The 121,896-nt window shown below is 42.8% G+C and overlaps 2 long non-coding RNA genes and 1 pseudogene across 2 annotated transcripts; all 3 read right to left on the reverse strand.

The window, feature by feature from the left end:
• Positions 1 to 32,387: 32,387 nt before the first annotated feature.
• LOC143664612 (cyclic AMP-dependent transcription factor ATF-1-like) lies at positions 32,388 to 33,098 on the reverse strand (annotated as a pseudogene).
• A 36,833-nt stretch (positions 33,099 to 69,931) lies between these two features.
• LOC143664613 (uncharacterized) lies at positions 69,932 to 86,213 on the reverse strand. Its single transcript, XR_013166545.1, has 4 exons — positions 86,145 to 86,213; positions 79,544 to 79,714; positions 71,926 to 72,013; positions 69,932 to 70,162 (listed from the first exon to the last, which is right to left on the reverse strand). It is a non-coding gene; the product is annotated as an uncharacterized LOC143664613 (long non-coding RNA).
• A 12,276-nt stretch (positions 86,214 to 98,489) lies between these two features.
• LOC143664614 (uncharacterized) lies at positions 98,490 to 120,359 on the reverse strand. The gene is made up of 3 exons (XR_013166546.1): positions 120,195 to 120,359; positions 99,223 to 99,638; positions 98,490 to 98,602 (listed from the first exon to the last, which is right to left on the reverse strand). It is a non-coding gene; the product is annotated as an uncharacterized LOC143664614 (long non-coding RNA).
• Positions 120,360 to 121,896: the final 1,537 nt, after the last annotated feature.

Genomic DNA, 121,896 nt, shown 5'->3' on the forward strand with positions numbered 1-121,896 from the left:
AATGAAAGATTAAAATGATGCTCTGACCAAAGATACAGCCTTGCTGGCTAGAGATCAATGAGGATAAGTGTCCTTGTTTTCAAGATGCACTTTAAGCAGGGGACTGCGTGCTGACCTCCTTGTTGGGTGCAAGCTTCACTCTTCCAAGCAGAACTGGTTCATAACCCTTTGCCTGCATTGATCAGGGATGCATCTGAGCCTTTTCATCTTCAGTTGTCCAAAGGCTAATGACTTTGGAGAAAAGAAGATGGCTGAGCTCATTCTTCTCAGAGCTTCACATTATTCCAGGCAAGTTCTGCTTTCGGGTATGTCTGTGCTTTTGAAGAAAGGAAAGGGAATTTGGGCAGAATTTGCTGTGTTCAAATGAGGCACTGGTTAAAGTGAAAATAAACGTGGGCCCAAAGTCTGGAAGAGGATAACTTCCTTTAGGAATTTTTTCCCTTTCTTTTAGTATTATTAACATTATACATGTAAAAGGTGTTCATTACAGGAAAAAAAATTAAGGAGAAAGAAGAAAAAAAATAAAGCACGTATATTCCAGCCACCCAGAAATAATTATTCTAACATTTTGGTATATTCCTTCCAGATATTTTTGTTTATATCTGTCTGTCTGTCTATCTATCTGTCCATCTATCTACCTACATACATATCATCAATTATCTATCTTTTGAGAAAAAAATGGGAATCCTTCTCTATAAGCCATTTTGTATCTTTGTGGATTTTTCACTTAAAGTGAATATTTTCTCATGGAAACAGATCTGAATAAAACTTATTTGCAATGGCTGCAAAACATTCCATTTTGTGAATATACAGTAATATGTTTAATTGGTCTCCTATTGCTCTATTGTTTTTTCATTTTTTATTGTGAAATATAACATATATACAAAAAAGCAGTAAATTTCCAAGTACATTTTAACAAGTAGTTATAGAACAAATTTTAAAATTTTGTATGGGGTACATTTCTACGATTTTCTTTTTCTTCTAGCTGCTTCAAGACACTGAAGACAAACAGAAATGTCAATATAATGATCCAGCAGTCATACTCATCTTTAAATCCTATCTTCTCTATTATTCTCTGGCTTCACTTTAAATAACATATATATGCAACAAAAATTAACTTATTGTTTGCAACAATTATTAATTATCTCAATAATTAGTTGTAGAACAGATTTCAGAGTTTGGTATGGGTTACAATTCTATAACTTTTGGTTTCTATTTCTAGCTGCTCTTAGGAGTTGGGGGCTAAAAGAAATATCAGTATAATGATTCAGCACTAATACTCATTTGTTAAACCCTAACTTCTCTGTATAACTCCCCTATCACTTTTTTTTTCTATTTTTGAAAAATAAGTTGTTGGGATTTTGATTGGTATTGTGTTGAATCTGTAAATCAATTTAGGTAGAATGGACATCTTAACTATATTTAGTCTTCCAATCCATGAACACGGTATGCCCTTCCATCTATTTAGGTCTTCTGTAATTTCTTTTAACAGTTTTTTGTAGTTTTCTTTGTATAGGTCTTTTGTCTCTTTAGTTAAATTTATTCCTAAGTATTTTATTCTTTTAGTTGCAATTGTAAATGGAATTCGTTTCTTGATTTCCCCCTCAGCTTGTTCATTGCTAGTGTATAGAAACGCTACAGATTTTTGAATGTTGATCTTGTAACCTGCTACTTTGCTGTACTCATTTATTAGCTCTAGTAGTTTTGTTGTGGATTTTTCCGGGTTTTTGACGTATAGTATCATATCATCTGCAAACAGTGATAGTTTTACTTCTTCCTCTCCAATTTTGATGCCTTGTATTTCTTTTTCTTGTCTAATTGCTCTGGCTAGAACCTCCAACATGATGTTGAATAACAGTGGTGATAGTGGACATCCTTGTCTTGTTCCTGATCTTAGGGGGAAAGTTTTCAATTTTTCCCCATTGAGGATGATATTAGCTGTGGGTTTTTCATATATTCCCTCTATCATTTTAAGGAAGTTCCCTTGTATTCCTATCCTTTGAAGTGTTTTCAACAGGAAAGGATGTTGGATCTTGTCAAATGCCTTCTCTGCATCAATTGAGATGATCATGTGATTTTTCTGCTTTGATTTGTTGATATGGTGTATTACATTAATTGATTTTCTTATGTTGAACCATCCTTGCATACCTGGGATGAATCCTACTTGGTCATGATGTATAATTCTTTTAATGTGTTGCTGGATTCTATTTGCTAGAATTTTGTTAAGGATTTTTGCATCTATATTCATTAGAGAGATTGGTCTGTAATTTTCTTTTTTTGTAATATCTTCGCCTGGTTTTGGTATGAGGATGATGTTGGCTTCATAGAATGAATTAGGTAGCTTTCCCTCCACTTCGATTATTTTGAAGAGTTTGAGGAGAGTTGGTACTAATTCTTTCTGGAATGTTTGGTAGAATTCACATGTGAAGCCGTCTGGTCCTGGACTTTTCTTTTTGGGAAGCTTTTGAATGACTGATTCAATTTCTTTACTTGTGATTGGTTTGTTGAGGTCATCTATGTCTTCTTGAGTCAAAGTTGGTTGTTCATGCCTTTCTAGGAACTTGTCCATTTCATCTACATTGTTGTATTTATTAGTGTAAAGTTGTTCATAGTATCCTGTTATTACCTCCTTTATTTCTGTAAGGTCAGTGGTTATGTCTCCTCTTCCATTTCTGATCTTATTTATTTGCGTCCTCTCTCTTCTTCCTTTTGTCAATCTTGCTACGGGCCCATCAATCTTGTCGATTTTCTCATAGAACCAACTTCTGGTCTTATTGATTTTCTCTATTGTTTTCATGTTCTCAATTTCATTTATTTCTGCTCTAATCTTTGTATTTCTTTCGTTTTCTTGCTTTGGGGTTAGTTTACTGTTCTTTCTCCAGTTCTTCCAAGTGGACAGTTAATTCCCGAATTTCTGCCTTTTCTTCTTTTCTGATATAGGCATTTAGGGCAATAAATTTCACTCTTAGCACTGCCTTTGCTGCATCCCATAGGTTTTGATATGTTGTGTTTTCATTTTCATTCGCCTCGAGATATTTACTAATTTATCTTGTAATTTCTTCCTTGACCCACTGGTTGTTTAAGAGTGTGTTGTTGAGCCTCCACGTATTTGTGAATTTTCTGGCACTCTGCCTATTATTGATTTCCAACTTCATTCCTTTATGATCCGAGAAAGTGTTGTGTATGATTTCAATCTTTTTAAATTTGTTGAGATTTGCTTTGTGACCCAGCATATGGTCTATCTTTGAGAATGATCCATGAACACTTGAGAAAAAGGTGTATCCTGTTGTGGGGTGTAATGTCCTATAAATATCTGTTAAGTCTAGCTCATTTATAGTAATATTCAGATTCTCTATTTCTTTATTGATCCTCTGTCTAGATGTTCTGTCCATTGATGAGAGTGGCGAATTGAAGTCTCCTACTATTATGGTAGATGTGTCTATTTCCCTTTTCAGTAATTGCAGTGTATTCCTCACGTATTTTGGGGCATTCTGATTCGGTGCGTAATAATTTACGATTGTTATGTCTTCTTGTTTAATTGGTCCTTTTATTAGTAGATAGTATCCTTCTTTGTCTCTTTTAACTGTTTTACATTTGAAGTCTAATTTGTTGGATATTAGTATAGCTACTCCTGCTCTTTTCTGGTTGTTATTTGCATGAAATATCTTTTCCCAACCAATCTTTTCCTCTGTATAACTCCCCCATCACTTTTGATCTTTTCCCTATGCTTTAGGGGTATTTGGGCTAAGCTTATTCTAACATTTTCATGTAGGAAGGGGCTGTCGATAATATGGGATAGAGGGGATAGAACTAGTTGATATCCTGAAAAGGCTGGCTCCTCTGCATTGCAAGACTTATCTGGTCCAAGGACCCATCTGGAGGTTGTAGGTTTTGGAAAGTTACCCTAGTGCATGGAAACTGTCTAGAATCTCCTATAATGCCCTAGATTTTCTTTTTTTTTTTTCCTGCATGGGGAGGCACCAGGAATCGAACCCGGGTCTCTGGCATGGCAGGTGTGAACTGTGCCTGCTAAGCCACTGTGGCCCATCTGCCCTAGATGTTCTTCTGGATTGACAGGAATGGTTTAGGTTGGGGCTTGGCAAGTTATAATAAGCAGCAAAGTCTAACTGAAGCATGCATTAAGAGTGACCTCCAGTATAGCCTCTCGACTCTATTTGAACTCTTTCAGCCACTGATACCTTGTTTGTTACACTTTTGTTCCCTCTTTTGGTCAGGATGGCATTGTTGATCCCACGGTGCCAGGACCAGGCTCATCCCTGTGAGTCATCTCCCATGCCACCAGGGAGATTTTCATCCCTCGAGGTCATGTCCCATGTAGTGGAGAGGGCAATGGTTTCACTTGCAGAATTGAGTTTAGAGAGAATGAGGCCACATCTGAGCAACAAAAGAGATCCTCCAGAGGTGGCTCTTAGGCTAAGCTTCTCTGCTACATACATAAACTTAATAAGAGCAAATCTCAAGAGCTAGGGCTTGGCCTATTGATTTCGGTATCGCTAATGTTTGGCACAGTGTCTGGGGTTTCCCCAGTGGTAAAGTTTAATAGTTTCATAATTTTTCTCCCATCCCTCAAGGGACTTTGCCAATACTTTTTGATGATCTGATTAATATACTCTGGAATGTATCCAAGCATTACATTAAGCTAAACAAGATTAAAGGCCTCATTTTTATTCTGGGCTCCCTGTGTTTGGATTGTTTAAATGATCTATCCAGACAGGTTGAGTTTGATTATGTGCTACAGAAAATTTAGGTTCTGAACATAGTAAAACTTTCTTCTTTCGGTTTCAAAGAGTAGGTGAAATTCTAAATACAGGCAATGTCTTCCTTACCCCTGTATTCAGAATTAACTTAATCCTGACCTGATCAGCTTCATTCTTATCTCTAAATACCAGCATATATATAAAACAGCCCCTCAAAATCCAGAAATAACAATTACCACTCCAGACTAAATGTGACTGCTATAAGAGCTTACAATCTAGACCCCAAGTTTCTTATAAGTATTTTCTAAATGAGATCATACAATATTTGCTGTTTGGTTTCTGGCTTATTTTGCCTCACCTAATGTCCCCAGCTTCATTCACATCATTGCATTCCTCACAACTTCGTTCCTTTTTGCAGCAGCACTGTGTTCGATCACATGTGTACACCACCGTTCACCGCCTCTTCCAGCCACCCGCAACTACTGGGCCTCATTCATAATGTTCAAAGTCCGCAGTTCATCAACAATCTCAATTTTAGGTAATTTCATAGTTCTCAAGAGAAAGACAGCAAATAAACACACCCTCACCAAATAGCAAATCCAAACCTCCCCCTAATGCTTGTCCCTCCTCCCCTCATTATGTACCACTGATACTGTTGCAAGACTATTGATATTTTCCTGTTAAACATAGCCACAGCATGCAATAGCATTTTCCCCCTGAAATTATACACTTTTAATAGAAGATTCATACCTCTGCAGTAGTTCATACAAGATTTATTTATATTTGCAGTGTTAATTGATGGGACCCATGAGTCTATACAACCCCTTTCAATAATGTTCACCTTATATTGTTTAATATTGCAATGGTACTACACTGGTTCTTCACCCAGCATTCATATCCATATTATTATAACAGTTGTCCAATTTTCATTAAGGAGAATGCATTTCTTCCATATGGCCCTGGACTGCGGGAAAACACTGACCATATCTTCAGTTCCCAGGGTAGGGGCCAACTAGCATATTTCATTCCCCGAGACAAAGTCATTCATGGCCGTCCTGTCCCCTCAGTTGGTCCAATCAATTGTCTTACTACTGCTCCTGTTTGGAAGAAAGTTTCTTTTGTCTCTCATGGATGAAAAAAGCAGGCAGTCTTAGGAGAGGTTGGCAGCAAGCTTGCAACCAAAAACAGAACCAGCCTGAAAATGTCCTGCACTTCGTGATGCCAATGTCTAAAAACCACTGTTTCATATATTTTGTCCTGTTTTTCAGTTGTTTTAGAAAGGTGGGTGGATTCATTTCCTGGGGCTGCTATAACAAATTACCACAAGGGTGACTTAAAACAACAGAAATGTATTATATTGCAGTTCTGGAGGCTAGATGTCTGAAATCAAGGTGTCAGCAGGGCCAAGTTCTCTTTGAAAGCTGTATGGAAGAACATTTCTTTGCCTCTTCTGATTTCTGCCTCTGACTTCACATGGTCACCTTCCTTCTGTGTCTGTCTGTGGTCTCTTCTCTTCTTCTTTTAAGAACACTGATCATTGAAGCTAGGTCCTCCCACCTTCAATATGGCTTCATCTTAACTTAATTACATCTGCAACAACCCTATTTCCAAATAGGGTCACACGCACAGGTACTGGTGTTAGGACTTGAACATATCTTCTATTATTATTATTTGGCATGAGCAGGCACCAGGAATAGCATCCAGGTCTCCAGCATGGCAGGCGAGAATTCTGCCACTGAGCCACCATCGCACCGCCCTTGAGCATATCTTTTTGGGGGACATTATTCAATCCATAACAAAGAGTAAATCCACTCCATATTACTCATGGTGACTGGAGGTGGAATTTCAAGCATCTAAATATCAAATTAAACACAAACTTTAATTGCTGCTGCATGGGTAACAAAACCTCTGATGTGGCTGAGATTAGGGGAGGGGCAGGGCACTTGTTCTAGTTTGCTAATTGCGGGAATGCAATATACCGGAAACGGAATGGCTTTTAAGAAGGAGAATTTAATAAGTTGCTAGTTCATACTTCTAAGGCTGAGAAAAAATGTCCCAATTATGACAAGTCTATAGAATTGTCCAATTTAAGGCATCCAGGGAAAGATACCTTGGTTCAAGAAAGCCGATGACATTCAATGTTTCTCTCTCAGCTGGAAGGGCACATGGTGAATATGGTGGCATCTGCTGGCTTTCTTGTGGCTCTACAAAAAAGGGACTCTCTCTGAAATGTTTCCTCTTTTAAAGGATTCCAGTAAACAACTTCACCTTCAATGGGTGGAGACACACATCCATGGAAATCAATTAATCAGAAGTTACCACCCACAATTGGGTGGTCACATCTCCATGGGAACAATCAAAATGCTCCCACCCAGCAATACTGAATGAGGATTAAAGGACATGTCTTTTCTGGGGTCCACCACAGATTCAACCTGGCACAGCACTGCAGCCAGCAGTCCCAAGACCACATGGACTGGGCATGGTTTACTTCCTCAAATGGGGAAGGGGTGGGGGCCAATGAAGCTATACCTATTTTACCATCTCACTGGTTTGTTGAAATGATGAATTAAGAATCTGTATGAACCGTGACTGGCTTGGCAGGAGTAGGTGATAAACTAACATTTGCAACTACTATTATAGAAGATTAGAAGATTCTGATTCAAATGTACACAAATGGGTTGAAAATAGCTTTGAGAGCATAAAAGGGGCCAGGTTTAGGGGACAATGCTGCCTATCCTGGTTGTTTGGGAGGTGTTATTCATTGGCTTGGGAAAATCATACCTATTGGAACCTGGAGGAATCCACTTTGAAGGGGAATCTCTACCATCAAAGAGAATGCTCATTGTGCTTCTTCTCAGCGATATACAATCATCATATAAAAGGAAGTTGAAAATGCTGTAGATTTTTTTGACCCAATAACAGAAGACTAAATGGGGAAGACAAGGAAGTTATTTTGGCACATCCAAGGGTCTGTCATGAAGAAAAGGATTCCAGTTAAATGTATTGCCTTGCCTTGTCCAAGGTTACTCAGCTATTTAGTGGCAGAGCTGGGACTAGAACTTCAGTTCATCTGATTTCTAATCTGGTGCCTTATCAGGGAGACTTTCTAGCAAATACAATTACTCAACAATGGAACTGGAAGCTTCAAGAAGAGTGAGTTCTCTGTCCCTGGAAGCATTCAAGCAGAAGATAAAGGATGGTGAGTGCTGCAGAGAGACTTTTGCCAGTTGGCAGGAGGCTGGAGGAGATGCCCTGAGGTCATTTCCAACCCCAACATCTAAACCTTTTTCTCCAAGGTTGAGTTCTTTATAGGATTCCTGATCCTGTACGCAGTACAATTTAGGATGTGTTCTTAATTCTTTCAAAAACACTTACAGAAATATATAAAGCAAGAGCATATGATGTGGGCAATGAAATGAATCCATGCATATTTTTGTTTAACTTGGCTGCCCTGACTTTCAAAATACATTGTCTCCATAATTCAATGGGGACTTTAACTTACTGATTTCAGGAAAAATCTTGGCAGATGTCAACAGTGATTCCATCACATTTGAAAAACAGAACAAGGAAAAGGCCAAGAGAAAAAGTTACTCTGTTCTCCAGTAACTCTCCAGAGATGGAGAGATGGAAAGAATTAATTTGTGGGATTTTAAATTTTGCTCAGTTTCATCTGAGATTCATAAAGATAAATATTATTTTCACTGAATTTATACATAAAATATGTATTTCCAGAGTCATTCCTTTCATTAGGAAGGGTGGGGAGAAGACAACGTGGTTGCAAACTTATTGGTCTTGGAATCACCACCTTCTGGCTCAGTGACCTGGAGTAGGTCACTGGATCTCTCTGAGGTTCTGTTTCCTCATTACTCATGGTTGAGAGAATCTCAACTTTCCAAGATATCCTGATTTTAAATGAGCTGAGATAATGGATGCTCAGGAAATAACGGTTCCTTTTCTGAACTGTCCTATTAAGAACTGCTGAATAATTTGTTCCATCTCCACATTATCTGCAGACATTGAAAACTGTTTAGGTGCAAGTGCAATGCCTTGTTCATCTTTTTAATTGCAGCGCCCAGCACCATGCCTCACCCAGAGTGGGATGGAATGTCCTGTGGAATAAGAATCCAGAAGAGAGAAGCTCAATCTTTCATCCTTATATGAATGAAAATGAAGCAAAATACAGGGTGCATTAAATAAAGAATATCAAAGACATGCCATACATCTAAATTTAGTTATAATAAACATTTCTCAATTCATTTCTCACTACTTTTCTTTGCAGCTTAGGAATCTTCTCAGTAACCCTGACTCCTGAGGTCTCAAAGAAAGACTTTTAAAGAGGCTGTGTCTTATTAATAATAATTCCGTCTCCAACTTACAGGGTGTCTGCTATACATCAGTGTTTGCTATTTAACTATCCTATAAAACTTCGATGAAAGCATTTGTAGGTTGAGTAGTAGGTGCCCCGTTTTGCTGATGAGGAAAGCAAGGCGTAGAGGAGTTAGATAACTTTTCCAGGGCGTAGAGCTGGGATGGCTGAGCTGGTCCTGTGGTGCACGTGGTATGCAAACCCGAGACTTTTAGCTCTGGGCTTGCTTCTTCCAGTGCTATGTTTTATTGATTTTCGGATTCAGTTCTAAGTCGTCATCTGAACGGTCTCTAGAGCATGGCTTCTCAGCCTCAGCGCTCTCGGATTCAGTTCTATGTCATGATCTGAACGGTCTCTAGAGCATGGCTTCTCAGCCTCAGCGCTCTTGAGATCTTAGACCAGACCACACTTTGTTTAGGGAGAAAGGGAAGTCTGTCCTGGGCATTGTAGGGTGTTGCGAGGCATCAGTGACCTCTCTCCCCTCTAGGTGTCAGTAACAACCCCTACCCCTTGCGACAACCAAAAATGCTTCCAGCCATTGCCAAACGTCCTTTAAGGGCAAAAATGACACTGGTTGAGAACTACTGCTCTCGATTCATGAAGCCTCAATTTATGGGAAAGATTTGCAGATGAAAATACCCATAAGCAAGAATTTGGGGAAAAAAGCAAAATTGGGATTGGGAAGAGAATACTGCATGAGAAAAGATGTCCTGGACCTCTGAGAGTTCTGAGAAAGAAGGCTTCATCCAAATAACGTGGAAGTTTCCCTGCATGCTGGTTAAACCTACATACCCCAGGGCTTGTTCCCTGATTTCCTTGGCCATGCCCAGCCTTCATCTCCTGGACTCCCATCCTGCTAATGGCCTGCTCTGCTCACTGGCTGTGACCACGGAGAAGCCAGTAGGAAAGCAGAGAGAGCCTCTTGGGATGATGTTAAGATGGAGACTCATCTCGACAGGGCCAAAAAGAGCTCCGCCATTATTCTGCCTTCCCTTATCACTCCCTGTACTTCTCAACACCTGACATGGTATTATAAAGTCGATTGGTTTTTCTGTTTATTGACTGTGTTCTCTGCAAGAATGTCAATCATCTAAGGGAGGAGGATTATTTGGTTTTCCACTGAATTTATAGGGCAGTAACTGGCACAGAGAAAGTACTCAATAAATGAAATGAATGAATGAATGTTGGTAGTCACACTACGTTGACTGAACTCAGATCCCAATTCACAGCACCAACCCCACAAGAGGCTAAGATAGGAGCCAGGAGCCAGTTCACGGTATTTATTTATAGTGTAGAATTCAAAGTAGAACAAACTCCAACCACTCAGCACATTTTCTTGCTAGGAAAGAACTCAGGGAAAGCCCAAAGCTTGATGAAGCCAGAACGGAACAGGACAAAGGGTTGAATAATCTGAGGGTTGGTATTCTTTTTTTTTTTTATTCAGCATAACCATATACAAACACAAACACTCTTACTATGTGATCATTCCATTCTTGTTATATAATCGATAACTCACAATATCATCACATAGTTGTATATTCATCATAATGATCATTTCTTGGAACATTTGCATCAGTTCAGAAAAAGAAATAAAAAGAAAGCAAAAAAATTCATACACACCCATACCCCTTACCCCTCCCTTTCATCGATCACTAACATTTCAATCTACAAAATTTATTTTAACATTTGTTCCCCCTATTATTTTATTTATTTTTAATCATATGTTTTACTTGTCTGTCAATAAGTTAGATAAGAGGAGCATAAGACACAAGGTTTTACAGACACTGCGTAAGCAATGTAAAATATTGTTTTACAGACAGAGCATCAGACGCAAGGTTACACAGTAACACTGTGAAAGCTGTATCATTATACAATCATCTTCAAGAAGCGTGGCTACTGGAACACAGCTCTACATTTTCAGGCAGTTCCCTCCAGCCTCTCCATTACATCTTGAATAACAAGGCGATATCTACTTAATGCATAAGAATAACCTCCAGGATAACCTCTTGACTCTTGTTTGGAATCTCTCAGCCATTGACATTTTATTTTGTCTCATTTCACTCTTCCCCCTTTTGGTCCAGAAGGTTTCCTCAATCCCTTGATGCTGAGTCCCAGCTCAGTCTAGGATTTCTGTTCCACATTGCCAGGAAGGTCCACACCCCTGGGAGTCATGTCCCATGTAGACAGGGGGAGGACAGTGAGTTTGCTTGTTGTGTTGGCTGGAGAGAGAGGCCACATCTGAGCAACAAAAGAGGTTCTCTGAGGGTGACTCTTAGGCCTAATTTTAAGTAGACTTAGCCTATCCTTTGCAGGGTTAAGTTTCATATGAACAATGCCCCAGATTGAGGGCTCTGCCTATTGCTTTCGTTGTTCCCACTGCTTGTGAGAATATCAAGAACTCTTCATTTGGGGAAGGTGAGTTTTCCTCCTTTCTCATGAAGGTCAGTATTCTCATACATATACACCTTCCCAGGACCCTGCACAGGGGTCAGATCTTGATGTTACTTGCCAAATTTCCTTCTCCTGGATTGGGACTTGGCTGCCAGAAATTCTCAGCTTCACGGACACTTTATCTGAACTTGTCCTGAATGCTCACATGGTCACCTGGATTTTCTTCAGACAAATCAGATTATACAATGTGGGGGGTTGGGTGTCTAGTCACATCACCACACCTGCCCATTTCCCAGAGGCTCTGCCCTTTCACTCCAAAGTGATTCTCACTTGACTTGCATTGCCCCACAGGAGCCCAACCCCATTTGCAGCCCCCATCTCATGGGTCAGTCAGACAACTCATTCATGTACTAGTTATGATCACAAAGGTACAGTTAGGATGATGCAGTAGCTATTTCACTGGGTGTGGTGGGCTGAATGGTGGCCCCCAAAAAGTACATCCATGTCCTAATCCATGAAACCTTTGAATGTGACCATATTCGGAAAAAGTGTCTTTTCATGAAATGAAATGAAGGACCTTGAGCTGAGGACGTCATCCTGGATGACCTAGCTGGCCCTAAATTCACTGAAACTGTCCTTAGGACAAATATATGGAGGAGAAGACAGAGAAGGAAGAGACCTTGGGGTTATAGAAAGGAGAAATTGGAGTAAAGTGGCCACAAGTAAAGGAATGCAGGCAGCCACTGGAAGCTAGAAGAGACAGAGTCTCCTCTAGAGACTTTGGAGGGAATGCAGGCCTGCTGACGCCTTGATTTTGGACTTCTGGTCTCTAGCACAGTGAGAGTACACAGTTCTGTGGTTTTCAGCTGTCCTGTTTGTGGTCATCTGTTATAACAGCCACAGGAAGCTAATGAGCAAGGTTATAAGGACTATGAGGTCAGGAGTAGAGAGCATTGCTCGGATTGTGGTGCATCCTGGCCTGAGCCACTGTCAGGGCTCTCCTGGATGACCACAGGAGCCCTCCACCCCCACCCCACCCCAGTTCAATCTCAACACAGCATCAGAGGGATCCCAGTGCGTGGTAGGTTGGGTCACGTCTCTTCTCTGCTCAAAGCCCCACAACGGGTCTTCTCTCAACCCAGAGCAAGGGGCTCAGTCCTGACAATGCCCTACAGCCTTGTCATGACTTCTGCTTCCTGTTCTCCCTCCGACACTTCTGCTTCAGTCACACTGGCCTCTGTGCTATTCCTGGAATCCACCAGGTACACACCCAATTTGCAAGGCCTTTGCACTGGCCTCATGTGGCTGCAGCCCTCTCCTCCTTCAAGTCTTTGCTAAAATACAACTTTCTTAATGAGGCCCATCCTCACCACCTTAAGTTGCAATCCCTCTTTGATCACTGCCAAGCCCTTTAACCATGAACTCTATTTTTTCCCCATATTACTTCCTAACATATTCTGCATTCTTTTTTTTTTTCTTAATTATGATTAATTTTCTGTTTCCTTCCACTACAATGTGAGCTCCAGAAAGACAGGGTTTTGGGCCCATTTTGTTCCCTGATGAACTCCAAGTACCCAGAAGAGTACCTGGCACAGAGTAGGCTCAATAACTGCTTATTGAATTAATAAATTATTTAACTCCTTCTCAATAGATGGATCATTTTTAGTCACATGTTTGTTCTTTCCTTGTTTATCAAACTCCTTGTCTGTGCTGAGAATGATGTCAGGTCCTGAGGGTAGAAATGTGGAGTAGATATTATTGAGGTCATCAGAAAACTTGGGGCTCTGTGCCTGGGAAAGTCAAGTAAATACAAAGGGATAGTCCAGGAAACTACAAGGCTGGGCCTTAATGATCAAAAGTGGCCCCTGGTCCAACTGGGGTGAAGGGCTTGAGGAAGCATCATCCAAACTGAGGCTTCCTTGGGGTGGTATTAACTGCATCATGTCTTGCAAAAAGAATTGGAAGTCGCCACACAGTAGGACTCCTCATAAGCAATTGTCTTAAACACACACACACACAATAGAGAAATGAAGATTGGGAGAAGTATTGCCACTTTTTTTCTTTTTACAAGCAGAGACAAAACAAAATCCCACTGTTTAGGATTATGGTTGTAATTACTGTAATCACTATTTTGCTCTTCTACCATTACATAGTGCAGCCACTATTGTGAATGGGCTCATATTGAGGGAAAGAGACGAGGGGGGAACATTTCACTCTCTCATTATTAAGTTTCTCTCTCAAATGGAGATGCCACTGGGAGGTTACAGTGGAAAACACAGCTATGAATAATTCACTCTGCCTAATTTCACACTATTTCATTTTCTTTATGAGTTACTAATGAACACACGCAGGTTATTTAAGGAACAGAAAACAGCTCTTTAAAGTCAGGTAAAAGGGAACCATACACTTGTTTGTTTAAAAAACGATAATAATAAAACTACAAAAAAGAAGCAAAGACGCCTAAAGGAGTTGTCTCCGTTGGTTCTGGTGGTCTCTGCCAGCTTCTCCCAGCTGCAGCTTTCATCGAGAAGGAGCATTTTTCCCAGCTGGACACAATAGCCTTTCCCACAAGCCAAAATGTCCATGTTTTTGTGAAAATCCTGGCACTTGACAAGAGGATAGATTAATCCTGGCTGAAAACCCGAAATATTCTTTTATTGGTGGAAGGGGTTTGGGACATAATGATTTGAGTTTATCTGCATAAAGCATAATTGCAATACTTTGGGCTTTTTGAAGGGCAGGGATACCAGGGAAACATTTCCACACCACCCATCCCCTAAGCAGAACGTGCATTTGAAGAGTCTTTTGGGGGCAGAAGCTCTAAGAGCTGTAGCTGGCAGGAAAGGAAAACCAGAGTCATTACTTGCCATGTGCTTCTTATTTATTCTAATGTATCCTTATACCTCATGAGGGTGGTGAGATTTCCAGGAGATAATAAATATCAAGTGCTTCGTTTTTAACCTGGCGCATAGGAAGTGTTAATTACAATATTCTTATTAGGTTAGTAAAAGTGCTATTAGGATTACATGACCTGGAGGCTTGTTAGGAAGAAAATCTCAAAGGCCAATGGGCTGATCGTTAGCTGCTGGCCCTGCCCCCGGAGTGCCGCCCTTTCCTGCTGTCTGCCCTGCAGGCTGCTCTGTGGACCAATGACCTGGTTCACTGGTTTTTAACTTTCTGGGGGTTCAGCCAATGGGAGGCTCTGGCAGGAGGTCAGAGAGCAGGAGAAAGGAGAAGTGGGGCATCTGTCTCCCCTCTCCACTCGCATCCAGCCTCACTGCTGTTCTTGCTGTTCCTTCTGCTAAAGGGTCCCGTCAGATGTCCCTTTGCCCCTTTGGGTCCAGGAGGGTGCAAGTCAAAGGAATGGGAAGAAACCCCCGGGGTTCTGCTGACCCTGCCCGCACCTCTGTAAATAGCCCCTTCAGTAGACTCCTCGCAGATAAATCCTTTGACTTTGCCATCTGTAGCCTGCCAGGATCCTGACTACTCAGTAATTAAACCGAGGTCCCATATCGCCCTAAATATCAAGCAAAGAAACAGCTGAATGTGAGAATTGGGTATGCATCGATCAAGAGATAGAAATACAGGACTAATCAATCCCAGAAACACTTGATATATTCTGCCCAGTGTGACGCTTCCATCTTGCCTGAGGCTACTTTTATTGGTCTAGTCTCAGCTGGCATCGTCCTACTGTGACTTGAAAACATCTCTTAGTCTTGACAAGAGTGGATGTTTGAGTTAAGAAAGCTATTAAATGCAAGTAACGGAGTGCCTGGGGCTTGAGCACACATACAGTTGGTTTTCTCAAACAAGAAACCAAAGGAGGGAGGTGCAGTGGCTCAGAAATGCCAGAAAGGTCCGAATACTTCTGTCTTCCGTTTCCCATCTGAAGCTTGTTGTTCGTCACTTCACAATAGCAAAGAAACTGCGTATCCAGGCATCATGTCCAAGTTTCAGAAGGAAGAGAGTGGGAAAAGGACAGTACTCACTGCATATGTCCCCTTTATGTAGAAAGCAACTTTCCCTTAAACCACAGCCAGCAGATTTCTATTCATGTCTCACCGGCCTGAATTTCATCACATGAAAACCCCTAACAGCAAAGGAAGTGGGGAAAATGAGCAATTAGCTTCTGTAGATGAAAGGAGCAAGGGAGAAGGAGGTGGGCAATGACTGTTGGGTCCCAGGGAGCTAGTTTACCCCAGACTATTTACATTCTCCCTCCCGCAATTCCAATACTCTGCATAAAAGTCAGTAATGTAATAATAATAGTAATAGCCATTGTATGGACAGCAGGCAAAACTGCAATTTCTATTTTGCCCACCAATTGCCTCTCCGATGCCTGGGATGGTTCCTTACGTGTGGTCGGTTGTCCGCAGCCGTCTCGTTCGGCTTCTGATCCCCGGCCGGCGAAGGGAACAGGAGGGGAGAAAGAGACAGGCGCAGGCAAACCGACTCGAGTGATAAACACGGGTTCGAGGCACGCAACGGTTGTGAGCACAGACCTTTACTGGAGTTAAGCTTGCATTCTCTGTTACAGGTTCCACGCGGGACAAGATACCCCGCGGGGGAACAACCTCTATGCGGCCGTCAGGTACGGCTCCCTGTGGGTCGTCTCCACCCACCCTGTCCGGGTAACCTCTTATATACTGTGCCCAAACCCAATAGGTTAGTGCCACGTATACAGAGGTGATTGGAAGATAGGGTTGGTGGGCGCGTGCGTCATACGCGGAAACAGGATGCGGGCGCCATCTTGGCTCACTCGATGGGCGGGGGGAACTCTAGAGCAGGCTGCAGCGCGACCACTAGGCCTGACCCGGGAGGCGGCTCTCCACAGTCGGTATTTTTAAATATATGGAATGAAGTGCACCATTCAGGTAAGTGATTCCAGAAGTTTCATATGAACAAAGAGGCATGCCAGGCATATATGATTTCATTTTATTCAGACCACAAGATTGCAAGAAAGTGTCATTTTAGAGACAAGGAAACAGATTCCGAGGGCTTAAGGAATCTGACCAAGTTCACAAGTAATAAGCAGTAGAGCCGGAATTGAATTCCCAGTCTGCCTGCCTCCAAGTCCAGTTTCTGGACAGAGCCACTTTTCTTTGGATGCAAATACTTGAGCAACATTACTGTGAAATTAACATTTTGAAGTGCCAATTATCTACTCTTCCCTGGTATGCCTTCAGCTTGGTTCAAGTCTGAAAACGCTCATCCATCTACTGCTCTACTAATCATTCTACACACCCTCAATGGAATACGTAGGGAAGCAGTGCGCTATCCAGGGTTGATGCTTGTAAAACAGAGTGACGCAGCTGTTGGAAGGGACTTGTGGAGACAGGCATAGGCCCAGATGGAGGGAAAGGAGTCAGAGTCCCCAGTGGGATAGCAAAGTCAGAATTGCTGAGCTGCTCCCCTGGGAGGCTGATGAGAGGGTGAAAATGGAGCAAATGAGGTGTCTGGGTAGATGGGGCCCATGAATGGAGCTGCATTTGGCTCTGCTAGAAATGTACTCATTTGCTGCAAATTAGATCCCAGTCCCCTGGGGGTAAAGCTGTGGGTCTTTATAAGGTGAAGTATGGTCTTTGCTGTTACCCTCTGTTTTCTTACAGCTGCTGCCTCCCTGATGTGGCCTCCTTGCTAGGACCTGCATGGACCGTGTGCTTGTTTTACCTATACAGATGCCTTTCCCATCTCCTCAGCCCACTGACCCTTGATGTTTTAAGGAACACAAGTCCTTAAGACACTGTGACACTGCAGACTGGGCCTTCTCAGATACTTTTGTTGCCACTCAAATGGGAGCAAGGCCAGGCCTGAGGGTTCACCAGATTTTCAGGAGCACAAGAAGGTATTCAGAACTCTTGTGGCCTAACATAGGAGTCAAGTCAGTAAAGAAGGAACGAGGGAATGTCAATAAGTGTTGTCGTTGTATTAACAAGTTCTCACTGGTTGAGGGTCTACTGGGTCTCAAGCGATGGGCTAGGGATTTGTATGCACTGGGGTTCCCAGAGTCAAGTGCAGTAAGGCCAAGCTGCTTGCGTGAAGGGAGGGAGAAAGCCAGAAGACTTGGGGGAAGAGTCCACACCCATCCAAAGCCGGGCGGAGCTCCCGTGGTGTGTCATGCGTGGAAACGGACCCGTCTGACAGCTTTGTGGTTTTTTCAAGAAGGATCAGAAACCTGCATTTTTCTTTGACACCTCATTTAAAATTTTCTTTCAGAAAAGACATACGATTTGACATGGTTAAGGTTCTTTAGATTTGATAGGTTTATGTATATATTTTTTTATCAGATTATTGGCATGCAAAAGTAGAATTTGGTTTTCTTTGTTTAAATGACAGTTTACTTGGATTTATTGGTCTGCTCTTAATAAGAAGCAATGAAAGGTTTTCCTTAATTCTCCCAGTAACTGGCTTAGAAGGCAAACAGGAGATTGTTCTGGTAAGATACAGAATGTTTGCCTTCGAAGTTGGTTACTGGGAGAATCAACTCTTAACGAACACCATGAGAGCTCCTTATCATCCTTTATTCTTTTAGAGACAAGTTGTCTTGTTTTTTAAATAATTATGCCTATTTTACAATCATGATAACGTCCTCTGTTTGCTTTTCAAATCCTTTGTCACTTTGGTTAACTGGGGAACAAAATATTTTATCACAGTGACCCAGGATCCTATTTAACAATTAAAACCTTATTAACTATGTGGGAGACCCAGGTTCAATTCCTGGTCCATGCACTTTCCAAAAAACAAACGAACAAAAAATTCAACTAATGGTGCTGCAATAACGGGATACTCACATGGAAAAATAATGAAATGTGACCCCACCATACAGAATACAAAACAATGACAACAACAAATCTTATTAACTTTTGGCATATTGCCTTCCCAAAGTTGATCCCTAAATGATGTCTTCTTGAACTCACACTGTCTTTGGGATTTCCCAGGGAATAGTTGGAGAATCACAAAGGGGTTTGTCCTTTTACCGTGTGTGCCAGTTTGAAACTCTTGGGTACCCCAGGAAAGTCATGTTCTTTAATCCACATTTAATATTGTTGGGTGGGATCTTTTGATTTGGTGGTTTCCATGGAGATGCACCTCCACCTGTTTCAAGGTGGGTCGCTTACTGGAGTCCTTTAAGAGGGAACCATTTTGGAAAAAGCTTCAGAGCCAGCACAGGCAGAGGCGTTTGGAGATGCAGAAAGAAAACACCTCTGGGGAAGGTGCTTAAAACAAGAGACAAAGACCCCAGAAGATGCCAGCCACGTCCCTTCCCAGCTGACAGAGCTGCTCCAGACCCACTGGACTTCCTCAAGTCAAGGTACCTTTTCCTGGATGCCTCAGTTTGGACATTTTTATGGCCTTAGAACTGTAAACTTGCAACTTAACAAATTCCTTTTTTAAAAGCTGTTCCACTTCTGGTATATTGCATTCTGGCAGCTTTAGCAAACCAAAACACCTTATAAATGGAGAAATACTACAACTGGTTAGGTTTAGCTGATATGTTATCAGTTACATGAGAAGTGTTATCAAATTAAAAAGGATTTTCTAACCTTCTGTGGGTTAAATCTACAGCAAATCATGTTAATGTATACATTTCAGGAATTATATAAAGTTCTTAAAGATTTGTCAATATCTCACTGTCCATGAGATGTTCAAGTACTTATTTGCCTGATATTGGACAAGAATATTAATGTTCATGAGTTTAGTTATTCATAAAATAATGTTTAATGGACTCTCAGCAGATCATTTGTAAAATAGAAAAGCCATGGTGTGTTAGTTTGCAAGGTGCCAGAATGTGAAATACCAGAACTAGAATTGCTTTTATAGAAGGGAATCTAATAAGCTACAAGTTTACAGTTCTAAACCTATGAAATTGTCCAAATGAAGGCACCAGCTAGAGGTTCCCTTCTTTCACTCAAGAAGGGCCGGTGGGTCAGAAACACCTCCGTCAGCTGGTAGTCATGGGCTGGCATCTGCTGGCCCCTTGCTCCTGGGCTCTGTTGCTTTCAGCCTCTGCTCCTGTGGGGGTTCCTCCCTTTGCTTCTCCAGGGCTGGCTTTCGTCTCTTGGCTTCCTTGGCTCTCTCCAGGTTCTGGCTTGTTTAACATCTTATGATGATGTCTGCTGAGCTCCAAGCATCTCCAAACATCTGCATCTCTGTTCTCTGAAGCAGCTGTTCAGGTGTCTACATTTGCTGTCTCGGTCGGCTCTGAGGCTTCTGTCATTTCTCTGGGCTCTGTCTGCTCTGAGCTCTCTCCGAAATGTATCCTCTTTTAAAGGACTCCAGTAAACGAATCAAGACCCACCTGGAATAGGTCACATCTCCATTTAATTAAAAGATTACACTCACAATTGGGTGTGTCACATCTCTGTGGAGATAATCTAATTAAAAGTTTCCACCCTGCAATACTGAATCAGGATTAAAAGAAACGGCTGCCCCCACAAGATTGAGTCAGGATTAAAACATGGCTTTTCTGGGATACATAATACTTTCAAAGCGGCACATATGGCCATTTTAAGTCTTTTGTGATTTACCATTTTTATTCTGAAGCTTCCGTGAAAACACTTGCAATGAGGGACAGGCCAGTGTGGATATCTCACTTTTAAAATATTGGCAATTAAATTTTTTTTAATCTTATTTTGATACTATAGATGCAGCACCAAATTTCCCATTTGAGCCACTTTCCTATGTACAATTCAGTTATGTTACATTCACGCTGCTGTGCTACCATCACTGCCACCCATTTCCAAAACTCTTTCACCACCCCAAACAGAAGCTCTGTACCCGTGAAGCAATAATATTGGAAATTAAAATTTTTAATTGTTTAAACATGCAGGTCTAAGTAAAATATAACCATGGATCACATCTGCTCTTAGCAACGAGTCTTGTTGTCTCTCTGGAATACTTTATCAGCAGTATGGATTCCCACCTCAACTCTATCCCCTACAGCTCCATCTTGCACTGACCTGTTTACTTCTCTGTTTTTCCTCCTAGGCAGGAAGCAACCTGAGGACTGAGACCTGGTCTCTGTCTGTCCTGCTTGGATGCTCCTTGCCTGCTCAGGACCAGGTACAAACAAGTGAATGCCACTGTGTGGGGCATTCAGCGGAGTTTGGATGCAGAAGTACTGGTCAGCCAGGCTCTGGTTGGCTGCAACAGGTTTTTGTGTGGGATTAGCAGAGCCAGTGCTTACTTTGTCTGGGACCCAGTCTGCTGGGAGAGAGTCATACACTGTTCCTTGTCCTGGAATCACCCTTCCCATCTATCTTTATCTGGGCAACTCCTGGTCACTCTTCTTTTTTCCTTTTTTTGCATGGGCAGGCACCAGGAATCAAACCTGGGTCTCTGGCATGGCAAGCGAGAACTCTGCCTGCTGAGCCACCATTGCCCACCCCTGGTCACTCTTCAGGACTCAGTTTAGGCATAGCCCCCTTTAAGAATTTTTTTTTAATTTTTTATGATAAAACAAAAACAACATACAAGCATGAACATTCTTAACATATGAACGTTCCATACTTGGTGTGCAATCAACGGCTTGCAATATCATCACATAGTCGTATATTCATCACCATGATCATTTCTTAGAACATGTGCATCACTCCAGAAAAAGAAATAAAAAGAAAAAAAAAGAAACTCATATATGCCAAACCCCTTATCCCTCCCTTTCATTGACCATTTGTATTTCCATCTACCCAACTTATTTTAACATTTGTTCTCCCTATTATTTATTTATTTTCAATCCATATTTTTTACTCATCTGTCTATACCATAGATAACAGGAGCATCAGACGCAAGGTTTTCACAATCACAGAGTCACATTGGGAAAGCTGTATCATTATACAATCGTCTTCAAGAAACATGGTTACTAGAACACAACTCTACAGTTTCAGGTACTTCCCTCTAGCCACTCTGATACACCATAAACTAAAAAGGGGATATCTATATAATGCATAGGAATAACCTCCAGGATAACCTCTCAACTCTGTTTGGAATTTCTCAGCCACTGACACTTTATTTTGTATCATTTCTCTCTTCCCCCTTTCGGTCGAGAAGGTTTTCTCAATCCCTTGATGCTGAGTCTCAGCTCATTCTAGGATTTCTGTCCCACGTTGTCAGGAAGGTCCACACCCCTGGGAGTCATGTCCCATGTAGACAGGGGGAGGGTGGTGAGTTTGCTTGTTATGTTGGCTGGAGAGAGAGGCCACATCTGAACAACAAAAGAGGTTCTCCTGGGGGTGACTCCTAGGCCTAATCCTTTAAGAAATTTTATATCCCCCATTGGACAGAATTCATTGAGCTTCTACCTTAGGAAATACCACCCTGCATAATCAATATCAATGTCCAATTATCTGTCCCTCCATAAGACTGTGAGTTCCTTGAAGGTAGAGACTCACCACTGAATAAATAAGCTAAGAAGTGTCCTCACATCTCAGTCATTGACTTCTGCACAGGTGCTCTCAGGAACTGGAAACGTGCACTTTTAAAACACAAGCACTTGGGACTTTGCTGTCCGCAAAGGCCACGCCAGAATCAAGGAAGGAAACTCTGGGGTGCTTTGTTTCCAGGCCAAACAGATTTGTAAGTGGAGGGCATGGGGAACAGACTGCCAACTCCAACAAGGAAAACTTGTTCTGCTATTGTTTACTGTGTCTGTGTGTCCTGCCCTCCGCCTGACTGTTGTAGAAGCTCAACCAACACTTCTTCACTGAGCAAATAAAGGCAAAAGATAAATGAGTGCTAAGGCCTAGAGGATACTATTGTGGCCCGTGTGGCTTGTTTTCATGAAACTCCCTTTAGAGTTGTTTAGTTGCTGATATTGCATGACCCCAGAAGGCTCCACAAAATTCCTCTCCTCTTTCTCTCTCTTTCCCTCCTTCCCTCTCCACTTCCCTCCCTTCCTCCTTCTCTCTCCCCCACCCCCATCTGTCGGACTGTTTCATTCTCTCTCTCACACACATTTCCCCTACTTGTTAACACCTCTCATGGTTGCTCGTGTCCTCTGGCCTGTAGTTTTATTTTACACTTCATCTTCTTGGCAAGGACCTAAAGGTAACTTGCATCTTCACATTAAAACAAACACACAGACCTCATGGCTTTGTGGTGGCTGTTTGTTATCTGAAGGAAGCCTATTTAATCTTTTGGTGACTCAGTCATCAGGTACTGCCCTGACAGCCCCAAGAATAAATTTGAGGCTTTTCCTCCCAGGGAAAGGAGAAGGGAACTCCTGCTAGTTCTGAGTCTCCTACCTTCTGTCCAGGCACTTTCCTTACCAAGTTATCCTCATGACCCTGTGGAACGGGTGTTGGAGCAATGAGGGTGCATTTATTCTCTCAATGTCCACCCCAAACTACTGCCCATTTACCTTCCCACAGAGGACGGAAAGCTCAAAATTGCGATTCCCAGAGACCTTTGCAGCTCCGGATGCGATTGTCTTCTGTCAGGCCATTTCAGGATTTGAAATCAGACACAGGCACCGTGAGCAGGGGCTGCACGTTGCCACTTCTGCTGTTTTGTCTGGCGAGTGCAGCCGTGCAAGCATTTGGCGTCTCCGTGCAGACATCGGCGTGGTTCCGGGGTCTATTCCCAAGCTACATGGAGATAAGGGCAGAGCCCAGGTGCAGAGTGTCACCTTGCTGGTGTGCCTCAGATGGTTCTGGAGCTGGGGTGTGGCGGCGTCCCCACCTGGAAGGCAGCTACTGATTTTGTTGCTTCCTAAGCAAGGCACAGGTAGCAGTTTCGGCAGCGACTTAACTATACAGTATATTCTGGAAGCTTGCACTCGCATCTATTTTGTCACCTCTCTTGCAGACACTCTCAGTCATTTAAATGTGTCGGAATGGATACCGTTTTCTGCAGCTGACTCCTGTTAGATGCACCCATTTCACAGAGGAGGAAATGGAGGCTCTGGTAATAGGAGCAGAGATTGTACACGAGCTGTTTCTCATGGATAGTGGACTTTCACTCACTCCAGGAACAATGGCTGGCACCTCAGAGAGTCTCTCCTCAAGAATAAACATTCTGTGAACTTCTACCGGCAGGAGGGAAGTAGGAGTTATAAGACTCACATTTTCATAGGCTCTGGTTTGGGGCTGCTGGAAGCCATCTCATCCTTGTCTTTCTGGCTTCTAACTAGCTTTGCTCAGAGAAACTGAACAAGATTTATTTGTGATGAGAAGCTTACCCACAGGCTTCCCTCCATAGCTGTGAGCCAAACAGCCATACCACTGCCAACCCCAAGGGGCTCTCGTGGGAGAAACACCCTGAGCAAAGTCCAGTGAATTGCACACCACCAGCAGGAAGTCTTCCCAGCTTGCTTCAACACCATGGGAACGTTTCATTATGACAACTACCTAAAATATCACCTCTTCCCTGTCTCATGCACAGTCACAGCAGGGAGCTGCATTTCATAAAAGTCTGGCAGAAATTATGTAGGTATCTAGTTCAGCTAACAACTCACTGTGGGCCAATTACAATTATTCTAATGGTCCATCATCTTAGAGTTAACACTTTTGACCCAAGAAGTCAAATCTGTAGGAACACTCATGTCTCAGATTTTCATTTATAGTTTTTTATTTATGTAGCTGCTGTTAAGTAGACTTTCATCTTCACAGTTCTCAGAAAATGGTCTAACCACAACTCCCTCTAGTTCCATTGCCCACTAAAACTACCTCTTTTTTTCTCTAATGCCATCTCCCACCCATACCTGACAGAAAGTTCCCCAGATGGGTCAGGTCAAGCAGATTTAGGGCAGAGCTCGAGCATGTCAACTCGTCGCCTCTGTGGCCCTGCAGCCCTTCAAGAATGGCCATCATATTTGGTTGTCTTGATTCCTCAGTGCCAACTGGGGTTCTTGGCTTAGAACACTTACTGAATTAAATCAAATTGCTCCTAAAATGAAAGTCTCATTTTCCTTCCTCCACCCTCACCCTCAATTGCAGAACACATAAAAACAATGGATAGCACGTCTTCCGTACATTCTCCTTAAACCTCCTGTGCTCATTTCACTGAGCTCACTCAGAGATGGCATATGGGATGACAACAGAGTAGATGAAAATGAATGAGAAAACTTGGGAAAAACCAACTGGGCTTAATTTGACCGCTTCTTTTATAATTCATTATGCTTCATAGCCTGCAAATTTAACTATATTTAAGCTTCTCCAGCAACGTAAAATAACTGCCCTATTTCTGAAATATTTCATATTTCTGCCAGTAATATCATTCCTGTTCCAGATGTCCTTTCTTCTTGATCTTCTGGAAAAAACCTGAGACCTCCAACAAGTTTAAGATGCTCTGCTTCCAAAGCTTTTGCCACTCCAGTCTCTAATTTTCTCCACAGACAAACCCACACAGAACCCAGATGACTGAAAATTGCCTGTAAAATGTTTTTGTGTGGATACCTGCATTGAGAAACATGACTAGCTTCCCTGGCACAATTTTGAATGACATTTGGAGGTGTTGGAAAGTTTGCAAGCCCTGGAGATACAGCTTCCCCTTCTTAGTGCCTATGGAATTTTGAGCAGGTCAAGGCATAAAATGTCCAGCTCCATGAAATGGGTGGTTACTCCAAGAAATATTTAAGTTTCTCTCCAGCAGCCTAGGATTCATAGTAACTCTGCAGTCAACACACGTACTTGTGTTCAACAAGGCTTATGGTGTTTATAAATTCCAGGCCCAAACTCAGATGTGCCAGATATGAAGCTCTTCTGTTGGACCCATAACTAGGATTAATGTCTATCTCTGATCTGTAGACCATCCTGGGTTATCACAGCTGATTCCAGGTCATCTCAGTCAATTTAGGATCCCTTTAGTAAGTCAGTGTCTCCCCCTCTCTCTTACACCCATCCTGTGCCTAAGTTCTAGGAGGCTTATGTATGACCAGGGCATTGTGGGGGAGTGGATCATCTCTTCCTTGGTTGTCTTCTCCCCAAGCTGGAGTTCTCTGAGTGTCTATCACTCCACACTACTCTTGGTGTCAGTGGCATCATCGATCACTTGTGACTCCTCACCTTCTCCAGGTCCCACTCCATTAGCTCTTCTTGTGCCCCTCTCATGGGAATGGAAAACTGTCTGATCCCAGAAGATGCCGGGTGCTTGTCCCAGCCTTCTTTGTCCAGATCTGACATGTAGCCATTTCTATTGAGGGTACAACTATACACACACGAACCACCTCCCTGGGCCCCATCTGGAAAGCTCTTCACTCTGAGATAACACTGAAATTCCCCTGTAGTCTGTACCCTCCCCCAGGGGCTGAGCTTTGGGGGATGGGCAGGCACAGTTGCTTGTCTCAATGACCACCCACCCATCTTGTGACTTCCTAATTCCTCATTTCACATATTTATCTAGGACTCCCATTTCAGGGATAAAAAGACAAGAAATGCTGGTTTGGCCTGATGACATATTATTCTAGATCTTTTTTCTCTGTCATCAAGACTTCGGGTTTTTAAAAAATCTAAGGAATTGCCCGTTTTGTCCCACAGTTTCCTTATGTCAGTCTTCTCTTGAGATGTTTATTATGGTCTGCCACCTGAATGGAAGATGCTCTAGAAAACAACTATCAGTAACAAATCGAAATGTTATCCCAATATAATTTTATTTGGGGGGCAGAACCAGTATCTGACTTTTCCCATTGTCTCCCTCACATTTCCTAATTCCTGTGAAATTGGTAGAATTTGCCCCGTTTGCCAGAGGGCGATGTGCCATTCAAACCTGGCACAGTAGAGCTGGAACTGAAACCGTGGTAGGGGGATGGGAGAGAGAAAGAGTTTTCTCCCTTCCACACCCGAGGCTGTATTACCACACCATCTGGAGCTAGAAGGGGAGAATGGAGCTGAATAAATATAAGGTGTAAATGCACAGAGTGTAAACGCATGAAATTGGCAATGACTAATTCATCATCTCACAAATCTGTCTTTACAAGGCAAAATAAAAATAAAGTCCGTTTGAGCAATATGGAATGAGTGCAGCTCTTCCAAGAATTGCTAATGAAAGGGGGAGGGGAGTGAGAAACCTTTCGCAAAATATGCAAATTTACGAAATTGTCATATTCACATGACACTTCGGGGTGATTAGTATGCTGATTGGTGTGCTTTGGGGAGCACTAAGGAAGCATCTTATTGTTTTCTTCAAAAAAAAAAGCAAAATAAAAGAGCCCAATACTTCCTAACTGGAGGCCAGGGTCTGCAATGTTAGCTCTTCCTTTATGAATGGGGTAAAGTGTTTTGCATGAATGCTTTCTACACCACGGTGCCATCTTAGTGCAAGCTCGTATTTTGTTTACTTAGTCATTCATGAGAAGTTTGACAGCACCGACTATGCTAGGTGCTTAGGGCACAAAGATGAGTAGGTACATTCTCCGACCCTGAAGCACACAGGATCTAGTAAGGAAGAGAATGTATGTTGCATCCAATGGAATAGGCACTGCAATAGAAGGATTTCAGCCAAGGGTTATTGTAGCTCAGCAGAAGGAGTGATGCATTAAGACAGCAGAATACACTGTGGTGATAGGGGTAGAGGATTTGGAGAAGCTTCATAAAGAAGGATGACATTCGAGCTGAATTTGAAGGATGCATAGAATTTTTCCAGATGGAGAATTAGAGAAAGGGGATTTCAGGTAGAAGTAGCATAAGCAAAGGTGTGGAGTATGAAAGATCTGGGAATGATGAGATGCCTGATAAATAGCTCCTTCTGAGCCCGTTCACCTAGTGGTATCACTGGTTCAACTGGCTGGGCAGGACAGCTTGAGCTCCTCCAAAACACAATACTTGTATTTTGGCAGAAATGTCCATGAAGGCAGCAGACTGTGAGATCCATCAGTAGACATAAAATTTTTCCACTGTATGGACATCTGCTTTCCTGGGAGACAATGGGGGACATCCTAGGTTTTAATCTTCCTGCATCTCTTCCTTAAAACCCCAAAGACCAACCAGGAGAGAAAAATAAATCACCCCTAGTGTACAGCTACTACTGCATCTCAACTACAAGGAAGAGAAGACTGCAAACTCCAATTGGCATGTGAGTCGAGAAGCATAATACCTGAGTTGAACAAAGCTAAAGCCCAAACCTGTGCAGGAGGCGCCATGAGGGCTGAATGGAAGAGAAGAGCATGCAGAGAGGGCCTTGCAGAGACAGAATCCAGAACACATCAATAAGACTCACCTACAAGTCTTAAGACACACCCTCCCTCGGTGGGGAATCACTGAGAGCAAGTTTGAGATGTGGTGGGTCAGCAAAAGGAAAGCATTGGAAAGTATCCAGGATCAAAGAGACTTTCTTGGCAAGGTACTGCTTTGGGGGAAGAGAAAGGAAAGCACAATGGAAGATGGCAGAATCCCTTGGATCCAAAGCCAATAGGGAAAGGAAAGAAGCAGCTGATAAGAAGGGCCATTCTGAATCTCAGGTGACCAGTCATCCCAATTTTCCCAGGACTTCCTGTTTTTGCACTGGAAGTCCCTCGTCCAGAGAAACTGCTCAGCAAAACTTGTCCCAGCAAACCAGGCCGGTTGGTCACCTTGCTACTGTTTAAAAGAGAATAGAAGGTCCAGAAGAAAGTGGATCTCAGCATCGAGGTGCCGTTTAATCAAAGAAACTGCCACTCATTGCAGGAAAAGAGGAGGGAATCTTTGAATTGAGAAACTGGGAAAGCCACCTAAACACCTCTTCCTTCCACCTGCCCCCACCGTAGGAGCCGCTGCCATTAACTAGCCCATATGCAAATATGAGAAAAGGAAATAAAGCTTCAAAGGTTTTATAATAAAAATGACGTTAAATGACAGTATAAACTTTTCCACGCGAAAACAGAATACCAGAATAATCTCACCAAGAAGGAGAGGAAAACTGAAGCATAATATTCAAATAAATTAAAAATAATTACTTCAGTGATTACAGATATAAACTGATACCACAATACAGAAACACAAAATTCTATGGGAAGGCATGAAATGGAAACTGACAAATTTCAAAACAAATGAAAAAAAAAGACAAAATAATTTCAGAAATAAAGAGTAAATTATGAGGTAAAGTGAAAAGAATAAATATAACTGGAAGTTAAGAAAGCTTCTAGAGTACGTATGAGAAAAGCTAAAAAATTAAAACAGAATTAGAGATAGAAAGATCAGAGAGAAAGTTACAGATATAGATAGAAGCCTTGCAAGGAAGACTCAACATACACATAATTAGAATTCCATAAGAAGAAAAAAAAGAATACTGGAACTGAACTCAAATTTAAAATTTTAATTCAAGGAAACTGTACTGAAATAAAAGGCCTACATTTCCATGTTACAAAGGTACACTGAGAACTCAGGGAAAACTGACCCAGAAAGGCTAACCCAAACATAACCTGACAAAATTATTAAACTTCTAATATAAAGAAAAAGATATCTTCTGGGCCTGTAGGAGAAAAAAAAAAGAAGTTTCTTACAAAAGTAAGAAAATCAGGTTGACATCAGCTTTCACAAAAGCAGCTTTTTGAAAATACACTTTTTCTGTGACATATTCACATATAATATAATCCATCAAAAGTGTACAATGGATTACAGTATTATCAGATAGTTGCACATTCATCACAACAATCAATTTTAGAACATTTCCATTACTCTAAAAAAAAGAAATAAAAATAAAAATGAACAGCCTAAACATCCCATACCTTTTATCATCCCCTATTTTTTTTCTTTATTTGATTACTCATCTACCTACCCACCGGATGAAGGGAGTATCAGTCACAAGATTTTTACAATCACACAGACACATGATAAAAGCTGCATAGTTATACAATCATTAGCAAAGATCAGGGCTACTGGATTACAGTTCAACAATTTCAGGTATTTCCCTCTAGTTATTTCAATACACCAGAAACTAAAAAGAAATGTCTGTATAATGAGTAAGTCATCACAATCATTTGTTAGAAACTACTGTCTCTGTTGTACCTCTTTCCTCTCAATCAATCATTCTCTCAATCTTAAGGGATATCTGGGCAATGACCCCCTTCCTCCTTCTTTTCACATTTTATTTATTTATTTATTTATTTATTTATTTATTTGGGGCCTTTTCTTTTTACAAGTATTTTTTATTGTGAAATATAACATCTATACAAAGAAAAGAAGGAAAAAGCAATAATTATCAAAGTATACTTCAACAAGCAGTTACTGAACAGATTTAAGTGTTTGTTATGGGTTACCGTTCCACTGTTTCCAATTTTTCCTTCTAGCTGCTCCAAAACACCAGAAGCTAAAAGAAATATCAGTACAGTGATGCAGCAGTCACATTCATTTGTTAAATCCTCTTTTCTCTCTGTTACTCTTCCTTCTCCTTTGATCCTTCTCCCAATCTATAGGGAACTTCAGACAATGTTGGTTCTGACTTTTTCATGTTGAGAAGGGATGTCAACACTAAAGGATAGGGGAATAAATAGTTGATAATCTTGGAAAGCCTGGTACTTCTGGGTTTCAGGATTTACCTGGCCTAGGAACCCTCTGGAAATTATAGGTTCCAGGAAAGAAAAGTTAATGCAGGAATATTTTAGAGAGCCTCAGTCGAGCCCTGGGTGTTCTTAAGAGTTAACAGGAATGATATTGGTTGGGGGTTAGCAAGCCATGGCAATTAGCACTCTCTACCTGAAGCTTGCACAAGAGATGCTCCCAGAATAGCTTCTTGACTCTGTGTGATCTGTCTTAGCCACTGATCCCTTATTTTATTTCACTTTTTTTCCCCTAGTTGTTCAGGAAGGCATTGTCGATCCCATGGTACTAGGGCCAGACTCATCCCTGGGAGTCTTGTCCCATGTTGTCAGAGGGAATTTTATCCCTGAATGTCATGTCCCACATCGGCAAAGGGTAATGATTTTCCTCAGAATTGGGCTTAGCAAGAGAGAGAGAGAGACCACAACTGAGCAACGAAAGAAGTTCTCTGGAAGCAACTTTTAGGCTTCATTATAGGTAGTGAATTTTCTGCACTACAGAAATAAGCTTCATAAGGGCAAGCATCAAAATCAAGGGCTTGGGGGTGGGCCACAGTGGCTCAGAAGGTAGAGTTCTTGCCTGCCATGCTGGTGACCCAGGTTCAATTTCCAGTGCCTGCCCATGCAAAACAAAAACAAAAAAAATCAAGGCTTGGGCCTATTTTGGGGGGAGTCCCCAGTGGTTGAAAGGATGCACAGGGTTTCCAAGATGGGAAAGATTAATAGTTCTGTTTTTTTTTCCTTTGGACCTTTAAGGTTCTCTACCAATGCTTTTAAATTAAAAGCCCACTATGAGATGTTTCCAGGTATTACATTAAGCTGTACAGAATTACAAAGCGGCATTCTCATTTTGTACTCCAAGAGTTTGGGCAATTTAAATGAACTATCCAGACAGGTTGATTTAGATTGTATGCTACAGGAAATTCAGGTTCTAGACATAATAAACTTCTCTGCCTTTGGTCTCATACAGTAGGTGAAGTTCTAGAGTATTTACACTATCATCTTTTATCCTGAGTTCTGATTTACCTTAGTCCCAGTCAAATTGGCCTCATTTCTTTTAATTTTATCAAATGCCCTTTTATTTATAGAAGACAATATGATGCATATTGCACAAGGAGTGCACAACTGTTTTGCAGTACAATTTTAAAATATATACAAATTGGAATTCAGAAGTTAAGCACTGGTGTTGAGCTTCAAACTGAATATAAAACTCACAATTCAAATATTCACCAATCTGCAAACTTTACTTCCCATAATATAAAAATGATATACTGACATGCAAAATATTTATTCTTTTTTACTAAACAAACTATGTAGACATTTAAAATAATCATTAAAAATTCAACATTCATTACATCACAAAATAGTCTCTAACATAAAGTTGCCCTAATAACTACACTATTTTAGAAATGATAAACCCTACATTAAACTGATTATAAAATCCTCTTGGAAAAACTTTGGTAAGCATCTGCAGAGGGTTTTAAAAAATCCTCTAATATCATTATCATTCTGTTTTGAAGCAAAACAGAATAATAATGTCATTCAATTGCTTATACAACATATGATCAAAACATAATCTACATGTTTGTAGAAAATCACCACTCCCAGAGTAACCAAAAGCAAGTGATTTAAAAGTATCAAATTTTAAAATAGTTAAAAGTGCCAAACTTTTGAATAGTTCTCTTCCATTCTAATAAAAATGCTAGTTACAAAGTCACCACAACTGCTTTTATGTACCTTAGATGTCTTTTAGGACAAGGCTTAAAAAAATAATTAATTCAGTCCTCAAAAACCCTTTTAAATCCAATAAACAAACTTTTAAAGTCCATTTAAAAGACATATCACTAGAATAAGTCTATATAATCAAGGCACATAATCTATATTTAGTTATGTATTAGTTTTTCTTTTACATTTGTAATTTAGAATCTATTGGCAGATATAAGAATACATACACACGCGCATACACATAATTGAAAAAGATAAATCTCAGGAAACAGTAAGAAATGAAACCTGTTGGGTAAATTGATGTATTAAAAAAAACATTTTACCATATTTTCATTTTATTTGCCATTTTTGGATTATCCACAACTACTGTCATTTAGAAAATTCAGAGTGTTGAAATCTCACTTCCTTTTTCTCGAATTTAATTTTTAAAGCTTACAGCTATACCAGTAGCTTCCTCAAAGACATTTCCTGCTTCATCCTCTGTCACCAGATCTCTTGCATGAGGTATTTATCTCTGAGTTGCAAAAGCCTAAATGAAAACTTCATTTTTAACCTTTTATTTTATAAATCTCCATCAAAAAAAAAAAACAGAATTCATCTAACTTTTAGGCAAGTCCACAAAAATATTTCTTTCCTAAGAATCAAACATTTTTATGGAAATAAAGGTCCTTCAAAGTTTTCAATTCTTCTAGTAAAGATTAATTTTGATTTTCCAGGACTACAACTCAATTTTCCAGGCATTTCACACATTCTTCCTCCTTTCTGAGGCATTCTTGAGCAGCCTTTCTGCTTTTCCTTAACCTTATTTCTCTTTTCAGCTGGGGGTCATCTGTCTTAGTTGTCTGAGATGCAGGATTCACAGGTGACGTCATTGCCACAGTTTGCAGCAGTGAAGTAGAGGTAGGTGTGATATGGATCTGCTATGTCTGCACATCTCCTGATGCAGCCTGGACAGCCACCTGGTTGCTGGGCACAAGTATTTGCTGTCCATCAGAGGACTGTGCATACTGGAGAATTGTTGTACCTTGCTGAATACTGCCTGAACTTGTCATGGTTAATATCTGAAGTTCCTGTACTCCATCTGTGCCTGGACTGGCCAGCAGTAAGTCTCCATTTGGGGCAGTGGCAATGTACTGTTGGTGCTAGCCTGATAGATGGAAGTTGGAACAGACATAGAAGTGGCAGTAGAGACTCCGGGATTTTCTCCATCTCCTTTTCTGCCTTGTGTATCTTCAGAAGATAGGTTTTTGAAAATTCTTCTGTAAGATGGGCACCGTGCTAGAATCCTATGGAGTCTCTGTGAGGAGCCTATGCCATCAGAGGAGTCCTGAGACTCCTCACCTTCTTATAAAGATGATGCCTTTTGGGCAATATGAGAGATATGAGCTCCCTGAACTGCTGAAGTTGGTTGAGGTGCTGTCTCTGAAGATTTACTCTTGTGAGAAGTTTCCATAATCAATTGTGGCTGTGGCCTCTCTGCTGTCTGGGGCAGGAACTTCCACTCCCCTCCTCCCAGGTGGATACGAGTTCCTAGCCCTTTCCCCAATCCCTCATGCTGCAGGGAATGTGTCTCTTTCTCAGGGGTCAGATGGATAGGGGAGGATCAGTGTCACTTAATGGCCAACAGTCCTAGGCTACCATTTCCTCGGCAGTAAGGGCTGCCCCTAGCAGCATGATGTACACCAGGCTCAATTGGCTTCATTTTTATCTTTAATTGAAGCCTGGCCTCTTTTTTGATTACTTTGACTCTTATTGTATATGGCTATGCTAATTTTCAGGGCTGCAGCACTCCGTTTCTGGGTCTCAGATGTCACAGAGTTACTCAGAGTTCCAGCTCAGTGTCTCAGTATCTAGAAATACACATACAACTTCAGCCGAAGGGTAGCTGTGATAAGGGCTTGTAATCTAGGCTCCAATTTTCTGATAAGTATTTTCTAAAGGAGACATTTGACTATTTATTTGTTTGTTTGTTTCTGCCTTATTTTGCACAACACATTGGTAATGACAATTTTAACTTCTTCGTGTTGGAAAGAGATGCTGACCTTTTGGGGTAGAGGAAGGGGTCTGGTTGATGCTCTGGTAGAGAATGGACTCTGGGTTTCAGGGTTTATCTAGCATAGGAACAATCTGGAGGCCTTAAGCTTCTGAAAAAATCAACTTACGGAGAAAGCTGTCCTTTACATTTCAAGGCTAAAGAAAACTAATTTTGAATTTTGCAGGAACTAGGAGGCAAGTGTACCCTTGAACCCTTTCTTTTTAAAGAATCTACCAGATGACAAGCTTTATCCAATCAACTTTGGCAAATGACTGATTGGAAATATTGAATTGTAGAACTAAGACAAATAAATAAATGAGGTTGGTAAGGGGAACAGAGTAGTATGCACAGGTTAATACTCTGATATGGTAGAATTTATATAACTTTAATTGAGGGGCCAAGCAGGAGCTAAGAAGAGGTATGGAAGGGGCTCATTGTTTGATTCAAAGGTAATAGCTGACATGAAGCTAACCAAGGAAATAACAGAAGGCTAAGTGTACTTGAGAATGGAAGATCAAAATAAGAAAGATGATACTAGGATCGGAAATGGGGGGTTGTTAAAGAGAGTGGGGAGGGAAGGGGTAGAAATTGCAATTTAATATTGTCCTGTTCAGAGTAGAGACCAATACAAAATGTCTAAAGGAAAAGCTTGATTCTAGGCACTACATAAAGACCTTAATATAAAGGTGATCACTAGAATAAAGATACAAATCTTTCTGTATACTAGAAGAAATACAAAAGCAAAATTTAAAAAATCAGAGGCCGGCCTCTGGCAAATTTTCATACATAAGAATTTATGTATTTATTTATCTTGTAAATATAAAATAATTAGACAGTGTGACCAGACACAGTAATGACATCAATAAATGCAAATGGGTTTCATTTTCATATTAAAATACATATTTTTTCTCTCTCTAAGGGTATTAGAACAGGTACTGCTGACACCTTGAACTAAATGATATGTCAGGAATTCATAAACTTGTTGAATGAGGGGTGCGGTAGTTAGATTCAGTTGTCAGCTTGGCCAGGTGAAGGCACCTAGTTCTGTTGCTGTGGACATGAGCCAATGGTACGGGAACCTCATTTGTTGCTGATTACATCTGCAGTTGGCTAGGAGGTGTGTCTGTTGCAATGAATGACGTTTAACTTAATTGGCTGGTGCTTAAATGCGAGAGCTCAACGTAGCACAGCCCAAGCAGCTTGGCATACCTCATCTCAGCACTTGCAGCTTAGCCCAGGCCTTTGGAGATGCAGAAAGAAGTCACCCCAGGGAAAGTTGTTGGAACCCAGAGGCCTGGAGAGAAGGCCAGCAGAGATTACCCTGAGCCTTTCCACGTAAGAAAGAACCTCAGATGAAAGTTAGCTGCCTTTCTTCTGAAGAACTAATGAAATAAATCCCCTTTTATTAAAAGCCAATCCGTCTCTGGTGTGTTGCATTCCAGCAGCTAGCAAATTAGAACAAGGGAATCCTGGAATTCTGGGGAGGAAAGACATTCTTAAAATGACAGGAAGTGATCTAGACTTGCCCAGTGAGAATATCAGAGCCACATTGTTGTTTTTAACCCAGCTCATGAAATCAGACACACCAGTTAAAGTTAGTCTGGACACCTGCCCCTTACCTGCTCTTCAGAAGTCCACTCCTCCTGCCAGCACTTTCCAACTACAAGGCGTGATCCCAAAGACACGACATCACCACCAGTTCCCACTTGGGACTAAGCATGATCTGCTCCTGGAAACTTATGAGAGTTCCCTGTCCACCAGATGGTCCCTTCTGGCACCATCCAATCACGTGCTTTGGCCAGTTTAAACTAAATTGTAAGAGCTTGAATTCAACTCTACTTTTTTTAGCACAACCATCAAAATCTCAATTCAAACAAGGTTAAGCAAAAAAGAAAATTTATTTACTCTTGACTGAAAAAGTTCAAATGTAACTCCGACCTCAGTCTTGATACTTTTTTTGTGTTTCCTTCATTCTCAGTCAGGCTCTTCCCAATCAGCTCCAAACTTAGCCTGGGAAGACAAGCCTCTTTATGATTTTCACTGCCCTGGTTGGATCACATGGCTACCCTGGCTGACTATCATGATTCTGATCAGCCAGGCTGGGTCACGGGTCCAATTTGGACCAGAATAGGTGGGTGCATCAGCCTCACCTGAGCCAAGGAAACACCAGGGGGAATGGAACAGAGGCCACTAGAGGGCTAGACCTGCACCATAAAGTCAAAAGAATTTGGAGCACCAACCATAAATTTAGTTTGGCTAGTCAAGTTTGGTTATTTAAAGTTCTGTGACTTCCAGCAAATCTCTTAACATCTCTGAGGCTGAGTTATCTTTCCGTTAAAGGTAGTTACAAATAAAACTATCACAGCTATTATAACTGTGTCTGTTCTTCTCTCACATATACCAAACGTAAACTTTCTTCCCCTTGACAATAGCCCATGGCATACCTTCTGTTTTAGTTTGCTAGTGCTGCCAGAATGCAATATGTCATATATGGATTGGCTTTTATAAAGGGGATTTATTAAATTACAAGTTTATAGTACTAAGGCCATGAAAATGTCCAAACTAAGGCATCAACAAAAGGATATGTTTAACCAAGAAAGGCATCTGAAGTTCTCTGTCAGCTGGGAAGGCACGTGGCTGGCATCTCCTGGTCTTTTACTCCTAGGTTGCATTGCCTTCAGCTTCTGATTCCACTGTCTTTTTATGTGGGTTCTCCAAGCATCTGTGATGGCTCTCCAAGCATCTCCAAATGTCTGTGTCGGCTCTGAACTATCTCTCTCCCCACAACTTTCTTAAAGACTCCAGTAAATGAAGACCCACCTCAAAAGGGGTGGAGTCACATTTCCATAGAATCAAAAGGTCACACTAAAAATTGGGTGTGTCACATCTCCATGGAAACAACCTAACATGAGGACCCACTCTACAAGATTGAATCTGGATTGAAAGAACATGGCTGATCCCAAAAGATTGGCTCAAGATCAAAAGAAAATGACTTTTCTGGGGTACATATTAGTTTTACACCAGCCCAACTTCCCTCCAGGAAATCACACTAGTTTAGATAGATCTCCAGGGTACAAACTCAGTCTACATAGGATCTCTCTTCCCAGGCGTCTAGTGTGCTTTTCATGAAAATGTGTTTAAGTCCCAAACCCTGTTCTGTGGATGTGAATCCATGTGTAAATAAGATCTTCAAGATCCTACTAGGTAAGATGAAGCCAAACTGGGTCATAGTGGACCTTGATCCAATAGGACTGGAGTCCTTATAAGCAGAGGAAATTTGGACATGGGAAACAGAAGAAGACAGATGGCCATGTAACAGAGGCAGAGATCAAGTATGGATTGCTGGCAAGCCACCACTAGAAGGCTACAGATTTTGGAGAAAGCTTGATCCTGATAACTCCTTGATTTTGCACTGACAGCCTCCAAAACTGAGAGACAATAAATTCCCGTTGCTTAAGCCAACCAGTCTGTGACATTTGTTATAGCAGCTTTGGCAAACTAAGACACAGGTAAGAGTTCAGAAGGTGAAAGTCTATTTACCAATGTAATGGGATACCTCTCTCTATGCCCACACTCATGGAGAAATCCTGTGTTGCCACAATAAGTGTTAATTAAAAGTCCATCATATTCAATCAAGTGGATATCCCTTTGGAGATAACGACCAAAGGTGTTAATTACTAAAGCTTTGAGGAGCCAGTTTTTAATTGTTTGTGCAATGGGAATAACTCTAAAGTTGAAAGCATTCTGGTCTCCCAAGTAAGCTTTGGCAAAGCAGTCATAGTCCTGGTCAAGGTCTCACATGGACAAGACCCTTGCAGACTGCAGGATACTCCTGCCAGCCTAACCCAATGATACAAAATCCTGTAGGAATGATGGCACCCCATCATTGCCCAACAGGGGTTTCAGCTTGAGGGTGTAAACAATGCTTGCATAAAGACCACTGTAGACATGTGCACATGTTTTCAATTTTTTCTTTGTTAAAGTTTGGGAGAATTTCATAAGCAGAATTTGTTGAGCTGCATAATGGGGCATATTTACACATTTACTGATATAAAAAAAATGGAGAAACTTTTAAAATTCACTTGTATTTCTCTAGGAGACAGCATCCTAATTATATTTAGGTGAGCCACATAGGATGGAAGTATGCCGCTCAGGGCATACTTAAGCTGCAAATGGTTCTCCCTTAACTGCTATGTATGAAAAAGGAAGTTAAATTTGTTTTTGATCTTAGGGAGGTGGAAAAGAATGTTGATTGGCAAAGCAGGGAAACGTCAACCCCACCCCCCCATTTCCACCTCCCCATACCTTCACTGATCATGATAGAGATTCTTTCTCCAAACTGTTTCTCCCACATTTGGTTTCTCTAGAAACCAAAGCTGTGATTGGGTTTTGTGTTTAGGTCATTGTAGAACCTAAGAGAGAGGAAATCATAGGTACATATATCTCCCCAAACTGCCAGAAATCTAGTGGAAGAGTCTACTCTTAAAGCCGTGGGTTTGTGACTCATGACTGTCAAATTTATAGGTTGGAGGATGTGTACAACCATCATCAATTATACTGAAATAGTAATAACCAAAAAAAAAATCAGGTGGAATATAAAGCATGCCCCAAATTAAATTGTTGCCAAAATGGTTTCCACAACTGACACACTGGTGTTTCAACCCAGTTGGCCACAGAACTGTCCCCATTATATGGTTGCAAAGACAAATTTGATTGCTAGGATCAATATTTAGTGCCTTATTTGAAGTGGGGTGGAAGAGAAATAACGGATCATGGTTAGAGAATGACAATATGATTTTCATGAAAACAAGGTAGTTTATTTTTACAGGATGAAGGGTAGAAAAATACTGTAACCAAGAAATTAAGGTTTAGCAAATAATTCAGATGGCTGAATCATTTTATAGATGACTTTTTCTTACTTTCTCATGTATTGTAGAATAGCCAAAAGGAAATACCTGAAATTATTGAAACACAGTGAATTGCAACCGGTAAAAAAGCCTTGCATCTGGCCCCACTTATATCCCCTTATCCTGTTTTACAACTTTAGAGTTTTGTGGTCACAAAGACAATGTTTATCAGTGAAGGAACTTGAGTCAGTACAGAACTAATCACTCACTATAACTGTTCATTCTTACATGTAATTGTAATATTTTTTCACCTTAGTTTTAGCTTAGTTCCACCCTTTTACATGGTGATATAGTTATTTACACTTGGTATTGTAATGGTAACAACATTATCTCCCCTTGTTTGAAGACATAAAAACCCTAAACTCCCGTCAACTTGGGGAGACAAATTTTAGGTCAATCGGCCATCTGTTTTCCTTGCTTCATATGGTAAAAAACTTTCTCCTTTTGAAAATCTCATGTACTAGTTAGTAAGCAGTCAGAATGCAATATTCCAGAAATGGAATGTAGAATTTATTAAGTTACAAGTTTACAGTTCTAAGCTGGTGAAAATGCCCGATTTAAGGCAGGACTATAAAAATGTCTAAATTAAGCATCCGGGGAAAGACACCTTGGTTCAAGAAGGCCGATGATGTTTGGGGTTTCTCTCTCAACTGGAAGGGCACATGGTGACTTCTGCAAGCTTTCTTTCCAGGCTTCTTCAATGGTTTCCCTGGGGTTCTGTCCCTTCTGGTGACTCTAATGCTTTCTCCAAAATGATTTCCTCTTGAAGGGCTCCAATAAGCAACCCCACCTTGAATGGGTGGAGACACATCTCCATGGAAACCATCTAATCAAAAGTTACCACCCAGAATTGGGTGGGTCATATCTCCATGGAAACAATAAAAAAGATCCTAGCCAACAATGCTGAATGAGGATTAAAGAACTTGGCTATTCTGGGGTACACAACAGATTCAAACCGGCACACCTGGAATCATATATTGGCTGTTATTCACATCGGGCAGAGAAAGCAGTATTAATATGTTGAAAAACGAATCAGAATCGAGTTTGCAGATTACAGGAATTTGCTTAAGACTCCAAAGTTTTGCTGCAGCAAGGCAACCAAATAACATGGAAAAACAGATTTTTTAGTTCCTAGGAATGGCAGATGATTTTTATAGAAATAAAAAGTAAGTTAGCTTGATCCCTATTTATTGGACTTAGATAGGCCTAAGTAAAAATGAAATTTGTTGGCTCATGTAACCAAAAAGTTTAGTATTAAGGTCTGTTCAGAAATGTGTGGATCAAAATGCAGTGGAGACACTGCCTTTCTCTCCCCACACCCGTCCCCCACCCACTTTCTAGTCTGTTTCTCTCTGTGTTCAATTTATTTTTAAGGCAGATTATCTCAGTATGGTGGGCCCAAGCAATTTCCATACATACATCCTATAATGTCAATTTCAAAATACCTTCTTTCCCAGTTCGTCCAACTGAACCTGGTATGACATCCCACTGGCTGGCTTGGGTTTTGTGCCCATCTAGAACAAATTGCTAAAATAGACTAGTGTGGAGGTGGGTGACTTGCCAAGGAAAAATTGTCATTAGACATAAAAAATAGCTTCATAGATACTTTAGAGCATGATTTGACTCCTGAGCTTATCTATAATTTTCCTGGGAACATATGTGGGACCAGCTTCCTTAGAGCTATTTATCTGAACAAAGCTCCAGACAAGCAAACTCCTGAGTATCGTTGCCTGGTACCTTTTACCAAGATCCAGGCAAGGCTTTTTTTATTAGCCACCTTTTTCTCTTGTTTCTATGGCAACTGTGGGGATGGGAGACTTGTTTCTATGTGGGCTGCACTGTTTTTATCTGGTACCACTTTATAGCTATTTAACTAGAGCTGGATTTGGGCTGCAACTCAATTCATGGAGTGAGAAGGAAATTCAGGGCTAGCAAAATCACAATGGGTCGGGTGGGGGTGGGTGAGCAGTTCAACTCAGTTACAGTATCTTGGTGCTTCCCACGCTAAAAGTAAGAAGAGAATTCCTCCATTCTCTACTCCTTAATTTTCTGAGACTCAGAAACAGCTGAGAACCACAGGAGGTGGAAAACTCTCCGATCTTAGAAATATAGTGACCATCCTTGGCAGATAGCTCGAGAAGTGGTTTTGGAGTTAGATATAACAAAAAATATATAGCATTTTTTTTTTGAGCTAAGCACCATGCTAAGGAATTAGGTATTAGGCAATAGTTATCCACTGCTGAGTAACAAAGAGCTCCAAAACTTAACAACTTCAAACAGCACAATTTATTATGTTAGATTCTTTGGGCCAGGAATCCCACAGGTTCAGCTGGAGTCTCTGCTTTAGGGTCTCTCAGAGGCTGCCATCAAGTTGTTAATTAAGGTTGTTGGCATCTCAAGGCTCAACTGGGGAAGGATCACTTCCAAGCTTACTTATATGACTATTGACAGGATTCAGTCCAATGGTGGCTGTTGGACTGAGGGCCTCAGTTTCTTTCTGACCACTGAATGGAGGTTGCCCCAGTTCCTGGCCACATGGGTGTCTCCACGTGGCAACTTGCTACATCTGGGCAAGCACAAGAGAAGAGCCAGAGAATTCTCGTAAGAAGTAAGCTGCAGTCTTTTGTAACTTAATCTAGGAAGTGACATTCCATTACTTTAGCTGTATTCTATTCATCAGAAGCAAGTCACTAGGTTCAGGTGTCTGCCACACCTTGACATCTATCACCAGCTATCCACAGCATTCTCTAGTACCCTATCCTTCACATTGTGAATCTATCCCCAGACAACTATGGATGGAGAAATAAGCCTCTCTCCCTGGGTCATGAATACTAATCCCCTAATACCAACGTATCAAGAAGAATTAGAAAGCAACATTTATTCTCCACTTGTAATTTTCCCTGTGGAAGGATTTTCCCAGCGCACTCTTGATCCCTCTCCCCACCCTTGACTTCCTCCTCCATGTGGGAAGCTGGAAGACAGTGCTCAGACCGGTACCCTTTCCCTCCTCCATGTCTGCCCACCTTCAGGAAGTAAGCATTTTGATTTGCTTATTTGGCTCTATCAACAGATCTCTTCCCTTCTGAGGGAGACACACCTGTCATTTGGGTAAGGAAATTCAATTCAGGGACATTTTAACAAGCTCTTCACCACACTTAAGCCAAGCCCTCTACATGGCTTTTATAAGTAATTAAGTAGCATTTGGTCATCACCTTCCTGATTGTGGTGTTTCCCTCTGAATCAGTACAGGGGTCCAGTAGGACTAGCTACCATGGGTGACATAATCTGACTTTGGTTGTAAAAGGATCCTCTTGTCTGCTCTACTGAGACTAGGTCATAGGGGACAAGGTAGAAGCAGAAAAAACAGGAGGCTCTTGTGGTAGCTCAAGGAAGAAGGTCTGGTGGTTGGTTCAGGCTGGTGAGAAGTAGAGTGGTGACATGTGAGGAAATCTGGGTAAACGCAGAGGGTAGAGCTAACAAGATCCATTGAAGGTAAGAGGTGAGAAAGAAAGAAGTCAAGGCTTTGTGCCTTGTGTGACCAGAAGGATGGACTTGCCATCTGGGATTGGGAAGACTGCAGATGGAGCAGATCTGTGAGAGGAAGAACAGAAGTTCAGGCATGGATCTAAGAAGTTTGAGATGTCTATTAGACATTGTCGTAGGCCAAATAATGGCTTCCCAGAATATGTCCACATCCTAATCCCCAGAACCTGTGACTATGTTCTGTTACATGGCAAAGGGGAATTATGGTTGTAGGTAGAATTAAGGTTGCTAATCAGATGACCTGAAAAAGAGGAGATTATCCTGGATCAAATACGTGGACCCAATGTCATCACAAGGAAAAGTGGAAGGAGGCAGAAGAGGAGATCTCGTTCAGAGAGAGATTTGGAGATGCTACACTGTTGGCTTTGAAGATATAAGATGGGGCCCACCAGGCAAAGAATGCAAACACCTCTAAACTCATGAAAAAACAAATAAGTGGATTCTCCTGTAGAGGGTCCAGAGGGAATGCAGCGCTACCAATACCTTGGTTTCAGCTCAATGAGATCCATTTTAGATCTCTGACCTCCAGAGCTTTAAGAGAATAAATGTGTTATTTTAAGCCACCAAATTCATAATGGCCTGTTAAAGCAGCAATGGGAAACAAATTCAGGCAATCAAGGAGATACCTAGTGTTGGTTGATAAATGAATAAATAATATTAAATAATCAAGCAATGAGAGAGAGGGAAAGTTACCTGGAGGTGTTAATTCTTGGATCTAATCCCTGAGGCATTGAGTCCTCGAGACCTTCCTTCAAGGGCGAACCCATTATTCTTCCCTAACCATGTAAGTAATAAATCATTTTTTTCTACTCAATCTAATTTGGGCCAGATTTCCTTAACCAGCCACCAATGAGTCCTGGCTTACACAGAAATTTAAATGGAAAACCATCTCTAAAGGGCTCAGCAGATACTCAGAGCTTTCCAGGCACTGCAGATCATTAGAAGTCCAGTCTCGTCCATTTAGAACTACAATCTCATCTTTAATTTAAACTTTATCTTCTCCCCTGTTTCTCAACTCTCCTTATCACCAGCCAGGTTGGAGACTTGGGGGACTTGAAGAGTAGTCTCCTCTTTTATTCCTTTTCCCCATCCCTGATGTCAGGCTAGATGGGGATGTTGGCAATTGGTTGCTGAGGTAGAGGGAAGGGGTCATGTGTCTCTGTTCTCTGCCTCCTCTAGTCCTCTTCCATGTGTTGCCCATTGCTTCTTCTTTGACCCGGACTGATGAGGCTTCAGTGGCCTTTGTGTAGCACGGGCCAGAATGCAGTTTCACATGAGTGTAAGTCTGGGTCCTGGAGGAGAGAGAAGCCCCCGAACCCTGCAGTCTGCTGATGATTCACAGTTCCAAAGATTTCCTCTCCCTTGCCTCCCTGTCTTCTGTACACATATCCCTGGATGGGCTTGGGGTGATTTTCTGGTGCCAATTCTGCCTCTCTTTTCTGGTACCTATTCTGCCCCCTGAGTCACCTGGCCTTGGGTGGACTGTTCCTCTGAGACCTTGAGCTCTGAGATGGCAGGGGACGTGCCCACTTTTTTTCTGACATGGAACAGATGCCAGTGCGTATTTGTTGTATGAATAAATGAGGGCACTCTGCAGTTTTACAAGGCAGAGAAATAAAAAAGCAAATGAGCTGGGTTGGCTCCAGAGAAAGGGAGCTGGTTAAGTATTGATCATCTGCCAAAGATGTTGACAAAGGATGAAAAAGGAAGATTCAGTGATACAGAGCCACAGGCAGGGACTGGAGAAGAACAAGTATCATGTTTGTATCTGCATACAAACATAAGTTCATAGTTACCGACATTAGTTATATCCTTTAATCCTTGCAACCACCCTGTGGGGGCAGGTGTTATAACCCACTGTGCTATGAAAACTGGGCTTCATAGAGGCAAAGGGACCTGCCCAAGGTCGCACAGTTGGAGGCCTGGGGTTCAAACTCAGCAACCCCTGGATTTTCTATGGCACCAAGAAGCCACGATCAGCAAGAATCAAAGAACTCACTTAACTTATAAAGGAAACTCATCCTGGTTGTTCTCCTTGGCTATTCTAGGAAGGCAGGTGAGACCAGTGTTGGGTAATATCTCTGCACTGAGGTTTAAAGATCCAGGAGTTCTCTAACCTCAATGCATCAAAGCCCCTGAAATGACTTAAAAGTGGCAGCCACAAGCTTCTCCAAGATGTTTCTTGGAAACACTTTTGTTTTTAATCTTACATCCTCGTTGATTGTTCCCCAAGCCCCACCAGGGCCTCCTCAATTCTTTCTCTTCATGTGGTCATAACTGAGAATGGCAGAAGGAGATAGTTGTTGAAGCAGGTGGTGGGTACAAGGCAATCATTCTCTTTGCTTGGTGCACCTACGGAAATTTGCATGGGCTGAGTTCCACAGCAAGATGAACTCAGAGAGGTCTCCTTTTATACCTTGGGTTGGTGGATGACTTGGTGTCTGTATTCTCATGCAGTCAGGGAAATGTTATTTCTGAAGTCTGTTTAGACCCGGGGTCAGCAAACTATAGGCCGTGGGTCAGCTATCTATTTTTTTTATTGAAGCATAGCCACTTCCTTCATTTACGTGTTGATGGCCGCTGCTTTCTGACTATAATGGCAGAGTTGGGTCATTGCCATAGAGACTGTGTATGGCTCAATGAGCCATATATTGGCTACCTGACCCTTCAAGTAAATGTTTATGGACTTCTGATTTAGACTGATGATGATGATGGTGATGATGATGATGATGATGATGATGATGATGATGATGATGGTGGTGGTGGTGGTGGTGGTGGTGATGATGATGTGACTTGCCCCAAGGTAGACCAAGGAAGATATGAGGGCTTCCTTGGATCAGATGTGGTCTCAGTAATAGAGAAGGTCAGCCAGGTGTGGCTTTTAGCCTGCTGAGAGGGTCTCCTGGAAGTTGTGTGAGTGTTGAGTAGAAGGATGACCAAGGAATGAGAGCCTATGAGAGTCTGGTCAGCCAAATGAGACCATCACTATGCCGGTTTGAAGCTATTATGTACCCCAGAAAACTGTGTCCTTTTACCTGATCCAATCTAGTGGAGGCAGCCATGTTTCTTTTAATCCTGACTCAATTTTGTGAGGGTGGAAACTTTGAGGATTGTTTCCACGGAGGTGGGCCACAGCCACTTGTGGGTATAGCCTCTTGATTAGATAGAGATGTGACTCCACCCATTCAAGGTGGGTCTTGATTAGTTTATTGGAGTCTTTTAGAAGAGGAACCATTTTTGAGAAACCTCAGAAGCAACACAGCCAACAGCACAAGATCCAGACATTGGAGATTCAGAAAGTAAATGCCCTCAGGGTAAATGGCTTGAAACCAGAATCCAAAGAAGCTAGCAGAGGCCAGCTATGTGCCTTCCCAGCTGATTGAGGCTTTCTGGACCCATCAACCTTTTCTGAGTCAAGGTATCTTTCTCTTGATGCCTTAGTTTAGACATTTTTATAGCCTTAGAACTGTAAATTTGCAACTCAATAAATCCCCTTTATAAAAGCCAACCCATTTGGGGTATATTGCACTCTGGCAGCTTTAACAAACGAAAACAATCACCATCCTAGGAGCTACAACTAGAAGGGCCAACAGGATAAACCCCTAAAACCCCCCTGGAAATATCCTTGGTAGAAAAAGCCAGTATGACTCCCTGCCAGAGGCAGCGAATGCAAAGCCACACTATCAGGGAAAATGTTCTGCCTCTCCCTTCCTCTCCTCCCTTTGACCCTAGGTGGGATATGAAAGAGCAGCTAGGGAGTGAGGAGGGGGCAAATGAGCAGAGACCCTGCCCGTGGTCTCTCATACAGTTGACTTTAGTTGAGGGAGGGGCTGGGGAAGCAACTTTTCCTTGGAGTGAAGATGAAGAAATTGATTAATCCCATGGGCCGGTGCTGTTAGTCCCTGAAATGAGGCTGTGGCTGATGACCCAAGTGGCTGAGATCTCTCTACATCACCCAAGAGAGAGGAAGGGATGGAAGAATCATGGGGTCCACTGGGCTTTAACCCTGATGCTGGGAGAAACTTCCCCTCTCTTGTGGAAGATAGAAATAAAATTGTCTTTGGACCACTTCCCACAAGTCATTCTAGTTCAACATAGCAGTTACAACAAGGACATCAAATCCACAACAACAAATTCTTTATGGACCCCATCCCCTGACCTGACCTGTGGTTCCACCCTTCTCTGACCCACCTCACTCTGTAGGCTCAGCTCTAACCTCACTGAGGGTATGTGCTTACCTGAATCTCATGCACCTCTCTTGTCACTAGCTGGGGACCAATACCTCCTTCTGCTGAATGTCCTTCCTCTCTCCATTACCTGGCTGCCTCCTCCTCCACCTTGAAGACCCCAGACCACCCAGTTTATTGCAGCCCCCCAACCCAGGTCCCATTTTCTCACCCTGTCTGGCTCTCATCACCATCCAAACAATATCACTGATGTGTATAAGTGCATATTGACCCTCCATCTCCACAGACCCCATAAGGCAGGACCCTTAGCATAGTGTGTGTCCCTACAAAACATTATCTTTTTAAAATATATATATGTATGTGTGTATGCATGTGCACGTGGGTGTGTGTGTGTGTGTATTTAACACAGTGCATGTCCAATAAAACACATCTTAGCTGGATTCAGCATGCAAACATTTATCTTAGATGGATGTTTGACGAAACTTTCTGAAATCTTAAAGTAGGTGCAAGGACCTCCAGAGCCAGATGAGGACAGAAGGTGGCAGACAGAGAACAGAGATGCAGAAGTTCCAGGGGGAGTTCCTGGGAAACCATCTCCCCTTCCAGGGCTCATCCACGGACAGCCCTACCTAACCACTCTCACTCCAATGACATCAGCTCTACCAACCCCAAGAACAATAACTGCCCAGACTCTCTTCCAATTCAGGTCCAGAAGGAAGTCTGCCCCTGGGCACCAGCACATTATCAGACCAGGTTTGTGGCGCATGGCCAGGTCCCCAAATAGCATCCACACCCCATCCCTGGCCCCACTGGGAGCCTTGGTGCTGAGCTTCATTATTCTGGTGTCACTGTCTGCAGTTGGCTAAGACTCTGACTCCCTTGCTCCCTCCTGTACCCCTCAGCTAATTCTCAGCAGGAAAGCTGTGAACTCAATTCTTAATTATATTCCCTTGCTGCCAAAAATAACTGTACCTAAACATGCACACATACATGCATGCACACACAATCTTCTGGTCTTTTTTCCGGGTATCTGGCCAGATTGGAAATAGAGGGAATGGGACCCATAGAGGGAGCACCTATCACATGCCAGGTCCTGTTCTGCCCGCTTCCCAGCCCTCATCTGGACGAACCACATTCCACAACCGTGAAGGGGGACAGAATTTGGGAAAGTAACAGACTCAGGTCCAAACCAAGGTCTGTCACTATCTGGCTGTGTGTCCCAGGGGCAAGTCAATTCACTTCTCTGAGTCTCGGTTTCTGCAGCTGTAAGCAAAGATGATTATAATTAAAGGGTAATTGGCTAGTGAGGTGGTACTGCTGATTTCCTCTTTACAAGGAGAAAAACAGCTTGGAGAAATGCAATGACTTGTCCCCAGCTACCTGGGGTGTTAGGGATTCAAAGCAGGCTGACAAATACTTAGTTTTGTTAAAAGCTGATCATGTCACTCGAATTTCTTGGTGTTTTCTATTGTTTTAGAACCAAGACCCAAACTGCTGTCCCACCGGGTCCGCATGGCCCAATTCCTCCTCCTCAAAGTCCTATCTTTTACCTGCCTCTTTTATCATTTTCTCTGTTCCAGCTATGCTGCTTTCTTTCAGTTCCTTGAATGCCCTATGCTCCCTCCTGCTTCAGGACCTTTGCACACGCAATTCCCTCTATCAGGATGCACTCCATGTAACCCCTTCCTTCTTCCACCCTCCACCTTACACCTACCTCCTCATCCCTCAGCTCTCAGTTCAACCAGATGCTTCCCTCATCTTCTCTTGTCTCCTATACTCCTTTCTTTTTGCAATTAAATTTTCAAGTGTGGGATTATCAGGAGAGCTTTCACTCACATCAGCCTGGGATCTCCCCAACAGCAGACACTGCACCTATCTTATCCACCATTTGATTTCCAGGCCTAGGACTGTGTCTGGTCCACAGTGGGAGCTCAATATACAGCTGTCAGAGGAAGGAATGATAAAAAGGAGAAGTGAATGTATCTCTGTGTCTGAAAGGAATCACTGTGGCTTCGGAAACTCCCATCCCTCAGCTGGGGCCTCTGATACAAAAGGGTTCAGCTTCTGCACCATTTGATGAAATGGTTCTTACCCTCTGCCATAAGAAATAAAATAAGCAGCAGGCACTCTGGAAAAATACAGCTCATTGTGCAAATGCAGTGCCTTGACAGTGGAGATCCAAGGTGATTTCTGCCCCTCTCCAACCCCTCTCAATTCCTTTGCCCCCCTCTTCCCAGCCCCTTCCACCACCTTGCCCTCCTCCCAGGGTCCTGGGCTCAGTTGGAGGTTCTGACATCAGTCCAAAAGATGGATCTTCCTTTTGTCCTTTCGCTGACAAGCAAGCTGGTCCTGCCTGCCTAGAGATGCATTTCTAGCAAGGCCACGGCTCCTGCAGTGAGATTTTGGCAGCAGCAGAATTGACAGATCAAATGGAGGTAGCTGTGGGCTGGGGGGCTCTGGTTTTCTCAGCTTTTAAGGTTTTGTTGTTTTTAGAAACTGAAGGGAGGGTCTCTGTGTGTATTTTCTTATTTAAAAATACAACATCAGAGAAATTTGGAAAACAGGTGGAAAAAAAGTCTCCCACAAATCTAGCCCCCTAAGGGTGCAATGCTCCATGTTAAGTAGATTCTGTCCCCAGGCAGCTCTATTTATGCATATGAGATCTTGGTGTTGGATGAGTTTTGCTTTTGCATTTTTCCCTTCATTCCAGGGTCACGTGTAAGCAATTCCCAGGTGGCTCTGTGGGGCTTGTAATGATCAGCATCAAAGATTGAGGAAGCCGACTTCCCCCTTGGTGGTGGGGTTCTGTCTCAACTCCCCACCTCATCTCCTGCCACCCCCAGACCTCCTACACCCCTTTTTCTGTGTATTCCACAGCCCTAAAAGCTGGGCCTGCTGTGACGAAGGTCTAGCGTGCTGGGCAATTTTGGGCAAGTTACCAAACCTTTCTGAGCCTCTAAACTGGAGACAGTTAAATGTGCATCTGTCACTAGCAGAGCTGCTTAAGGATTAACAGAGACACCTCGAGGTGTTACTAGCACTAGTGATGTTGGCTCCCACGGGTGCCAGTGATGGGAGGTGCTTCGCAAACATGGAGTGAATGCACAGATCTGTTACCAGGGCCCACTCATCAACCAGTCTCAGTCCCCTTAGTGCTTAGCACCCAGAGTATTTTTAGGGGCCCACAGAAATCTTTCAATTGATTCTAAATAGAAAAAGGTAAAAATGAATATCAGCCAGCCTGGATTATAGTTACCTTCATACCAATGCAACTATAAAATATAATTTTTAAAAATATATTTTATGGAAGAAGGGCCTCAGGAAAGTCATAAGACTCTGATGCCTCTGGGTGGGGTGCCTTAGAAGGCTCTTGCATATGTAGGTGTCATTATCCCATTTTGGGGTGAAGAACCGATTCCACAGGGGAGTTGAGCCCTACCAAGTCTGAGCAGGAAGGGGCTTTGAGAGCTTCAGTCCAGCCCCCAGGAAATGGATCCAGCAAGATCCAGGGGACCAAGGCCACCTTGAATTGGGATCAGAGCTACATTTCCAACCTGGGTTCTCCTGACTCCAGCCAAAGAGCACATACAGCCCATAGAGAGCTGGTGCTCCTTATGGGAAGCAGTAAGGCAGTTTCTTTCCCCACACTTCAGTGGTGCCTTGCCCTGGCCTCAACCTGGGGACACATAGAAGAATGCAAGGTAATTCCTGCTATTGCCGAGTGCCCAGTCTCGCGGGAGTCGCAGACGGGAGCAGGCCCCCAGCACTTCCCCAAAGGAGTGATGTTCCAGGTAAGACCTGAGTGATGCACAGACGTCCGACAAGTGAAGGGAGTGTGTATGTGTGTGCAGGACAGGGTAGGTGTGGGTGGGCAAGGGCCAGGAGGTACAGAACATTCCAGATGAGACACCAGCAGCTGCAGACTCTGGGATGGGAAGACTGGGTTAATGAGCCTGAGGAACAGTGAACAGGGATGAGTGAGCAGGAGTTAGAGCACATCAGGGGCCCTTTATCAGGTGTTTGGAATTTATTCTATGTGCCGTGGAAGCTACTGGAAGATTTTCAAGCTACTGGAAGACCATCATGCTCTGCCTAAGTGTTTATATGATTATGCTGGCTGCTGTGGAGATCAGATTGTAGGGGAGCTAGTAGGGGTGAAGGGGAAACAGAAAGAGCTGTGAGGAGGCTGTTGTCCTTATCTGGGTTAAAGGTATTGTAGCTCAGTCAACAGTACTGGCAAAGAAGACACCAAAAAGCCAAAGCATTTGGGGAGATTTAGCAGCAGGAAAGAGTGATCAATTTTTCTGGGGAGATTGAGGTCAAAAGCTGGGTTGGGGAACGTTTTGCAAAGAAGGCAATGCTGAGTAGGGTTCTGAAGGTTGAATAGAAGTTTGCTCCTCAAGCAAGGGCTAAGGGGTTTTTCCCAACAGACAAACCAGCATATATAACTTCACAGAAGGGTAGTTCTCAGTGGCTAGATGGTGCTGGACTACAAAGAGTAAAGAGGGGCCTGACAAGAGAAGAAATTGCTGGGAATTGGGCCATGAAGAGCCTTGGTCTTGGACTTTATCTTACAGAAAATGGGTGCTATTAAAGTCACAGATTTAATTCACACATTTAATTCCAACAGAAGGACTAGGAATCATTTTTTAGGCAGAAAGTGTGAATGCATTACTCAAATGCACCATAAAATCCATTTTTTAAAGACTCAAGAGCTGATAATGTTGCCTGAAGGATGTGTCCCTGAGTTTCCCCAGACTACTCACTCTCTCTTTTCTCCTTCCCTCCAACTCTGTGACCCCATGGCAGAGGCTGTGGCAGGAACCAAAGACGGTAGAAACCGCCACAGGAATAAAACAGTATAGACAAGACATGACACTGCCCTTGAACTTGGCCTTACCCAAAGCGTGGTACAGTGACCATGGGTGAGAACGAGCAAGATGACCCTGACAAATTTACAAATTTCATTGAGGAAGCGTTTGCCCTAGCACATATAAGAAGGAAATAATCAGTTGTTAAGCTCATTTACATATAGTGATGCTAAGATGGAGCTAAATTTATAGCAGCATAAAATATAAGTATTTCTACTTTGAAATAAAGTATTATGCAAATGATAGTCTAGGAAGGTATTGTCCAGACTGTGAGGAAGAGAGGCTGGGGCAGCACTGAGTTCACTAAATTTCTCTGCGGTCTGGGGGACATGGCCATGGTGAGCCGGAAGGCAGCCTTCCTGTGGCAGCAGGGGGTCTCAGGGGGTGGGGTTTGCAAATGCTTCTCTTCCAGCATTTGAATAGGACACCAATCCCATGCCAGCTCCAACTTCACACATGCCCTGGGGTGTAAAAGCAGAGATGGCAGGCTGTTGGTGCTTTTCTCTAGAGCTGCATCTCTAAGATGGCACCCTTGGTTGACTTAGAGGTCCTGCGCACAAGGAGAGATCAGCATAAGGCAGAGGGATGGGCAGCCATCTTCCATCATATGATGAAATAATGTAATAGCACTTAACCACCCACTGTTAGTCACTAGGTTATGCCACGCCAGACTCTGTTCTGACACTTTGCACACTCCCTAATTTTAACCCGGTGAGATCGGAGCTCTAGCACTTATTTTACAGATGAGGAAACTGAGGCTCAGAGAGATAAGGTCACTTGCCCACAATCACACAGCTGTGGTGAGCTGGGGTTCCAGCGCAAATAGGCTGATTCCAAAGCCCAGAGCTTGAATGAATAAACTGGAGAAGGCAGTGCTGCAGCCTGGCGGACGGCTTGGGATGCAGATGTGTTTAGTTTGGCTCACTCTTTCATACTTTTGTAATTGGTTGGCAGCATCTAAGGGACTGTGAGATTTCACATGAAAGTCCATGGACTGGGCTTCTCTGGCAGAGCTGGACCAGCCTGGGGCCACCTCCCCACCTGGTGAAAGATGGCAATGCATCTCTACTAGCCTGTAGCCAGGGCTTCAGCTCTGTGCTTCTCTGAGACCTCCTCGGTCCCTATTGCCACCTCACACGGCCTGCCTCATCCATTTGCAGAACTGAAGTTGTAGGCTCTTGAGTTTGGGATGCCTATTTACCATGCCTTGCTCTTGCTGATCACAGGGAAAATCTGAGAGTTTCAAGCAGGAAAGGTCTGATTCAACTCCACTCAACCTCGCTCACACTCACGAAGTCTATGCACAAACCTTTCCTGGGCTCAACATCCTCAATGAGACAAGGACCCAGAGAGGGGAAAGGATGCATTTGTTTCTAATTGCAGCTCTAACAACTTAGCACCCACACAGTGACTTAAAACAACACGTATTTATTCTCTTAATAAATTCTCTTATTTATTCTTGGGGTCCGAATTCCAAAATGGGTTTCACTGGTTAAAATCAAGGGGTCTGCAGGCTGCATTCCTACTAGAAGTCCCAGGGGAGAAGCCATTGCCTGGCCTTTTCCAGTTTCCAGAGGCCACCTGCATCTTTTGTTTTGTGGCCCCTTCCCCATCTTCAAAGCCATCACCTAGCACATCTTCAAATCTCTCTTGCTTCGTGGTTATATCAGGTCCACCCTGGTAACCCAGGATAAACTCAGCATCTCAAGATCCTTAAGTTAATCACACCCCCAAATCCCTTTGGTAAAGGGAAGATAAATTACCCTTTGGTAATCTCAGATAAGCCAACATATCCGTAGGTGCTGGAAATCACCTTTGGGGACCATTATTCAGCTGACGCCATGGAACCTGCCCAAGGTAGGTGGAGTTGCAGGAGTAGCCAGAAGCAGGTCCATGTTTCTCTCAGTGCCCTTTCTACACCACTACACTGATTCCTTTAACAGAAAAGACAATGTTTAAATCTTGATGTTTTATAGCGACTGGGCAGGAAGAAACAGGAGCAGGGATTTGAGTAAAAGTTAAGTGAGGAGGCCCTGGCATCACAAGGAGCCAGGGGAGGTGGGTCTTCAATGATGGAGCACTGAGGACCTGGCATGGGAGCAAAAGGGCACAGGGAAGTTCTCTGGGCATCAGCTGTGCTCCTGTGTTTATCATTTGCAGACACCCTGCCATCTGTCCCTGTGCCAGGTCCCTGCCTCCAGGTTCACACCATGCCATCCACACTCTGGGGACTTTCCTGGAATGCAAATTGGAACAACTCCCTCCAACCCTTCAATGGCTCCCATGATAAAATCCAAGCCCAGGGGTCACTAGCGGGCCACCACCACCTGTATCCTTCCGACCTGGGAGGAGCACTGGACCACAGGTCGGAAGCTGAGGTGCTCCCCGTGCCCTAATTGTGTCAGGCACACTCACTTTTCATATCCACTTTCTCCTCTTCTTGATATGTCCCTTTTACAAATGAGGAAACGAGCACAGAGAGGTTGAGTGATTACCCTGACATCACAGAGCAACATCACACAGCCAGTTTTGGCTCCCCCGAGGCTGGCTTCTCTGGCCCTGAGCCAGAGCTTGGCCCGCAGCGTGGACTGACAAATGCATGTAGAGTGATAAGTGTGTGCCTTCCTAGGAGCCGGAAATGGGTTTTGTAAGTATCTTACAGCTCTGCCTCCAGCAGCCTCCTGTCAGGAAGCATCATAAATTGAAAGCCTGGAAAGGTGCCACCCCCGTTCGGTTCCCCTGATGCTAGAGGAATCATTTACTGCACATAACTGGGGCGTAACACAGTAAAGGTTGTGCCAACCTGCCAGGGTTTCTGGCTAGCAGCCGCAGAGGGCTCTGCCCAGCCAGGGACACAGTTGGCAGCTGCGGAGCTGTAGACACAGAGGGATCTGGGTGCGAATCGTCTCCCCGCAACCCACCAGCTGGGAGGCCATGGCAAGCAAGCAATGTCCCCATTTCCTGCATTTGCCCCCTCCTCTCCCACCAAGGCTTACTCTCACTCTTAAATGATGGCAAGCCGCACAGACAAAGCAAGCTAGACTCATCCAAGGACAAGCATATCAGTGGGAGCCACAGCAGTCTGCAGAGCTCCAGAAGCTCCGAACCCACCAGCTCAGTAAAGTCATTTTACTTGCACCACAGGTTCACTGCCAAACCCTCCTAATGGTCTCTTGGGAGCAGCAATGAAGGCTGTGGGTGTCTTGGCCCACCGTTTATTTGCCTGTGGCTTTTATGATTATTTTCATTCTATCATTAACAGGAGGAAGCGGGCCCTGGCTGGGGTAGCTTGCTTGGTGTCTGGATAGAGCAGGTTCACCCTAGCCCTCTGAGGTGGTCAAACTCCAGCTGTGTTCTTAGCTTGCCACACATGGCTACTCTAGTCCATTCTATTTCTAATCGCCAAACATGCAAGAATTTGCAATATACATACATGCCATTTCACGTTGATAAACTCTTCAACCGGATGCATTTTGATGAGCTTCTTGATTAGCTCGTTTCAGAAACTTTCCTTCTTTTCAATACCAGCCTGCATTCCCAGTCAGTGACATTTGAAGTGCAGGGATGATATTATTACCCACAGCCCAGGGTTGTGTGGAATTTTTGTTCTTTTATTCAACACATTTCATTGAAGACCTACTGTGTGTTAGACCAAGTGCTAGGTGTGGGAAATACAACTGTCCCTGCCCCCAGGGAGCTCAGAGGTGAGTAGGGAGACAGGTAGTAATAGATTGTCACTTGAGCAAGAATGTAATAGCCTGTCCCTTCAGGCCCTGTGAAAGAAACCTGATGGGGAGCTGTAAGAGAGGGCATGTGAATAGTTGAGAACTGGAGACCAAGGAAAGGAAGGCAGGGTTCTGGGGGGTGTCCAGGCCCAGGGCTCAGCTCTATGACATCTCCCAGACTGTGGCTGGTCCTTCTCTTGCTCTCAGCCTCGATTTCCCTATCTGTGGAATGGGGATGCCAGCCTTTCTACTTTGCAGGATTTTTTGAAGGTTGAATGAGGAAATGCACCTAAAGGATGTTTTCCATCAGTAGTGCTGCGTGCATGCATGAGGGGCCTGGTAGGTGGGCAGGGCTCCGGTGTAGAGCCCTTTGGCCCTGGAAGACAGCCTGCCGGGAATGCAGTCCCAGCTCTGTGGATTTGCAAGTAATGCATCTCCACTGAGGGTTTGCTTTGGGTCTACAAAGGACTCCCACCCCAGGACCACCAGTCCAGGGGTAATGCCAGCTGCATTCCCTCCGGGGAAGCCCATTTAGCCCTGAACCGATTTGGGTAGCAGACACAGAGAGGGAGGGAGGTCCCTAAACTGGAGAGAGGTTCCTAAGTAGACCTCCCATCCCCTGGTGATTAGTGCAGGGATGACACAGCCCCCCCCGCCCCCCCCTCAGTCTTCGAATTTCAATGGAAGATGTACTTCTGGGCTCAATCTGGATAGAATGGAGACGCTAGAAGCTCCGTTTGCATATAGCACATCACACCAGAAAGTGCTCTCCCATCAGGGAGGGGGCCCGAGGGAGGGAAGGGGCGGGCTGGTGGCTGGGGAGCCGCGGCGGAGGAGCATGCATCAGGCTGCGTGGGGAGAAGATGGAGACAGGCTCTATGAAAGGGGAAATAATTGGAAAGATCTTTAGGCAGGCCCTGAAAGATGAAAAGGAATAAGATTCGCCTGTGAGAGAAGGAGGAAGAGAGGGTGGGTGGAGGGAGAAGCCCAGACGATGGGCGGCGGTCTTCCGGGGTCTGCCCGGGGTGTCAGGGCGCCGGGGCTCTGCCCGCCAGCTCCGCGTCCCCCGGCAGGAAGGAGGGCGCGCAGGCTGCAGCTGGCCCTGGGCCCGGCTTCGCCAGGACAAAGGCAGCCCGGGGGCTTGTGTGAGCGCACGCTGCCCCCTGGTGGTGAGCGCTTCCAGCGCAAGAACAATAGAACTGCCCCTTTGTTTTCCCGTCCCCTCCAGCCAACGCTTGCTGCGGAGTCTGGAACAGAGACAGCCGCGGTGCCAGGGTTGTCCGTGGGAACCGAGGCGAGACGAGGCTTGAACCCCAACCCTGTCACTCGATGGCTACAAGATCTGCCAGACTCACCAGCCCGCTCAGAACCTCAGTTTCTTCCCGTGTAAAACGGGGGCGAGGAGCCTGTCAGTCTCATGGGACTGTGTCGAATTGCACAAGTACCTCAGATGCTGGCTGACTTACCTCCAACACTGGGCCCCTCTGCACCCCGTCCCCATTCTGTTGGCTCCCTCATCTTGGCCTTGAGAAATCCACTCTTTTGTGAGCTTGACTACAGTGTTAGAGATTTGGGGCTGAGCAGGCATGGGACAAGGCAGCCCACAGAGCCTAACATCCTGACTTGCCCCTCCTCTCCTTGTCCCTCTTTCTCCCTCTCCCTCATTCTTCCCTGCCTCCCTCACGGAAGCAATCATCTCCTCCCTGTTGTCTCCATACCATGGTTTCGAGAGCAACTTTTGTTGCTTGGGTGTGCTTTGGGGTCTCACCCCACACCCCCAAACATAGCTCCAGACAAATACTATGATTGTTTCTGGGAAGAATCCCAATGAATGAAATGTCCTTCGTACTGACACATAGGAAGTGTGTGGAGGTGAGTTTATGCTCATTTTCTCCATTCTTTTGACATATCCACTGCTTGTTCATCATGCAGCCATTGTTTCCTTCTTTTATTTGATCATTCTGTGTCTCACCAGCTACAGGGAGGGAGGGAGGGGAAAAAAGGAAGGAAGGAAGAAAGGCAGGAAGGAGAAACTAAGAAAAAGAAAGAAGGAAGAAAGAAAAGATGACGGGGGAAGGGAGGGAAGGATGGAAAGAATAAAAAGCTGTGCGTGAGCAAGGGGCTCTCCCTTTCTGAGTCTCAATTTAACTCCTGTGTGAAATGGATTTAGTTGTGCTTTTCTTAGGCCTGCGTTACGATGAAATCAGATTGAGTGCCAGTGTCCCACCTATGCTGGCCTTTGATAGAGTTCATCAAACATGACGCTCACTTGGCGTCCAGCTCCTTTCCTCGCCACCACCTGGAGGGACTACCTCTTCAGACCTTTTCAAATCCTGCAGCAGTGGGGAGGATCCAGACAGGGAGTCAGGAATTTCAGATTTATCCAGCCCCGGCTCTGCAACCCAAGCCCTGTCCATGGCCTGGGGCAACCTGCCTCTTTCTCCCAGCCTCAGTCCCTCCCTAAGAGGAATGAGTGCCCTCCCCCCAAATGCAGGGTATCCCGGGGATACCAGCACCCAGCAGCTGGTACCCAAGAGGGTCCAGTTCCCGGTCAAGAACCCCAGCAAGCCATTCATACATGGTGAGATGGCGCCCATTGTACAAAGGGGGAAACTGAGGCTGGGCAGAGGACTAGTCATGCCCAAGTCATACCAATTGGTGAAAGAAGATTTGGGTTTGAATCCCAGACTGCCCCTGCAGAGTCTCTACTTTCCCCCTCCCCTCTGTCCTACCTTCTGTGAGGGACAACAGAGCTACCTCCAAGTGTGGTTTATGGTTAGTCAACCACATTGTTCCAGGTTGAAAATTCTTTGACCCAACTCAAACCACCAAACGTTCTTGATTGAGTTCACGGGAAAGGATTCCATGCATGCCCAAAGAAGTGGCAGGTGTGTTGGGGGGAATTCGGGTCTGGAGATGAAACCAGTAAATGTGAATATTTATCAAAATCCTTGGATTCTGAACCAATCCCTAAGGGGGCAGACAGTGAGTTCATGGGAAACCTTTCATTCATTCATTGATTCACCCGCTCATACATTCACCTCTCCATTCACACATTCATTCATTTGTTCAGGATATACATACAGAGAGAGAGAGTGCTTAATTGTTGCCAGGCTGAGCGCTCATAACTGGAGCCATAGCAGGGGACAAAACAAAGTCCCTGTCTTCATGGCACTTACACATATGGGAGAGACACAGTAAATGCAAAACAAGATGCACAAACTGTATCAGGCAGCAGTGAGTGCTAAAAAGAGCAAGATGGCAGAGGAAAAGGATGGAGTATGTCTAGAAGTTGGGGAGGCTGGCGTCCTTCACTGGTGTGGAGGGAGAGACAGCTCCATCAAGATGACGTTGAAAAGACCTGGATGAGCCAAGCAGTAGCTTGTGATATCAAGTACACTAGGCAGAGAGAGCACAGGGTGTAGAACATCTGAGGTGTGGTAATGAGGCAGGGAACTGGAACAGAAGGAGTGGGGAAAGAGAGGAACATCAGGTCCAGATGGTGAGGCCCTTGTGGGACCTCAAGGTTTTCAGATTTTATTCCAAGTGAAATGGAAGCCACTGGAGAGCTCTGGGCAGAGGAGAGACCAGATATGGTTATTTCAAAAGGCCCATGCTGGCTGCTGTGCAATGGCAAGTGTGGGAGCAAGGAGATTCCAAGAGGCCACTGAGATGGTCAAAGCGTGGACAGGGGTTTCACCCTGTGGGGGCAGCAGTGCCAGGCTGGAGGCTGAGCGCCTAGATTCCCAACAGGTTAGATGTGGGCAGGAGAGAAAGTCAGGATGAGGCTAAGGTTTGGGCTGGAGGACTTGGAAGGAGCACCATTCATTCATTCGTTGATTCACCCGCTCATACATTCACCTCTCCATTCACACATTCATTCATTTGTTCAGGATATATATACAGAGAGAGAGAGAGTGCTTAATTGTTGCCAGGCTGAGCGCTCACGACTGGAGCCATAGCAGGGAACAAAACAAAGTCCCTGCCTTCATGGCACTTACACATATGGGAAAGACACAGTAAATGCAAAACAAGATGCACAAACTGTATCAGGCAGCAGTGAGTGCTAAAAAGAGCAAGATGGCAGAGAAAAGGGATGGAGTGTGTCTCTATCACCATGGAGATGGAAGGGCTCCAGAGGTCAAGGTTGGATGTGTCGTTTGTACTGCCAACCTCTGGACCAGGCACTCACAGCTCTGCATTATTTGGTCCTCAGGACAATGCCATGAGGTGCAGGTCATGAACGACCCCCTATTTACATTTTTTTTCCTTCTTTCATTTTATGAAGATTTAAAGGAACACTGCTTCTCAAAGACTTTTAAAGTCTTCTTTCTTATTGATTTGGGTCGAGAAGTAGTAGGGCTTTGTCATGTTGAAAGATTCCATATTTCAGAACACTTTCTACTCCCTTTTGTTATTTTAATAAACATCTTAAAATTTTGGAAGTTTTAGACTTACAGAAAAATTGAAAAGATACTAAGAAAGTTCCTACATATCTAGCCCCAGTTAGCCCTATTGTTAATATCTTATATTAATATGGTACATTTGTTACAGTTCATGAACTTTATTCAGATTTCCTTAATTTTTGTTTGTTTGTTTATTTTTGTTTTTTGCATGTGCAGGCACCAGGAATTGAACCTGGGTCTCCAGCATGGCAGGTAAGAACTCTGCCGGCTTGGCCACCGTGGCCCACCCAAATTTCCTTAGTTTTTATATAAAGTCCTTTTTCTCTCACAGGATCCCCTTCATGATATACATTATTTACATTTAGTCGTCGTGTCTCCATAGGCTCCCTTGACTATAAATAGTTGCTCAGTATTTCCTTGTTTTTGATGACTGATATATTGAGAAGTACTGGTCTGATATTTTGCAAAATGTTCCCTAGAAGGGATTTATCTGATGTCTTTTTCTCTTGATTAGCTTTGAGTTGTGTGTATTTGGAAGAAAGGACACAGAAGTAAAGTGCTATTTAAATTACATCATTTCAAGATATTGTAACTTGACTTATTGCTTTGCTATTGACCTTGATCACCTGGCCAAGATACTATTTATCAAATTTTTTCACTGTAAACTTACTCCATTTTCTATTCCCTTATAGCTGTGTTTTCTGCTTTGCTTTATTTTTAGCTAAATTTTATGTTATTTTTTAAATGAAAAAAAATTACGAACACTCCCTCTACCCCACATTCCCTTCCTCTGGTAAACTCTAATCTGCTTTCTATGTCTGTAAATTTGCTATTTCTAGTAGTCTACTATAATTTTTGTCTTTTTTGTGTCTTGCTTGTTTCACTGAGCATAATGTTGTCAAGACTCTACCATGTTGCAGCCTATCTCCTAAATTCATTTTTTCTTATGGTCAAAAAATATTCCATTGTGTATATACACCACATCTTGTTTATCCATTCATTTGTTGATGGACAGTTGGATTGTTTCCACTTTTTGACTATTGTGAACAATGCTTCTCTAAACATTGGTGTACAGTGTCTGTTGCGATCCCATTTTCATGCTCTCTGGGTTTATATTTTGAACTGGTATTGCTGAGTTAAACAGTATTTCTATATTTAACTTTTTGAGGAGCTCCCATATTGCTTTCCAGAGTGACTGCATCATTTTACATTCCCACCAACAATACACTAGCATTCTTATTTCTCCATGTGCTTTCCAACAGTTGTTATTTTCTGTTTTTAAAAGATAATAGCTCTCCTTGTGGGTGTGAAGTGGTATCTCATTGTCTCATTGTGGTTTCAGTTTATATCTGCCTGATGTCTAATGATGTTGAGCATATTTTCATGTGTTTTTGGCCATTTGTATATCTTCTTTGAAGACATGTCTATTCAGGTCTTTTTTGGCATTTTATAGCTGGTTTGTTGAACTGCAAAAATTGTTTCTATATTCCAGTTTATATTTTATATAAACTGTATATCTGATATTTGATTTGAAACTATTTTCTCCCATTGGGAAGGTTCTCTTTTCACTCTCTTGATAGTCTCCTCAGAAGCACAAACGTTTTTAATTTTGATGAAATTAATTTATCATTTCTTTTGTTGCTAATGCTTTTTGGTGTCATAGCTAAGAATCCATTGCTGAATCTCAAGTCATGAAGATTTGCCCTAATGTTGTCTTCAGAGATTTTTATAGTTTTAGCTCTTTTATTTAAATCCATTAGGTCATTGATTCAACTCAATTCTATTGATTTGCCTTTTATATATGGTGTGAGGTAAAGGTCTAATTTCATTCTTCTGCATGTGGCTATTCCATTTTCCCAATACAATTTGTTGAAGAGATTATTCTTTTCCCTCTGCATGTACTCAGCCTCCTTCTCAAAAATCAGTTGGTGATCAATATGATGACAGAAAACATCCCCTGAAAAAGCTTCCCCAGAGATTTAGTGAATAAAAGTACAAATCTCACTTGCTGAGAGTGAAAAGATGAAAAAAGGTATTCCAGACAAATAATAACCAAAAAAGAGCTGGAGTAGCTATACTAATATCAAACATAAAAGACTTTAAGTCAAAAGCTGTTATGAGACAAAGAAGGACACTATATATTAATAAAAGGGGCAATACACCAGGAGTAAATTGTGATCATAAATATTTATGCACCTAATTATGGTGCCCCAACTACATGAGGCGAACATTGGCAAAACTGGAGAGAGAAATAGACACCTATAGAGTAATAGTTGGAGACTTCAATACCTCACTGTCATAAATAGTAGAATATCATTAAAGAAACAGAAAACTTGAATAATATGATAAATGAACAGACTTAGCAGATATATTCATAACATTGCACCCCAAAGCAGCAGGATATACATTCTTCTCAAGTGCACATGGACATTCTCTAGGATAGACCACATTTTGGGTTACAAAAGAAGTCTCAATAAATTTAAAAAGATTGAAATTATGCAAAGCATCTTCTCTGATCATAATGGAGCGAAGCTGGAAATTAATAACAGGTGGAGAACTGGAAAATCCAGTAAATAACAATCTCTTAAACAAGCAGTGGGAAAAGAAAAAGTTACTGGGGAAATCAGTAAATATCTTGAAACAAATGAAAATAAGAACACAACATATCAGAACTTATGGGATACAGCAGATGCAGTGCGGAGAGGGAAGTCGATAGCCCTAAACACTTACATTAAAAAAAAAGAGCTACAATCAATGAACTGCACACCTGGAGGAAATAGAAAAAGAACAGCAAACTCACCCCAAAGTAAGCAAAAGGAAAGAAAAAACAGAGATTAGAGCAGAAATAAATGACATTGAGAATGAAAAAAAAAAAAAACGTAGAGGGAATTACCAAGACCAAAATGGTTCTTTGAAAAGATTAATAAAATTTACAAACCCTTAGCTACACTGACACGGAAAAAAGAGAGAGCACAAATAAATAAAATCAGAAGTGGGGGGGGGGTGGACGTTACCACTGACCCCATAGAAATAAAAAGGATCTTAAGAGGATACTGTAAACAACTGTATGCCAACAAATCAGACTATCCAGAAGAAATGGACAAATTCCTAGAAACACATAAACAACCTGCACTGACTCTAGAAGAAATGGAAGACTCCAACAGACCAATTACAACAGACTGAATCGGTCATCAAAAACATCCCAACAAAGAAGAGCCCAAGACCAGATGACATCACAGGTTAATTCTACCAATCTTTCCAAGAAGAGTTAAAACTAATCCTCCTGAAACTCTTCCAGAAATTCAAGAGAAGGGAGCACTACCTAACTCATTCTATGAGGCCAACATCACCCTAATACCAAAGCCAGATAAAGATACTACAAGAAAAGAAAATTACAGACCAATTTGTCTTACGAATATATAATTTGTCTTATGAATATATGTACAAAAATCCTCACCAAAATATTTGCAAATTGAATCCACCAGCATATCAAGTGAATTGATACACCATGATCAAGTGGATTTTATCCCAGGTGTGCAAGGGTTGTTCATAAGAAACATAAGAAAATCAATTAATGTAATACACCACATTAACAAAACCATGATCTGACATCCATGGGTGAAAGTTGTCCTGGCAGCGTGGGAGATGACTCCCACAGATGACACTAGACCTGGCACCATGGGATCAATAATGCCATCCTGACCAAAAGGGGGAAAAGAAGTATAACAAGAAAGATATCAGTGACTGAGAGCATTCAAATAGAGTGGAGAGACTACTCTGGAGGTCACTCTTATGCAAACTTCAATTGGACATTGCTGCCTATCATCTCTTGACAAACACCAACCAAAACCATTCCAGCCAATCCTGAAGAATTGGCTACCTAGCAATATATAAGATTCTACAAAGGTTCCATGCACTAAGGTAACTTTCCAAAAGCCTACAAACTCCAGGTGGGTCCCTGGACCAAATAAATCCTGAAACTTAGAGGGCCCAGCCTCTCCAGAGCATCAGATAGTTCCATCTCCCTAACTTATATTTTTGACAGTCCCTTCCAATATGAAAAAGTTAGAATGGCCATAGCCCAAATACCCCTAAAGAGTGGGATTGAAAGATCAAAGAGAAAGTAGGGTTTAACAAATGAACATGATTGCTGAATCATTAAATTGATATTTCTTTTGGTCTCCAGTTATCTTAAAGCAGCTAGAAGCAAAAACTAAAATTGTGGAACTGTAACCCATACTAAACTCTGAAATTTAATTGTTGTGCTGTGCTTTGAAATGTATTGCTTTTTTTTTGTATTTATGTTATTTTCACAAAAAAAGAAAGTTGATTGCGATGATAAAAAATATATATTTATTACTTCTAGCTTCCTATTTCAGCTGTAGAAAGGAATGAAGCCCTGATGCATGTGACAACATGGATGAACCCTGAGGACATTTCGCAAAGTGGAATAAACCAGACAGAAAAGGACAAATACTATATGATCTCACTGATATGAGCTAATTATAATAAGCAGACTCATACATTAGAATCTAGAATATAGGTTTTTAGGTATAGATTGGGGGTAGAGAATGGAAGCTGATGTTTAATTTGTACAGAATTTTTATTTAGGTTGATTGTAAAGGTTTGGAAATGGATGGTGGTGATGGTACCACCTTACGGTGAGTGTAATTAACAGCACTGAATTATGTATGTGAGTGCAGTTGAAAGAGGAAGCTTTGGGTCATGTATGTTACTAGAATGGAAGTTAGAAGTTACATGGAACTGTATAACATAGTGAACCCTGTTGTGGATGATGGGCTGTGGTTAATAGTACAAGTATAAGAATGTTCTTTCATGAATTATAACAAATGTATGACACTATTACAAGGTGCTAATAATAGGATGATGTTTGGGTTTGCTAAAGCTGCTGTAATGTAATACACCAGAAATGGATTGGCTTTTACAAAGGAGATTTATTAAGTTACAAGTTACAATTCTAAGACCATAGAAGATACTGTCACTGAAGAAAGACTAATTGCATCCCTGTTCCCCTGTCACATGGGAAGGCATATGGCAATGTCTGTTGACCCTTCTCTCCTAGGTTGGTTTCAAAATGGGTCTCTCAGCTCCTGTAGGTCCGTCTGGGCTCTGCTGGGCCATTTTCTTTCTCTTTGCATCCTTCACTTGGTTTCTTCTGTATGCTCTCTGTGTCAGCTGTGAGTTCTCTCTCTCTGTTTTCTGCTTTTTATTCTTTTCATATAAGTTTATTGATTCTTTCTATTTCTTCTTGAGTCAATTTGGGTAAGTGAAGTATTTCTAGGAATTTTTGCATTTCTCTAGATTACCTAGTTTGCTGGCAAACAATTCCTGATCTTTTATTATAATTCTTTTATTTCTGTAAGGTCAGTAGTGATGTACCATTGTTCTTTCTGATTTTAGTTATTTGCATTGTTTCTGTTTTTTCCTTTGTTGGTCTAGCTAAAAGTTTGCTAATCTCATTGAGTTTTTCAAAAAACCAACTTTTAGTTTTATTTATTCTCTCAATTGTTTTTCTATTCTCTATTTTATTTGTCTCCACTCTAATCTTAATTATGTACTTTCTTCTTCTAATTTTGAGTTCATCAAGATGCAAAATTATGTTATGAATTTGAAATCTTTATTTTTTAAAAATAGGCACTCATAGCTATAAATTTTCCTTTGAATATTGCCATCATAAGTTTTGATATGTGCATTTTTATTTTCATTTGTCTCTAAGTATTTTCTAAGGTCCATTGTAATTTCTTCTTTAACCATGGTTTAAGAGTGTGCTGTTTAATTTCTGCATATTTTTTAATTTTCTAGTTTTCTTCTGTTATTGATTTCTAGTTCATTCTTCTGTAGTCAGAGAATTACTTTTTATGATCAGTATTTAAATACTTATTTATACTTCTCTTGTCCTGACATATGGTCTATCTTAGAGAATGATCTGTGTTCACTTGAAAAGAACAGGTATTTGAGGTTGTTGAGTGAAATATTTTTTTTATACATCTGTTAAAGCTAGTTGGTTTGCAGTGTTATTCAGGTCCTCTATTTCCATACTGATCTTCTAGCTAGATGTTCTATTCCGTACTGAAAGTGGTGTATTGAAATTTCCAACAATTACTGTTGAATTGTATTTCTCCATTCAATTCTGTCAATGTTTATTTCATATATTTTGGCATTCTGTGATTGGGTGCATTTAAGCTTATAATTGTTAAATTTTCTTGTTGAGTTGGCCCTTTTATTATATACAATGCCTTTCTTTGTCTCTTGTAATGGTTTTTAACATAAAGTCTATTTTTCTGATGTTAGCATAGCCACCTCACTCTCTTTTGATTACTATTTACATGAAATTTTTTCCTTCAACTTATTTGTATCTATGGATCTAAGATGGATGTCTGAAAACAGCATATAGTTGGGTCATCTTTCTTTGTCTGTATTTCCAGTCTCTGCCTTTTGATTGGAAAGTTGAATTCACTTGCATTTAAAAAAATTACTGATAAGGCAAGATTTACTTCTTCCACTTTGCTAGTTGCTTTTTTTTTGTAAATCTTATACATTTTTCTTCCTCTTTTTTCTTATTTTTATGCTTTCCTTCTTTTTCTTATTTTTATGCTTTTGAATTTTTTTTTTTTAACATGGGCAGACACTGGGTCTCCAGCATGGCAGGCAAGAACTCTGCTGCTGAACCACCATGACCCGTCCTGCTTTTGAATTTTAAATCTTATAAGAAGTAAAATAAGGTCTTACAAGTGAAAATGAAATAATACTGGCATTTATATTTACCCATATTGTTATTTACACCTGGGATCTTTATTTTGTCATCTAGCATTGAAATACTGTCTATTGTCTTTTCCTTTGAACACAGAGGATTGCCTTTAGCATTTTCTGTAAGACAGTTCTTGTGGACCATCAATTTTTCTTTGTCTTAATTTTTACCTCATATTTGAAGGACAACTTTGCCATGTGTATTATTCTCTAGTAACAGGTGTGTTTTTCTCTTTCAGCACTTGAAGTATGTTTCCCCACTGCCTTCCAGCCCCCATGGTTTCTACTGAGAAATGATGTGCTGATGTTATTAAGAATCCTTTATATGTGTCGTGCTGCTTCTCTCTCGCTGTGTTTAAGATTCTGTCTCTGTCCATGGCACTGGACAGTTTGATCATTATGTGCCTTGGAGTAGATCTGTTTGGGCTCACCCTGCCTGGTGTTTATTGAGCATCTTAGGTTTGTATAGTCATATCTCTCACCAGATTTGGAACGTTTTCTGTCATTATACCTACAGATATTTTTTCCTGGCCCTGTATCTCTCTCCTCTCCTTCTGGGAGCATATATCATCGACTTAATGATGCATCACCTGTTCCTTAAGATCTGTTCATTTTTCCTTTTTGCATTCTTTCTTCTTTCTGCTCCTCAACTAGGACAGTTTCAATGGTTTTGTCCTCAAGCTTGCTGATCCTTTCTTCTGCCTCTTCTAAGCTGCTCTTGAACTTCTCTATTTCATTTTTCACTTCAGTTATTTTAATTTTATGTTCCAGAATTTCCATTTGGCTTTTCTTTATACTTCCTAGCTCACTGAAATTCTCATGTCGTTCATATATTGTTTTCCTGGTTTCCTTTAGTTCTTCATTTATGTTTTCCTTTATTTCATTGATCCTATATATAAGAGTTATTGTTTTAGATCTTTCATTAGTAATTCCAGAGACTGTACTTTTCTGGAATATTTTCCATTGAGCTTTTTTTCCCCTGTGATTGGGCCATAGTTTACTATTTTATTAAATATTTTGTGATTTTTTTTATTAAGAATTGGGCATTCTGAGCATTACGTTGCTGTATCTCTGGAAATCTAGTTTTCCCACTCTTCAGTTTACCACTATTTTAAGAACAAGAAAGAAAAAGAAAGAGAGAACAAGAAATACTAGCAGACAAAATAACCACAAAAAGCCTGAAGAAAACAAAAACAAGGACAAAAGATAGTAATGTGCTTTATTTCCCCAAGTCTTTTGCTCTGTACCAGTGGAAAGCTAAAAGCTCCTTCTTTCAGGCCAAAACTCAGGCCAGCATCTCTGCTTTTCCCTCAGGGATACTCAGACCCAAAAACAAAAAATAGAGAAAGAATAAAACAGACCCAATTCCCATCCCAACCTGACCCCACAAAAAAGGGAAAGGGAAAGGGAAAGGAAAAGAAGCACACTGGCTTTCACCATCCCTGCAGATGCTGGGTGTAAGACCAGAAGCCACTGCCTCTGAGAGAAACTCAGGCTAGCATCTGTGCTGGGCTCTCAGGGATCCGTCAGAGCAAGAAGCACCCACATACAGAATGAAGAAAAAACACCCAAAGAACATGCACTAGCTGTTTATGTCCAGGTGGCTGCTGGTGGGAGGCTGGAGGTACGGCTACTCAAGGGCTGAGACTGAGCCTCCATGCTGGTACCTCAGAGGTCCCTCACACGAACCTAAACCCTCACCCCAACTTTTAGAGGAGAAGGTTCCCTGTGCCAGCCCCGGCCCTAGTCGGCCACTCCTGGAATCCAGATCACCTTGCCATGGAACTGGGCCATAGAAGCTGGCCACTGGTTTGTGCTTTCACTTACTAAAGCTGAACCCTTGCAGCATCTCACTTCCTCGGGCCCCTGTGCAGTTATTCTAGATGTCTGTTCTGACTCTACAGTTACCGCCCAGTTAATTTCGGTCTCTTTTTACAGCTCTTTCATTTTTCTAGTGGAGTGGATGATTTGTAAAATGTCCTACTCAGCCATTTTGTGCCTGCGATTTTCCATTTACTTTTCAAAGACATTGAAAAGGAGAGGTAATACTTAGCTTCAAGTGGGGGCAGTCGGCTTAGCTGAGTTTGGAGGATTAGCACTATGTCAGCCACAATTGTCTCATGAGCACTCACTAACCCCAGGGACCCTGCTAAGCACACTCCTTGTGGCACAGAGGCTGGCGCTGTCCCATTTTAGGGATGAGAAAACCAAGCTCAGACCTGGGAAGTGGCTGCCTGACTGTGAACCTCTGAGCTGGGTGGGCTCTCCAGAGGGCACAGTGGCCTGAAATGAAAGTGTGTTGATTGGCTGTTATTGCTATTCACAGTCTTGAAATCAGTGCTTTTGGGGTTTGAGGCTACTAAACTTGACCCTTAACTGCTTGCTGCCTCTCTATCTCCACCAGTCAATTCCCCGGAGCTGCTGGCTCAATGCTGGGGCTGCATGTGTCTTGACTGTGGCAACACTGCCCTCCAGTGACCAGGAGGTAGCATAGACCCTCGTGCCCGGGCTCCGGCTGCGCAGCCTGCAGAAAGCTCAAGGAAGGAAAGGACGATGCTCTGTGGTGGAGCTGGAGACTCGGGGAAATTAAAGCTGAACAGTTTCCTGCGTGCTATAAAATTAACCCATGTCCGTGTGTTTTTCCATGCAGTGAGTGAGCAGGTATTTGAATGGGGGCTTCTGGACTCAGTGCTTTCCTCTTCCCCATGGCAGGAGAATGCTGGTAAAGGTTTAAGAACTAGCTTTCCACAGACCCTGATACGCAGCATTTGTCGATTTCCGCAGTGTAAATACTTGGCCGTGGTCCATTTCAAAGAACCTCTGTGAGATCGTCTGACACAGCCAGTTCCAGCACGGCTCAGCAAGGAATTCGCTAAGGAATTCCTTGTACTTGGCCTGTGGAGCCTTCAGATCTTAACATCCCCAATCTTGGGGGTGGCTTTTTAAATACGTCTCTCTGCTCACACATACATTCACATTTATTTGCTTGCTTGCTTTGTTTTTTACAAAAATGAGAAGTGTCTTGTTCATTTCTCCACTCCCTGCTTTCTTCACTTAAAGATCTTAGGCATCTGTCTAGGTCAGTGTAAGCAGATCTATTGCATTCTCTGTAATAGATGTACCACAGCCATGGGAGGGATTTCCTTGGTTTATTCAACCAGCTCCCATTCAAGGGTATACAGGTGGCTTCTTCTTTTCGTGTCTCCAAGGTCAAGGCTGCAATATGCATCTTTATATGGGGCATTTTTATCTTGAAAGGTTAGATTTTCAAAAGTGAGAATTCATGGGTCAAAGGGTTCTATTAATTTCTATATAATTCCAGAATTCCTTCCCAAAGTTAATTGTAGCAATTAACACTGCCACACCAATGTATGAGAATGACTATTTCCCCACATCCTTGACCAAACTGGATTTAGCACTCATTCTAAGTGTTGCAGATCTAATGGATGAAAACAGTATTGCATTGTTGCTTTGTTTTGCATTTCTCCAATGACAAATGAGATGGAATTGCCTTGGCATTGTCCTTTGCCCTTTTTATGCTGCATTGTTTGTCTTTTATTTATCATTTTATAGGAGTTCTTGGTTTATTAGGAAATATTAAGCCACTGTCATTTTCCTTGACATTTTTACTTCATTGATGGCATCTTTTGCTGTAGGAAAATGTAAGCATATTGTGAAGTCAGTTATGTTTTTTCCACTTCTTAAAGCAACTGGGTTTCTTGATTTGTTTAAGAAAAGCATTTCCATCCAAAATTATTCTCAGAATGAGTTGTAATATTTTCATTGTCTTTATTACTTTTAGATTCTAATTCACTTTGAAAAAATTTTTAAATGGAGTGTGATTAGTATGACCAAATTTTGTTTCCTTTCAGATAAGCAGCACCATTTATTTCTTGCTGAAATGAAATGCCACCATTTATATGTTGAATTCACATGTACATTTCTGTATGACTAAATTCACATGTAAATTTGTGTTGACTCCCAGGCGTGTAAATCTCCCTGGCAACGTGAGACATGATTCCTGGGGATGAACCTGCTGGACCTAGCATCTTGAAATTGAGAAAAACTTCTTGACCTAAAGGGGGAAGAGAGAAATGAGACAAAATAAAGTTTCAGTGAGATGACTGTATAACTATACGGTTTTCACAGTGTGATCACATGATTGTGAAAGCCTAGTGATTGACATTCCCTTTATCCAGTGTATGGACAGAGGTATATAAATATAAGGACAAAAAAATAAATAAATAATGGGGGAAGGATAAGGGACATGGGAGGTTTTGGGTGTTCTTTTTCATTTTTATTTTTCTTATGTGTATTTTTTTGAAGTAATGAAATTGTTCAAAAATTGTGGTGATGAATGCACAACTATATGATGATACTGTGACCCACTGTTCATCCACTTTGGATGATTATATGATATGTGAACATATCGCAATGAGATTGCATTAAAAAAAAGCTTGTGTATGTTTCTAAATATTCTTCTGTCCATTTTCATTGTTTTCTTTTTGATCATTATCTGCTGTATTGTATTTTGTTTCTGTGATAATACCAAGCTGTTTTTATTGCAGCAGCTTTATAGTAAGTTTAAATATTTTTCCTTTCCAAAAATATCTTGGATTTTTTGGATCATTTGTTTTCCATTAGAATTTTTAAATAATTTTGTTCTTTTCAAAATATCTTGGGATCCTCACTAGAATTGCATTAAATGCATTTGCTAATTTGGCAAAAATTTACATTTTTATGGTATTTGATCTCCCTATTCAGGAAATCTAAAATTTCTCTTTGCTTATTTAAGTCTTATTTTAAGTTTCCAATAGTACTGCATAGCTTTATTCATATAATTAGTTGCATCTTTTTTGGAATAATTTCTTTTATTAAAATAATTTATTTGGAAAAAGGAACTCTAAATTGACCTTCAGGCCCTGGGCTACGAATGGCTTCCAGTGTAGGAGGCACACAAGGTGAATGCCTTACGATATTTTAATCAGACTTCAGGAATGTGCAGTTTGGAGACTTACAAGAAACAGAATGAGAAAAAGAAACCTAAGCTTTAAACAATCAGCTTTGGATGCGTGTCCTTCTGCCTGGATGTTCCAATAAGCTATTAAGACAGGATTCACCTAACAAATGCAATCCCCTCCACCACCACCCCCATTTTTTTTTGAACTGCATATTCCCAATGCCCATCAAACACTTTGGAACAGCTGTTTTACTTGGTGTTGTCCAATTCATGAAATGTTTTGTTGTTAATAAAGCTCTCTTCTTTCGATTGGCTGTGGCAGTTCTTTTGATGTTAGTGAAGAAAAGCTATTATTTCATCAGTACCTTTAATGCAGAACATGATTGAGAAGATTTCTGTTACCCAAACCCCAGCTGAAGTCAGCATGAGGAGCACTGAGCTTCAGCTGACCCCCAATGCTAGGGGGTCTTGGGATCACAGGAGGGCTCTAGTAGCCTCTTGGGCAGCAGGCAGCCCTCCACCTGGCCAGCCTGCAGCTGCCCAGCCTGCAGCTGCCCAGCCTTGTTTGTTCAGGAAACAGCATGACAGGATAAGCAAGGCATGGTCTCAGGCTCCCAACACTGCCAGATTGAAGCCCTGTGTCCACAAGCAGGGCATCTTTGGCTAAGTTCCTTGCCTTGCTAGCTAAACCTTGACTCAGTCTCTTGCACACCATAAGAGGTCAATAAAGATCCCTTTCTCTTTCACCTCCTTTACTCAGACTAAACCTGATCCTTCATTGACACCTATCTCTGCCCATCTGTGGTTTGCTGTCCCCCTATGTCAAAGACATATGGCATGTTTAGAAGGTCCCACCTTGGAAGGGAAAGATGCCTTACCTCCACCCAGCAGCTGACATGGAGTGGAATTGGAGTCATCTATCTGGCTCAGTCTTCTGCTCCCCCAGCGCAGGTTTGCCTTTGGAAGCTGAAAAAAGACATAACTGGCTCCTGGAGGATAATCAGTCTCCACAGTGGGAGCTGACAGACTTCCAAGCAACAGCAATTACCTTCTAATTATCCCTTCTTGTTTGCAAGTTCCTGGTGGGACAGATGGGAGATGACATTACTGCAGCATCAGGCTATTGTCCTTGTCAATTCCCTGAAATGCCTTCTCAAGTGGTCAATGTGGCATTCAGGGAAAACTAATGTAGAATCCAGAAGAATGGACTGTCTCCCTGTCTGCCAGAAGGGACTGGAAAGTATTCACGGGTCTCCACTCATTTTGGCTACTCCTATGATTTTTCACCCCTCCATCTATCCATCCATTCACTAACTCACACATTTGTGCATTTGTTCTTTTATTCCCAGGTCCTAAGGGAGTTAGGACAGGCACTCTGAGCCTGGAAGGGCCCCAAAGGGATGGAACCTTGCATGAGCCATTGCAATACACATTTGTGGACCAAATGAATGAATGAAAGAGAAGCTATCAAGGTGAGGTTCCTGTCCTCAAGGGAAATGCAAGCTCACTGAGAGAAGTGCTATCACAGAGTAGACAGGACAGGAATTTGAACTCTCATGTTATAGGTGGAGAAGCAGAGACTAAAGAGTGAAGGTGTTGACTGATAAAGAGTGAGCTAATGAGCACTAGCTCGTTATTCTGAAAATTGATAAAGTCGATTTTCCTCTTCAGAACATATTTCAGGATATCCAAAACGTTGGTGGTAAGGATAAGTTCTTATGTTGAAGAATCAAAACCAGCAAGTTAAAAATTAATGATAGAGTTGGAAAATCAACCCTTCCCAGTACCAAATAAAACATAACGCTCATTAATTGCTTCTAAAATTCTCAAGGCACAGACCAATGTGGGACTTTACCTTTGATGGATCAGTCTGACACCACTTTAACCCAATGAACAATTTCAACATCACCAAAGGTGGGACAACCAGACATGAGGCGTACCGTGACACAGGAAGAAGTACGCAGCACCACCTACAAAGCATTTGTGCTAAAAATAACTTCACTGGACTTTAATCATGCTTCTAGAACTCAGTTTCCAAGGCATTTGTGTGAGAGAGGAATGTGGGAGCAAAAATGATCAATCAGCTGAAACCATAAGGTGAGAAATTCTACAAGAAAATTGACCCGGTTTCTTTAAGAAATGAGTGGTATGTGAAGAGAAAAGAGGGAAGGCAACTTTTGTGGGCCAAAAGAGATTAGACATATGTCAACAACTACAATGTTGTATCCTGATCCCAACAAACCAACTGTGAAGTGGTGTTTTTTGAGACATTGAGGAAAACCTGAACATAAACTAGGTATTAGCTATTACTAAGGAAACACCATTTATTTTGTTCCATGTGACTTTGGCTATATTTTTCAAAAAATATTACAGTGGTGGAAAATCATGCCGCAGTACTGTCCAGGGTTTCCCACCTGATGAGAACGCTACACTGGCCCTCCTTCAAGGCTTTTGGGTTCAGTAGCAGGGTTAAGCATGATTGGGAAGGTGAGGGATTTGAGCATCTTCCTCAATTCCTCCCTCTTCCTCATCCCCCTCCCTTCATTTTCCTCTCATTTCACTGCCTTTTGATGCCTACAATATCTCTACTCCTTTCTTTCATTTTTATTCTATTCCTTTCCATCTCTAATACCAGGCCTCACATCTAGATCCCTTCCTAACTAGGCTACCCATACCCACTGTGCTCCCTTCTAATTTGTTCTGTAAACAGCAGCCCATGTGACCTTTCAAACACTGGGTAGTTGAATTAGAACAACACTAGTCGCTGTAACAAAGAAACTCTCAAGTTCAATTTCACCTATGGCGTTCTATCAGTGTCTTAAGTCACTATCCATGGCTAGTGATTATGATTGGCAGGAGACGTCCATGAGGTAATCCTGGAACTGAGATTCCTTGCATCTTGTGGCCTCCTTTTTTCCCAAGACCTCAAAATCCCCTGTATCCTGTGATGGAAGGGGAAGAGAGTTCCAAGAAGGTACACCTGATTCTTAAGCACTCCAACTCCGTGATGATGTCACATATCATTTCTGCCCACGTTTCATTGGTGAGAATTAATCACGTGGCCACTTCTGGCTGCAAGGCAGTCTGGGAAATGTAGTCCCGGGGTGGGCCACTGTGTCCTGAGAAACACCACCACACAAGCAACTCACACGTAGAAGATGACTGCATGGCGTATTGCATATAAAGAACTTAGAAGGATGCCTGGCACATAGTAAGTGCTGAATAAATGTTATAATTCACTTCCCTTTAAGTAACATCAACACATTATCTCAAAAATTCAAATACAACAAAAGGGCAAACAATCAAAATTAATCTTTCCTCCCATCCCAGTCCTCCAACCTTTTGCTAAGGAAATTGATGTCATCAGTTTCTAATGCAGTCTGTGCAGCAGGTGTGTATGTAAATACAGTATAAGCACAGATCTTTTTTTTAAACAAAAATGATACCTCTATATTTGTATTTCATCACTTAACAATATATCTTGCAGACCATTCCAAATTTGCATCCTTAGATCTGCCACATTCATTTTTAACACTTGCATAGTTTCTGGTTGAATGTCAGGATTGTCATATATTTGACCAGTCTTCTTCTACTGGTCAGAAGGACATTCATGTAATTTCCATTTCTTTTCTTATTTGATGAAAGAAAGAAAGAAAAAATAAGAACCTCCAGGCTGCCAGCATTTGCATATAAAAATTAGAACAGAGGCTTTGATTTAGTGAGGTATGATAGGAGTTGTCACTGGAAGGCCTGGGCGTCTGTTGGGAGTAAGCCCAGAAGCCTCATCAAGCTCTCTCTGAGTCCAGGTTGGACTCCCCTCCACACCCTTCAGCAGCCAGCTGTTTGGAAGCAGGTCTGAAGGCTGGTTCAATGAACACAGAACACAGATTCCCAGGGGACCTGAGTGCCCTATCCTGCTGACCAACAGAGAACATGCAACTTGAAGAAGTTGAGATATGAATCAATATATACTAATTATATAAGCCCTCCCAGTTCCTTCTGCCTCAACACAATCACACTTTGTTGGCTGCTGGGTAAGTTCTTCCTCATGCAATGTGGCTATGCTTAAAAAAGGTAGCTGGGGAGGGAAAATATTGGCAATTGCCTAGTGTGTGGGGGTTGAATACTCCCCACAAAAGCCATGTTTAAGTCCTAACTCCCGGCCTTGTGGGGTGAACCCGTTTGCAAATCAGACCTTTGAAGATGCATTTGAGAAGGCATGGACTCATTTGTGAAAGGATCTTTGAAGATTCTGTTTAGATAAGCTAAGTCAGGGTGGGCCCTAATCTACATGGCTCAAGTCCTTATAAGTAGGGGAAAAGTTGGACACAGTCAGTAAAGAAGCCTCAAGTCAGTGGAAACCGGAGAAGTAGACACATGGAGAGAAAGAGACTGCCATTTTTGGAAGATCATGGAAACATTATAGATTCTGGGAGAGAGCATGGCCTTCCCATACTTTGATGTTGTACTTCTGGCCTCCAAACTTGCGAGACAATAAATTCTTGTTGCTTAAGCCAACCAGTTTGTGGTATTTGTCATAGCAGCCCTGCCAAACTAAGACAAGTGCCAATGATCCTTTCTCAACTTCCTCACAATCTCAGCCCTCTCTCAGTGCAGACTGGTAATGATTCACCCAGTTACTCCTTATTTCCCTACTTCTGTGTCTTTGTAGAGTCTTCACATCTCAAGTCTGAGCCCAGCCCTACAATGACTTATCCATTCATTCCACATACATTTCCTAAATACTCACTGCTCTTCATTGAATTATATCCCCTAAAAGGTATGTTGACATCCTAACCCCCAGTATCTCAGAATGTGACTTTATTTGGAAATAAGGTCTTTGCATATACATTCAATTAAGATGAAGTCATACTGAGTAGGGTAGACACCGAATTCAATATGACTGGTGTCCTCATAAGAAAAGTAGAACACACACCTGCACACACACCTGCACACACACCTGCACACACACAAAGAAGTAGGACACAGGACCGACAGGGGAAGAAGACATGAAGAAGGAGGCAGAGACCAGAGTGAGGCAGCTACAAGCCTAGAAACTACCTCCCTGCCACTACTGGAAGCTAGGAATAGGCAAGGAAGGTTCTTCCCTGAGCCACTGGGAGAGGGTGGGCCTGCCAATGCCCTGACTTCAGACTTGAAGACTCCAGAACTGTCCGAGAATGCATTTCTGTTTTAAGCCACCAAGTTTGTGGCAGTGTTTCATAGCAACTGTAGAAAACTAAGACACCCGCCATGTCTCAGACCCTGTCTAGACCATGCTAAGGTTAAGAGGACAATCACCACAGTCACAACCACAACGACTGTATCACTTTTGACACATCCGCCCCTGTGCCGGGTGGCTGGGCTCACTCCCTGCACTCATCACTTCAGCGACTGCTCCCCACAATCCACCTTTTGGGGCCCTGGAGAGAGTGAAATGATTGAAGCCACGTTAAAAACCACTTGGTTCATAGTAAGTGATCAACGAATGTTAACCATTGTTATTACTATTATTGAAAAAGACCAGGAATTTTGTATGATGGACAAGAAGTTCTGCCAATTTGACTATTTCCTACCTTGAGTTAAGGCCATTTAGTCTTGTTCAACATTCTATTAATAAAAAATCAAATAAGCTTCCCTTCTTGGGAAAAAAAACAACTCAGTGTTTCCTAGAAACCACTTAATACCTTCTGTGAAGAGGATTCTGAAATCCAGTTTCGGCCCCCAAATCCCTTCCCAGTGGTGTCCCAGAGACATCTGACTGTAAATGAATAAGAACTGAATTCATTATCCGCCCCCATCCTTCCCCAGCCTTGCCTTCTCCAGCTTTCCCTGTCCAATTATTTTCCCTTACCAGACACTTGGGTACCATCCACAACTCTTGTTCCTTCTTCCTCTCCTTTATCCTAGACCTCAGCAGTCATCATCGCTTGTCCAGGCTCCTTTCTTACTCTTTGTTTTCCTTCTGCCCTTCCCCAACCCCTTCTGGGAAGGCAGCAGCATCCTCTGCCCAGACTACTATGGCATTAGTCTTCCCATTTGTCTTCCTGCCTCCTCTAGTTCCTCTACACTCCATATATACCCATACTTTCCTCACAGCTATATTTATTATCATAACAGCGATCACTTTCTTAGGTACCAGCTACATGTGTGGGTGTGTGATAAACATTTATAATGTTAACTCATTTAATCCTTATAACAACTCTAAGAGGCAGGCACTATTATTTTTCCCATTTTATAGAGAAAGAAACTGAGAAAGAAATCAGGTAACTAGCTCCAACCTACACAGCTTGTAAATAGTAATTTACTCTAGACTTCCCAACACACGAGTCTGTTTGGGTTACTCCCCCTACTTACAACCATCCGCAGACCATGGCTTTTTCAGCTTCATAACCCACATGTCTGTTCTGTCATACCTTTGTACTTTTTCACTAGCTTCCCACTGTGCCTGGAATTCCCCTTTCCTTTTAGTAAACTCTTAATCAGTCTTTAAAACTCAACATGTGGTTCCCCGTTCTGTGATCTTACTACCAGAGACATCTTTCTGACACTGTGTCAGAATTGCCTGTATGTCTATAAACTAAACCATGCCTGAATTATCACTGTGTCTGAGGGCTTACTCCAGTACTTGGCATAAAATAGCCATGCTTACCTGCCCACTGGCTTAAGCACGTGGTTAATGGCTCAGAGAAAAGGCTCAGGGCTTATTAGATAATCCAGAAATTGTCTAAATTTCCATCAGATTATATCATAACTGATATCACAAATCTGAGGGAAACCCACTATAAAGGATAGGAGTAAACACTTTGAGACTTTCACGTAAAAGAACATCATAAGGTTGTGTTTCCAATGCCTTCCATTAAAACAAAAGGAGAAGGTCCAATCCATGGGTCCAGGTGCAAAGTGACGCTTGAAACTGAGGCTGGACTGTGGTAGTTAGGTTCAGGTGTCAGCTCGCCCAGGTGATGTCCTGATGTTCACTTTCTGTGCACCTTATCAGTATGTGAAATTCATCTATGGCTGATAACATTTGCTGACGACTAAGAGGAGTGCTTTCCACAATGAGTGTGGCTTAATTTAATTAGCTGAAGACCTAAAAGAGAGAGGCTGGAAGAGAGCTCAGCAGCTCAGCATACCTCATCTCAGCACTCACAGCTCAGCCCAGATGTTTGGAGATGCAGAAAGAATTGCCCTGGGGAAGGTGGTTGGAACACAGAAGCCAGGAAAGAAGGCCAGCAAACAGAGAACCTCAGTTGAAAGCTAGCTGCCTTTCCTCTGAAGAACTATAAATTTGTAACTAAGTAAATCCCTTTATTAAAAGCTGATCCAGAGAGGGCGAGGGTAAGTCAGTGGTAGAATACTCAACTGCCATGTGGGAGACCTGGGTTCAATTCCCAGTTCATGCACTTCCCAAAAAACAAACAAACAAGCAAAACAAATAAGAAAACCAAACAAACAAACAAAAAAATCAACAAATGGTGCTGCAATAAGGGGATACTCACCTGGAAAAAGAATGAAATGTGACCTCTGCTACATAGCATACAAAAAAAAAATTAAAAAGCCAATCCATCGCTTCTGTGTTGCATTCTGGCAGCTTTAGCAAATTAAAACACTGGACCAAGAGAAACCAGGAAAGTCCTTGATCCTACCCCACGTTTAGCTTTGATTAGCATGGACAATAGACTAATTCCAGAGGTAGAGCATAGCGCAAAGAGAGAGAACCCCCACTCTCCATAGAACATATATTCCGAGACTTCTGAAAGCTGAGTTTAGAGCAAGAACAGTGAGAAACGCTCTAGCATCTCAGGCTGCACACTAAGCAAAAGGTAACAGCAGCCTAGAGGTATCATAAGCAACAAGAGAATGCAAATCAGGCTGAATTAGTAATGAGATTAATTCAATTCCTCATACCAACAGCTAAGAGAAGAAGAAGTGTGCCCATTTCCAGTGCAAATATCATTTGCTTCATTCACTACTATTTTGGTATAGACAATGTCTGGTATTCGACCAAAAATTACAAGGCATAGCAACAACAACAACAAAAAAAAAAAAGCAAGAAGAAACATTGTTAAGAGATAAAGCAATCAGCAGATCTACCTGTTGGAACTATTAAAGAGGGACTTCAGAATAATCATGATTAAGATGCTAAAGAATCAAAAGGAAAGAAAAAAAAGATGTTAAAGAATCGAGTGGAAGAGATGGATGGCAAGCATGAACAGATGGAGAGACGGAAATTAGAAAAGAGAATACATTGAATTGCAAACTGGACACACTTAGGAAAAAATAAGTGAACTTGAAGCCCTATCAATAGAAATTATCCAAATGGAAACAATAAGAGAATAAAAGAAGTGAAAATAAACAGTACAGAGCATCCAAGAAATAAAGGAAAATATCAGCCTAACAAGTCTCAGATTATATCACATCTGGTGACATGGCTTTGACCAAACTAAGTCACACTCTCAAGATTAGAGTCAAAAGAAGGGAAAGTCTACTTACTGCAAGTAGGCAGATTTGCAATGCCATGTGGATCCAGGGAGAGGTGAAGACAAAGGTCACCAAGTCAACTCGATTTGTCCTGGACTTTCCTGGCTTTCAAACTGAATGTTCTACATCCAGGCAGCTCTTTCAGGTCCAGCCAAACCAGGATGTCTGTCATCCTAGAATGTACTGAGGCCAATAATTCAATCTATTAGAGTGGAGTAAGGAGAGGGAAGACACCCATTTATTAAGCAGAAACAGTGTACTAGGTCCTTAACCCTTATCTTCTCATTTAACCTTCATGATAAGCCTGGGAGGAGGCCATTCTTATCTCCTCCACTGAAAGTTGAGCCGACTAAGTCCCTGTGAGGTTAAGCTACTGTCCATAATCATGAAATTTGTATGTGAGGAAAGCTAATAGGGGTCTAGAGAACTCTTGGGTTCCTCAGAGGCATTTCCATGACCTCCACCCCTACTCCCCTGATGATACTCTCATGTCTTGATTCCCTCTTATTGGTGTAAATCACCAGTTCTCAAAGTCTGGTCTGGGAACCCTGGAGCACCTCAAGATCTTCTCAGGGGGATAGCAAGGTTAAATTTTTTCATAGTAATACTAATGCATTATATGCATTTTTCTTTTCTTTTTTTTTTTTTAGCCATCTTGATATTTGCACTGATGATGAAAAAGCTGGAGCTTTAGCAGGAATGGGGGAGTGGTGCCAAACTCTTCTAGTCATTGTATTCGTCCTCACTATTTACTCACAGTTTTTAAAAAAATGCAAGTTTCCTTCAGAATACCCTTAATGAAGCAATATAAATTATGAATTTTAATGAGTCTTAACCCTCAAGTGGCTTTTAAATGTTTATTGCATACAGAAGTACAAAGTTATCTTGTGGAAAATTGCATATAATTTTTTGACCTGAATTAGCCTTTATGTGTATTAACCATTTCATTTAAAAGCACAACTGACAGACAAACTACGGCTATTCAGACTTAGGTAAATGAGGTGAGCTCATCACTTCAAGGAAAGAAATGATAATGCTTTCTGCCAAGGATAAAATTAGATCTTTCAAGTGAAAATTAGTATTTGGGAAAGTCTGTATTCACCACCATGCTGGACAGGGTTCCAATAATAAACCTTCTGCTAAGACATGCGGTCATGACAGTGAATGTGATCTTTTGATATTTACAATGAAATGTGCCAACATTTGGAAGATTTGCATGAGCGTTTTCCAAATGGCAAGAGCATGGTGTTACACAATCACACATGGTAAAAGATCCCTCCAAAATGCAAGGCTGAACAATGGATTTAATGTAATAGAATAGAAAAAAATCCAGTGATAGGGTTTCAGATTCCACATTACAGCTGATCTTTAAGAAACGACCATTTGTCAACTGGGGTGTAATATCAAAGAAGAATATCCACAATATTCTGAAACGAGGCCATTAAATTAGTTCTCCCTTTTCCAAAGACCTATTTGTGTAAGGACAGATGTTTTCAATATACTTCAGCCAATAAATAGATCTCTACAGATTGAATGCAGAAGTAGATCTGAGAATCCAGCTGTCTTCTATTAAGCCAGACATAAAAGATATTGCCAAACAAAACACAATGCCCCTCTTCTTCCTATATATTCTTTTAGTTTGTTTTGGAAGATATTATTTTTCATAAAAATGTATTACGTTAAATGGAATGGGTTTAGAAATGAATTATTACAAATTGTTTGTAAATTTATTAATTTAAATTTCTAATCCAGGAAATATTGATAGAATTGACCCACGTGGACAATAATAAAAACATAAACAATAAAATAATAACAATAGTTATAACTAAGCTATAAACAGGTTTTATGGACATAAAGGGGATCCTGAGACCCCAAATGTTAAACACGGTTGATGTAATATATTGGGACTTGGTGAAGAAGATGTCAAAGGACCTGAATCCACACACATCCACAAAAAAGAGTTGGAATTTGGTATTTCCCAGGTCACCAACCTGCATTCTAATTGTGAAGGCTGCTACATCACCCTCTCAGCAACCCACTTTCCAGTAATGAGAACTAATCATGCAGGGCCAACTTCCAGGTCACGAGGCAAGAACTCATTCCACAGATACAGCCAGTTCCCCCAGCAGAATCCCCCACCCCACCGTGGGTAAGGTGTTTGCATAGGTAAATAATGATGTCATCACCCACCCTGAGAGAGAGAGGGTGGAGAGGAAGTGCAAGATAAGGAGGGTGGAGAGGAAGTGCAAATGATCATAATTGCTAACATTTATCAGGTGCCTCCTGGAGAAGCAGGCCCTTTATACTCAGAATGATTTATCACATCCTTAGCTAAGAACTTATTCTGTGCCACGCCTTGTGCTGGCACCCAGGAGGTCGAGACAAGTAAGAGCAAGTGGGTTTGACTCTGCTGGCTGTTTCCAGGGTTAGGTGGCTAAATTATGTTGGCTGCCGGCTACCCGAGCTCAGATCCCTCTTCTGCCACCTCCTGTTCTGCAAACCTGAGTTGCTTACCTTCTCTAATCCTCACTCTCTGCATCTGTAAAATGGGGACACTGGTGATTGCCTTGTGGGGTTGTAGTAAGGATTACAAGCATTAACATATAAAAAGTCCTTAGAATAGTGCCTGGCATGGAATGAGCACGATGTGCTTGTTTCTTTTCTCTTGCCTTTTCTTTGCAGACAAAGCCTGTCTGCCACAACTGAGGCTGAAATGCCAGGTATACATTTTGCCATTTTGGGTTCTGATCTTAACCCAATGAGACCTGAGGGATAGTGTGCTGGAACGGAAACCCCCTTTCTTTCTCACCTTTGGACACAGTTTTGTGAAGACATGGCATGTGGATCAGGGACAAACATCTTGTGACCATGAAGAGAAGACTAAAAGAGTCACAGAGAAGCCAACCTAACAGACATTGATGGTCTCCTGAATTAATGAACCCATCTGGTTCCTGAACATCCGAAAGCTGAGAGAGGTTAGTTGGTGTGCCCAAGGAATTATGGCAAGCAGGAGGCGAACCAGTGTTCTGAGCCTCACCATAACTGTGAGAGATAGCTGTAACTACATCTCTTAAGCAGCAGCTAAAGATCAGTGGTTATATGATTTGCCCAAGGTCACACAACCAGAAAATGGTAGAATGGAGATTTGAACTCAGGTCTCCAAATCCAGGGAGAGGGGCTGGATGAAATACAGGACACCTGTTTAAATGTGAATTTCAGATGAACAGCAAAAAAAAAAACAGAAAAAAGAAAAAAGTATAAATCTATCACATGCAATATTTGGAAATTACACTAAAAATGTGTTGTTTATCTGAAATACAAACTTCAAATAGGCATCCTATTATTTATTTATTTATTGCTAAGTCTGGCGGCCCCTAGACTGGAGACCTTGCTTTTATGTCATGCTGCAAAGCTAAACTAAATTTACCTAGCATGTTGGGCCACGGGCATAACAGGGTAAGGGCTCTAACCAGGAGGTTAAGAGGGAGGATCAAGGGCGCCTTTCCCAGAGCCAGAGAGTGCAGGGAAGTGGAAGCGTATGAAATCATGCCCCAGATTCACTCGGGGCACGTCCATTAACCTCTCTGAACCTCACTTCCTTCATTTGCAAGCTGAAGAAAATATTAGTACTTATTTAAGAAAAAAATGAGATCACGTGTGTGAAGTGCTTAGCACAGTGCCAGGTGATCAGTGCTCCATAAAAGTCTCTTCAGTAAGCATCATTATTATTTGTATCATCCGTCTCATTACTGGTATTGTTTTTTATTATTAGCATTAAATGCCAGCCTTTGCTCGGTACTGAAGGCCTCTCTCCCTTAGAGCGGTTTCTCTCCGTGCTCCCAGCAGAGGGCGCCCTGGACTGACAAAGCGGCCCGGGGCCTCTTTCAAGGGGCTTTCCCCGTAAAGATGTCTTAGAAGCCGGCATGGGGGTCTCTCCACCCGGTCCGAGGGCACCGGGAAGGGGAGGGGAGGGTGCACCTCTGAACCCCAGGTCATGATGCAGCTGGTGATGCCCCCCCACCCCCCACCTGTCATACCCGAGGGCCTTCCCGTGCGGCTTTGTGACAGGCTGGCGGTGACTTCGGCAAGTGTCAGTCACGGATGTTTAGCACTTAGGGAGTTTCCAAAGATGTTTTCGAATTCAAGTGGTTTCATCCTTAACAAGATCCGCGTGGAATAAGGCACATTTACACCCATTTTATAGCAAAAGCGCCAAGGTGGCCCCGGGGGGCATGTCCTCAAAGGAGGGCCGCGAGGCCCATCCTGTGTTTTAGGGTTTGGGTTGGGATGTCGCTGTGGTGGCCACACCGGTGGGCGGCTGCCCATCACAGGGCGGTTTCTCGGTGCATAACTCTTATGAGCCGGGTTTCTTTTCATCCTCCCAGCAGCCTTAGGAGGTAGGAACGATTTCTACACTGAAGCTGAGAGAAGTCGAGGAACTTACTAAGAAGCCAGATTGCAATGCAGATTCCCAAACTCCAAAACTCACGCTCTTAACCGCCAGCCTATAGGAAGAAACTGCCAAATAGTGCTTCTCAGAAAACCACAAGGCTCCATCCTGGCTCTCCATGCCACCCTCTGAGCCTCAGCTTCCCCGCCTGTGCAAAGGAGAAAGGTCTATTTTTTTTCCTGCCAACTTCGTGGGATTATTTTGAAGGTCATTTGAGAGAGAAAGTGCAAAATTTTCTCCTAAATTGAACTGGAGGGTGGGGAAAGAGCCTGAGCCCACTGTGGGATTCAGGCAAGCCGGGCCGGTTTGGTCAATGCCTGGGCAGGCCCTCCAGGAGTCCACGGAGCATGTTTTCTGGTTGGTTGGTGTTGAGTGAAGGAGAATGAGGAAATGGTTTTGCACAGGAGACTCCAGAAGGCAATGCCCAGGATTCTCAGAGACTGTCCTGCCAACTCAGCTCAGGTGGTCCCGCCTGAGCCTTGTGGAGAGAGAGGCTGGAAAGGGACCTAAGGGGCTCTTTGAGTCAAGCATCATCCCCAATGTCAATAAGGGACTAGGGCATAAAGTGGCTTGGTGGGCATTGGGCCTTTGGAGGTGGCCAAGAAGCGGGGAGGGCTGTGTGAGCTCATGCAAGACTTCTCAGGGGCTCCTTGGAACGCGTGTGTGTGGAGGGTCCCGGTCTGCTGCTGAAACAATTGATGATGTAGATAAAGAACAAAGAAGATGGCAGATGGTGAGGAAATCTATCACCTTGTCCACACAAGGAAGGAGGGGGAACCTGAGGTGGCAGGTCAGGGAGAAGCAGGGGATAGGACAGCCACTGATGGAGGGGCTGTCCTGAGCTGGGCACCAAGCCAAGACTTCCACACCCCTCAATCTACCCCTTCCTCAGGGCAGCCCTTAAGGCCAAGGCAGCATGGGCTAGTATCTGAGCACACTGATTTTTAGAACCAAATGGAACTGGCTTTAAATCCCAGCAACACTGTTTACTAGATGCCAGATTTGGGGGAGTTTTTTAGGGAACCCAGTTTCTTCATCTGCAAAATGGGATAATAATGCTATCTGCCTCATTGGGAGCCACGGTATTAAGATGATAGCACACAGAGGCACTCTATAAAGGGGCTCCATCATCATTATGGTTTACAGTCAAATAATACAGAATCAATGACCAGGAGGTTCTCTCTATTTCTTCCTGTCCATTCCATCCATCCTTCCTTCCTTTCAACCAAACACCAACACCTTTTAAGACTTCCAAACCTGTCTCCTCCTTCCTACTTCCATGTGCCCATTTCTAACCTGATCCCGGCTTTTGGGGTGATGCCATGCTCTTATTGGCCAGTCTTGGGTTGATGCTCATTCCTGGAATTAGAAAGTACATCTCATAGATTTGACCACATCTTCTAACCTTCCAGTAATTTCTAGCCCAGCACCTTCCAGAAAAAAACCAAGTGGCATAGCAGGAGAGTACTGTTGTTAGGAATTGTTCAGTTCAAAGTGTCAGAAACCCAAGCCAAATGGGCGTAAGAAAATAACAAGGACCTGGGAAGTGAAACGGTTCAGGTCCTCCAAGAAACAGATGTCAGGGTGGAAATAAACGGGCAAGCAATTTGTAGGGTTACACCTGTGAAGGTAAAGGGGCGGGAGCTATAGCAGGCAAGGCCGAACAGGTCTGATTCTGTGAAGGAGAGAGGAAGCAAAGAGGGTGGGCAGGGAGAATCTCCAGTCTGCAGCGCAATTTCTAAAAAAGTTTTGGTCAGGCCAATGGGGAATCTTAGAGTCACAGCCCCCAGATGGGGAAACCCACAACGATGCTAATACCCCCAGGTGCTCAGCCATTGGCAAGGGGCCGCCCCGGGTTGAGGGGAGGGAGGAGAGTGGTCTCAGAGTGAATGCAATGGTGGACACGGAGGGGCTATGAGTCACTTCACTATCCGAAGCAGGACATCTGAGTGGCCCGTTGCCATGGCCACCATCTGTGATGGACTCACAGGACCGAAAAGTCCAGAATTAGAGCTGCCTCAGATATGGCTGTAACTAGATTTTCAGACGCTGTCTCCAGAATCTTTCTTCATCTCATGGCCCTGTTTTCCTTATAATGGGGTTGATTTTTAAACATGCCTTGTCCACATGGCAGTAAGAAAGCCACCACATTTCTTCTCTCACCTCCTCTCAGCTTCAAATCCAACAGGAAAGAGCGCCATTCTTTTCTTCCCCATCATTTGAGCAGGTATCCCAGGAATAACTCTGATTGGCTCTAAAGGAGTCATGTGCCCAGCTCTAACCCAATCACCGCATCTGGGGTGATGCTATGTTCTGATTGGCCAGTCCTGGGTTGATGGCAAATCCTGGCACTGGAGGAGAGGAATAAGCTCCATTTCAACTCAGCGTCAGGGAGGGAGCTGGAGTGTTTCCAAGGAATAACTGGGAAAAACTAGGCGCTGTTACTGGACGAAAGGGGGACGGAAGCTGAGGGGAAACAACAGAAGTCTCCTCTCTCTGTAGGTCATCCTTTACCCTTTCCCCTGGGGGACATCCCTTGCTGTTTCAATGAACTCTTAATGCTCAACAAGTCACCCCAAAACTTAGTGACTTAGAACACAAGAATCTGTAATGTCTAAGAATTCTGATCTTGCCTTGGGTTGCTCATGAGGTTGCAGTCAGCTGGCAGCTGAGCTGGGCTGGAAGGTCCAAGAAGGTTTCCCTCACGTGTCTAGCGCCTCAGGGCTCCTCCATATGACCTCCCATCCTTCACTGGTGAGCCTGAGTTTCTTTAGGGTAAGATGTGACTTCCCAGAGTAGCAGAAACTGAGCCTGTCACACTGTCATTTCTGCCGCATTGGCGCGGTCAAAGTAAGTCACAAGGACAGCCCAGCTCCCAGGGCAAGGGGAGATAGCCTCCACCTCCTGAAAAGAGGGGCAGCAAAGCATCTGTGAGCATCTGTAGTCCACAGAAATGGAGATGGAGTTGGGAAGGTGGCTCTGAATTTGGCCCAGCAGTTGCAAGGCTGAAGAGTTTTCCTCTGCCTCTTTTTTGACCAGGGCTATGACTTCGTTCCTCCTCTCAGCCTCCTTCTTTGGAGATTTGGGGTCCAGCTGCCACACTTATGTCTGGGTCAAAGACCCAGGCAAAGCACTTGGTCCCAGCACACCACCTGACTCTTGAGGAGAACTCAGAGTATTTTTACAACCAGTGATTGTCCCAGGAAGCAAATTCTCATCTTGCTTCTGCCACTTGTATGGGCGAAAGCTCCACAGCAATGAAGACCCAGCCTGTCCTGTTCATGGCTCTATCCCAGTGCCTGACATATAGCAGATGCTCAAGAAATGCTTGCTGGATGAATGAATGAATTTCCCTCTCTGGGCTTTATGTTAATCTGAAAAACAGTGATAACAACAGTACCAACTACTACATACCAGGATGATTGATAATGTCAAAACTCGGTTCCTCAATATGGCCTGAGAGACCCCGTGTGACCTGGCCTCAACTTACCTCCCCTGCCTCGTTTCCACCAAGGATGTGGCTTCCAGCCACCAGCCGGGTTTTATTCCGGTTTCCCCAACATATTTGCTTCCTCACCTCAGGACACTTGCACATCCTAAACGCACTTCCCTTCCTCCTCTTCACCTAGTTAGTTGCTGGCCCTTCTGCATATCCCTGCTCTGTTAGCACTTCCTGAGAGAAGCTTTCCCTACTCTCCTGCATGCATGTCTTTGGAGCATCGTGGGTCTTTTTGTCTCAGCTCTTCTCAGAGGTGATAACTACAGATCTGGTTATTTACCTGTTTGATTAGTGCTCCCCAGCATATGGTCGGCTCTACTAGAACAGGGGTGTGACTTCTTTGCTGGAGAGTGGAAGTCCAGCAGGGGCGCATCTCATATGGGGCCTGGATGGACTGCTGAATGGATGAGTGGATAAATGCCTGGCAGGGCACACAGAGGTTTTCCTATCCCCTCAGTGGTTTTTAGTAGCTATTCATTTCAATGAATGAATGAATGGATGGATGAGCTAGTGAATGACTGGCACTGATCGATAGCACTAACTAATTTGTGGAAGACAGAATTAGAAATATAATTACAAATCAATATGCAAATGTCAGAAGAATTTAAGTCAAAAACTACAACACGCCTCCTGCTGTCCCTTTCGGTGTTCTTGAAATAAGACTATTTTTGCTGATGATGGGGAAAACAAATGAAAGAGTCACATGAATGAGGAGTGGGGAGCCCGAGAGCCAGCATCCCGGGAGGACAGGCTGGAGATGCCGGCGACTTCGCGATAAGCTGCCGTCACCACCCTGTAAAGCCATCAGGGCCCCCCTCAAGCCGTCCCAGCCAAGTGGAGCCAAAAATGTACCGAAGTCACGTCGGGCCGTTGACTCTGGTCCTCAGCGCCTTGCTGTGCCTTCTTGAGGAGGTAATTGGGAAACTCAACCTGGATGCTGTGAAAGGACGGGAGGGCCAGCTGTGGTCTGGGAGGCAGTGCTCGGGCCCATACCTTCTCCAGCTAGCTAGGGAATGGACGGACAGACATCTGTGTGGTCCAGAAAGCACTGACAGTCTGGGCTGGGACTTGAATCCCTCTGCCAGCATCTCAGAGTGGGAAGGGGCCCTTGGAACCCTGGGTCTGCCCCCTTTTGGCAGATGGAGACACTGAGGCCCAGAGAAGAGATATGGCTTGCCCAAGGTCACCTAGCAATTCAGAGTGTCATGTAGAGCCCAAGGTGAGAGGGAGAGATCGGGATAAACCAATCCTGTCTTTATTTTTAATTTTGAAGTCTTGTTTGCCATGGAGTTTTGCTTTAATTTTGATTTTTGAAAATATTGCAGCAGAACCATTCATGCAGATTATTGAGTTTGGGGGGGATGCTTCCTTAAATTCTGCAACCAAAGCGAGGGCCTCGCTTGCCTCACCCCGCTCCCTGCCCTGAGAGTCGGGGCACAGTCTTGGACGCCTGCTCCCTGGTTGGGTGGCGAGCTGCCCTTTCTCGGACAGGCAGCTCACGGCTCCATGGACTCCGTGGGCTTTGTGGTCACACGAGCCTGGGTCCTGATCCCGGGTCTAGCACCCCCCACCCTGGTGACCTCAGACAGGTCACTGAACTTCTCTGAGTTTTGATTTTTGGTTCCACTAGCACAGTGCTCAGTTCAAGGAGGCCTGACAGTGACTCCATCCGTGCCCTAAGGAGTTCACAATTGGCGGATTTGATCCCAGTGCTCAGGCCGCTGCAGCCAGGTGGGCAGAGGGCTCCAGTGGAGCACCGCCTGGTGCCAGGACTGCAGCAGAGAGGAATAGCATTTGCAAAGGCCCAGAGGCAAGAGAGCCAGGCTTGTGTGTGGCATCGCCAGTAGTTTAGCACAGAGGGTAAAGGAAGATGGGGCTGAGCTAAAGCTGGGGGCCTTGATAATAAAATGCATAGACTCCAATAGGATGACTCTGCTACCTCATCCAGTATAGGGGGTCTGAGCAAATATTATTCCCTCCCCTTCAGCATGCATGTGTTTGACACTGCATATCCTAAAGGCCAGCCTGTATGCTCTCAGACGACTCTTGCAAGGGGCTCTAGTCTGGGGCATTCTGCTCCTCTCTGCTCAGGGCCCTCCAGAAATCTGACCTCCTGCCTCTTGCTTCCTCACCACCCATCCAGACCACATTCCCCGACTCCTAGGCGTGAGATAAGGCGGGTGTCTCCTGTTTCTCTCTCTTCTTGTCTGGCCTGATCGAGCCCTGGTATATGGTCTTAGTTTTCTATATTTATAGCAACGGGGGTGAGGGGACACCAGCGGGCAGGCAGGCAGGCAGGCAGTGGGGGGTGGGGTGGGGGCAGCTGGCCCTGAGCTTCGGGGTCTGTGGAAGCCGCCCCGCCGCAGGGGGTATTTAACTTTCTGCCCCGCTGGTTGTAATTCTGGGGGGGGGGGGGGGGCGGCGCGAGCTCGTCGGGATCAGGCTGCTCCAGCTGCGTTGACAGGCCTTCAGCTGGCACTGTAATTGCAGAGTTAAAACCACTCATTTTCTTCCTGGCAAGCTGTAGTTAAAGAGGTGCTAGCAGGCAGCCCGGTCGACTGCGGCCAGGCTGATGATCGAAGCACGGAGAGGCATCTGTTTTGTCTCTTGTTCTCTTTCACCACCCCACCCCCACTTTGAAAAAAAAAGTTAAAAAGTAGTGTATGAAAATGTATACCTGTCCTTCTCCGGAGGCTAGAAGCAGCCACATATTAGAGATATTAAATGTGCATGGGGTGTTTTGTTTTTTATTTTATTTTTTTTACACTTTGGGCCAATTTTATAACGAGAAAATTGGAGCTAGAGAATGTCCCCGATATGTCCGCTTCCATTAAAAACCTCTCAGTGGGGTTTTTATAATATCGGGCTGGACTTTTCGCACCCTGAGGATTTCCTGGAGAAGATTAAACTCTCCCAAAACCTACAGCCGGTGATTGCGTCTGGGCTGGTTCCCTGCGTCTCCTAACAGACCTCCCGACCCACCTCTTTCCGTTTTCCTGGAACCCAGGTCTGGAGGTTGCCCAGAAATTCACCATTCCTATTCTCTGGGCCCCAAAGCTTTGGAACTTTCTCTTCAACTGACTGACTGTATGAATCAATTTTTCTATTTTTAAAATGTGAAAAACCCCTACCCGCACGAACACATGTTTCTCACTCGGTTTAAGGAACCAGAGAGGACAAAGGCTCTGAGACCCGGAAGAGAAAAGGTGAAGAAGATTCTGCTCAGGGTTCTCAGGAAATGACACACATTCAATGAAAACCTCAGGAGAATAGATCGGGTTTTTTTAAGGCCACATGTGGCGTCTCTGAGCTGTGCTGAAGTGGGAAGAGGCCAGCCAAGCCGTCCTCCACAGTGCAGGTCTGGGCTCCCGGATTTGGTTTTGACTCGTAACTTGAGTCCAATTTCTCATTCATGTGATCATTTCCATGATAAGGCATGGCTACCTCCCCGTTCCAGGAGTTGGGGATACCAAGAGCATGGGGGTCCGTGCACCCCGTTGGAAGGGCTGGCAATCCAGAGTTAGAATTCTCTCACCTGGCACTCCTTTCATATCCCTGAGTGCTGCGGTTTCCTCAAGTACCCCAATCAATGCCACCCACTCCCCACTCCTGGTTTCTGAGTCCCCCTGGGAACTCAAAATAAAATACACTTGGCCCACATGACCAGAGAATTGATAATTTTCAGAGGATTTTCACCACCCTCTTTGCAATTGATTCCCCACCATGCTCCTTGGGTACAGGTGTTCCTCTTCTCATTTCACAGATGGAGACAACAAGGCCCTGAGGGGGAAGGTGCCTCCCGAGGCCACACAGTGAGTGAGCTGCAGCCCGAGCCCGCATATCCACCTGGTCCCAAAACTGGCCTCTTCATTATAGTGAGCATCCCTAAGGTTTGCCAATGAATGAAACAACCCAGGCCTCGTCATCCAGCAGAATAGGGTTAGAAACCAACTCGGACCTTGGGCGGGTCACGTTCCCTGCCCAGTTCAGCCTCTTCGTGCTGGAGGAGCATGATAATCAGGACTGCAGAGCTGCCCAGAGCCTGGCAAACCAAAGGTGCTCAATGCAAGTCACTGCCTTTCATTTGATAGGGTTGAGCTCAAGGGGAAAGGGCCGCCTGTTCTTGGGTTTTCAGGCCCTGCTGACGCTCTATGATTTTTCTGTACCTTCTCCCCAGTCTGAATGGAAGCCTTGGAAAGGGGAACAAATGGCCCAGTCCTGTGGGCATGGAGATAGCCGGGGTTTTGGCTCCCTAGAGATTTCACCCCTGCTCACTCCCAGCCGGCTGGGCTGCCTGCTCAGTAACGTAATTCAACTGCATATTAGCATGGGGCATGTGACATTATTTCCGGTTCCTGAACAGCCCGAGGTAAGGGAGACTGTGCCGTCCCTACTGTTTTGTAAGGCTGGCACAACCGCCACACCACCATTCCACATTGCGTGAGCCGGCCAATTGAAGGATTTTCTGCAAATGGGCTTGCTTCGCTTCCAGAACGAGCTCCTTGGCACGTCAGCTTTCCATTCATTAGACTCTGAGCCTCTGCCTAGGAAAGCTGAGCTGGATTGCACAGGGACGGCCTCCCCACCTGACACGCAATCCTAACTGAGGTGAATTCGCAGCCACCTTCCTTGTACCCCATCTGCAAACACTCATGGGTCGATGAGATTTTCAAGGACAGCTCTCATCCATGGTCAAGTTGATCTATAACGGAAGGAAAAATTGGACACCTACTGTGTGCCACATACTGTTCATTCTGTAATCATGTGCCGGGTTTATTTAGTGTGTACTATGTACCAGACCTTGAACTGAATACTTTACATGCACTATCTCTCATTTAAGCTTCATAATTACTACGTATTGTTATTATCCACATTTTTTAAGTGAAAAAAAAATAGACTCTGAGAATAAAGTAACCAGATGACAGTTAACCAACAATGGTGTAGACACACAAATCAAAGTCAGCTGGACTCAAAAACCTAGTATGTGAAACTGTTTTGTAAAATTAGGTAATATGATCATCATAACCACCCCACGAGGATGAGGTCGTTCATCACATTTATAAATGAGAAGATTCAGGCACAGGGATGGTGTGTAGCTGAGGCCATTCTCTTGAGGCCCTATGGGAAAAGGAATGGGTGGGGTTTGAGCCCATGAAGCCTGACTTAAAACCACCAGATCCTTGAACATTCTGTTATCTTGGGGCTAAACACCCTTCCTTTGCCTGATCCATGTGGCGAGCTTTTATTTAACCCTCAAGACCCTATTCAAATTCCCCCCACCCCACCTCAGGAAAGACTTCCCTAATTACTCCCAGCATGTTAGTGCTTCCTCCTGTGTGTGCTTAAATAACGATGACTGTCCCCAATTATCACTTTTTCTTTGATTCTATCTCCCTCATGAAAGAGTATCTCCTTAACAATGAGATCCAAACCTTATTTGCCTGCATTTCCTTAAATTGAGTACAAAATAGAGACCTAAATATTTATGGAGGGTAGAGATTAGCTCCTCATTGTTTTTTTTTAGTTACCTTGGGATCGTAGAATATATTACTTGATATATTATATCCATATCACATATACTTTATAGAGAGATTGGTGTTTCTCAGTTGTGAGTGAGTATCAAAGCTTCTATGGGATTTTTTTAAATACAGATTCCTGGAATCTATCTGAAGCATACCACATATTAGCATCATACACCATCATGGCTAATATCGCATATTGGTATCATACACCATCATGGCTAATATGTGTGGCCATCACCCATCATGCAGCTTCTTTAACAAGCTGAAGCAAAACCCCTTGTCATAGAAGCAAGTGGGTCACTAAGCTGAACAAATCAGAGTTCTTCTCTGAGAATTTTCTGTCAGAACCATGGGGAAGAGTTTCCTGTGCATTTCCAGTCATGGAACTGGAAAAAATGTGGATCTAGGGCTGGCAACAGCACACAAAAGCCTATCTGTCATGGGAGGGAGGGAGGAAGACAGAAAGAGAGAGAAAGATACAGAAAGAGAGAAAGCAGGATCCAGCCAGCACAACTCCTACCTTTTTTGAAGCTTCACAGCATGACCTGTAAGGGTTAATTCATGTGTCAACTTGGCTAGGTTATGGTGTGCAGTTGTTTGGACAAGCACTGGCCTGCTTGTTACTCTGAGGGTATTTCATCTATAATGAGTTGATTGCATCTACTATCAACAAAGGAGATTGCCTTCAGCAATGGGTGTTGTCTCTTTATCCAATCAGTCAAAGAACTTAAAGAGACGATCAGTGATTTCAGCAGAAAGAAAGAAGAATTTCTATCTCTATTCCAGATAGCTTTTCCTGGGGGAATTCATCCTCACTTCCATCAGCGTTCCCAGTTGTGGCTTCTCCTGGGGAATTCAATGTCACCTTCATTGAGTTCCCAACTTGCAGCCTGACCTACAGAATGTGGACTTGCCATCCACATGTGGACTGTTGCATAAGTCTCTTTATATATATGATATTTTCTTAATGTGTGTGTAAATATCACACACACATATGCAACCTGTCAGCTCTATTTCCCTGAAGAACCTTGACTAATACAGGAGCCAAAGAGTCCCCCTCTTTTTCTTAAGCTGGTTTGAGAGGGGTTTCAGTCATTTGCAAAACACACATGTGATGTGGATATATGCATTATGTGAGCTGTATGCTTTTAATGAAGTAGGGTATTAAGCAGTGCTTTTTTATATAATAAAAGAGAATAAATAAGGAAAGAATGCTTATACCTTGACTCAATGGCATAATAGAGTATTTAGCCCACGCTGGTCACTCTGCCTTCCATTCCCTCCAGGAATATGCCCCCCTAGGCAGGTCACCCTCCAGCCTGGCCCAAAACCTTTGGAAAAAAGTTGGGGATGGGTGACTTTAAGAGTTTCCGAGTCACAACAATGAAGTGGAATCCACTTTTTCTGAAGGCAAACCTTTTTCGAAGTGACAGAATCCTACTTCCTCAAAGAGAGAACTGACGGAAAAGTTGAGGGCTGTTTACAAACTCTGGCCAACAAACATCAGATGGATTGAGAAAATTCTCTATGGGGCTGCATACAAAGTCATTTTCATTGTTATTTATGGATGACGTAAGGGATTTTCAAGGTGATTTGATCAACCTGTACAGCATGTAAATAAATAGCTTTTTTTCCCTCAGGACTGCTTTTACAGTAAAACTAGCTGCTGGTAGCTTTTCAGAAAATGTTATGAACCAATGCCCTGTCCCCCCATACCGCATCTACTCTCCTTCAAAACAATCTCCTGCTCCATGTTTCTGCATAACCTTGTGCTCACTGGTTATTAGAATGAATGCATGCCCTTCGTTCATTAAATCCTTTGCTAAGTGCCCACCCCATGGTCTGATGTCACCAATGTGGGTCAGACAGAAGTGACCGCTGCCCTCAAGAAGTTGCAGCCTGTGGTGGGAGGCAGTGAAGGAAATCGATACTTTGAATACAGGGTGTCATGTTCTCTGACAGAGGGAATCAATAAAAGGTAGTGCAAGCACAGAGGAGGGGTCCACTAGCATTATCTGCAAGTCAGAGCAGGGCAACTTTGATCCAGGCTTTGACAGATGTATAGGAGTTTATCAAGAAGAGAGAAGAGAAGAACATCCTAAAATTACACTGAAATATTTTCCAGTTCGCCTTTGAGAATTATGTCCCTAAATGTGTATCTCAAAGTAAAGAGTCTTTTTTTAAAAAATGAAAGAGGGGAGAATTTATATCCCTTGGAGATTTGTTGGGGACTTCTCCTAACCTGTATAACTGCATCCTGAGGAAAGGAGAATCTAGTAGAATATCTTGTTTCTAAAAGCCACAAAAGTATACAGAGCAGTAGCAAGGTTTGACGTATAATTATTTTATATAAATGCATTTACAGCTGAACTTCCTCACTTTCTGATGCCAGTAATTTATTGAGACAGCTTCAGCTGAAACCATTTCTTGCTTGATATTATATTCTGGAAAGGTGTCTTAGAATTTTCTTCTTTCTGCAGGGTATTATTCTTTTCTTGCCAAACAGCATTATATCCCTTAACTTCTTGCTTCTCTGAGCTGGAAAATGAAACAAGCAACACATTGTGTGCCACAACCCAGGCTGGAAGACCGGGGTGAAGCACCTCAAATTGGGGTGTGGACACCGACTTCTGCCTTCTAGTCATTCCACATATCTGCATATTGATTAGATCTAATATGAGGATGGGAAAACACGACACACCTGGGAATGTTAGTCCTGGATTCTGAACTTGCCTCTTCAGAGCACAGAATCCCCTCTGCCGGAGGGGAACAGAACTTGGGGGGTGGGGGTGGGGGGTTGCTTTCTTTCTCCACCCCAGGCAGCTGAAAGAAAACCACCTTCTCCTCGTCCCACAGCAGTCTGGAGGCCCACAGGAAAGGCTGGATGGGAGGCGAGGGAGGCAAAAAGTGCGTCTCAATTAAATGCCCCTAAGAACGAAGTGGAAGGAGCTTTTTTCTAAAAGCCACCTGGATTTGGCAGGCGCACTCTTGCCCTGGGGTTATCTCTCTTTGGTTCCTTTACCTGATCTGGGGATTTCTCTTCCTTAGATATGCTATTTGATGAAGGCAAAATGTGCCCGTGGGAGTGTAAGGAGGAATGAAAACGCTGCCATTGCGGTCTCTGGGGGGTGCTAGAAGGAGCCCCCCACACACACCCTCTGAGAGCAGGGCAGCAGGTGGGGTCTCCACAACGCTAGCTGGGCATCCCAGCAGCCTCCTAAGCCTGACACCTTGGACTTGCCTCTTTCCTTGTCTGTGTCATTTTTCTCGTCTGCAAATGGGGACAAAAGCTTCTCATGGTTTTGCTGAGAGTGAAAAAGATACTTGTACCAGTGACTGATCCCAGAGCCTGGTCCCTGGTAGCTTCTCAACAAAGCTCAATTTCTTTCCAGAGGGGCATGAATGCATTTTTGCTCCACCTCTTCCACATGCCCCCAGAAACAGCTGAACCCCGTTTTGTTGGTTTTGCCTTTAAAAAAACAAAACAAAACAAAGTGCCTCTATTTATTACATTGCACAAGAATGCATGCTTGTAACAGAGCACACAGTATAAAAGTACATTTATATGAAATGTCTAGAAGAGGAAAATCTATAAACACATAAAGTAGATGAGGAGTGACTGCTAATGGGTATGACATTTCTTTTGGGGGTGATGAAAACTTTCTAAAATTTGATTGTAACAATGGCTATACAACTCTGAAATAGACTAAAAACATTGGTGTACTTTAAATAGAGAATTTTATGGTATGAAAATTGTATCTCAATAAAGTTGTTAAAAAAAAAAATCAATGTCCCCTTCATTTTTCATGCCCCTAACCCTACTTCCCTCCTCAGAGGGAGCCGCTATAAACAGTTTCAACTATATCCTTACAGATTTGTTTCCTACACATTTTTATTTATGTATATGAACATATACCAATGTATAGTTTTATTTTGCATGCATTTTGGTTTTTGCATAGAAGGAATCCCACTGCATGTATTATTTTACAATATTTTTGTTACTGTTACAACTGTTATTTTTTTTCTTACTAATATCCCTTGGACAGATTAGACCCTTACCCATTTGAACAGATGTATAGTGCTCCATACACTTTCCTATTGGGGTCACTTCTATTGCCTCCAATTTCTCACCATGCCAAGAATCCACCTGCAGGGATGTTGCGGTGAATATGGGACTCATCCCTGCTTCACTAGGAACTTCCCTCTTGCTTGTTACCTACCCCCTCCCACACACACATATACAACATGGCCTGCGGATGCTTCTAGGCGTCTCTGCTACTGAAGCAAAGGTAGTTGGGAAGTCTGAATAACTATAATCTCAATTTTTGGAAAGAAGCTTGCTCCCTGGGGAGCTGCTGAGAGCAGTGGCCTGGGCTTCCATCTGCTGATATTTTCCAAGGGCCCATGCTAGGACAATGTGCTCGGCTGGGGCCCCGGGTCATGTGAATTTTCTGAGTTTCAAGGGCAAATTGGGCTGAAAATGTGCCCACTTGGAAAGAGGTTTAGAGAGAGGCCCTGGAACACCGCTGTCTCCTGCTTTTCCCATTCACCTTCCAAAAAGTTGGCCCCCTACAGCCCCCACCCTGTGGCTTAACCGCTTGTTATCCAATCAGGGAAAAGAAAAGTTTGGATTTGGGTATAGGATCGATTGGGATTCATCATTCTGGGTAACAGAGGCAGCACCGAGCCATCCCACAGAGGCCGCCTCCTCTATCCATCCCACAAATGCATCCTAAGCTCTCCTATGGTCTGAGTAGCTCATTCCTCTCTGCCACCAAGGAAGTAAGGAAGTGGATCATTTCCATAGGGCATATGAGGGAACAGGAGCTGAGAAAGGTGTCCCGGGTTCTCCCAAATGATAAAAAAAATAGAACCAAAATTTGGCTTCATGTCTCTCTCTTGCTAGTGTCCACATTTTTTTAACCAACATTCCTCAGTTTCTTTAAGGGTCCAGTCCGATTAAAATTTTTTTCATTGAAAATGTGAAAATAAAGATCGCCTGTTATTCCCTCACCCTAACACAATGGCTTTCTATTTTGTGCTATTACCTCAATTGTCTGTTCTGTCTCAGACACAGCACTGGTTGAAATAGTTGGATAGGTAGATGCATGGATTGGTGGGTGGGTGGGTGGGTAGATGTCTGGATGGAAGGATGGATGGAGAGAGTGAGGATGAATGCAAGGACGGTTGATGGATGGATGAAAGAATGGGTGAATTGATGGATGGGTGGATGGGTGGGTGAGTAGATGGATAGAGAGAGGGATGGGTGGATGGACAGGCAGGCTAGATCATTAATTTCCTTCTCTATGTGTCCAGGACTTCTCTCAATCTGAGTCCTACAGTATATCCACATTGCATGGTCTCAGCACCACTTCACTTATGGGGAAGCAGAACTGAAAGACCACCTTCTCAGTGTTCTGGAGCATCAACCTGCCTGAGGTTAGAAAGCAGCACTAAGAACACTGGAACCCTGAGTCACAGCTCTTCCAAGGCGGCTTGACCAAGCTGCTTCTTATTTCTTAGAGTAGAGTGGGCAGCTGAAGCTGAGATGAGGAGATTCCCGGGAAGGTGGCTCCTCAAAAGGCCGAGACGCACAGCTCCTGGGCCAGGAAAGGAAGTGTAAGTCCCCTCCAGTCTCTTCTCTCAGAGGCCCCAAGTTGGGAGGACTTACGAATCTTGCAAAGTCAACTCTAGCATTGAGAGCTCACCTTGCATCGGACTGAGGCTGACTCTAACAGCAGGGCAGACAGGGACAGACACTTGGGAAGATCCAAAAGTGGCACCAATCCAAAACAGCTAACAACCTGGAAGCTTCTTTGGTAGCTGGATTACCAAACCCTCTACCTGTCACCAACAGCCTTGCTTTTGCTTCTTTCCTCATCTGCTAAATTGATTCTACCACGAGCATCCCAAGACTTAAGATATGTTCTTTCTAGACAAGTGCTTAATAGGCTTCCTAGCCTCAGGGACTTTCTTATCCAGGCACCCAAAGAAGCCCCTTTACAGCTGCTCAAAGGGCAGGAGCTCTTGTAAGCAGATTAAGCTTCTGGAAGGAAGGCAGACAGGGACAGAGGAGAAAGCAAAGGTTTAGGAGTCAAACAGACTTGAGCTTGAGTCTTAACTTTGCCTCTAATGCTGGGCAAATTTCTATCTTTCTGAGTCTCAGTTTCTTCATCTATAAATTGAGAACAGTGATTGTACCTACAATAGGATGTAGTACCTGGCACAGAGCTAGGCTGATAGTAGATGCTCAGTAGATGTTAGTCCATCCATTCCTGACATCTCTGGCCTCTGCAGTTGACCTCAGGGACACTGAAATGGGACTATTTCTTTGTACAAGTGCAAGCTGAATTTCTATTTTCTTATATACTAGGGAATGGAAATTCTATGAGTTTGGTCTTGGCTTATGTTTCACGTGCTAAGTCTTGCTTAGTTGAAGGTGAGGGCTCTCATTAAAGACAGTTGGAAAGGCACTAAGCTTGAAAATGTTTAAAATATGCTTCTGCATCTGCTCCTATTTCCCACAATGATAGGAGAAGTTGGTTTTCTTCCTCCAGCTCCACTGACTCTGCAAAGACATGATCCTCTCAAATAACAGCTCCATCCCACGAAGGAGGAATATTCCGTGCTCCCCATCTGCAGTGTGTCATGAAAAGGAAAGGAAAAATAAAGAAACCTTTAACAATTTGCCATAGTGTATGTTTTGGAAGAGCCTAGTAAACTTTCTAGCAAATTGCTTCTAATTATAGGAAACCTGCCTTTGGCGTCAGGAAACACACGCCAGCATCCTTCCAGTTCTCAATTTTGGCAGAAGCAGAAGTTTCTTCCATTATTATCTCAGTTGGCGTGAGCTATGGACGACACATTTATCAAATGGAGCATGAATCTGGCTCTGCGGAGTAAAGTCCCAGAGAAGGCAGTGTGTGCAGACCAAGTGAAATGGGCCAGCGGTTGACATGGTCCTGATGCAATTTGCAGAAATAGTGTCCGCCCATCAGAAATGGTTGTCTGCCCCATAATATATTTTTTACTTTGAAAGGCATAGGAGTATGCATGCCTTCTACAGAAATATGTATAGTAAATATCAAATGTCCACATTTCCCTCTTCTCTAAATCCATACCCTCCCTAGGATGGTCCACCACTCCTACTGATTTTTCTTAACCCTTCTCAGATCTTTTAAGAGTTTTCTTATTCCATTTCTTTTCAATTATTCCATGCCACCCAGTTCCTCCCTGGGCCCTCTTAGATACATTCTCCTCACCCTTCTCTTTGCAACATATATAAAGCTTTTTTCTTTTAACTTTTTTTTGTGTGTGTAATATAACATATATACAAAGCAAAGAAAGAAAAAAGCAGTAGATTTCAAGGCACCCTTCAACAAGAGTTGCAGGACATATCCCAGAGTTTGTCATGAGCTACCACACCATCATCTCAGATTTTTCCTTCTAGCTGCTCCAGAACATTAGAGGCTAGAAGGAATAATGTAGGTTTTATCTTTCATTAGAGCAAAAGAGAGTAAGCTGAATACCTAAATGTACAGCTCTAAAGAAACAACTGAAATTAATTTTAACGGTATATTTATTTTCCCCAATGTATCCAAATTATTATTATTTCAAAATGTAATCAAAATAAAAAATTATTAACAAAATTTACATTTTTTTTTGGTGCTTAGTCTTGGAAATGGGTGTGGGTTTTATATTTTGAACACCTTTCAATACAGATGTCAAATTTTCATTGGAAATAATCTGTATTAGGGTTTCACAGAATTACAGTTGAAAAAGCTGATTCACAGGTTGTTCCAACCTTACTTAAAAGTTTTTCAGTAGCTAAATATAGTGTCAGTTTTTAAAATTTAAATGAATTCAAATTGAACAAAATTAAAAATTCAAAGAAGAAATAAAAAAGCATTAGAAATTACCCGAGTTGCATGAACTATACTACAGGTAGCCACAGGTGATGAGTGGCTTCCCTACAGAGCATCGGCAGGTCTCAAACATGGACATTCAGTATTTTATTTAACTGTCCTCTACTGCTGCTCCATTAGGTGGGTCCACATGTTTCATTGTCACAAAGTAAGTTATAAGGAAAACCCTGTCTGTAAATCTTTATGTGCACGTGGCTATTTCTGTAGGATTCATCTCTTGAAGTCAAATTGCTTTCTCAAAAGGGATATGCATTTAATATTTAGAACTCTGCCGGATGTTTTCAAAAAGGCTGCAGTAATTTCCACTTCTCCCAAGACTCTTTGAAAGTCATATTCCTCCCTCACCCTTGCTATTGTTGACTGTTGTCAATTTTTAACAGAAAACTGATGAACTAAAAACAGCCTGTGATTGATGGTTTATAAAGTGCTGTATCAAGTATTCATTGTTTTCATGTCACACCTACCTGAGAAGAAGGGCCCAATACCACAAGCCAGGAGCTGTCAGAGACTAGGACATTCTTTCTCAGGCAACTAAGCTCAGTGGGTGAAATAAAGAATAAGCTGATGCCGTTGTGTTGCATGTTAAGAAGATGTGCTTTGCCAATGTTTTCACCTGTAACTTGGGTGTCACGCATCTCTCCAACCTTTACCTACAAACAGAGGTTGTGTCTATTTGGGGGATGATGCTATGGTTGCTCCATTCCCTACCAGGTGGCATGGGAAGTCACATCCCTTCTCTGCTGACATTTCTGGGAGTGTCCAAGGAGAGGCTTATGTGTCAGCTATAGTCACCGAATAACGTCACCCCTTCTTTTAGTTTCTCCATTTCCACCGATGTCCTCCCACCACTTCCAAATTGTTGGTAAAGTCTCTCCTTGTGCATCAGAAGAATGGGAAGGTCTGTGATACGAGGTCACCCATGGATGCTCTCAGACCTTCCAAGCCTTGGGGTACTGGGTGCTGGTGGCTTCTGGACCCAGGTATGAGGACATCCTTCCAAACACCTTACCACATCTTGTCCTTTAAAGCTTTAAAGCAATTCTTCCTGATTTTTGCACAGGGTCCTTCTTGAATACTTCTGTCAAGTCCTTCCTTTAATATCCTCCCTCTCAAGGGTGTCCAAAGAACCCTGGAGAAGGCAGACACTGATTTAGCCTCTCCTGGCCCATCCACTAACAGAAATGTCCATTTCCCCACATCCCAAGCTCTTACACATATGAACAGGTACAAATTGTTTCTTGGAGAAGGGGTAAAGAGCAGAGGAGCTATGAGAAAAGGAAATACTAAATCAAAGTATCTTGACTCTAGCTGAGACAGCCAGAAATGCTATTATTAGTCATTCATTCAAAAGGCTTTGGCAGCTACTCTCTTCTGGTCTTTTTCTGAATTCAGGGATTGCATGACTCCTGCTTTCAAAGAGTTCATAGTCTTCTGGATGAGACAGACTCATAGTTTAACAGGTACGACACACTTGGTAAGTATTGGGTTGGCATTGAACATAAAAAAAGATGGCAGTCCAGGTTTGCTTGGGGGAAGGGGCAGAGCCCAACTTTGGGAGGATGGATGATGTAAGTCAGAAAAGGCAGTAATTGTATGGAGTATCCAAGGAAAGTAGGAGTTTGCCAGATGAGGTATGGGGAGAAAAAGTCATTAAGTAGAGGAGCGATGGGTGAAAGAGCCCAGAAGTGGCAGGCAGATTGGTGAGTTCCTGGGGCCACAAAGGGTGTGATGGGGCTAGAATGTGGGGCGAAGTGAAGAAAGCGCTCACCAGAAAATAGAAAGGACCAGCCTAACTAAACCCTTTGCATCTGGCAGTGTTCGGTTGTTCTATCCACCAAAGCAGATAAAAAACACATCAAAAACCAAATTTATCATCTTTTCTCCAATGCCTATTTCCCATCAGTGTTTCTAGTCTTACGATGACCCAGGCCCCTTCCCACCACCAAATGAGAAACTTCTCTCTCCCTCAATTTCATGTTTAAAACCATCCTCAATGACCCTCCAATCCAATATCTTCTGAAAATTCTAACTGCTGCCATCCTAATTTATGCCTCCTTGCCTTTCATGGGGTATTGTAGCAACCTCCAGACTTGTTGTCCTGCCTTCCTCATTGCTTCTACTAATCATTCTCCACACTGTGCTCACAATGATCTTTCCAAAATGAGAATCTACCCATACCACTTCTTGTCATATAGCTGTTCAATGGTTCCCATTTTCCTTACGATAAAGACAGTGCCCCTGGTTTTAAAAATACTTTTTATCATTAAAAAAATATTTTTGCTGATAAATCTTAACATACAAACATTCCATACATGGTTTACAATCATTGGCTCACAATATCATCACATAGTTGTGCATTCATCACCGTGGTCATTTTTCAGAACATTTGCATCGCTCCAGAAAAAGAAAAAAAGAAAAATACTTATATAGATCATAACTCAACACCCTCCCTCTCTTTGACCACTAGTATTTCCATCTACCCAATTTATTTAAACTTTGTTCCCCCATTACTTGTTTATTCTCCATCCATATTTTTTATACATCTGCCCATGCCCTAGATAAAGGGAGCATCAGCTGCAAAGTTTTCACAATCACACAGTCACATTGAAAGAATCATATTATTATATAATCATCTTCAAGAATCAAGGCTATTGGAACACAGCTCAAGGGTTTCAGGTACTTCCCTCTAGCCACTCTAATACAGCATAATCCAAAAAGAGATATCTATATAAAGTTTAAGAATAACCTCCAGGATAACCTCTTAAGTCTATTTGAAATCTCTCAGCCACTGAAACCTTATTTTGTCTCATTTCTCTCTTTCCCCTTTGGTCAAGAACATTCTCTCAATACCTTGATGCCAGGTCCTGGCTCATCCTGGGATTTCTGTCCCACGTTGTCAGGGATATTTATAGCCCTGAGAGACATGTCCCACATGGGGAGAGGAGAAGGCAGTGATCTCACCTGCTGCTTTGGCTTGGAGAAAGAGTCCACATCTGAGCAGCGAAAGGGTTCTCTGGGGGTGACTCTTAGGCCCAATTTTAAGTAGGCCTAACCTATCCTTTGCAGGAATAATTCCCACAGGAGCGAACCTCAAGATCGAGGGCTCGGCCTATTGACCTTGTTGTCTGCACTGTTTGCGAGAATATCAGAAATTCTCCAAATGGAAAGTTGAACATTTCCTTCTTTCTCCCCAGTGCCCAAGGGGAGCTTGCAAATACTTCTTTACTCACTGCCCAAATTACTCTGGGATATATCAGAGCATCATACTAACCTGTACAAACCAACAAAATATCACACCCTTTTCAAGATTCCATTTACTTATGGTGTTCAACTAAACTGACCATGCAAGTTAAATTAGGAAATGCACTATCCAAAATATAAATTTTGCACCAAATAAACATCACTCCCTTTGGTCTCACACAGAAGTTGAAGTTTTAAAATATGGACAATGTCATCCTTTACCCTGCATTCTGATTTACCTTGTCCTGTCCATATCAGCTTCATTCACATCTCTACTTGAAGTCAGATCCTTTAAAAATATTTTTTAAAATATGTTAATAAGTGAACTTTCTAGAAGCATCTCCACTCTCTTTCACTCACCCAATAATCCAGACTTATGAAGCCATCCCATTTTCTGAAAGTATAAGTTTTCACATTTACATGCCTGCACCATCCTGTTCTCTCTGCCTGGAATTTTCACTCCCACTTGCAATTATGCTAATTTTCAAAGACACACCTCAAAGAGCTTCTACTTTCTCTAGCCTGATGCATACCTCCCATCCAGGCAGAATAAAATAATTCATTCTTCATCTGTGTTCTCAAACACTATGGCTCTCTTTCCAATGCTTACAACACCACACCATGATTGCTTTGCAACCCACAGTGGTCCACTTGGAACACAGTCTCAAGTCCAAACAGCATAGCCTTGAAATCCATAAATAACCAACGTTGAAAATCTTTGTTGCGCTCCCCATGGAAAAGGCAAGAATGATAATGCATGCTTAATAAATAGCATGCACTTTAAACATTATCTCGCAATTGTTCAATCTCTTAATATCCCTCTCAGTTAACAGTTTTTCTTAAAATTAACTCACTCACTCTTTCTCTCATCCTTTAACTCCACAAAAGTACCTCTGACATCCGGATGGCATGTTTATTTCTGCTTCCTCATCGAGGGCACTGAAGGGCACCCATCAAGGATACCACTCATCCTACCAACTTTGGAGTAGTGCTCCAGGGGATGCTGTTTCCATAAAATACACTGTGCATGGTTCTCCCTAGAGTTTTCCGATACAGTAGATCTTTCTTCCCCATCCCTTTCTCATTTCTAATTTGTACTGCTTATACTCTCTTTCACCCAGTCTCTGGATGCTGACTCAGCAAGCAAGGAACACTTCTCCTTAATAGCTGTGGGAGGAGGAGGATGGTGAATACTCAGACTTCATTATCATTATCTTTGTTCCATCTGTTTTCAAGTCAGTCTTTGTCACCAAGTGGTCATCTCCTCCAGGCTATGGACCATGTTTTATTTGGCTTAGTGGCCCCAAAGCCTACCGGAACATGTCAACTTACTTATCGAAGCAAAGACTTTAAAGAAAACACACGCACACACACATAAATGCTTAAATGGCAAGTAACTTTCAAAAATAAAAATAACAGTGGACATAATTTGATATGTCTGACATCAGATGTCCTTCTCCCTTTTTGAAAGTTAGCTACTTTTAATGATAGGCTTTCATTAAAAATACAGTTTGCATAAAAAAATGTTTCAAGAACAAAAGTTCATGCAATACATTTTAATCTATTCTGTGTCTTTCTTTCAGTATCATAATTTTTTTTTTAATTTAAGGCTGGTCATGATTGACTTCACTACCCACTAATCAGTTGGGTGTTACAGTCTACAAAACATGGCTCTCATTTATTTTGAGGAGGATAGTTTTTCAACTCTCCAGCATGCATCCTCATGCTTCCTTGAATCAGCAGTGACTCACCTCTCACGTCACTGCTGGGGCACCAGGTGGTACTCTTAGCCATCACCTCCTCCTTAGGAAAATCTTCCTTTCTTATGGCCACCATCAATGGCTTCAGTGCAGAGAGCAGTACCCTGGTTCTCGAGACCTCAAAACATAGGCCGTGTTGGGCATGGGCCCACAGTCAGAACCCCTGTGGTCTTCCACCCAATGGGTATTGTGGACCTGCCTTTGAATGTTCCCATTAATCAGAGAGCAATTATTGTCTTAAACACCATATACTCACATGCGTGTACATACACACTGTGGTAGGTTGCATTATGCTCCCCAATGAAAGGCGTGTTCTTAATTTTAATCTGTCTTCCTGTAGGTATGGGCCCATTGGAAATATGGCCTTTTGAGGATGTGATTTTTTTTTTGTTAAGATAGAGTGTAATTGAATCAGGGTCGGCCTGAATCCATATCACTGGAGACTTTATAAAGAAAAGTCAAAGAAAACTACAATAAGAAGCCAGAAACTAGAAGTCAGCAGACACAAAAAGATAGAGGTTGTCATGTAACAAGAGGCAGAGCAGCAAGCCAAGGAACCTCAAGGACTTCAGCAAGCCAGCACCAGAACACCACAGACTTTGGGGAGAAAACATGGTTCTGCCCAATGCCTTGATTTCAGATTTCTAGTTTCCACAACCATGAGTTAATAAATGCTTGTTATTTGAGTTGACCCATTCTGTGAACTTTGTCATAACAGCTGGTAAACCAAGACACATACATGCATACACACACACACACACACACACACACACATATGTCCTATGAACAAATGGGAATCACCAGAGAAAATGGATTCTCAAGTTATAAGGAAGATGAGAAAGCTTTTCCTAACCACCAAATAATTTGCATGGTGCCTCTTTCTTGACGGAGTCAGTACTTTGTGCTATTATTGTGAGTGTTATTAAGATTAAATAACATGATATTATGTTATTCTTAATTCCTTTTCTTCATACACCTACCCTCATCCTTGCTTTCAAAGTTTGCTCCTTTAGGTCTGCTAAGAATAGGAAAAGAGCCAGTTTTATAGCTTCTAAAATGGCTCTTCCCATGTGCTAAGGTTGGTTTGAGGTTGCCTCTCTGAGAAGTTGCTGATAAGTTTGGCTAAGGGCCCATATTGGTCCTGGTTTCTGTCTGTGGGACAGATGGGATTATTCTATTCTTCCAGGCACATGGAGTAGACAAGAGAGCCTTGCTGAGAATTAAGACTTAAGCCAACAAGTTGGAGGAAGCAATAATGAATCTCTCACATCATGCGGTTGAAGGTTTAGGTCTTCATGGGTACCTTGGACATAAGAGAAACATGATGATGTGACTGGGCTCAGTAGCCAGAGCCCAACATTGGCTCAGGAGGGAACATTCTCTACTACACAGCTGTATTGGATCCACCACAAGGAAACAGGAGATACAAATAAACAACAATTTCAACAGCAGACCTGTCCCAAGCCTTAGGTCCATCACTGACTTAGGCAAGTAAAGCACCCTGTGTGAAGCTCTGTCATTTGACTTATAAAATAAGAACAACATCCTGCCTTGCCAATTTCACAGAGCTACAAATAGGTGCAAATGAGATGCACATGCCCATATGGTGCCATGAGAATATGTTACAACTATAAAATGATTTTTTTCATGATTAAACATAATTTTCATAACTAAACATAGGGCCCATAAAATACAATCACATTCCGCAAATGAGAAAAAAAACTAAGATTTACTGTGACTGACATTCAGCTGGGCAATTTCATAGACAATATCTCATTTCATGCTCATGATGACAGTATGAGGAGACAATGTTATTCTCTCCATGCCACCAAGAAAGAAAAAGAAGCTCAGGGAGAGTAGGCAATTTGCCCAAGTTCACCAGGTAAAAGATAATAAGAATCCAAGATGGGAGGTGAAGTCTGGTAGGCTTATCTCTACTCAATATCCATTAACCCAAAACTAATCAGGGACACTTAGAATGGACCCCATTGCACAGGTAGAAATTTCAGCAATTTCAGGCAGAAAGAACCCATCAGAGATGACAGGCTCTGAGCATAATGAATTTGCCTCTTGCAGAATCCAGTTCTTTTCAGAGCTTGCTTCCAGATCTGATATTCTGAGATTCCAAGGATTACAGAAAATAAGTCATTTCTGAGTTGACCAGAAGATGCTACTTCCTTGGAGCCACTAGATTCTTCTAGTCCTGTCCTTGGGGGCAGCACCTGGCAGTGATCACATAGTACTTGCTCATTCTGTGACTTAGATGTTTATCCCCAAACATTTGACCTTGGTCTTTAGCTTCTTAACTGAAGTAGGAGCTACTTGTGGGCTTGGATCCTAAAGATCGGGTTCTTGGATTTAGGAGGCACATTTCTGTTCTTAGAAGAGCTCTTTTTATTTTTAAATGTTCTCGGAGAGCAGCTAATAGAACACAGCCAGCTTCTATCCCCTTACTGGCAAAAGGGATGGGCTGTCTTGGAGAGGCTGCTTGAAACTTGATGGGGAAGCTTCTCTCTGAAGTTGTTACATCCCCCTTGGTCTGTTTTTAGAAGGCTCTTGAATAGAGGAGATAAACTGCCTGACATCCTTGTCTAAGATAACAAGATGAGAGGGAAGCTAGCTGCTTGAGTCAGACGGTGGGGGAGCAGGAGTCTTGGGGGCAATGTAGCTAAGCATCAGCCCCAGTCCCCTAACCTTCAGCTCCAAGCCAGCCCAGCCCTGTATGTACCCACTGGGTCACCCCCAGGAACAATCTCTTGCCTCCAGGATCAAATCCAAGCTCCTCAGCCTCTCCATCCAAGCCCTTCAGGATTCAGCTCCTTCCTACTTCTCCATTCCCTCCTCTTCCTCTTCTCCAGAGTTGCAGGTCCACAAACATGTCAGTGTTTTATGCTTTCATGCCCTGAATCAGACTGTACTCTTGCTAGAATGACCTCTCCCATCTTCTTGGCCTTGTCAGCTTCTCTTTGCCTTCAAGATCCAGCTTAAACATCACCTCTTCTCTGACCTACAACCTCCACATGGACCCAACTAGATGCAGTCACTGCATCCCTTATTTGTGGTCCCACAGCACTCTGCTTATCCCCTTGGAGCACTCATCACATGACTTGGTAATTATCTGTTTTTATATCTCTCTTCCACTAGGCAGTGGATATTGTGAAGTCAGAGACCATGTGTGATGCATCCTAAGAGTCTCAGACTGGCTCAATGCTTACACAAAGTAGATCTTTAGTAAATGTAAAAGGAAGTCCATAAGGGAAGAAGACAACGAGAGAGTGAAAGAACAGGTAAGAGGGAGAAAGAATGGATTCTCCAAAATAGATACGTAAAGTATCTTTAGCTCTTTATGCTAAAGTCTCCAGGTGCTGGAAAGAACATAAACTTTGGGGCCAGACTGTGTGGGTTCAAGCTTCTTGTGATGGCTAATTTCTTGTGTTAACTTGGCTAGATTATGGTGTCCAATTAACTGGTCAAACAAGCACTGGCCTGATTATTACTGTGAGGATATTTTGTAGAAAGATTTAAAGCAGTAGTCAGTTGATTGCCTCTATGACTGATTGCATCTACAATCAACAAAAGAGGCTGCTCTCTCAATCATTTGGAGTCCTTAAAGGGAGAACTGAGGATTCCAGCATTCAGAAAGAAAAAATTATTTTATCCACAGCCAGGCAGCTTCTCCTGGAGAGTCAAAGTCATCTTCATCAAGTTTCCAACTTGTGGTCTGCTGTACGGGATTTGGACCTGCTGGTCCTCATGCTCATGGGAATCTCTCTATATATTTATTTATATTTCCCATTAGTTCTGTTACTCTGGAGAATCACACCTAATGCATCCCTTCTCTGTTGCTAACTGTGAGAACCTGGGCAAATTACATAACTTTTCTGTTTCAGGTTCCACATCTGCTAAGTGAAAATGATAATACTCATGAGGATGAATATGTCAATATACATACATGCCTGACAAACAGAACATTGTTTTAGGCAGAGTAAGGAACATTAGCTACTAACACAATTCAACTCCCAATCTCAGGGGCTCAGGATCTCATGCCTCATTTCAGTGCATGGGTGCTCATTCATTGCCATGCTTCTCCTCTATAGAGGGTTTCAGGGCCCTAGGCTCCTTCCATCTTGTTGCTTATCTTCTCCTAGGTTCTAGGATTTCCCTGCTTTGAGCTGGCAAATGGGAAAAGTAGAGCAAGGAACACGGAAGGAAAGAGCAGGCCTGGAAGTGGAAGGATGTCACAGCACAATCCAGTGGCCACACCTGACCAGAAGAGCGGCTCAGAAATGGGGCTCAGTTATGGGCACTGAAAGAAGAGAACACAGACAAGATGGGCACCGAAATTCTGTGCCTCAAACACTCAACACATTGTAAGCTTTTGATAAATGGAAGGTGTTATTGCCATGGGAGAAAAAAAATCTGCTGAAAAATACCTGTCTTGATTTTTGATGGATAAAGACAACATTTTGCAAGGGGACAGCGGGCCTCTTCCTCAATGCATGAGTTCAGGAACCAACATTACTTTTGTATGCCTGTTTACTGTTACCTTGAGTCCTTGGGGGAAGAAGGCTTGGTGCTCATTTCCCTGAGGAGGAAACACACTCAAGAAGAAACAGCAAAGTCTCCAAGATCACATTGCGAGCTGGAGGCTGTGTAGAGCTAAGATATCGCTCTGACAATCCATGTCCTTTCGGTGTGACCTCGGTTAGTTTGCCTGACAGCTTTGGATCCCGGTTGCCACATCTCTAAAACCTATCAGTGGGGAGGGCTGCATTTTGGAAAAGATGATCCCAGAACTTCCAGAACTTTTAAAAGCTGTTCCGTGAAATGAGGTCATGCAAAAGAAAATGACTTTGACAGTGAAGAATCTTTACAGAAAAGAAAGGATTGATGGTGATTTTGTTGCAATTGGAGGGGGAAAAATGAGTGGACCCGACTGTAATAGCAATAGTCTCACCTCTTTAGGAAAGAAATGAACTGGTTTCTATGAGCACAGTGTGTGGGTGCCACTGGTGTGGGCACCTTTGCTCAACATTGACAGTCTGTGCAAATTTGATCAGAGAAAATAGATTTTGTTGAGTATTTTCCCCCAGAGCATTTATTTTTAAAAAAAATGGCAGTTTCAATTAAGAAACACCTAGCAGTTAATTGGCTAAAACAGACTCAACTGTCAACTGAAATGGCTGAGATACATGAAAAGAAGCAGCAGCTAAAGGACAAATTAAATAGGGTTCATTTTTACAAGAACATGGGCAGTTTCTTTGAAGTAGTCTCAAGAAGTTTGCAACTAGCTCATTGATCTGATCTAATGGGGGCATCATGGTGTCATAAAAGTTTAATTCCTTTAAAGAATTATCTGATTCAATTGTGCACCCTTTTCTAAGGTTATTAAATATAGTATGATATACAGAGGCAATTTCAGCAAATCATGGGCACTGAGTGTGCAAACAGTAGCTATTTTGTTTTGGGCTCGATGTGTTTCATTAAATGGGGGGAGTAAATAATTTAGAGGAATTATACTCAAAGGAGGCCAAGGTATTCCTGAAACTGTGCCACAAACAATGGGGTGGGCAAGGACTGTCCTTTGATCAAAATGCCCCATCTGATCTAGTAACTTTTCCTGGGGATCTAACTTCCAAACACCTGCAAATGATTAGTGAGCTGGACCCCAGCGCTGGGTCGGCAGGGACTCAGAGGCTGGAATTATGCAATTACTGGCTTTATTTGTTCTTCATTAACAGTTTATAGATTTTGAAAACATTTATGGGAATGGGGAGAGGAAGAGATAGCAGAACAAAGGGAAGTAATAACGGTCATATGTCTGGTTTGTAACTAATTCAGTCAAGAATCTGGACCAATATGATACCTTTGCTCTCTTAGAGGGATGCAGCCTGGGTGGCTGTGCAGCCAAATTTAAAGAAAAAGTATGTTGTATTTTCTCTTCAGGCACAATCCCAGCATTTGTTTGGGCTGAACACTGGGGCAAGAGATGGTGGGAAGTTTTCTCCTGGCTGTGACTTTTCAGAAGAGCTCAGCCAACTTTGCGTGGTAGATTGTATGGAGCCAACTAGTTCACACATGTGGTGTATGTTTCTTGAGCACTTCCTATGTTCTGTGCACTTCATAGGCACTAGGGATATACTTGAGAGCAAAACTAACATGGCATCTTCCTCCTGGAGCTTACAGGTTAGTGGGGAGCAGCTAAGGCTGCTTCTTCCTCTTCTTTTGTTCCTTCTTTCTTTCGTCATTACTTAGAACACTTAGTGCTAGGCCCATGAACTCAGCAGGAAAGGAAACACAGACCTTCCTTCCCCCTAGGGGCCCATAGCACTGGGAGAAACAGGCAAATGAACACACAGCTCTGATGGGGGCAGTGCAGGGAATTGTAGGGAGCACTGCAGGGGTCCCCAGCTCTTCCTTGGACACCTGACAAGGTGGTTGGAGGAGAGGATTTTAAAACTGAGTTCTTAAACTGTGAGGAGATGAAAGCAGGGAGAGGAGAAGGTGAACACAAGCAAGGGGAAAAACTTGAAAGAGATAAATATGGCACCAAAAGTAAAAACAATGAAAGGAAGAAATAACTTTGGCGTCATCAAAATTAAAAACTTTTGTGTTTCCAAGGACACTGTTGAGAAAGCATTGACAACCCACAAAATGGGAGAAAACTTTTGCAATCATTTATCTGATTAGGGGGTTGTGTCTAGAATACATAAAGAACTCTGTAACTTAGTAATAGAAAGACAAATAACCCAATTAAAATGGGCAGAGGATATGAATAGATATTCTCCGAAGAAAACATAAACGGCCAATGAGCACATGAAAAGATGTTCAGCATCATTAGACAGCAAGGAAATACAAATCCAAACACAATGCGATGCCACTGCACACCCAGTAGACAGAAGGGATAAAAAAAAAAAAAAAGACAGATAAGAACAAGAGTTGGTGAGGCTGTAGAAAAGCTGGAACCCTCATACACTGCTTATGGGAATGCAAAAGGTGCAAAACTTTCAAAAACCATCTGGCACTTCCTCAAATGATTAAACATAAAGATATCATATGCCTCAGCAAATTCCCCTTCTATATGTTTTTCTAAAAGGACTGAAAGCATATGTCTACACAGAAACTTTTGCATGAATGTTTATAGCAGCATTCTCCATAGGTGCCCAAAAGTAGACATAACCCATCAATGGATGAGTGGATAGACAAGATGAAGTATAATCACGCAATGGCATATTATTTGACAGTGGAAAAGAATGAAGTTCTGAAACATGCTACAAACATGGGTAATCCTTGAAAACATTATGCTGAGTGAAAAAAGACAACCACAAACAAAACCACATACCGTATGATTCCATTCATATGAAAGTCCAGAAAAGGGACCTCTATAGAGACAGAAAGTAGGTAGGAGTTCCTTCGGGGTGGAGGTGGGGTTTGAGGGTGGGGGTAAGAAGATGACTGCTAAAGGGCACAGGATTTCTTCCCTGAGTGATGGATAATGTTCTAAAATTGATTATGGTGACAGAAGCACAACTGTGAACAATTGAAAACCAATGAATAGTATACTTTAAATGGGTGAATTATGTGGCATATGAATTACATTTTGATAAAGCTGTTAAAAAATAAATTCAAGTAAAAGAGTTACTTTTAAAACTTACATCACCTCCAGAAAGCAGTAGAGGCTAATGGTTAAGGGTGCCGGTTCTAAAAGCAGCCTACTGGGGTTTGAGTTTCGGTTCTGTGCTTTCTAAATGTGTGACCCAGGATCAGTCACTTTGCCTCTCATGGCCTCAGTTCCCTCAGCTATAAAATGGGAATAAATGAGAGGAGGCATAAAAAGTGCTGAAAGTCATACCTGCCCCATAGTATGTGCTCAGTAAATGTGAGCTATTCACATCAGAGCCAATTCACAAGTGGGAGTGTAGAAAAAAGAGAAAACATATCAGAAAAATAATTTTAGGGCTATCTTTATGAGAGAAGAAACCATAAGAAATGCTAAATGTGAAAAACAAATTTTGGAGTGATGGGATTGTGAACAGAGCACATTTGAAGTCACTTGCTCATATAAATAAAATTGGGGGGAGGGAGCACAATTGGAGGGGGGAGGAAGAGATAGGATTGTGTCAAAATTCATAATGGAAGATGTTGAACTGATGGCTTTAGGGGGAAAAAAAGGCAGCGGACTGGTGTATAAAGACTCAAACGTAGGAGTCTTAAAGCCTTGACAATGGCCGTATCCCCAGCACCTAACCTGGGGTCTGAGTTAGTTGGAAGAATCGTTTGTCTTCTGTGTGCCTGACCCTGTGAGGAGTCCTTTGCACACATGATCTCATTGATTACTTCCAGGAATATGGATAAACATTGGGAGGTAGAAAAAGTTAAAATGGAAAATCCCCAAAGAATGACAGTTTCATTTTCAGTCATCGACCTTAGAGGGGCCCCAGCCCACAGGTTCAAGGACTTTGTTGGCAAGAGTGAAAAAAGTGGAAACTACCCAAATGTCCCTCCTTGAGGACAGGATAAACAGGTTGGTAACAGGCCTGGGTGACCTGAGTCAGCTACCCGATTATTTTGGCCCTGAGAACCTCCTTGTAGGCCTCCTACTTAGAGCCCCAAGAGCACAGGAGACATCTGCACTGCCTGAAGCCAAGAGAGGAAAAAGAAGAGGCATATAATACAAGCCTTTTGGCATGGGGTGCATGGCCCCAGGGAATATGGGAGCACAAGATTGAGAAAGTAAGGCATTGGGCCTCATTTTCTTCATCCCCAGTAGTTCTGGGTGGGTTGTCTTGAGTGTGAAACATTATCAACATAGGTACCATGGAGAGAAATGGACAGATGGCATGGAGGGGAGGAAATAGGATGGAGAAGGGTGAAGCTACAAACCACCCTGCTTATCCTGGGGGAGTGGGCATAGGCTCAGTAGTTTATCTTACAATCTTGTACCAAGGGATCATCCTTAATTTTTTGATTTCCCTCATTTTCCCCCCACCTCCACATCCAATCCTTGGCAAATTTGGTTGGCTCTATCTCCAAAATGTATCCTGAATGTGTCTGATTCTCTCTATCTCTGTTGCTACCTTCCTAGACCTAGCCACCAACATCTCTCACCTAAGTAGAATAGTCCTGACCAGTCTCTCTACTTCCACCCTGGCCCCATCATCCATTCTGTGCATAATGCCTAAAGAATTCTTTTTCACTTTTGGGTGCATGGGCTGGAAATCAAACCCGGGTCTCACACATGGCAGGCGAGCATCTAAAGTATGCCTTTGCTGATATCATCATCATCAGATAAAGAAGATATTGATGATCACAGTGGTGAAGCTGATGATAAGGATGATGATGGTGATGATGGTGATGGTGGTGGTGTTGGGTAGTAATGGTGATAATGGTGATGATGTCCAACATTTACTGAGCACTCTCTATGCCCCAGGCACTGTTGTAAACACTTTACATTTATTGGCTCTTTTACCTTAAAATGACCCTAAGAGATTTCTACTATTATTATCTCCACGTCATGCATCATTGCCCTCACTGTTCAAACATTTCAAAGGTTTCTCATAGTACTTAAAATAAAATCCAAACCCCAATTCTTTCCTCTGGCCTCCAGTGGTTACTTTAACCTGGCCTCTGCCCACCGCTCCAAACCCATGTCCCATGCAACGTATTCCAGCCATGCTGACTTTCTATCTCTTCTATCAACCAACCAAGCTCATTCCCCCCTTAGAGTTCGTGTGCCAGCTGTTCCCTTTATTGTAAACACTCTACCTCTAGTCCAGTAGTGATCCTTGGACCACCAACATCAGCATTCCCTGGGACCTCTCAGGTCCCACATCCAAGATCTAACACAACAGACACACTGAAGGTTGACCCAGAGATCTGTGTTTCAACAAGCCCTCCATGTGAGTCTCGTGATCACCACTGCTCCTAGATTTCCCCAAGCCTGCTCTTTGTAATTCCGGCCCAAACCTACATGGCACATCCTTGGACAGGTCCTCTCCAGCTCCTATTCTAAAGATACACATCCTCCACATCTCTCTCTCTCTTTTTGCCAGCATAACCCTTATCATTATAGGGTATTTTCTTGTTCATCGAGGTCCATGTCCATCTTTGTATTCACTGTGACTCCCCCAGCTGTCAGCTCCATGAAAGCACAGATCTGCTATTCACATCTGCATCCCCCACATCAAGCAAACAAAACCAGCAAACAGGAAAGTTTGATGAGTATTTGATTATTTTGAGTAATTAACAATTATTGGAAATCTATATGGGCAGGACAAGAGTAATCGGCTGAGTTTTAAAGCAGGGGTATTCAACCCAGATGACTTCGGAAGTCAGGCAATGTACATAAATTGAAAAGCTGAAAGTCAGTCACGGGGGTGTGGATGAAGTGGAAGGGGCATGCCTAGAGGATTCAAATGCAGCATTCAATGAGAGGAATTGGTCCAAGAAAGCCAATCTGGGAGCCTGATTGGGCCCAAAGACCACCAGTTGTAATCCTTGCTATAAGGGCTCGCCCATGACAATTCAATGAAGACATGCCTTTCCATCTTAAGTAGTGCTTTCTCTTCCAAGAAACTGGACAACACCTGGTCTTCACTTTCATGAAGAGTCAAAGAAATGGAAAGAACCTTGGAGAAAATCCATTTATGAATGAGAAAGTCATCTCTTGGGGAGATTAAGTGTCTTGGCAGTCACAAGAAAACTGGTGGAATCATAAGGCCTCTATTGAATGCCTGCATAAATGCCTGGATAGATAAGAATACTTATTGCAATGGTCTTTATAAACACACATGTAAGTAAGAAAGAGAGAGAGATAGAGGAACAAAGGAAGGAATGAAGGAAAAAAGAAAGAAGGAAGAGGAAAAGAAAAAGAAGCCCTAAAAGTCCAAGAAACATGGTATTGCTTAAATACATTGCAGTAGAAGAATTGGATGCAATATTATTAAGCAGCAAATTTTTTAAAATCATGCTTTAGAAACATCTTTGTAAACAGGTAGAATGTTGAATGGCACTAGAGTCCAAGATATGATTTGATTCCATGCAAATAGCTTGTGTACCTGCTGAGCCTGAGCCTCTGGGATTTAGAAATGTCTTCATGTGTTAGATGGAGTTATAGAACCAGCAGACAGCCAGCGTCTAACTGCATGAGTTTTATTTGAATAGGGTTGAGGAAACATCAAAGAGGAATTTGGGGACAAAGATGGGAAGGGAACATGAAGAAGACAGCAAGGTGCTTGAGCCCTGTCCAATCTGGGAGCTCCTACTTGCACAGCAAGAAAGGGAGGCTTCACATGGAAGATGAAGGATGCCAAGGACTCCTGCAACTTAGGGTCTGAGCTGCATGGCTGCAGGCCCAGAGGATAAACTGGGATATGGTGAGGAGGAGAGTGGACTTTCTCCACTTTTTTCTGTATACTGTATGGCGGAGTCACATTTCATTCTTTTTCCATGTAAGTATCCCTTTATTGCAGCACCATTTGTTGATTTTGTTTGCTTGTTTTTGTTGGTTTCTTTCTTTGTTTGTTTGGGAAGTGCATGGGCTGGGAATCGAACCTGGGTCTCCCACATGGCAGGCAAGAATTCTACCACTGAAATACCCTCACATACCCCTTTCCCCACTTTTTTGTGTAATACCCTGGCCCGCGTCTAGTATCCCCAGTGACCCTGGGGATACAGGGTGTGATGGTTAGGTTCTGGTATCAACCTGGCCAAGTGATGATGCCAAGTTGTCTTGTCAGGATATTTCATTGCTGCAAGGATATTTCATGGCTGGTTGATAAACCAAAGGGCTGGTGTATTAAATCATCAGGCTGTTGATTGCATCTGTGGCTGATTACATCTGTGATCAATCAAGGCGTATCTCTCACAATGAAATAAATCCAGTCAATTGACGGTTTTTAAGGAAGAAGAGAAACAGATTCTTTCACTTCTTCTTCAGCCAGTGAGCCTCACCTGTGGAGTTCATCCAGATCCTTCATTGGAGTTGCTGGTTTCACAGCCTGCCCTATGTGTTTGGACTCTTTCATTCCCATGGTTGCATGAGATACCTTTATGAATCTCATATTTATAGATGACTCCTGTTGGTTCTGTTTCTCTAGAGAGTCCCTGTCACCCTAGTTGCCTTAGGGGCACCAGGAGACAGGCTTTTGACACAGATGTCACCCTTGTATCAGGCATCCATATGGACAGCAGTGATCAAAGAGGGCACTGTCCTTGAGATGGCCCTAAATAGGGCCCAGTGTGGTGGGTAATAGCATAGCAGAACATGAGATCCTGATGGTAGGCTCCTGAGGGGCCCTGCAGGGGCTCATGTAGATAATTGGGGATGTTTTAAGGAGGGAGATTGGTAGCGGAAGGCAAAAGCCAGGTACGCTAGAGTTACTGTGACCAACCACCTCTGCACACACAGGCTGATGTGGAAATTTAGGGAAATGTTGGGATTCATATCATTGATTAAAAATATATCCAAATATTGACAGAGTACCTTTGGGTGGTCAAATAGTAGAAGGTTTGCATTTTCTATTGGATAGATATTTTTCTAAAATGTACAGATGCCATTTTAAATATGAAACTCCAAATTACATCATTTAAAAAGACATAAGGCATTTTCAGTAGGAACTCAGAGAATTGGCTCACAAAAGCATGGCCAAGAAGGCTGGAAGTAACTCAAATCCATGAAAAGTGACTAGGAGATGTCTCTAGGATGTGAATCTGAGGGTTCCAGCCCTGGCCATTCATCATATCTCTTGGCAGCTGTATTAGTTAGGGTTCTCTAGAGAACAGAATCAACAGGGAACACTCACAAATATAAAATTTATAAAAGTGTCTCACGTGGCCGCAGGAACACAGAGTCCAAAATCCACAGAGTAGGCTGTGAAGCCGAAGACTCCGATGGAGGGTCTGGATGAATTCCACAGGAGAGGCTCGCCAGCTGAGGCAAGAAGAGAGCCTGTCTCTTCTGAATCCTCCTTAAAAGGCTTTCAGTGATCAGATTAAGCATCACTCATTGTAGAAGACACACCCCTTTGGCTGACTACAAATGGAATCAGCTGTGGATGCAGCTGACATGATCATGATTTAATTCTAGGAAATGTCCTCATAGCAACAGACAAAGCCAGCACTTGCCCAACCATCACTTGGCCAAGTTGACACACGAACCTGACCAGGACAGCAGCTTTACAGTTATTTTTTTATTTTTAACCTCACAATAACTGACAAGGTGAGTATTACTAGTCATACTTTAGAAGTGGAGAAACTTAGTCTCAGAGACCCTGGTGGAACCATTAGGTGGATGGATGTTTTATGATGGAGGTAACTAACTTCTAGTTAGTGCTGGAAGGATTCAAGCCTGGGTTTTCCTGTTTACTGTTTTCCCTATGATTTTCTAAGAGAGGTGTCATTTGCAAACTCTTGCTTCTAGATTATGGACTCTTTACCTGTCTTCTAGAAAGCTTTTAAACCTACTGAAATTAGATCCAGACGTTTGCACGCATCTGCTTTTCTCTGTTCTACTACCCCCTCCCCAATTTAAAACAGTTCTCCGTGGTGTAAGGAAAACATAAGCATTGGACAAAGAATTGGTGATAGACGATGCTCTTTAAACAGCCAAACTATGAGAGGGACACGTGGATTGAATTTCTCTCTAATTATGTGCAAATCCAATAATATGAACAGGTTGACAAAATTTGCTTGGGGTTTTCTCAATCCAAACTCTTAAGGGAAGAAAAAATACTGCGCTGCTTGATGAACCCCAAACAGGGTCTATTTAGGGGATTATAGGCTGGGTGGGAGTGTTTGTGGTCTACGTTCAGCATTGTGTGATTTTGACTTGGGGGCCCTGGTTCATTTGGGGTTGGACGTTGTTGGGCTTGCGGCATGGTGGGTGTGTAATGGTGGCGGTGGGGTAGTTGAGGCTGAAAGGAGTACCCCACATCACCCTCCACCACAGGTATTCCAGGTTCTTTGCTACCAAGAAGGGTTTGCCCACTGAAACCAGCAGTGACAGAATCAGGAAGAGCTGGACCACAGCCTTCTCCATGCCAGCCAGGCCATAAAACCACATCTCTGCAAGGAAGCAGCCACACAGATGGTGTGGGTATGAGAGTCGAGACCACTACTAGTCTCTCTGTTAAAATTCTAAGAAGAAAAGAAAATCGTCTTAATAGCACTTCTGGTTCTCAAAGGACATTGAGAGAGTGACCTGGTTACCCCGTTTGCTAATATTCCAAAAATACAACCAGATGCAGATGAAGATTTTCTATGCTTACCTGAATACCTATTATATGCTTGGACAAGGAGATGCATCACATGGATCCTCCTTCGAGGCAGAACTTTCTGCCAGATGCAGGGAGTGGGGTCTGAAGATAGCCTCCAACTGGCTGCTTCTTCAGGGTCTTCTCAGAAGCAGAGAGCCCCCTCATGGAGGTCACACCTTTCCCAGGGCAACCCATGATCTCATCTGGTAACTAAGGTAGAAAGACAGAATATATAGGCCAGACATTTTAGCCCAGTGTGGACATTCTGATGAGTAATTCCCATTCCAGAGGCCCTTCCTCTGTTGGCCAAGACTTTTGGTAGGTCTGAATCACAGTTTATTTTCTCTTTCTCCCTTCCCTTGCTTCCACCTCCTTCCATTCACAGATGTTGATCCTTAAAAAGATCTTGTACTCCAACTCTATCTATCTCAACTTTATTTCAGTCTTTCTGGGGAGCCCAATCCACAACATCCCATTAGTTCATAATTTTCATGACCATGTTATGAGGTAAAAATTATTCTCCTCATTTAACAGATGAGGAAACTGAGGGTCAGAGTGGCAAAACTCTTCAAGTGAGAGGTCAAGCATCTGGGAGGTAGGATGTTGTAGAACCAGAATTTAAACTCAGCTTCATATGACTCCATGTTTATTGCATATAATACTGTCCCATGCAGTCTTCCGCATCCCTCAGGGATTTTGTTTCTAAATTCTCCATGGTCTTGGCATTTGTTGATAAATCCTGGTATCATGAGGTAAGCTGGTTAACAGGGAGTGGGCAGCAAACTAGTTGTATAAGAAGAGAATATTCAGCATTAATGATGAAGGTGGAATTCTACCATTTATTGGGAGCTTACTATGTGCCATGAAATTTACATCTATCATTATACTTAATGATGATCATAGCTGGCATGCAGTGATATTAATGAGGTATGGAACACTGTGCTTGGCACTTTGTAGGCGCTAGCTCATCAAGACCTGATAATAAAGGAGGAAGCTAGTACTGTTAACACTCCCACAGAGGAAGAGTTAGAAGTCACTTACCTGAATGTCTTTTGCTTGTAAGCCTCAAACTCAGCCCATCTACTCCAGAGCCTATGTGTTCACTGCTTGGGTGCTGGCTTTGTTGCAACACCTATGGGTGACCATTCATATCCCAGTTATATAAAGAGAGCAATCAAAATTCAGAGTGGTCAACACATTTATCCAAAGGCTTAGCTTTTGGCGCCAGATCCCAGCTGAAATTTGCTTAACTTCGAAATCCTGATGTTGCCTCACTGGAAAGAAGCAAGAGACATAAAAACTCATCTGTCATCTCAAGGGGATACTCAAGTGAGATGGTACCTTTAGATAAGGTTCAAGGCTGGCAGACTCCAGAGAGAAGGTATAGCATTGTCGAGAGGGGAAGGGATACTGCAGAAAGGCATATGCTATGAGAAACCACAGGTCTGCAGAATGCACTAGGAGCCAGATTGCATGTAACAAGCATCTATTGGGTGCTGACGCCTATATGCTGCTGCCTCCCACATTTACTGTTCTCTCCAGATTTTTCTCCTGACATCCACTCAACCTCCCTACTGGACAGTTCTGTTTTTGTTCATTTATTTGTCCTTTCAGCAGGTATTTATGGTGTGCCTACTATGTGGAGGTGTTGCAGCATGTGCTGAGATCCAGCAGTGAGTAAGAAGTGGTTCTTACCTGTCAAGTACAGCGGGAG

The sequence above is a fragment of the Tamandua tetradactyla genome, chromosome 20 (assembly GCF_023851605.1).
Source record: "Tamandua tetradactyla isolate mTamTet1 chromosome 20, mTamTet1.pri, whole genome shotgun sequence".
Taxonomy (NCBI): Eukaryota; Metazoa; Chordata; class Mammalia; order Pilosa; family Myrmecophagidae; genus Tamandua; species Tamandua tetradactyla.